This window comes from Gopherus flavomarginatus, chromosome 3, assembly GCF_025201925.1.
Source record: "Gopherus flavomarginatus isolate rGopFla2 chromosome 3, rGopFla2.mat.asm, whole genome shotgun sequence".
NCBI classification, from domain to species: domain Eukaryota; kingdom Metazoa; phylum Chordata; order Testudines; family Testudinidae; genus Gopherus; species Gopherus flavomarginatus.
The window spans coordinates 102,137,834-102,282,012 of NC_066619.1; the positions used below are offsets into that span (position 1 = coordinate 102,137,834).

Consider the following 144,179-nt stretch of genomic DNA (forward strand, 5'->3'; position numbering starts at 1 on the left):
CACTAATATATATGGACCTGTATTAGTTCCATAAACCTTCCTATCTTTGAGAACCACTGGATTGGTTGTCCTTGCAGTGCCTCTGACATAGTCTCTTCCCAGTCCAGTGCTTTTGCTAGTTTTGTGATCAGTGCTATCACTTACACAACAATAACCTTAATGTGGGTTGCCTCAACAAAGACCACACATCCCTGAACATATGCACAAATGCAGGAAACTGTGGGAGTTGCTAGAAGATGGACATTTTAGTGATAGTGTCTTTGTCAGTGTCAGTAGTGACAAGATGGTTAAGGCAATTAGTGATGTGCCTTGTAGATGTATCAATTGCTTTGTTCCACACGTGCAATCCCATGGCTACTATTGCTGTGGTGGAAGTTCCTAAAACTGTGGGAGATGCTTATCAGAGCAAGCAGATCTATGGACTTCCCCCCTCTTGGTGAAAGCTACTGACCCTATATAGTTCAAGGAAAATCTCAATGGAACCTGATACATCTATTAGAACTCCACATTTTACATATTCATGGAGCAAATGTAGATTCCATACCATGCTATGTATATGGGCAGGAAATATAGGGGAGCAATAAGCTGCTGCCACCAGTAGCTCTTGCTGGAGGAACTATAAATAGGCTATAAACATTTTTTGAATGGGTTGGACAGGTTATTGTCTAGACTGAAATAATTTAAAAAAAAACATAATCCCTTAGTTATGAAATCTCTTCATACCTGTAGGTGCTGGTAACCTGGTGCCTGCCCAAGTGCCAGTACAGCACTATGGAGAATTCAGTCTGCAGCAATGTTCTCTCAACGCATTTTAAATTTACGCTGAGCTAGATCCACTGGGATTAATTGCTTTGCAGACTTCTCAGTGGCCCCTCAAAGATTTGGAGAGCAAAAGCAGAGAGTGACACAAGGACATCTGGGGGCAGAGCTCCTGTAGGAACTTCCTGTGATGAGGCTTTGGTGTCACACAGCCATTGTGCCAATCCGCTTCATCAAGATAGGAAAGTATGTGGGCCTTGAACCCCCTTCCAGTTTGCGAAGCCAAATAGTGATTAGGGATAATGCAATGTTCAGAGATGACTTGGCTCTTAGTTTCCATTTTCACTAAAGTACGAGAAGAGCGAGCATATCTATCAGTATGACTGTAATAAATTGTAGGCATTGTGTGCAACGCATCTTTCTATGGTTGGCTGGTTGACAATGTTTATTAATCATCTGCCTCTTTCTGAAATCATTTAACAACAAAAGCATATAGATGTTTTCAGTGGGACTGCAATGCTATTGACTGTGCCAAGTGCTATCCTTCAGCTTCCAAGACAGTAAAGAGGTCTACATGGGTTTAGTATTACAGAGGAGCTATGATTAATGAATCTGTTGCTGCTGTGTTGGACCCAAAGTTTGTCTATGTTTCTTTGTCTAGCTGTTCTGATTCTTTTGCTTCTGGGGGTTGTTGTAAGCTGTATGGTTGTGCTACGGACAACTGAAATTGTCAACTTAAATAGTGAAATTTAATCGTTATTACTGTATGTCAACTTACTTAGCTCTAGATGAATACGTGTAAGCTTATCTTTTTTTCTAGACAAGTTTCATTCTTTCTCAGTCTTTGTGTAGGTGTCTGCTACTGTCTTTTCGTGTGCCTGTCTTGTTGCTCTCCCCATAACAGTACAATGGAGCATGTATTCATTTGCATAAAAGAAAAGGGTGAAAGGTATGCAGTATCTGTATGCAAATATGATATGGCCATTGCTTGTACACATTTGGGCACCATCATGCTGAATTAACTGAATGAATGAGTACTTAACTTGCTTTGCATGTGCAGAAGCATATTTTATAGAACACATTCATTGCACCTTGCTTTGAAGAGATACCTTTTAAAGGTTTTATAAGATGCTCATATTTTAGGTTTTAGATCATCATTTTGTTTGCTTAGCTCCATCATATTTTCTAGCTTTATGGAATATACTTCACTTGTAAATCCTACATTATTCTCCATGTAGTCCCAAGGCCAGTTTAATGCAAAGGACATTGGGGCCCATATCTAGGAGTCCATATCTAGGGCTCTAGCTCCTGCAGTCACATGGTGACCTCAAAATCTCACCTCCCCCTTTTTTTTTAAATGAAAGCTAAGTTTTCAGCCCTAATGGTCATGAAAGAAAGCTTGAAAATATGACCAGAGTGTAACAGAGGCAGTGACATCTGCCTGAGTCTTCAAACAGTCTGGGGATATACTTCCAGAGGTGAAAACTGCTCCATTCATCTACATAAAATGTAAGTACTAAGACCCACAACTTTGGGGGAGAGGAGACCCACCACTTTGGCAGAAGTTTAGACTAGATGATCCTTGAGGTTCCTTCTAACCTAAGATTCTATGATTCTAACACCATCCCAACACAGGATTCTGAGTGTCAAGGAGAGAGAAGAGTACAGGCCCCCAGCCCATTCACCCATGCAGATATATCCCAACTACTGAGGTAAATGTTAGGGTGTTGCTGTCCTGGCTCCCATTGAGAGCAGGGAGTCATTAGTGGGAGAAAGAGGTGGCTCCATTCCAAGTAGGAGCCATGGGTGTGGAGCTGTAAGGGCTCCTACATTGTCTAAGTGGTTTTTGACAGTCAAATGGGCTTGTCAAATGCGTGAAATATGAATGAGACTGAGCAGCTCCAAACAATTTCTCCTCCAAAGTATTTTTCAGCCCCCAAAATCCTTTTGTATTGAAAGTCAAATATTTGTGCGTAAACAGTGAAACAAAATGAAAGTACGGTCCATTAAACAAACATCACTGCTAGACTCAGATATTTCACAATATTGCAGCATGTTTAATAGTGTGCATTCAACTTTTTATCTAGAGCAGCTATGTAATTATTTCAATTAGCTGATCAAATCTGGGCTTTTTTCATGATGTTGGCTATGAGCAGCAAAACCAAATCAAGTGCCACTAATAATAATAATTTTCAATTTAAAAACAAAAGTAATAGACAATGAGCTGCTGGCCTTTGTGTGGCTCATCGTAGCAAGATATTAGCATCAGAAAAACTCACTGAAATTGGCCCTCTCCTCCACAGCATCAGCAGAGAACTCACACATCAATGGGCAACAACACTGAACTACCCTCCCATTTTTATATGCTTTAGGCTTAGCAGTGTGTGTGGGGGGAGGGGCATGGGGATGTCACAGCCCATGCAGTAAGAATTCATGGCTGCTGCCCATGATGCACCGTTTCTGATGACAGAGGACTACAATTTCCAAGGCTATCAATCCAGTTGCTTTTGTGAGCTCTAAATGAGAGAAGGAAAGGAGAGACAGAGACAGGGAAAGGACACAAGAATCTATAGTACTGATGTCAGAGAAACATTGATTAGCAAACATACAGTCAAGACAAATTCTAATCTCTGATGTATGGTGCAGATCACAGCCTACCTGTCACTTGACAAATAGACTAGCATAAATTCAACACCCTAATGGACTTTACCAGCTTTCCCCTTTTATATTCACTGGGGAGCATACAGATTAATTCCCTAAAGCCCAAGTACTGTTTTTATCGAATAGTTGGAATAAATGGGAAATGCTTGAGCCTGCCTGGGTTAGTGAGTCAGAATCATCCCCATCCCCAATCCACTGAATGGCATTGGAGCTGCTCATCAAGGCTAGGGTAGGGCCAGTAGCTGTTAAGAGCACTACACACTGTTGAATGGTATGAAATATGAAGCCGATGTGGCTGGAAAAATTATCGTTAGTAATTTTTAGCTTAAAATGCTCCAACCTCCATAAAACAGGTAAGAGCTACAGACCCAAACCTCACTAATGAAACTTTCTGATTTTTTGACTGAATGTCATTAGACATTGCCCTAATTATGGTGCAAGGTATTATGCAATAGGGTCACCTCTCAGCATGACCTTGATAGAGATTGCCACTTGTGAGGAAACCTGTTCAGAAGTGAAGGCTGGATTAAGCTACATACTTGGTCAAATGGCACTATTTTAGAAAAATGAAGAGTGGTGCTTCATTCTAATGACATTATGAAGTTAAGCAACAAACTCATTCCAGGACTATGAAAGCATGGAGATAACAGAATTAGAGCTGTGAGAACCTGGTGAACAAGGTCTCTAAGCTCTTCAAATTTGGGATCTTAGAGTCCTACAGTGAATGGAAAAAATCTTGGAGGTTTTTGTTCTACATAAAAACAGCCATACGGGTCAGACCAGTGGTCCATGTGGCCCAATATCTTGTCTTTCAACAGTAGCCAGTGACAGTGGTTCAAAGGAAATGAAAAGAACTGAGCAATTAGTGAGTGATCCATTCCCTGTCATTCAAGCTCAACTTCTTTCAGTCCGAGGTTTAGGACCAGCCAGGGCCAGTGCAAAACACAGTTTAGTTCAGTGACAAGATGATGGAGCACATCAATAGAAAGCTCTAATGTCATTGACTCTAATCACCTATGAATGGACAGCAGTGTGTGTGTGCTTCTTTGTTGCAGAGAGATCACATAGAATTAACACAATCTGGAGCTGAGTTCAACAATCAGCCTTCTTTGAAATAAAAGGCAGCTGTTCTTGTTGACCTACAATTTGGGCAAGAAATAGAGCAGAAGTTATTTTCAGCTGATGTGAAAATGTAGGGGACAAGCACTGGTTTTGAAATTTGGTTTTTTTTCTGGGGTTTCCCATGATGACTTTCTGCTCATCATTTTTCACTGCAGAATGCTAGGAACAATCAGCCTGCTGTGCACTTTTCCTTTTTGCTGAATGGTACCTGGAAGTCAACACATATTGCAGTTTACAGAATTAAACAAAGAAAGGAAATGGTCTGCTGTAGGTTATTTACTGATTTCTGCTGAGGAAATTTAATTACCTTACATACCTTCTGTAACTCTATCATCATTTCCCTTGATGAGAACATCACAAGCTTAAATTTGTAAAGGAGGGGGGGGAAATGAACATAATCCAACTATAACAGTAACAGCCAATTCTGCTCTGATGGGAAGAGGCACAGTATTAGTGCCAATACATTAAACTAACTTTCACATTGCAGTAGGGAGTCTTAATGGCCATTAAAATTCCCATGGCATTTCTCTCAGAAGGTAACTGAGCTCCTCAAATAAGCCTTCATTTTTAGCCCTACTGAAGAGGACAGAATATTTAATAAATAATCTTGCTTACTAGTTCATTTCTTGCACATAGCACATGTGTGAGTTGTGCAGGGATACACATCCAAGAGTTCAGTGCGAGTGCCATACATCTTATGTGGGTCATAGAGGGATTTCCAGTTATGATAATCAATTATTTGGGAAGGTAGGTGAGACCATCTCTCCTTTTAGACCTGAATTTATCATCTTCTCCATGTACATATTATTCCATCTTTCATTGCTACATTATAATCACAAGAGCTGAATTAATAATCAACAAAATAAATTTGAGAATAAATATTATAGTAGGGAAATAACTTTCTACCCATTTAAGGCTAATATTTATCATATCCATTGTAAAATGTGTGTGTGTGGGGGGTCTATTACGCCTTCCTTGGTAATTATACCAAATCAGTCCTTCCTACTGCGGTTTTAGGATGCATCAGGGGAGGTATTTCCAGCAAAGATAAAAAGGTGTTAGTACCGTTATATAAGGCACTGGTGAGACCTCATCTGGAATACTGTGTGCAGTTCTGGTCTCCCATGTTTAAGAAGGATGAATTCAAACTGGAACAGGTTCAGAGATCGGCTACTAGGATGATCCGAGGAATGGAAAACCTGCCTTATGAAAGGAGACTCAAAGAGCTTGGCTTGTTTAGCCTAGCCAAAAGAAGGCTGAGGGGGGATATGCTTGCTCTTTATAAACATGTCAGAGGGATTAATATTAGGGAGGGAGAGGAATTATTTAAGCTTAGTACCAATGTAGACACAAGAACAAATGGGTATAAACTGGACACTAGGAAGTTTAGACTTGAAATTAGACGAAGGTTTCTAACCATTAGAGGAGTGAAGTTCTGGAACAGCCTTCCAAGGGGAGTAGTGGGGGCAAAAGACATATCTGGCTTTAAGACTAAGCTTGATAAGTTTATGGAAGGGATGGTATGATGGGATAGCTTAATTTTGGCAATTGATCTTTGATTATCAGCAGATAAGTATGCCCAGTGGTCTGTGATGGGATGTTGGATGGGATGGGATCTGAGTTACTGCAGAGAATTCTTTCCTGAGTGCTGGCTGGTGAGTCTTGCCCACATACTCAGGGTTTAGCTGATCACCATATTTGGGGTCAGGAAGGAATTTTCCTCTGGGGCAGATTGGCAGAGGCCCTGGAGGTTTTTCGCCTTCCTCTGCAGCGTGGGGCATGGTTCACTTGCTGGTGGATTCTCTGCAGCTTGAGGTCTTCAAACCACAATTTGAAGACTTCAATAACTTGGACATAGGTTAGGGGTTTGTTATAGAAGTGGATGGGTAGGGTTGTGGCCTGCTTTGTGCACAAGGTCAGACTATATGATCATGTTGGTCCCTTCTGACCCTAAAGTCTATGAGTCTACTCTACCCCTATCGCTAAAACTTTGTAAGTGCTTTGGTCAACTCGTGCCTTAATTAATGTTATCTTCTGCCCTCCAACCATCTTATCTCTTTTATAGGATACCCCCCCACACACACTAATGCTAAGGTCATCTTCCAGTCCTGCCATTCTACCCATGTGACTTCCCTCTTCAGATACCTTTTCTGGCTTCCTGTGTATTTATAGTATGAACTTTAAGTTCCCTGGTTGATTTTAAAGATTTTAAATTGGCATAATTTCATAATTTGTCTCTCCTTATTGTGATCTTCACCTCCTTTCTCTAATTTGTCTCAAGATGTCTCCCACACTTGGTTGGTGGTCAAAAGGTAGGAGATAGTTCCATTTCTTTTTTCTTTTGCAAACTCCTCCTTCAGATTCATTTCTCCCATTAATTCTTCCTGTTCTCATCTCCTCACTCATGTTGTCTCTGCATCCTCAGATGCCTGAGCCATTGTCCCATATTTTCTTTTTGACCTGCCATACTTTGTGTGCTATTTGGGGTGAGGATATTATCATGAAAATTATCATTATATTATTATTATTATTTATTATTATTGAAACCTGCCAGTGCTGTACAACACATAGAGGAAAATATGGTCCCTGCCTCAGGGGACATGCATTCTAAAATGAACAGACAGTACATTTCAGATACATAATATACCAGATGACCAGAAGATAGTAGTTGTTGTTTTTTTTCTTTAATTTGATATAAATAATAATGAAAGTTTTATCACTGGGATCCATTTTCCCACTCTACAGAAAGGGACAGAGTTCTTCACTGGAGACTGAGCATTTATAGAAATCCTTCAGGGTTTGGCAGAAAAAGAGAGTTGTAGGGCTTTTTGACAGGAACCTCATCTTTCTAAATGTAACTATTTAAGATTCAGGTAACTAACTCCTAATACCCTGAATGTCTGCCAGGACAATTTATTTTTCTTCTATTTATGCGTCCTTCAGTGGGTTATCTGCCTGAACCACTGGAGTGAAGATTAGAGAAATTGTTTTTTGGAATTTCATCTCTATCTCCTTCAAGTTGGATGAGTACGATAAAATGGCCATCACACTTCATTCCTCTAAAGCCTTTGAGAGTTGAGGGATCAGTGTGTTATTATTAAGATGACTCTAATTGCCAAAATATTTATGATTTTTTTCTGTTTTTAAAATATGGCCACCGTTCAGGCTCTCAGCTCATGTAAAAATAAACACAGAAACTCATATGGCTTACTAAATGTCAACTAAATGGACTTTAATGACTCTAAAGGCAGTGGGGGACTCCTGGCACTTGATGGAACTTGTAGTTGCATACCCTCTGCACTTAGTAATTGAAGTGTCAGCAGTACTTGAGCTTCAACCCTTACTCCCTGATGGGCTAGCTAGCTTGAGTTTAAACCACCACTTAACTCTACCTAAAGATTTGTGTGTGAGGTCAGGAGTCATGTTAGGGGAAACATTCAAATTATACCTCAAGCTAACACAACAGCGATTACAAGCCCACTGTTTAACAGCTGTTTATTCTATGTGAAGTGAGTTGTTAGTCTGAGTCTAGTTCCTAAAAATCATATCTCCACATTCCCAAAAACTAGAACCTATCAGAAAATGGGATTTTTTTCATTGGAAAATTTTAGGAAAATTAAAAAAAAAATTGTCAAAATTTTCCAAAAAAACCAAATCAAAGCCTTTTCAATTTTCATATTAATGATGAAAATTCATAGTTTTCCAAGGAAATGTCATGTAGTGAAAAACAAATTTCTGTTAAAAAGAAAAAGAGAAGTTGGCTGGAAAATTTTCAAACAAATATGGTAGTACCATAGCTAGTAGTATTTAACAGAAGACAGGGATTTAATGAACATGATGACTGAACTACTTTTCCAGCCCTAGAGTATATGGTCCCTTTAGACCAATTAAAACACATTGGTGGAGCAGCATGAGTAAGCCCATGTTGCATCTATACTGTAGATAAATAAGACAGCTGGTCAAAACTTTTCAATGCAAACATATTTTTCATGAGAAATGGCCTTTCTCAAAAGCATTAGGTTATCTAAAAATTGCTGATTGTTCAATTTTAATGAACATTCAGAAATTTGGTTTCTTTTAATTTTGAAATTTTGGGTAGCGTTTCCCCCCCACTTTCATCTCCCTTCTTCCTTTCTCACTCATTCTTTCTGGGAGTATTTTGAAAAGTTACACAATATGAAAATAGTGGGACAAAGGGGGAACTCCCCCCGCCCCAAAAAGAATGTTAAAAAATTTGAATTTTTTCAAAAAAAATTGCACATTTTTTCAAAAGAAACAAAAATCTTCAATATTGAAACCTTCAGAATTGAAACAACTTTGAACATTTTAAATTTTGTGTGAAATTTTTCCATAAATTGAAGGACTGCTTTGTCAATCCACCATTTACATTAGCTGTGAATTTACTTAAAAGAAATAAAAGCTTGAAGCTGTTAAGTATGATACATTATTATCCAGACTCTTATCCAAGAACTTTTACTAGAATACTACAATACACAGCATGATCATAAATGAGAATGATTGTCTCCAAAGGAGAAATTATGTACAGGAGTTGGAATGACATATCAGGAACCACTATCAGATTTGTACTTTGTTTAATAATGACAAGCACTGTAAAACTATCCTTAGTGTTTGCTTTTCAGACTCAGTTCTAGGTCCAGGACCATCTATCTCATAGTTTAACAAAATATTTAGCTTCATATTTTCAAATAAGAGCTTCATATATTAATCTTTAATATGTCATGTTGTTTGTGTTTAAAAAAAAAAGTCAGTCTTAATCCACAGACCTATTCTGCAATGCTAGCATGAGTAAAAATAATCATATTTTTTTCCTCAGTAAAGTAAACATATATGATTCTGAGTACACACATTCTGTGGAATTCAGTGAAGTTATTCTGGATTTACGTGAAGGCAGAATTTGGCTAATTAATAGGAAAAGAAAGGTAGAGGAGTTGTTTTGTTTTTATTTTAAATGTTCCCTTACCAGTATGCATGCAGTCTGCCAAATTCACTGCTGGAAAAAATGAGCATAACTCGATTTCAGAAGTGGCAACTTCAGCCTTAGCAATTTTTAAATGAGAAACTGTCATAGTTTTGCAAGAATATGTACCTTGTAAAGAAGAAAGCCCACTTTTTCACATCCCATCTCCATGATCATATGGAATATTATTCATTTTATTACCTATTATACACTAAATATTTTGGATGAGCCATTTCTCAATGAGTTTATGAGAAAGGAAAGAAACAAGTGAAAAGGAGACAGCATCCTATTTTTTCCTTATTATCATCTCATGGAATTACATATTTTATGTTCTTTGCCATCATTTTAAAAATGAAAACTTGAAAGAAGATTCACGTCATCAATCCACATAAATAAGTTTTTCATCTTCACTCCCAAAATATATGTCTGTTGCTGAGCTTCCATAACCTGAGAGTGAAGAATTCTCAGTCATCTGTTGAGTACAATATGCACCAGGAAAAATGACTTGGCATTCCTGCAGGAGATGAGTCATTCATATATATATATTTGGTTGTTTTTCTTTACAATGAAGCCTACATTGAAGGAACCACCACTAACTGTAATGCACACACAACACTATGTTGATCTACTCGGGTACAAGGATATAAGACTGTTATTACAATAACAGAGTGAATTATTACTTGCTTGTCTCTTATTACAAACTAGAGACATGCAGATAAACAATTTCATCTTGATTTTCATATCATTAGCCTATGGTATATTTTAGATGGGTCAATGCTGAGATCATTACCAGAATTCTACATTTTTGCATTGCGCAGTCACTTATCTTTTAATGCAGTCCATTCAGACCTTAGTGCTATGCATTGCAATCTTACTCTAACTTGATTTACACTATTGCAAGTCTATTCACTTCACTTACTGCTTATTGCCCCTGCGTACTGTCAGTAAGTGAGATCAGAATCAAGCTCAAAGGATATATCAGCCAATCCAGCCTGCATATACTTGATAAGTGTGATTGTACAGCCCAGGGGAGAGAGGAGTTAAGGTGGCTTTCCCGGAGTACTGAGTCTGGAATGCAATGCAGCTAGAAGTAGAATTTCAGCACAAACCCCCCTTGATTGACTAGAGACAGAATGTCATTTTCATACATACTCTGCCGTACAAACGGTGAATATTTTTTACTTGCACATTGCTTCAGCAATGTACCCAAGTTTTATATGTATGAGCACATCCTGCCATGTTTTATCACTTATTCTCTTATATTCTTAACAAAAGAAAGAATTGCATATTTCAAATCCCTTTAGTTGATTTGAGGGAAATTCACTCTGAGTACAACTTAGAATACAACTTAAAGGAACCACAACCTAAACTTTATGACAGAAAGCTTCAAGTACAGTCCTGAGCAGGAGTATTTTCAATAAATTTTATGGACCAAATGAAGTGTGTAGTGCACACTCGCCTCTCAGGTTTAATTCTCAGGTTACAGTGAGCTTGGAAAATTACTATTTCTTGACCTAAAAGGAGGTTAAAACATTTCACTGGAAATCGATTCATTTTAAAGTATTTAGTACTGTTCATAGTTTGTAGAAGTATACATGACAGGGCTGGTTTCAAATCGGCACTTTATGTAACAGTTGTGGAAAGTCCATCATACAGAAAGAAATCTGAATGAGTATTTAACAAGATGAGTCATTTTGTACATTTTTTTTCTCCTAAAATATAAACTAGAACAGGAACTCAAAAATACAGATATGCTGGAATTCTTCTATTCATGTACATATCTGCATGGCAAGTAGCAGCAAAGTGATTTATTACCACCACCACCCCCAAAACAACAAAAAAACTTTGTGTTTTCCCCTACTATTTAAATGGGTATTTTATTATACATCACTAAATAATGTTGCATTCAACAAAATATAGGGTAGGTCAAATTCATTATGGTGTAACTCCAATGAAGCCAATGTGGCTACAGTGGATCAGGTCTGTATTCAGTCACCAAAGATGATGTAATTGTGCCAAGAATGAATTTACCCAAATGTGTAGGGAAAATATTTTGAGTAGGATTTTCAAAAGTGCTCAGTGTTGACCTAATTCTGCTCACACTGAAGTTAAAGGGAAAATTACTGCAGTATTAATTTGGAACAGAATTAGGCCAACACTAAGTGCTTCTGAAAAATCCTAACCTTTTGGAAGATGGTAAAACACAAATTTAATTTTGCTCAAATTGACTTGCAAAATCAAGTGCCCCTAATTTATTTTGGGAGGAATTATAAGGATCGTAGATGCTGTGATCCATAATTTGACATATCATGGGAGGTCAAAAGGTCACTGCATTATTCATCAATGAATGAATGTTGAGAACAGATATCTGATTAGAGGGGAAGGAGATGAGGCAAAAGGTGGCTTCTTATAAATAAAGCAGCAAAGAATCCTGTGGCACCTTATAGACTAACAGACGTTTTGGAGCATGAGCTGTCATGGGTGAATACCCACTTCGTCAGATGCATGTAGTGGAAATTTCCAGGGGCAGGTATATATATGCAGGCAAGCTAGAGATAATGAGGTAGTTCAATCAGGGAGGATGAGGCCCTGTTCTAGCAGTTGAGGTGTGAAAACCAAGGAAGGAGAAACTGGTTTTGTAATTGGCAAGCCATTCACAGTCTTTGTTTAATCCTGAGCTGATGATGTCAAATTTGCAGATGAACTGAAGCTCAGCAGTTTCTCTTTGAAGTCTGGTCCTGAAGTTTTTTTGCTGCAGGATGGCCACCTTAAGGTCTGCTATAGTGTGGCCAGGGAGGTTGAAGTGTTCTCATACAGGTTTTTGTATATTGCCATTCCTAATATCTGATTTGTGTCCGTTTATCCTTTTCCGTAGCGACTGTCCAGTTTGGCCGATGTACATAGCAGAGGGGCATTGCTGGCATATGATGGCGTATATTACATTGGTGGACGTGCAGATGAATGAACTGGTGATGATGTGGCTGATCTGGTTAAGTCCTGTGATGGTGTCACTGGTGTAGATATGTGGGCAGAGTTGGCATCGAGGTTTGTTGCATGGATTGGTTCCTGAGCTAGAGTTACTATGGTGCTGTGTGCAGTTACTGGTGAGAATGTTTCAGGTTGGCAGGTTGCCTGTGGGCAAGGACTGGCCTGCCACCCAAGGCCTGTGAAAGTGTGGGATCATTGTCCAGGATGGGTTGTAGATCCCTGATGATGCATTGGAGAGGTTTTAGCTGGGGACTGTATGTGATGGCCAGTGGAGTCCTGTTGGTTTCTTTCTTGGGTTTGTCTTGCAGTAGGAGGCTTCTGTGTACACGTCTGGCTCTGTTGATCTGTTTCCTTATTTCCTCGTGCGGGTATTGTAGTTTTGAGAATGCTTGGTGGAGATTTTGTAGGTGTTGGTCTCTGTCTGAGGGGTTAGAGCAGATGTGGTTGTACCTCAGTGCTTGGCTGTAGACAATGGATCATGTGATGTGCCCGGGATGGAAGCTGGAGGCATGAAGGGAGGCATAGCGGTCGGTAGGTTTTCGGTATAGGGTGGTGGTAATGTGACCATCACTTATTTGCACCGTGGTGTCTAAGAAGTGGACCTCCCGTGTAGATTGGTCCAGGCTGAGGTTGATGGTGGGGTGGAAGCTGTTGAAATCGTGTTGGAATTTTTCTAGAGTCTCCTTCCCATGGGTCCAGATGATGAAGATGTCATCAATGTAGCGTAGGTAGAGAAGGGGCGTGAGTGGACAAGAGCTGAGGAAGCGTTGTTCCAGGTCAGCCATAAAAATATTGGCATATTGTGGGGCCATGCGGGTGCCCATAGAGGTGCCACTGATCTGGAGATATATATTGTCATTAAATTTGAAATAGTTGTGTGTGAGGATAAAGGCACAGAGCTCAGCAGCCAGTTGTGCTGTGGCATCATCAGGAATACTGTTCCTGACAGCTTGTATTCCATCTGTGTGTGGGATGTTCGTGTAGAGAGCCTCTACATCCATGGTGGCTAGGATGGTGTTTTCTGGAAGGTCACCAATGCGTTGTAGTTTCCTCAGGAAATCAGTGGTGTCACGGAGATAGCTGGGAGTGCTGGTGGCATAGGGTCTGAGTAGAGAGTCCACATATCCAGACAGTCCTTCAGTGAGAGTGCCAATGCCCGAGATGATGGGATGTCCAGGATTTCCAGGGTCATGGATCTTGGGTAGTAGATAGAATAACCCCGATTGGGGCTCTAAGGGTATGTTGATTTGTTCTGGTGTTAGTGTAGGGAGTGTCCTGAGTAGATGTTGCAGTTTCTTAGTGTATTCCTCAGTGGGATCTGAGGGAAGTGGCCTGTAGAATTTGGTGTTGGAGAGTTGTCTGGCAGCCTCCTTTTGGTAGTCAGATCTGTTCATGATGACAATAGCACCTCCTTTATCAGCCTCTTTGATGATAATGTCTGGGTGGTTTCTGAGGCTGTGGATGGCATTGCGTTCTGCACGACTTAGGTTATGAGGCAAGCGATGTTGTTTTTTCACAATTTCTGCCTTTGCACGTCAGCGGAAGCATTCAATGTAGAGGTCCAGACTGTCATTTCGACCCTCAGGAGGAGTCCATGTGGAGTTCTTCTTCTTATGCTGTTGGTGGGAGGGTACCTGTGTATCAGTGCGCTGTTCAGTGTTGTCTTGAAAGTATTCTTTGAGTCAGAGATGGCGGAAGTAGGCTTCCAGATTGCCGCAGAACGGTATCATGTTGGTGGGGGTGGCAGGGCAGAAAGAGAGTCCCTGAGATAGGACATACTTTTCTTCTGGGCTGAGTGTGTAGTTGGATAGATTGACGATATTGCTGGGTGGGTTGGGGGTACCACAGTTGTGGCCCCATGAGGCAGGTAGGAGTTTAGACATCTTACAATCCTTTTTCCTTTGTAGAGAGGTGAAGTGAGTAATGTAGATCTCCTGTCTTGTTTTAGTGAAGTCCATTTGTATGGAAGTTTGGTTATTAATGAGAGTTTCCAGGTTGGAGAGCTCTTTTTTGATGTTTTGCTGTTTGCTGTATAGGATGCTGATCAGGTGGTTCCTCAGTTTCTTTGATAGAGTATGGCATAATCTCTCACTGTGGTGTGTGTAGTATGTAGATAGCAGTGGATTTTTTACCTTTAGTCCATTTGGTATGATGTCCATCCATTTGCATTTGGAAAGGAAGATGATATCTGTCTGTATTTGTGCAAGTTTCTTCATGAATAATAAAACTCCTTTATTTTTAAATATGAAATGTTCCAGGCTTTTTGGATTCACATGATGTCTATGGGAGTTAGGTGCCTAACTTGATGAGTATCAGAGGGGTAGCTGTGTTAGTCTGGATCTGTAAAAGCAGCAAAGAGTCCTGTGGCACCTTATAGACTAACAGACGTATTGGAGCATGAGCTTTCATGGGTGAATACCCACTTCGTCAGATGCATGAGGTGGTTTTGAAATTTCCTGTAGGTGCCTATGTGCATCTTAGGCATCTAAATACTTTTGCAAATCTGGTCCTAAGTACCTTCTTTGAGCTACTGACACCCACTATTCCATCTTCCTCTCAGGCCAGAATGGGCCTGCAATCTTGTCCAAAGTGCTTTAAAATCAGCAACAGTACAGTTTATCCCTTTTCTATGCAACCCCAAATCAGTGAAGACCCCTGCCTCTTGAAGTAAGAAGTTGCCATCTAGTATGATCTAGTTTCTCAAAGAGGGCATAGTTTTCTATTCACTAACTTTTTAGAACAGCAGTGAGATTGGAATGAAAAAAAATCTTTAATATTTTAAGTCATTTTAACTGTGTTTTGCGTAGGCTGACCATACAGCAAGTGTGAAAAATCAGGACAGGAGGTGGGGGGTTATAGGAACCTATATAAGAAAAAGCCCCAAATATCGGGACTGTCCCTATAAAATCAGGACAGCTGGTTACCCTAGTTTTGTGAGGTGACTGTAGTTATTATTTATTGTAAAGAAGAGAGGAAAGGAACCTAAATTCTTTCACATTTCCTCCACTTTGTCAGAGCATTTATGTATAATTTTCAAAAGCTGCATTTCCTGCCCAAACCCTTCTGTCACAACTGACAGATAGACTTTTGTTACTCCAGTATCACTTAAATAATTTTATGAACACTTAGAAATGAAGTAGTAATTATCCATCTCTCTTATGTGCTCCTGAGATATCTGAGACATGATCAAAAATATAAAAGAGAAAAGTTTTCCCTAGATGAGAAGCAGTGAGCAACCTCTCTCTCACACACACACATACACACACACACGGCTCTTTTGAAAGCAGCCCTGCACTCTAGAGGATGTGAGGAAGCTACAGCAATTCATACTAGCCCTTGGTAGAACCCTACCATCAGTACAGAGTTGATGAGAGAGCCTCTCAAAAGCCAGCCTTGTAAACAGGACTCCAGCAGGACCCCCTTCAGGTACCTCTCAACTGTTCTTCATTTTGGCCCAAATCTTGCCTCTATCCGACATTGATATTGTGGCACAGATTCATAGATAATAAGGTGAAATGGGTTCATTATAAATCCTGCATAGCATAAGACAGAGGACCTCACCCAATAATTTCTGTATCAAGTTCATAACTTTGAGGCACAGCATATCTTTTAAAATATATTCACTCATGATTTAAAATAACTGGTCTTGATTCATTCATCTCATTCCTTTAAATCATTGACATTAGAAATGCAGTCTTATACTGTATAAATCTTCAACTATTTTTAAATGTTATTAATTTGTGTCTTTGGCCACATCGTCTTCTACATTTCTTACTGAGCCAGTAAGAAGGGACTTTAAAGACACAGTGAATGTAAATTGTTACTTCTGCTCCTAACTCCCTTAAGTGCATTTGAAAATAGCACCCTTAATCACAGTAGTGGCAGGTGGGAGCGGTTTATCTCCTGTGTTTCTCTGCCAAGAGCCTTGTTGAAGATGAGCTGTTTCCCTGTTTTTAAACAGCTGTTCTAATTTCCCCCCTTCCTCTAATTTGTTAGTCATAGTCTGAAGTAAATGTGATTTCCCTCACTCATGAGGGATGATTCCTAATTATTATTTGTGCTATGGTAGATCCCAAAGACCCCAATCAGAATTGAGACCTTCTTGTTTTAAACTAGTAGGAAGACGTCTTTGCCCTGAAAGCTTTTGATCTAACTGGAAAAAAGTTACAAGTGAGTGTAAGAAACAATAGGAGGGAAATGGGAAGAAGGATGAATGTGACAATAAGATTATAGTGATGTGCACAACTTGATGATTCCAAGTCATATGTGATATTTCAATAAAAAAATAAGGTTTTAAAGCTTTAAAAGTAGTACTCAGGGTGGTGCAGCCTGTGTGGAGACCTATTCTACGTCCCAGGAGGCTGCAATACAGTGAAGTGATGGCACTGTATGCAGGGAATCAATGGGGAAGGAAAATCAATAGTAATATACACAATATGTGCCCTGTATTCAACAAAAATAGAAAATCAGTGTCATAATTTGGAGACTGGGAGATGTGCTTTGTGCATACTTAGTAAAATAGTGTCTCCCCTGACATCAGCAAGTCAGATCATTGCTATAGTTAATATTAAGCTACTCAGGAATTCCCCTCCCTGATGCAATTCCTCATAGACTGTAGCTGTTCTGGAAATTTCTCCTCATTCACTCTGAGGGCTGCTCTTTGCTGTAATGGGCTTTAGTGAACATCTGGTCTCATTCCATTCATGGTATGAATTTTGTGGTGGTTCTGGCAAAGACTCTTATCTGTCCTTTTCTATTTCCTCTGGGAAAGCAAGTGAGTCCTTTATATTTAGGACTATAAAACTGGCTAATTGCTACCTTTATAGGAGATCTGAATTATCATTAGAAACATGAGGCTATAGAGTTCCTGGACAGTCCCAGATAATAGCATTTTTCCCATAGGGTAAGATGCACATAATTTTGGAGGAACACAGCTGACTTTTTTGAGCGACAAGAGGGCCATAGTACAAGATAATGCTTCAGGTTGCTTTCAAATCTGCCTGTTGCTGTCTCAGAACATCTAAGCAGAGCTGTAATCAGAATTGGTGAATGAATGTATCAACTTTAAATCTTAATTTTGAAGGTTGTGGGCTCCAGAATAAAGAATTATTTATTTGTTTGTATGGTGGTAGCTCCTAGGAGCCCCACTGCAGTAGGTGCTATGCATACAGAACAAAGAGAAGGATCAGTGCATTAAACATGGAGGGACTGCTCAAAGGGATCAGGACCAAGCCCCTAGTTCAGCAAAGTTCTTGAGTATCTACCTAACTTTAAGGGTGTGCGTAGCCCCATTGACTTCAATAAGATTGCCTAACTTTATGCATGTGAACTGACTTTTAAGTATCTTGCTGAATCAGAGCCTGAGTGATGAGTTATGATGTCACACCATTTTTAGCATCTCTAATAAATGTTTCCATGACACAGATTATTCAAGATATTTGATACTGTCCAGCAGCTTTTATAACATTTGTTCCATGCCCAGTGACAAATGTTCTAGGTCACCCACCTTATTCTCAATGATTTAGGGTGCAATCTTCTGTTTAAATGATCCAGGTAATTCTGCACCTTAACATCTGACTTCAAAGAGATTCCTTTTCCTCTGATTTGTTCTATATCACTTGTCACTAAAATAAAAGATGGTAACTGTCCAAAACTTTTGAAAGACATTACTTAGTGTAAGCATTAGGCATACCATAAGTTTCAGCGATCTTGGAAGGTAAAACCTACAAGCAAGGAAACAGAATTATATTTAGGAGCTATTGGATTAAAATGCCTCTCTATGTGTGTATGTATGTATATAATGTGAAGTGATGTGATTTTGACTGTTTTTGCACTGGATCTATAGCTGTGTAGCTTGATTAGCTTTTGTGGTGTTGTTCCTGATTTACACTGGTACAAGTGAGATGAGAATTGGGTGCTTATTTTGTTGTATAAGACATTGGTACCACAGTTATTTTCAATTCTAAATATTGGGAAATACTGTGGTTTCTCAGATGTTACTGTCTGTAACTGTTGGTAAATGCTAACGTTTCGTCTCAGCTTGTACCACTACATGACTTAAGGGTAATTAATCACTAGAACAAATTGCCTACAGAGGTTGTGGAATCTTCATCACTGGAAGTTTTTAAGAACAGGTTAGACAAACACCTGTCAGAGGATGGTCTAAATAATACTTAGATCTGCCTGAGGGCAGGGGACTGGACTAGATGACCTATCAAGGTCCCTTCCAGTCCTACAATTTTTATGATTGTAACTCTTATAAACATTAGAATTTTTCATCATGATCCTAGGCAGACAAAACAAGTAAAGAGATCAGTAACGGTATAGGAATAATAATGGGATATGTTTTTCAATGTAATCAAGATTCCTTGATATAAAACCAGACTGACAGGAACTAATTTTTTTTTATGTCCTCTGACCATTTACTTCCATACTCACAAGCACTGGCTGCATCTTTTTCTTTTTTTAGCTCATAATCAAGCATCCTCAAGTGTATATACAATGTTTGCCTTCAAAAGTTATAGCCCCAGATGTACCACATATTAATACCTGAGCTATAACACGGTTATTTCCTCTTCTAAATATAGGTAAATACTATGAAATCTCAGATATTACATCTAGTATTGCTGGTAAATGTTGACATTTTAAGGGTAAACAATGAATAATATTCATGGTATATAATATGCAAAGAACACAGTACCTATACATATAAAGGTTTATTTTACAAGAAATTTGACCTCTGTTGTGGGAGAAGAGAGGGTAAAGAAGCAACACAACTCAATGGAAAGTCACTAAGACACTTATACTGATTCTCATCTTACTTGCACCAACTTCACATAGGTGTAACTCCAATGACTGCAGTGACATCACTCTTGATTTACAATATCTTAAATAGAGGAGAATCAGGCCTGAAGTATTTTATTTTTTATAAATAAAACAGTAGCATCTTAAACTCACAAAAGAATTAAAATAATGCTACTTGAACTACATTCAAATTTGATGCTGAATATGGACTGAGAGTTACAAGGAACAATATGGATAAATCTTTGGTCTGACATGGATTGGTCTATCATTAGGTAATAGAAAATATTACTAAGAAAGATCTGCTCTTGACTAGAGACTACAGTATTCCTTCCAAATCTGAGTGCTCTACACAGACGGACAGACACACACGTACCCAGCAAAGTCAACCAACCAAACAAAAGGAAGTACAACTTCACACAACACATCAACCTGTGGAACTCCTTGCCGGGGGTGTTGTGAAGGCCAAAACTATAACAGAGTTCCAAAAAGAATTAGATAAGTTCATGGAGGATAGGTCCATTAATGTATATTAACCAACAGGGTAAAGGATGCACCCCTATGCTTTGGGTGTCCCTAGCCTCTGACTGCCAGAAGATGAGAGTGGACAACAGGGGCTAGATCACTCAGTGTTTGTGTACTCTGTTCATTCCCTCTGAAGCACTGGCATTGGCTACTGTCAGAAGAGAGGATACTGGGCTAGACGGACCTTTGGTCTGACCCAGTATGGCCATTCTTATGAGTGTTCTACCTAAAGATCCAGGGAATTTTGGAGATGGCTGGCTGAGTGATGCCTTTGTGTCCAACTATGTGTTCTTGAGAGGATTTAACTTTATTGAGTTTTATCTGAAAAGTATCATGATTCACAAATAGTAATGCTGAATGCATAAGGTATGCATTATTATAAAGTACAGGACCTTAAAATCAGTGAGAAGTAAGATCTTGTCCTCTAGAATAATCAGTGAGGAGAATCGGAGAGAGATGGAACAACAAAAAACATTTAGGACAAGGTAATGCCATAAAATCATTGAAGCGAAAGAGCAAAATGCTGAGGCACAAGTACAATTTGAGGCTGAATTCAGTTTATAGATCCAGTATCCTTTTGAAATTCTCAGGGCAGAAAAACAGTTTGATTATTTCCAGGTGTATTCCTGCTGGAGGGTGTGCTACACCGACACAAAATCAACAAATTGATTTGCAGGTGTGAACATTGTGAGAAACAGTATCTTAACAATCTCAGAATACTGGAAACCCAATTTTAAGTAACCTGATTGCAGGAAGTCCCATTGTTAGCCATTTGGAGATCCCATGGTAGTCTTCTATAGCTTTATGTATGTTACCTAATGCTGAGGCAGCAAAGAATCCTGTGGCACCTTATAGACTAACAGATGTATTGGAGCATGAGCTTTCGTGGGTGAATACCCACTTCGTTGGACCTACTTTTACAAATCCAGATTAACATGGCTACCCCTCTGATACTTGACACCTAATGCTGAGTTTGTTAAAGCACATCAACATTTATAAGCAAAACAGAGAGAGTAGGGCAGAAAGGATATCCAGATTCCTTAAAGTATTTGGGAAAGTGCACTACATGTGCCCTCTGAAGGCAAGCACAATATTCAAGTTGGATTCTCCCTTCATTCAGGAAAGTGAAATTTTAAAACGGAGGCCAAATTCAGAGGTGAAGTTTGTTTAATTTACACTTTCACACACTCAGTTAGACACCCTCAGACAGTGACTCCATTGATCTAACTTATGACTACTAATCAATTCCATGACTATCTATAATGGTGTAGATTATACAGTGAGGAGCCATAAGGAAATGTAAGTTAAAATTGTTTTTGGCTACTTTAACTTGCACCATTTTATACACTCTTTCTAGCTGCTTTTTCCACCCCTTCCGTTCTGGGGTTTGGCATATGAATAAAAACTTACACTTTTTAAAAATCAGACTCAGTGGGTCAAAATTAAAAGTGATATGTAATTACTCTGGTTACATAGGTGTGAATCTTAGTGAGTCTGTAAATCTACAGGAAGTCTAAATTGGTGAGGGGGATAGAAGAAGAGTGGTATAGTAATACTTAGTGGGACATTGCCAAATATCTTAAACACAATATTTGATCTACTTTAAAATTGCTATAATAGGAAATACCCTAAAGTAATATAGGAGTTTGTGTTTAAAAAGCTTTAAAATATACTACATTGACCCAAAAATTAAAAATGATTTTTTATAGAGGCTTAGGATTAGTCTCTGTGGATATATTTGCGAGTTTTGCTGACATCATAGAAACTAGGAAACAAGCAGAATAGCCACATTAATTCAAAGCTTCTTTGTGTATTCATAATGTTTCATTTCCAACACTGAACATTTATGTGCCTATAGAAAAGTTATATAAGGGTAATACAGACCACGGAACATAAAGAAATAAAATATGTTACTGTAAAGAGTATGTCAAAGAATCCTAGCAGAGTCCACAGCCGTTACCGGGCAGATGTAAAGGAGGAGTGGTCAGAAAAGGGATACACAGATGATTTTTATTTAAATGCATCCATTTTTAGTTTGTTTCATCTCAGGTGCCTTTTGCTGAGGTGTGCTGCATAACTCCTGACCAGGTGAACATTGTATTCATTGCATTCTTTTGGATACTTCATGTTTGTCATTTTACTCAGTTTGGCATGTTTTTCATCCTGCCCCTAGCCAGAGTAGGCTAGGGGAATATTTTAGACTTGGCCCATAAAAACAGAATGGTTAATCCATCAATCTGTGAAGACAGTTCACAGGACACCTTAAAAAGATATGGAGGAATGCAACAAACATCACACAGAATCTTTTTTAAATGAAACATCAGCCCCAGTATATTAGTTTACTTACATAATTATAGTTTAAAAGTTGCACTACATTTATTGTTCATATAATTGATTTATAGTTACATTAGTCCTTAAAAGCAGCAAAGAGTCCTGTGGCACCTTATAGACTAACAGACGTATTGGAGCATGAGCTTTCGTGAGTGCATCCGACGAAGTGGGTATTCACCCACGAAAGCTCATGCTCCAATACGTCTGTTAGTCTATAAGGTGCCACAGGACTCTTTGCTGCTTTTACAGATCCAGACTAACATGGCTACCCCTCTGATACTTGACGTTAGTCCTTAAATGGATTTGTCATTTACAGATGCACCAAGCTTGCTAATAACTCGCAAACCTTTAGACATGAGATTATCCTAATGCATGAGTTAGTAATGGTAGATATTTTAGCTCCATCAGTGGTTCATCCGTGCCTGTGCTTAAACATATGCAGCAGCAATTAAATCCATGTCTCATTTTAATTATATGTCCCCTTATGTCTTGACACCATCATACGATGAATCAGACGCTGATCAAGCCATAAACAATGTGATATGTGTTATTCAGTATTTCATACAGTATTACAATTATTATTTTCATTGCTATAGCCCAGTCATAATTGGAGAAATTCCATTGCTGAAAATTTCAAACCAGTTTTAAAAGCAAACGTAATTAAACTGGTTTGAATTTTTGGGAACTTTTTCCATCGTCAGACAAGAGCACAATTCACAATCTAATTTTAACAAGATGCAACAATTGAATACAGAAAAAAGACCCCAAAGGTAAATAGTGAAGCTAGTTTCCAAGAAAAAAAAAGCATACAAATTTGGTTGACCTTTTCCACTTTCCTATCAAAATTTTAAATGTTAATGAAATGTTAACTTCACAGAACTCCGAGAGTTCAGCTGCTTCTCTGAAATTCACTCAACCACTGCAAAACTACAGGCTCTGCGAAACTGAGCTATAAATATCGTAAGATCAGGCTCATTCACAAGGTGTGCAGTGTTTAGAATAAGGCAGGAAACTCAGTGGGAGCAGTTTGGAGCTCAGAACTTTTGACAATCAAGTCACTTATTTAGCTGCCAAAAACATAGATTTAGGAGCCTAACGTTAGTGTTTTATTATATTGGCATATGTCTTTCCAGTGGGTGGTGGATGTTGAGTGATTAATGCCACCGGTATTCCACTGACCTGTCTTCTTGGCATGAGGAAGGGCACATGATCACAGCCATCAAAAGATGGAGCATAAAAGGAAACAAAATGGTATTCCTGGAATGGAGGAGAGAGGCACCCGATGACTCCCATCCATACCAACCTTCAATGGAGTAACCCTTGCTAAGAAGAGAGATACTCCCGTGCTCAAATTGCTGAGGAGACTATCAGCAGAAATACAAACCTTAGCTCTACAGAAACACAGAATCTTTTGGGTTATTCCCAAGAACAATGACCATTTTGGTTGAGAATGAACCACAGAAAGGTGCAGTATGTCCCCATCTCTACATGCTGTTCTTGTATATCTGCCAGGCTGATCATGAGTTAGCTAATACAAACTGTCACCCTGATCCAGAGCAGCTGTCTAATTACAATTTTGTTATTATTAATTACAGAGTAGAAAATCATTTGTAATTAGCTCAGCCTAAATCATAGTTTAAACAGCCAAAAATTGCATTACAAACTAAAGTGTAATTAAAGCACTACACTAAAGTGTTTATTTAAACCCAGTTTAGTTACTGCAGATTTTCAATCAGGTTCTCAGTCTCATACATAGATTTAATTAGTCTCCAGTACTGACAGCATACTACATTTATTCATTAAGCATCAATATTGCCGAACAAATGTAAATAAAATTTAGACAGGGATTCTTTAAAGGGACAGTCACAGAAACATCTGGGTGAGATAATGAGGCTGGGGATGATGTGAATGTTAATAAGCTTTCAGTACTGCTCTGGCATCTCTAGCTCTTTGAAGGAGAAGGAACAGTCTCTGAATGTTTGCACTGGGGTTTGACAGCAGTAGTGATCCTATTTGCAATGGTCTAAAGTCACTATCTGGATTACTGTTGATGATCTATATCAGTGGTCCCCAACCTTTTCGTCTGGTGGGCGCCAGACGAAGGACCGTGGCAGCGATGGAGCATCTGCCGAAATGCCGCAGAAATTCAGGAGCGACACCTCTCAATGATGCCGCTTGTCAGCACCCACGGGCACCACGTTGGGGACCCCTGATCTATACAGTATGCTTCCAAATAGGCTCTGTTCAAGGTCTGTAGGATAAGATTTCTTTCAGGTGTATTATTTTTCAACAGGGGGAGGGAGAACAACACGCAAGCACTCCATAGATTTTCTTAATTTTAATGTAGCCAGCTATAAAAAATCATCTAGGGAGTAGTATATTTAAGAAATGTATTTACATTCTTATAGGCAACATTTTTTTCTCCCAGTGGTTGTTGTTAGAAACATGGCAACTAGCTAATATGAAAACACCATTGGTCCCATTCAGCCCTGCCCTAATTTAACTTCAGTAAATTTACATGAGAAATAAATCTCATGCCACAACTTTTTTTTTAAACCATGGCTAGGAAAACTGACTTTGCCATCCAAATATTTAAACAGTGAGCTTAATGTGCAAGATTAGGTTTTTGATTTTCAATATTCCAATTTTCTAGAGGATTTAGGGTTTTGATGTGGGCTAAAAACAAAGCATGCAAATTTAGATATCTATAAATAGAATGAGGCTGATTTCCCATCCATCAATACCAATATTTTCACTAGTGTGACTCCCCTGAAATAAATATTTACACTCATGCAAAGCTGTTATAACAAATTACTGTGTTCTTCCCTGCCACTTCACCACAATAATGCCATCTTCAGCTCTTCCTTGTGTCCCAGATCCCACAATGAATAAGACAGGACACACAGAGGTTTAGTTAGAGTAAAAGCCTCAACTTTTATTAGGTATCATATAGCAGAACTAGGAGAAGCTCATACCAGACTGCTCATTTGTGGGGTCCCACAAGAATCAATCCTCTGTCTATTCCTACCCAATATCTATGTGCAGCCACTAAGAGAACCGGTAAGATGACATGGACTCAAGGGCCAGCAGTATAATATGCACATACCACACAGCTGATGACATACATGACCACACTGCTATCACCAAGATGGCTTAGTGCTTGGATGAAATCAACTCATGGATGAAGAACAGCAGGTTGAAGCGAAATCCAGGCAAGATCGAAGTTATGCTGGCTGGTAAATGAAAGTGTTTTGAGGAGTTTGCAGCTTCAGTGCAAAGCCTCCTTTTGACTGAAGGTAAACACACACAGTTGGTCAATTCAGTAGTTTAGGAGCACACTGAGATTCCTTGCTGATGCTAAGCTCTCACATAGTAGTGCAGACAAACAACTCTGGCAAGGAGACTCCAATCTATATTGGGGAATGATGACTTTGCTAACACATGACTTCATCTTCTGACTGGATTTTGGCAATACAGTATATTTGGCCATGAAATCATCAGCCCTTAGGAAACTTCAGCTAGTTCAGAATGCTGCAACACATCTCCTCAGCAACACAAGCTACTTCAATCACATCACACCTTGTCTCCACTTTCTTTATTAACTTCCCATGGAATATCAAGTCCAATTCAAGATCTTGGTTCTTATGTTTAAGGGCTCAACACTCTGGGCTTCTTAGATGTAAGAGAGCTGTTCACCCACAAGGGTAAAGCTCATTTGTACAGGAGATGAGATTTCTCTGGGGCCAGTCCAAAATCGTGGAATCACACAGGAACTAAGGGATTGTGTCCCTAGCCTCTGTTTGCTAGAAGTTGGGAACAGGTGACTGGGGATGGATTACTTGATGATTACCTGTTCTGTACATTCCCTCTGAGGCACCTGACATTGGCCCCCTTCAGAAGATAGGATACTGGGCTAGATGGACCTTTGGTCTGACCCAGTATGGCCGTTCTTATGTTCTGATGACCATCGCAAACCACATCACCTTCTGCTTGGAGTGCAAGGTGCACATCTTCAACTTTGTCTTCACTAACACAAAAAAATAGCAGTATGTATATATGTTTTTAAAAACCTAACAAAACTCTACCAAAACAAAACAGATTTTCACTGGAGAGAGGACAGAGAGAGAGTGAGAGAATGAACTTAACATGATAGATATTAGTTGTGCTGCTAAACATACTTCTGGAAGGTTCTCAGATACTATGGTGATGAAACTGGTATAAGAACTTCTAGAGAAGAGACGAGAAGTGTATATGCGCCCTATATCAAATACATCCATAAAGTATGCATTTAGAAGTGATTGTTATAATCATATTGTTGCACTCATAAAATGACATTTTACAAATCTTAATTGAATAATAAAATAATAAGGGTTTATTGCAAAAATTATGCTTCTACTAAGCCTAAGAATGCTCAAAAAGTTAATAGTATTTGTTACTTAAATGTTTCCATTCCTATCTTGTTTATTTCATTTCAAAAGAGTATAGATCAATTATTAAAACCTGCAGCAGCTTGCAGCAAATCAGCTGCTTCAACTTCAGCTCTGCACATTCTGCCAGCAGACTGTTTGGAGCTGCCATTGCTTGCGGGGAAGCCAGTTCTTACAGAAAAGCCAGAAGTTTAAAAAAAAACTGTTTTGTTTTATTTTAATCTCAGATCATTCAAAACTTGGATTTCCTAAAAGAAATTTAAAAAATAGGCAGTGCAATAGATGATCATTGGCAACCCCATTTTAGGTCTGTATGTGGCCTGTGGCTGTCCAGTTATAGGGTTAGTCTGCTGAGGGTTTCTCTAGCTTGCATGAGTGAATGTAGTACACATGACTACAATGGCTGCTTTGTCATATAAAAAGGTGTTAGCTGATGAATTGCTGTCTAATTTATTTGCTATTTAATAAAGATATTGCATATGTACATAATATAACCATGTAAATGTGGGTGTATAATTTTATAAACATGTGGTGCTCATATCCACAAGATAAATCATGCATCTTATCCCACCTCTCCTGAATTCACCCCTCACACCATCTAACATTCTAAGCTTTCAAACAGCTTCATACCATTCTGACATTTAAAAAAAAAAATACCTCTTCTACAAGTGTGTTCCTCTTCCCCTTCCCCCCCATGAATTGAAACTGAGTGTGTGGTGGTTCTGAGTTCACACAGAGGAGAATTGCATAACCAGAGGCTAGCCACAGAGTGAGAGCTTTCTCTGGCAGGTACTAGCAGGAGAACTGCCAGCTTTTTTGGCGCCCTAGGCGGTGGAAAGTCGCGCCCCTGACAGAAGCAGTGGAAGGTCCCGGCCCCAAAATACTGCCGACAACCACAACAGCTGAAGATCCGGTCACCGCCTAGGTCACCTAATAGGTTGCGCTGGCCCTGAGTACTAGCTTCAATTTGGATTGACATAGCTGTCAACTTTGACACAAATTTGAAACAGACACCATTTTTCTTGAGGAGCAAGCCATTGAGTGAAGCTGAGGTACTAGAGTAGTAGGTGGTGTCCCATGTATACTAGCCTCAGCCTAATAAGGATTGGATCAGCACCTTGCAATCCACCTCAAATAAGGAGCAGTACATAGCTGCATTGCTCCCAAAATATAGCAGGGACCCTCTGGTGGTCCTTAGGGAAAATAACCTCAGCCAGCTCTTTTCCTTACTTCCCCTTCCATTCTGGTTTAGATGTGCTGGCTGTCACATTGAAGGGAGCGAGGCCAATGCTTCTTGAAATACAGGTAATCCATCACACAGAGGATCAGGAGCCCTATAGCCCTTGCTTCCCTGAGTGTGAGCATAGCCCACGCCAAACTAAGGAGATTGAGATAAAGGACTAAGAGAGTATTTGTAAATTAATCTAATATCTTGACCTATAATTTTAGATACATATTATGGACCAAAAATTTAAGTGTCCATTTTTATACCCTAAATCAATTAGGGACAATCAGTTGTGAAGCTGCTTTAAACTACACCAGGGATTTTGCTGGCAGCAGACTGGCCCCAGGATTGGGTGGCTGCAAGTTGCAACCACAGTGTCATTTACTCCTGCTTTCATGAGATTTGTTATACAGAAGTTCCCAGATTCTAAGAGTGCATAATCCAATTATTAGCCTTATTTGATGAACTGTATCTTAATTTTGCTAACCTAGTTAGCAAACTTAGATAGTTCTCCTAATCAGAAATGACAGTATCTGTATTTTAAAGTGAAATCAACTGATGTATTGTAGCTTTGTTATAACTTATTGGGCTTCAAGCCCTTGATGCAGTAACACACTTAAAAATACATGCTTAAGTCCTTCTCTATTCAGCAGTTAAGTACATGCTTAACTTGAAACGCAAGCCTAAATGTTATGATGAATTGAAGGGGAAATAGTTTCTCTTGGGAAGCTAGCAGTGGGATTTGATGCCCAATCCCAGTTTTCAGAAGAGGGGAGGGCATTTTCATTTGCTTACCTGGATGGTGAGAAAAAGCTCCTGTTGAAAATGATTCTGGCACTCATGAGGGAGGGTATTTTAAAAATCACAACCAATGCACAGGGGACCTAATAAAGGGAAGACATTTGTGTATCTAAATATTTTATTGAGTTTCTTATTGAGTGAATCAAATGCGGGGGGGGGAGGGGAATGACCCAAGACATCCATTATTTAAGGGTTAAATAGAAGCCTTGTTATTGAATTATAAAGATTTACTTGATTATAAAAATCCATACAACTTTAGGCCTTTAAATGCAAACAGTAGAAATAGTGCTTCTTTCAATATTCATCTTACAGTGTGTCTGTTTGCTGATGCTAAAGTGAATTTGACATAATGGTAAGTAGTTCAAACAATCTATATTGCCGGAAGCTTTCCCTCACAAAGTATTGATTTTCTTAGCCAATCTGCAGCATGCTCAAAAACACTTCCCATTCTGTTTACCATTCTGTACAGCTTGAATGCATGGTTTCACACTGTCTAACGGAATTAAACAGACCTTGGAAGGCATTTTGCTGGAAAACTTGATGTATTCATAGTTCAACGCAAGATAAAAGGAACAAAAGCCTTGCTAATTTAATGAGATATTACATGTAGTTCTGGTTTTGGTATTAAGCACCTTTCTGTTGCTGGGTATTTATTGATTTTACCATACAAAGTTTTTGCCCTGAAGAAAGAAAGAATAGAGTGTGTGTGTGTGTGTGTGTGTGTGTGTGTCTCTCTCTATATATATTTATATTTCATAGTGCTGGTTGAATTGAAATTTTAGTGAATTTGGGCTGAGGGGTTGGCTTCATAAGTCATTTGCAAATGAGTCATTTTGTTTTTATTTATTTATTTGTATTGTAGTAGTGCCTTGGAGCCCCAGTCATGGACCAGGAGCCAATAGTGCTGGGCACTGTACAACCACAGAACAAAAAGACAGTCCCTACTCCAATGATGTATTTGAAAATACCTAGTAAATATTATAAGCATTAAAATGGTGGTATATGGATTACCTAATGTGCATGGAGCTGGCTGGAAAAATTAAATCAATAAAAGTTCCCCATTTTTTGTTCAAATTCAAAATTTGAAACATTTTGGTGTGTTTTAAGTGATTCAGTGTTTGAACTTCAAAATTGGTGATGCAATGGGCCAAAAAGGATGTATCTGCCATGGTGAAGAATCTGGCTCTCGAGTAGGGAGTCCTTTGACTAAACTTGTTAAGCACAAAACAACACTGATAAAGGAACTCAGAGTAGTCCCTGAGAACATGTACATTCTTGGTGTGAAGAGCAAGTGGATGGGTGTGCATGCTTGTGTGTAAGGGTCCAGGAGTGAACAGGGGAGCAAGCTCAAGGGAATCCCTAATTCAGTGGGACTATGAAGAGTTGACCCATTATTGAGAAGGTACTGAAAGCTCCACAGATCCTATAATTTTTCTGCTGCTGGGAATGGTGGCTCTGGGATTTTTCCCAATTCCATTGAGAGGTCAGAAAAACCGTATAATGTCAGATTACAAGGAAGCAGACAATCGGTCCAGCTGGTCTAATTCTGAGGTGAAAGTGGGGCTTTACAGGCCTTAGGAAGCTTGGCTCATTAGAGCGGTGCTGCTTTGAGTGTGTCTAGAAGATATGCTGGGAGGTATTGGTGCAGAGGTCATGGGTCCTGTAGAGTTTGGTTGTGAGGAGAGCAGGGCTGTTGCAGACTGTGTTGGGGGAATTGACTGAGTCTGTTCATGTCATGCTAAGCCTCTGCATCTCAAAAACACGCTGACAATGTTTCTTTTCTGCCATGAAACAGGAATTAAATTAGGGCATTTCCCAACCTGAAGAGAATTATCTTCTATCCCCACATTGCGGTCAGAGCCCTTCTGGGGGTGGAGATGAGGGGGGAAATCAAGCCCATGGGAGTTATCTGGCAGAACAGCTCTACTGAAGTTTTAGCTGAGGAAGTGAAATGAATCTGAGCTGAAAACAGCAATAAAATTCTTTTTGAATCAGTAACTATAAACTGTGTCCTCCATGTTCTCTCAATGTGCAAGAGGTTACATGTAAAACCAATGAGTAAGGAGTGACTGCAGTGGAGTCAACTTCCCCCTCATGTTGCCCAGGAGAGTAACAGAGGCTTCTCACTGGGACTAGCTGCTGTGTTGAATCCAGACAGCAGAGTTCACCCTCCAGCAAGTGTCCAATTTGTACCAACAGCTGAGGTGTCAGCAGAAGCAGATATATACCCTTATGGAGGCTAGAAAGCAGTGCCCAGTCACTTAGAGCCATTGGAAAGGGTGTGGCCACAATGTGTATTTTGAAAGACTAAGCCCTGTAATATCCAGATCACATAGAGGCAACAATTACGTCTCTGTCTCTGAAAGCACCTCAGCTTAATGCACTGAGTTGAGGAGGAATGAAGGATGAATGAGTTGGGAGAGAATTCCAAAGAATTTCACCTTTGTAAGGGAAATCCATGTGCCATTTCATCAATGGGTCCATGCTTAATCCTTGTTGCAGAGTTTTTCACACAGCAGTTTGTGGGGAAGGAATCTAGATCTTGCTGAGGTCACAGCCTGTCCTTGGGCATGGCCAAGATGGAAAATGCAGAGGCCCCTCAGTACGCCACACTTTAAGACTCTGAAGATTTGTCCCAATGCTGAATTTTGTGCATGGACTTGGAATGTGGCAGTATTGCCAACTCCAAGACTTCAAACACCATGAGCTGGATTCCCCAAAATCATGAGATTGGTATAAAAACCACCCAGCTGAAGAAGGTAAATCAAATTGTTGTTCTTCTGCCTTCCAGGTTTTTCAGATGAATCGGAAGACGCAGGTTTCTGCCTTCTGCTTTCTCAGCTGGGCAGGTGCTGAGATACTGAGTGGGTTCTGTGGAGTGGGGTTTGGGGAGGAGGTGGAGTTCCCAGGCAGTTTGGACCTGAAAAGTTTCAAAGTCCCAAAAAGGGCACTTGGAAGTCCATTCTGTCAACCTTGTATCCTAGTTCAGCCTGGCCATGTGGATCACAAAGCAAGAAGAAAGGAAGGGGCCCCAGGTAGCTGGGAACCATTACATCTCTAAGTGCCATAAAGTTTATGGCAGCTAGGACTAGTGTCAATTGGTCCTGGGTGGCTGGTGCATAAATAACTAGTCTGTTCTAGGCATCCAAAGGCTGTGGTATCTCCAGGGTGCCATGGTGCACATTAAGGCCAGGACTAGTGTCCTGGGCAGATGATGCACAAAAAGCACATTTGCTCTGAGTGTTCAGATCCTGTGATATCTCCAGCCACTACAGGGTGTGTATGTAATGGAGGCTAGGGCTGGTTTTAGGCAGATGGTGTGTGAAAGGTGAGGCCCTTAACCAATTTCAAAATCTCAGTGGGGGCAATTTGAATCTCCACACCAATCCCATGGTCTCTCAGGTCAACTTGCCCAGAAGGATGGAGGCTTGTAACATTTCCAAGCACCTGTCCATTTACCATCATTCATGGACACTAGAGGCTGCAGGTGTCTAACATACCCAAAGATCCCCAGAAACAAGTAAAAGTTATAGCAATATTTCCCTAGAGGATCCTAAAGGATAGTTAATGGAGGAGAAAAGATCCTGCAGTAACAGAGGAGCTGCAGGTGAGGTTTGGTGGAACCATTATGCCTGCTCTTTACCAGTAGCCAGTTTGAGACAGAAGGCAGTGGTTTTTTTGGGGTACAGTTTCTTTTCACTAGATAGTTTTTAAGACCTTTATCAAAATGTGTTTAGGAATAGATTTTGCTGCCCTACCCTTTCGTTATGACCAGGCTGCTATCTCGTGTAAGCATTTTCAATCACCAGTCCCCTTGTGCAATCAGTGGCCTTCATGCCCCACTGTTGAGCAAATGGGCAAAAGTTATTAATATTAATCATAAATTTAGATCTATTAGTACATTGTGCAGAAGTTCCACCTTCAACTGTACAGCTATCACTACCCCCAGAACACATGGACACATGACCTATCTAATTTGGGAATTTGCCAAGCAATAAAATAATTAGGAGTCTCCTGAGTTTGTATATGAGATCTGTAAACCCCACCCCCCCAAACTTGCAAACTAAAGAAAGTCTTAAAATGAAAAGAAAAACAAAGGGCCAATGGGCAGGGTTCTCACTTTGCCTGGAATTGCACCCAGATGACCAGTCCTGCTCTGTCCAATAAAAAGAAAACAGGCTGATGAGGGAATGTGTGTGTTGTATAATAAAGACGACAAATGCTAGAACACTTTAAGAAAGATCTGCTGCCAACTTTTCCACATGCTTTTGAATGACAAAATCAATTTGTAATGGTGCTGGTATAATGCAAAAATATATATATAATTTTACAAAAGGAAGAGAGAGGAAAAACTGTGAGTACACAATTGTCAAGGAATAGTTTTGCACTTTCCTGTTATTTTAGGCATAAACTTAAAGCTTTTCATACTGAAGTTTTCTTATTTAAGAAAAGACAATGCAATATTATATATGTGAGTGTATTACTTATATCCATCTATCTATATTTAGAAGTAGAGATATGGACATAACAATATGCATACCTATACATATACACAGTTATATAGTGTAGAAGTTTATAGTAGAAAAGAAATAATTTCCTTCTAGGTTGAAAAAAGGGACCATTCAGTATTATTATTGCCCATTAGATCAATATTTTAACCAAACAACAGTTGTTTCTATAAACTAAAAACTCCATTTTAAAAATATGTTTTGTGATGCAGTTTCAGTTATTCTGCACTGAGGTTTCTCTGTTACATAATCCTCTCAGACAATAGTTGACATTTTATATATATATAAAAGCAAACGATTTCTCTCTCTCTGATATTCTCACAGCACATACAAGTAACATCTGTGGTTCCTTTCCTCTTTAATGTTTGCTCACACTGTTCTTTTAAATTAATTGTTTTCTAAGGTTCAATCCGATTAGTAAAATACAGGGCAAATATTGCATCACAATTTTCTTCCTGCCTTTAGTTTCCAATTTTCTTCAAGTCATCAGTGTTCTTATATTTTTCCTCTTTTTATGTCAGACTATATTGTTAATGTGCCTTGAAAGTTTCATTTCCAAATTGAGTATTCATGACCACAATCACTTTAAACTACCATTTCTCTTTGACAAATACTGCACCTGTAAACCTCTGTAGCCAAGACCTTTATGCACTTTCTTCCACTCTTTCCTTAATGTTGTTTTCCTGAAGTTTAGTCTTATTAACCAACTCCTGATCCTGTAAACACCTGTTCACAAGCTTTAAATATAGAAGGACATCAGTGGGGCCACTTAGACACATAAGGTGAAGTACATGTGTAAGGTCTTGTAAGGTCTGGGTCAAAACAAACATTTCTTGGCCTCTGTCATAAATGTACGTATGCTGATTCAGTTGTGGCAAAGGATACATATTTAAATTTAGCCATTCACAAAAAAGAATGGGTTAATCATAGTTCAATTCTGCAAGTGATGCCAAATTCTATGCTGTTATGGAGCCAGTGGCTTGTGTGGTTTTCTTGTTGAATGATTTGTGACGTGCTTTGGGATAGTTTTGTTAAACAGAAAATCCAGTGTCACTGCAAAATGTGTCTCCTTCCTTCTTTGTGTACACAATTCTGTGCCACATCTTATGCTAATACAATTTCAAGATTGATATTTAAGAAGGAAAAATAAATTAATTTTAAGATCAAAAATTTCCAGCGTAATTGGAACTGACTCATTATTTTTATTTGTTTATAATTTTTTATTACACAGCCCCATAACTTGTCTGCATTGCGCAGTACTGGGCATGAGGTTATTGAGATCCAGCACTAGTGTTCATGGAGAAGGCTAAACACTGGGCATAGTTTTCTTAACTAAATGGCAGTAAGTTACTTGCCTCCATGAAACTCTCAGATACCATTAAGAGATGAGCACAGTATAAACAGCCAGCTGTAGATAAATTGATACATATCCTATTACAGTGTCTTGCAAAGCAAATGTAACAACTGTTTTGAAGAAGTCCGCTAGGCATGATGTGTGAGAGTTATTCTGGGTGACTGCCACCACTAGGAAGCATATAAACAGGGCCGTCTCTAGCCATTTCGCCACCCCAAGCACAGCGGCACGCCACGGGGGGCACTCTGCTGCTTGCCGGTCCTGCAGCTCCGGTGGAGCTGCCACAGGCGTTTCTGCGGAGGGTCCGATGGTCCCATGGCTCTGGTGGAGCTGCCGCAGGCATGTCTGCTGGAGGTCCACCAGAGCCGGGGGGCCATCGGACCCTCCGCAGAAACACCTGTGGCAGGTCTACCGAAGCCGCGGGACCAGCGGACCCTCCGCAGGCACGCCTGCGGCAGGTCCACCAGAGCCGTCTGCAGCCCTCCTAGCAACTGGCAGAGCGCCCCCTGTGGCGTGCCTCCCCAAGCATGTGCTTGGCACGCTGTGGCCTGGAGCCGGCCCTGCATATAAAGAAGATGGTGATGGTCTTTATGCCTTTCTAAATGTAGAAATATAGACTCATAGACTCATAGACTCATAGGTCAGAAGGGACCAATCTGATCATCTAGTCTGACCTCCTGCACAAGGCAGGCCACAGAACCCCACCCATCCAATTTTATACAACCCCTATCCCAGGACCGAGTTATTGAAATCCTCAAAAATGGTTTGAAGACCTCAAGCTGCAGAGACACCACCAGCAAGCGACCCGTGCCCCACGCTGCAGGGGAAGGCGAAAAACCTCCAGGGCACCTGCCAATCCGCCCTGGAGGAAAATTCCTTCCCGACCCCAAATATGGCGATCAGCTAAACCCTGAGCATGTGGGCAAGAGTCACCAGCCAGCACCCAAGAAAGAGTTCTCCGCAGCAACTCAGTACCCATCGCATGCAACATCTCCCCGCAGACCATTGAGCAGACCTGTCTGGTGGTAATTCAAGATCAATTGCCCAAATTAACGATCCTATCATAACATCCCCTCCATATACTTATCAAGCTTTGTCTTAAAGCCAGGAAAGTCTTTTGCCCCTACTACTTCCCTCGGAAGGCTATTCCAGAACTTCACTCCCCTAATGGTCAGAAACCTTCGTCTAATTTCAAGTCTAAACTTCCTAATATCCAGTTTATACCCATTCGTCCTCGTGGCTACATTAGTACTAAACTTAAATAATTCCTCTCCCTCCCTAACGTTAACCCCCTTGATATATTTATATAGGGCGAGCATATCCCCCCTCAGCCTTCTTTTGGCCAGGCTAAACAAGCCAAGCTCTTTGAGTCTCCTTTCATAAGGCAGTTTTTCCATTCCTCGGATCATCCTCGTAGCCCGTCTCTGAACCTGTTCCAGTTTGAATTCATCCTTCTTGAACATGGGACACCAGAACTGCACACAGTATTCCAGATGGGGTCTCACCAACGCCGTATACAATGGTACTAACACCTCCTTATCCTTGCAGGAAATACCCCGCCTGATGCATCCCAAAATCGCATTTGCTTTTTTAACAGCCGTATCACATTGGCGACTCATAGTCATCCTGCTATCAACCAGTACCCCAAGGTCCTTCTCTTCCTCCGTTGCTTCCAACTGATACGCCCCCAACGTATATCCAAAATTCTTATTATTAATTCCTAAATGCATGACCTTGCACTTTTCACTATTGTATTTCATCCTATTTCTATTACTCCAGTTTACAAGGTGGTTCAGATCTTCTTGAATAGTATCCCTGTCCTTCTCCGTGTTAGCAATACCCCCCAACTTCGTGTCATCCGCGAACTTTATTAGCACATTCCCGCTCTTTGTGCCAAGGTCAGTAATAAAAAGGTTAAATAAGATCGGTCCCAAAACCGATCCTTGAGGGACTCCACTGGTGACCTCCTTCCAGTCTGACAGTTCACCTTTCAATACGACCCTCTGGAGTCTCCCCTTTAACCAGTTCCTTATCCACCTTACAACTTTCATATTCACTCCCAGCTTTTCCAATTTAACTAACAGCTCCCCGTGCGGAACCGTGTCGAACGCCTTACTGAAATCTAGGTAAATTATATCTACCGCATTTCCTTTATCTAAGTAATCCGTCACCTTCTCAAAGAAGGAGATCAGATTGGTTTGGCACGATCTACCTTTAGTAAATCCGTGTTGCAATTCGTCCCAATTACCATTGACCTCTATGTCCTTAACTACTTTCTCTCTTAAAATTTTTTCCAAGACCTTACATACTACAGACGTCAAGCTAACAGGCCTATAATTACCCGGATCACTCTTTTTCCCTTTCTTAAAAATAGGAACTACATTAGCAATCCTCCAGTCATACGGCACAACACCCGAGATTATCGATTGCTTAAAAATTCTCGCTAACGGGCTCGCAATTTCACGCGCCAGTTCCTTTAATATCCTCGGGTGGAGATTGTCCGGGCCCTCCGACTTCGACCCATCGAGCTGTTCAAGTACGGCCTCTACCTCAGTTGCAGTAATATCCACTTCCATATCCACATTCCCGTTTATCATCCCTCCATCATCGCAAGGTTCCTCACTAGTCTTATTAAAAACCGAGGCAAAGTACTTGTTTAGATGTTGGGCCATGCCTAGGTTATCCTTAACCTCCATTCCATCCTCAGTGTATAGCGGCCCCACTTCTTCTTTCTTTGTTTTCTTCTTATTTATGTGGCTGTAGAACCTTTTACTATTGGTTTTGATTCCCTTTGCAAGTTCCAGTTCAATGCGGCTTTTAGCCTTCCTCACTTTATCCCTACATGTTCTGACCTCAGCAAGGTAGCTTTCTTTACTGATCCTGCCTTCCTTCCACTCCCTGTAAGCTTTCTGCTTTTGTCTAATCCCCTCTCTGAGTTGCTTGCTCATCCAGTTTGGCCTGCAACTCCTGCCCATGGTTCTTTTCCCCTTTCTCGGGATGCAGGCTTCCGACAGTCTCCGCAGCTGTGACTTAAAGTAATTCCAGGCCTCCTCCACATTTAAATCCACTAATTCCTCCGTCCAATCCACTTCCCTAACTAATTTCCTTAACTCTTTAAAATTAGCCCTCGAGAAGTCAAAAACCCTAATCGCAGATCTACATTTGTTTATCCTTCCATCTAGTTTGAACTGAATCAGCTCATGATCACTCGAACCAAGGTTGTCCCCTACCACCATTTCTTCTACGAGGTCCTCACTGCTCACCAACACCAAGTCTAAAATGGCATCCCCTCTCGTAGGTGCTTCAACTACTTGATGAAGAAATCCATCCGCTATCACATCCAGAAAAATCTGACCCCTATTATTCGTGCAAGTACTCGTCCTCCAGTCTATATCCGGGAAGTTGAAGTCCCCCATAATCACACATTTCCCCTTTGTGTTTACTTCATTAAAGACATTAAAGAGGTCTCTATCCATATCCCAATCCGATCCCGGCGGTCTGTAGCACACCCCAAGCACTATCTCAGGGGAAGCTCTAGTTGCTTTTTTACCCAGCGTGATTTTTGCCCAGACGGACTCCGTCTTATCCATTCCATCGCATCTTATTTCGCTACATTTAATTTCATCATTGATGTACAAGGCTACTCCCCCACCTTTGCCTTTCTTCCTGTCTTTTCTGAACAGCACATAGCCTTCAATACCCGTGCTCCAGTCATGAGTACTATTCCACCAGGTTTCGGTAATCCCTATAATATCTGGCTTCACTTCCTGCACGAGTAACTCCAGTTCCTCCATCTTGTTACCTAGGCTCCTCGCATTAGTGTACAAACCTTTTAATTTTCGGCGTTTGGCGTCAGTGACATTCTTTCCCCCGTCGTGCACAAACTGTCTGCCACCAGCATCACCCGTTACTCTGGTTTCTACTCCACTATTCCTCCTTGGATCAAATCTTGGGGCCGCAAGGGTATCCCCGCTCACTTTGTTTACTTCCCTCTCCAGGTTATGTTCTGGCGTGGAGATCTCCCGAACATTTCCCAACCATCTCCCCCAACTTTCTAGTTTAAAGCCCTCTTGATGAGGTCGGCGAGCCTCCATCCTAGAATCCTATTTCCCTCCTTGCTGAGATGAAGTCCATCCTGAGCAAACAGTTGTCTATCCGTAAATGCGTCCCAGTGACCGTACATCCCAAAGCCCTCCTTATAACACCACTCCCTGAGCCATCTGTTGATCGCCATAATCTTGTCCCTCCTTCGTCGCCCCGCTCTAGGAACCGGCAGAATCCCACTGAAGATCACCTGAGCCTCGATGTCTTTAAGCCTCTTCCCCAGTCTGAAATAGTCCTCCTTGATACAGTCCAGTGAGTAACTAGCTGTATCGTTCGTTCCCACATGAAGGATAATCAACGGATTTTTTCCCGCTCCCGCTAAGATCGTATTCAGGCTCAAGTCCACATCCTGTATCTTAGCCCCCGGCAGACAGCACACTCTTCTGTTCTCCCGATATGACTACTGTCTGATCTGCTGTGCACCAATTGGGAGTATCAAAATATATAGTTTACACAGTGTTTAATTAATCAATTGAAGGGTTAATTATTTGAGCATGTGTGCTTATGGACTAAAGTGGATTTCATGTGAACAGTTGCCTTTCTGCTGGCTAGAATAACTTGGGAACAAATTAAAATAATATGCAGTAATGAATATTTTGGGTTGCACCTGTATGTTTAAATCAGAAGCCAAAGTTCTGCAGAAAAGTAACTAGGGATAAGCATACTGGTCATCCACATGGATGTACCTAAATCTGTGACCCAATTTTCTAAACACCCAGCAGCTCTGAGTAAGGCACAGGGAGAGCTGAAGGATGCTCATCACTTCTCAAAATCAGCCCACCCATTTAGAGTTTATCCTGTTATGTTTCTGGCTGCACTTTTCCCCTCACCTCCTTCTTTATGCACTCTCTATCCATGGCCCCACAAAGTCTCGGGACCGCCTGGTCAACCTCCTCCTAGCCCTGGCAAAAATGGCCATCTACACAACCAGGGAGAGGAGGTTGGCCAATGGAAACTCCTGTGACTGTGGGGCTTGTTTCCGGTCCTTAGTCCGTTCACATATCCAGGCGGAATTCCTCTGGGCGGCGTCCACTGGCTCCTTTGATGCCTTCGAGGAGCAGTGGGCGCTGTCTGGTGTTCTCTGCTCAGTGTCCCCATCAGGCTCCCTTCTTATGACCCTCTGACCACACTCCTGTCCCTGTTCTTTTATTAGTTGTCCCCCAAAATCAGTGGGGTTCTGAGGTCCTGTAGATCCTCCCCTTAGGCTGGGTGTGGAATCTGTTAGCAATGGGCGGGCTTCTGCCCGCCCAGTTCCCAGAAACCCCAACAGGTAGAGTTTAAGAATCTAACTTTTAACATCTATTTTTGAAAAGTATCTGTGAGTATATACATACATACATATAGGTGGCTTTTCAGATTTGCACATGCTTGACTTTGCAATGTAAATAATACATTTTAATCTAGCTTGTATCTATGTAATTTCTACCTATATTTAATTTCTATTGTGTGCAACTGGAATAATCATGCCACCTACCCCCATCATGAATCATTAGCAAGATTTGAACCCTTTAACTTCACTACTGCAGCATAGGCTGCTACTATGGGAACTACAGGACCAATAATGTTAGCTAACTGCAGAAGGCTATTTTACCAGAGGGGGTGTGGGTTGCTGGATCCAGATGCTGAATTGCAGAGTTCTTTTATAATGCAAAGTATTTAGCAACCTACATCTGGGGTGGCTACCAGTTTTCCTCCTATCATATTAGTCATTTAATGGACATGCCAATTAATTTGAACACTTTAACCCTCTTTCTGCCAACACTTGCCTCATGTGAGGAAAGTTTTATGTGTGTGTGTGTGCAGGATTCAGCCCAAGTATGGTGTGACAGAGTAGTGTTTGGTCAGCAGCTTCTCTTTGGAGCTACAACACATATCAGTTAGGCCAGTGACTTTGCATGAGGTTTGGATATAAAGTGTATGCTGCTTGTTGATAGGCCCTAATCTATTTTGGCATATATATGAAATGTCTGGTTGAAATAAAATAGTTATCAAATTTCCACCATCTCTATATTTAGCACATCTGTACCAGCAGCAATCTAGAAAGTTCCTTTTGCTTAATATGATTTCTCAGACTGCTGATAATTAATGTTGATTATATTCATTATCTTCATTGTACAATGTCTTCTACAGAACTGAAAATTTCATCAGTCAGATTGGCAGCAAATTGTTTCCATCTGCTGATCAGTGCTGAAGGAAATTCTCTACACTGACAAGTGATAAACCTTAAACCTAAAGGAAACATTATCTGAAGAGAAAACATTACAGGAACAATGTCACTGGATAGTTTTAGTCACGGAAATTTAATTTGGGGGGGGCGGGAGGAGAGGAAGATTTAGAGAAATCCAATATTTTATTTGTTTTAAATTTCAGTGACAACTATTTGTGTGAAGCCAAACGTAACAGTTTACTAATTCTGTGAGAACCAGAAAGTGAAACTTATCATGCTAATTTCATTGTTCAACCTGAAGGAAATGTAAAATGTAACCAACCGACAGAAAAGAGAAATTGATTTTTAGAAAGATTTGTTTCTAAAAAATTTGTTCTAAGAGTTTAAGATGGGAGTCCTCTGTGTTTTGTGTGTCACAGGTGCTGCTTGCTCATGGTTTTTCCCCAACTCAACTCTCCATTCAAGACCCTGATCCCTCAATGAGTTCAGAACAGGGAGCCTATTGCAATGGTGCTCAACCTTTCTGGACTACTGTAACACTTTTAGGAGTCTGATTGTCTTGCGTTCCCCAAGTTATACCTCACTTAGAAACTACTTGCTTACAAAATCAAAGATAAAAATACAAAAGCGTCACAGTATGCTATTACTGAAAAATTGCTTACTTTCTCCTTTTTACCATATAACTATAAAATCAATTGGAATATTAATAAGGCACTTACATTTCAGTGTGATACATGTGAGCCTTGTCTGAAGCCCAAGCCTTGCCACCCAGGGCTGAAGCATGTAACTTAGCTTTCGGGGGCCCCCTGTGGCATGGGGCCCTGGGCAATTGCCCTGCTTGCTACCCACAATGCCATCCCTGCACTTGCGACCCCCCCAAACCTGTCTTGTGACCTCCCTGAGGGTCACAACCCCCAGATTAAGAAACACTGATCTAGATGAGTTGAGTACTCCCTGAAAGACCTCTCTGTGCCCCCAAGCGTACATGCAGTAGATTTTCTTGCATAGCCACTCTTGAGCAGAAATTGCCAGTCGACTAAGGAGTCCATTGCTAATGGCATGATGCAGGAACAGTTTTAGATCAGCTGTTTTACATTTCAAATAAACTCCAGTCATGTATATCTGTGATTAAAAAGAAAGAAAGAGAGAACATCCTGCGTATCCGAATAAAATATAGTGCTTTGAACAAGGAACATAAATTGGATTATAAATATCACTCTTTTATAGTTAACACACTAGTGAAAAAACACATTTTTGTTGTGATTATTGCTTGATCAAACATTCAATAGAATTACTTTTCATTTTCCTTTTTTCTTGTCTCTCAAGGTATAATTAAGGTCTGATGTCAGATCTCACCACAGTGCTCATCATTTATCTCCACATAACCACTTGTAAGGAGCCAGCTTCCTGACTAAGACTATAAACATACAATTCGCTGACTTACTCTTTATTTGTTATTAAGCTTTGAAGTGCTGTTAAACGATTGACTCTGGTGATGTCCAGATGTACTTTGGGAAGCGGGGGGTGATGATGGAGGTGTACGTCCATTCTTATAGACTTCTGCTTTTACTTGGAAACACAGTACTGCAAATGACCACAAGATGTGCAACTCAAGATACGACACTAAAATCAGATTTAATAAATTAGGTCTATTTTACAGAATAAGGTTTTCTGCTTTTAAGTTCAACAAGTCTGCATGAAACATGACAGGAGCAGACTTAATTTGCTGTCAGGAGTTGCAGGTTTTATGTGCAGTAGTACCCTACTATTCAAAAGGAATAAGTCATTACCATAGCAACTCCACATCACATGACCCTCACACATACAGTGGGACAGATTCTGATCTCACTGATATCAGTGTAAATCTAAAGTAACTCCCATCTGAACTTTGCATGAAATCAGACTCTATTTTAAGATGCAACATACCTTAAAAATAGACACTTGGACATAGACTGTTTCCAGCCTCAGTGCTTTATACATTACAAATGGTATATTTCATCAAATGGATGTTTAAAGCCTATTCTTTCCCAGGAGGATGTAAGAAGGAATGGAGATGAATCTTTTAGTGTTGATCACAAAAGCATGATTATCTAACCTTATTATTTTAACACATCCCAAAGCATACTGAGTGCTTCCCCATTTAGGTAAAAGATATGATCTGTGCACCAAGGAACTATCAAATTAAAACTCTGATCCTACATAGACTTATGTACATGCTTAAAATTATGCATTATTTGAACTGCTCACATGCTTTACATTAAACATGTCCATAAAGCTTTGCAGAATTGAGGCCTAATCTTGACACCACAAACGGGAGTACAAGAGTATGGGGAGGAGTGGGGGGAAAAAGAACAGGGGCAACATCTGTAAGATTACCTGGTCATTCAAAAAAAACTTCTGTCCAGTATGATGAAGCAAAGAGATTTTAATTAGCTATATTAATAAGTAGAATACTTACTGGCCTATGTCTTGAGGGCATTAAGGCAGGGGTGGGCAAACTATGTCCCAGGGGCTGCATCTGGCCCTCCAAATGTTTTAATCCCACCCTCGAGCTCTTCTGGGGAGTGGGGTTTGGGCCTTGCCCCACTCTGGCGCTCCAGCCAGGGAGTGGGGTAAGGGGCTTGCACCACTCCACACAGCTCCCAGAAGCAGTGGCATGTCCCCAATCAGCTGGAAAGTGTGGCCAATGAGAGCTGTAGGGGTGGTGTCTGTGGACAAGGCAATGTGCAGAGCCGCCTGGCTGTGCCTCTGCATAGAAGTTGGGGTGGGGACATGCTGCTGCTTCTGGGAGCTGCTTGAGGTAAGCGCCCTTATTCTGGACAGAACCCCCTCCTGCACTCGAACTTTCTGCCCCAGTCCTGATCCCCCTCCCTCCTAACCCCTCGGCCCCAGCTCTCTTGCACCCCCGGCCCATCATCCCAGACCTATCCCAAAGCTCGCACCCCCAGCTGCACCCCAACCCCCAATTTCATGAGCATTCATGGGCCGCCATGCAATTTTCATGCCCAGATGTGGCCCTCGGGCCAAAAAGTTTGCCCACTCCTGCATTAAGGCAAAGGTGGGCCTTTATTTTTACATAGTAACTCCAGAGTGGGTCATCTGAAATTTGTGACATGTATATATTGCAAGAATCTTCAACAAAGCATTTTTGGGGTAACCTAGATATCTCTCAGAGAATGTTACACATTCATAGAGCATAGCCCAAGACTCTAACAGCTTTTGCATGGTATTATACAAGTTAAGTACTTTACATTACAGGAAATGTACAGTACATGTTTCTTCAGTTTAGTTAGCAATAAATTAGCTATTAAATACTTCTATAAATAGTTTTTTAGCAGCAGATTTTAGTAAGCAGTTAGAAGATAGAAATGGTCATGTAATAATTATGTTGGGCCGCATTGTACCTTCTTGGGCAAAAATCCACAAGACAGAGGGCAAGGAAACCTTGTGATGTTGCCATCCAATGCTGCCTTCCTTAAGGAGTGGGTTAGGGGCCATGAAGGAGCAGGAGAAAATAAGAGGCAACAGCATCCAAACAGAGCCTGATCTGACAGCCGTCATATGAGAAGTCCCGTTAAAGTCAACTCTCACTGAAACAAGGTCAGGGAGCCACACAGCCCAGGAGCCCATACGTAAAGCTGCTTCCAAACCCCTAGATCCCAGAGACTCTGTATGGAATGCATAGCTCTCCTCAAAGCTCTGCAGACTTACGAGGTTTCTTCTGACAGCATGGCAATCCCTTGGCGACTCTCCTGTGACTGAGAGTCAGAAGGTCAGAAGTCAAAGAGAAACCTTTACTTTTCCCTCTATGTGAAAGAAGTGTGTGTATGTGTGTGTAGAGAGAAATCAGGAAAATCAGACATTATCCTTGACTTATTCTAAACATTTTAGGCCATTCTGGTTCTCTGTGTGTCCATGTGCAAGTGTGTATATGTGTAAAATTTTCACTGAAATCAGTGAGAGCTGTGTCTGCTTCTATGAAATCAGAATATCACCTTTATTTCTAGTACTGGGAATGCACCAACCATCTTCTCAACCACAGCCAGTGGACTGGATGGAGAATACTGACTTCTCATCTGCCTAGATTACATAGACATACTTTTAGCTCAGGTGAACCAATAACCACATATAACTCCTCATAAGTGAATGGAGCAGCACATGTTTGCACAAGGGAGAGATCTCTTCCTACTAGAATTGAACACATGATAATAGTTTGGGTTTTTTTTAAAAGCATTCCCTGGTCATTAAAGAAAATATAGTTTACTGGATTGAGAGTCTTGGATGAGGAGAACTGATAAACAACCAGTGTGTGGTTTAACAGCTGTCTTTCACAGGCCCTCATATTTTTAATAGTGGGAATAGGACATGCAGCGTCTTCTTTCATTTGCCTCCTTTTCAATCCCAGCACACACAAAAATACATCAGGCTAATGCTTTAATGATTAACTCTTCTGACTTTCATTTGAGGCAGATAAGAAGTGCCAGTGACAATACTATTCAGAGCCATAGGAGGAGCAGACCTTTAAAGAACCTTTATTTCCATCCCATCATCTCAAATTGTCTTGTTTACCCCCTGAATTCTGAGCAGGTACCATTACCACACTCAGTTGTCCACATCACTCTTGTAAAGGGAAAATTAATTCTGAATTACTGGCTCTGTAACTGCCTACTTCTTCACATTATCTGTCAGGAAAATAAGCAGACAAAAGCTGGCTAAGTGGATTTCTGTTAGCTGCCATTCAAAAGGAAAGGGACAGGTGTTGAATGGGGCTTCTTTTTTCCAACTGCTAGTTAACAATACGTATAGGAGAAGTTTAATTGCCTGCATCCACCTGCACCCTTGTCATTTCTTGGCTTTATTGATTTTAATGAAAATATTAAGTGCACTTTAGGAGCAGCAGCTAAGTGACATTTTGATTGAAATATACAGGGAAATGTATAATGGAAGCAGGCTATTACAGTTTTAATAGAATCTGAAAGAAGTAACATCCAGAACAGCATTTTTTCCCTTGCTGGTCTTATGCTTATAGCGAGTCTCAAAATGAGTAATTGGAAACTGAATAAATGTTTGGTTGTTGTTAAAGAAGACTTTCACCTTGATAAGCTCCTTTTTTTTATTGTTGAATGAAGCGGCCCAGGCTTTATGGTGTATTTTCTTCCATTAGGTACCCTTCAGGTTGCCAGAGAGACAGTCAAGTGTTTATATGAATACTTTCCAAATCATGATGCACTATTGCTTAAGAGAAAATTTGGATACATATGTCTCTGCTTTGCAATGTAAACCATGAATCTTTGAAGTAGCCTCACTTCAGTTCCAGCAGAAGTCGGTGTGAATGACTCAGAGTTTGCCTGAAGCTACAGTTTCTTTATTTCTAAAGGCTTACCCTGTTGAGAGCAAGACAGGAAGCAATACAAAAACACTGATGTAAACCTCTGTTCCAGGAACAACATGTAATTCAAAGTATATTTACTGCTTTCATTTCAACATCTTATTTAGACTTCTTAATGGTTAGGATTGGGATTTTCAAAGCAGCCTAAGGAAGTTAAGACCCCCAAATTCCACTGAATTGAAAGGTGTTTGGTGCCTAACACCCTTAGGCTCTTTTGAAAATCCCAGCCTAAATTTTGCAGATATAAATTTAGCATGAAGGAACCAATACACAAATGAGATCCAGGCCCAGGTCCATGAAAAAACATATCCTCCTTTGTAGTCTAAACAGCTCCCATCCAGTTTTACATTGTTAATGGCCAGATTCTGATACCCTTACTCAAACTGAGTGCTATTTATTTGCATTGCCATAGGAGACCCAGTCTAAGATTCGACTATGCAAGGTGCTGTACCAAAGCAGAAGCCCCAAAAGGCTTACAAACTAAGTACAAAACAAGAAATGACGGATATAGACAGGTGTGGAGCACAAGGAAACCAAGACAATATTGGTTCATATAGACTGCAGTCTCAACATTTCAGCAGCCTCGCTGTTGTCAATTTTTTGCATGCATCATGGTAAAGGAGACTTCTAAGGAGAGTTTTGAAGGACAATAATTTTAATTATATGTAACTCTTCCATTTTGGGGGTAAAAGAATGAGTGTTGGCTGTTCTTTCATCCTGAAAGAGAGACATATTCTCAGAATTATTTGCCAGCAGAACTGTTGTGTGGCAAAGACTTGACACCTACATTTTACAGTTAGGGGGCATGAAAAAATGGTTCTTGGTCTTTTTAATGACTGTAATATTATCTTAGTAACAAGATATGATTCTATCAGACAGCTGGTGTCTAATCTACTGTGCCTTAATCATGCAGGAATGGATTTGTGTGTGAAAAATGTGACATTAAATATCATGAGTTAACAATTAACACACTGCATATAATTGTTTCTTCAGTGAAAAGCTTCAATGAGCAGCATAACTTGTTTTTCTAACAGTAGTTTTAGCAAATGCCTCTTTTCCAACTCTGAAAATACCAGCAGCTACAACAAGCAAATAAAAGCACTTTTATGTAAAAAACAAACCAACCAACCTAGAAGTGCCCCATGAATATTTCATAGCAGCCAAGACTTGTACAGTATTCTAACGTGTCTTTTTGTACTCTAGTAAGCACTGAGTTAGAGAACATCATATTTACTATACCAGTAAACATCAATCATATACAAAGGGCTATATTTGAAATTGAAATGCAGGCTACAGTTGAACCCTAAAAAGTCTCTCTGCCTTTTGAGAAAGCACAAGAGACACTTAGGGCTTGACTTTACTCCGCTTGAAGTCTAAAGTAAAGTAGCTCTAAGGTATATTAAAGGAGACCAATGACTGAAAGCAGGTTATTTTTTTCTGATAATTTCCTTAGATTAAAAGTTCACACAAATATCTATTATACTGTGTCTAAGAGTCACTCAATGCTTAAGTATATTGGAATTTCTAACTGAAATACTGCTTTTCAGTATTGATCCCTGACTACAATTAGGTTAAAACAGAGTTAAATTTGACAGTGTGTATAAAAAATTTAGGATAAAATACATTATAAGGATGTTATAATTGTCCCCTGAACCCAGGAAATTCAGAATTATAGTTAATTTTAAAAGAAATCTAAAACAGTTAGGGTATGGCGAGGCACAGTAAATGTATCCCCAATGACCTTAACTCTGCCCTGTCATGATGCTATGAAATAAAAATGCAATTATGATTAGCACATAATAGTGAATCAGGTACCAGTTAGATTAAATTGACTTTTAAAGACCCATTAGAATTTGATTTTTTCCTTATGGGGTTTAAATAAAATCAGAGGTTGACATTCACCCATTGTGCAACAAGCTGGCACAAGGGATATGCAACACTGATATCCTACTTAATGAGACTTATGTGGTTCATATATTCACAGATTTTAAGGCCAGAAGGGACCATTAGATCATCTAGTCTGACCTCCTGTATATCACAGGCTGTTAAATTTCACCTAGTTACCCCTGAAATGAAACCAATAACTTGTATTTGGCTAAAGCATATCCCCCAGAAAGGCATCCAGCCTTGATTTTAAGGCAGCAAGCCCACAGGCCTTGTATGGGCTCTCTGCATGGGAAAGTATTTCCCATCCAGAATGATGCCCGATGTGATTACTCATGCATCCAATAAGCAGGATTTGCTTTGAACTAGTAATTTCTCTGTTTCAGTTTGCTTTTGGTTGGTGTTGTATATGCACATTACTGGTAACAGGGAAAACTGAACTACTTTGTGGCTTTTGTCCTGTTCCATACTTCCAAGATTGCAAGTGGAAGAAAGCTCTGGGGGGAGATTCAGCTCTGGCTCTGGAGGCACAAGCTTGGATTTCATTTGCAGTTGTTTGTTTTAATATTGTTCACATGTGAAGATGAGCTCCCTTCCCTCCACCCCCACAAATATTGCTAACACCAGCTTATGCAATAAGAGAAACATATTCTTAGCGGTTAGTTTTCAATTCAGCCAAAGAAATGAATTTTTAAGCATCATTGTGTTGAATGAAACACAGCCACCCTGTGATTTTAGTTATGAAGAAATGCTTTTGGAAATCAATAAAACAGTATGTTTTCCCCAACACAACATCTTTTAAGTCAATAAAAGTATCAAAATTATGTGATGTAAAAACATGGCATTTGGGTAGATTTCTGTAGAACTAAAGGCCAGTCTGTGGTTTGATTTATTCTGAGTCAATTTATGGGTAACACTTTTCACACTATCCCTGAAAATGTTTTAATTTCATATGACTTTAACGAAGTACTGAATCAAGATCACAGCTGGATCAGAACTAATCCATCTGTCCCCAGTACATTTCTAATGACAAACATCATTCCCTCTGAAAATGTTATACCTCCCTTCCCTTGGAAAATACATACAATTAGTCTTGAGGATGGGAGCTTGAAGATACAGGATACATTGATTGCTGAAAGTAAAATTTAAATTATGAAATGAATTTATAGCATAAATCTCTCCTTTCCACTTTATAAGACTCATCATTCTGACTGTAACTGTGCTTTCTAAGTAGTGCCTCCTTGTGGCACAATTCACTCAGCTGCAGGTCTGTGATGTTCAGCTGATGCTGCCTATCTAGTGTAGTAGTGCCTCAGCCCTCTTTGGATGGGCACACTTGAGTCCAACCCCTTCCAGGATATTAAAGCCTGTGAAAAATAAAGGCAAACTGTGAACTCAAAACTTTGCCTCCTCCTGCTGCTGGTGGGCCAGCAGCTATGTGAGCCAGTGGGACAATGCTTGGGTACCTCAAAGCGATTATCTTACATGGTGCCCCATGGAGAGCTGCTCAGGGTCCAGGTCCTGGGTCAAAGTAAGGGCTGCCTCCCATTGCTGCTCCAACAGGGCAGTATGGTGGCTGGGTTGATCATCCTGATCTGGGACTAAGTGTGATGCTTCCTGGTGTGGTCCTTGCTCCTGGCACAGGGCCCTTTGCTACAGACTCAAGCTCCTTTCCTACTGTAATGTATTCCTCTGTGCTTGTGTTCTCTCCATAGCCCTGCCTGCTGTGTAAACATGCATATCATAGAAACTGGCACTTTTGAAAGTGACAATGGCAAATCTAATCACTGGCAATATGTAGCATGTCTAGTGTTGATGCTGCTGGTCACTTTGTCCCTCTGAGATGTGCGCAGCAAGACTAATATAATCAGACATGTGTTGAGGGGTGTCCATTTCCACTCCAAATACAGACTCAGGGTCCTTTCCTACTGTAGTGTAATGGGTGGAAGAATGATAAACTTTAGTTAGGGGTTTGTGCACCCGCTTAGTTACATTAGGGCAAACTTCCTTAATGTAGTTAGGCTCTTTGACTGCAGAGACTGTATCATGTCTGTCCCACCCCACAGATGGGAAGTTTCCACTTCTAAGCATACTATGTTCACAGGAACTCAGTGGAAAGTTATGACCTCTAAGGTCCCTTCCAGTCCTATGATTCTATTAATTTGGCTGTCAGTGCCTATAAATCCCATAGTCCCTAACAGTAATTAGGGTAGAGGTTATAAAAGCTGCTTCTCCCCACCTTCCCACCAAAGAAAGAAAAAGAGTGGGGCTGTTTTATCTTTATCTCTGCTCCTCCCCTGGAGTGCAGGAGTCTTTGTCTATGACAATGCAACCTTTCAAAGTCTAATGTACAATACAAGCTGAGGGAGGACAATCATCTGCTATTGGAAGGCAAATTAATACTCCAACACCTTGCTGAGTCCCAACTCTCCTAAAGGAAGCCAAGATAATGGGGGCATGAATCATCCAGTGAAAGCTGCTTAAAAAGCCCTGTGATATCCATGCAGTGAGCAAACACTGGTATGAGCTGTAGTAAGGCACTTGTGTGTGAGGCTGTGCAGAACTGATCTGGTTGTCAGATTATTTTGGCTGGTATAATGCCTCAGCAAAGACATTCCCCTCCAGTGAATCCTTGCGTATAGTGTTAAAGTGACTCTGCTTGTTGAGTAAAGAGCCACCTCCATTCTAGAATCTCTATCAGGCTGAAACTATGGCTAAACATGGTAGCCCTGATGTACCTCTACCCCTCAGAGCTCATCAGGCTACAGAAGGCTAATCTACACTAGAAGAACTACATCAGCACAGCAGCCCTTCACAGAGAGGGGTGACTCCACCGCACACTAGGAAGGGAAAGCTCTCTTCCTCAGTGCACTGGGTGAAATATGAGATAGAATAAGCCTTGGTGTTCTGCTCTTAAATCATTCCAGCAAGAGGGGAGCTAAGTGCATTCCACATTTCACAAGGAATCCTGATTGTGACTAAGGCTTTCAAAGTGCTCTCCTCTATCTAGAGATGTTTAAAAATGAACACTACCAAACAGCAATGTGCCTGCAATATTCATTTCACTGCCAAGTGTGTGCCCGGGTTTAACAAAGGCATGCCCAGTGCTCTCTCACTTGCAAGACAATAGTTTTGGAGTACACCAGAGGCCAAGTGCGTGCCAGAACAGATGCCAGCAGTCTTATGGCATCTTGGTTGCTAAAAACAACATCTGTGGCTATGGAGCACTTGTATTGCTTATCTTTTTATCTTACACAACAGCATTTGAGGAGTTTTAGGGAGGCTAAGGATCTATCCAGGGCTGATGTGTACCAGAACCCCAAATTTGGCAATTCATGGTCTTGCTATAGAATCATAGGACTGGAAGGGACCGCAAGAGGTCATCTAGTCTAGTCCCCTGCACTCATGGCAGGACTGAGGCTCAGTTGACCTATGCTATGCAACTCCAGCTACATGAATAATGTAGCTGGAGTTGTTGTATCTTAGGTTGAGTTACTGCGGGGTCTATGCTGCTGGGGGTCGACAGGAGAAACTCTCCTGTTGACTTATCTTACTCTTCTCGTCGGGGGTAGAGTACAGGGTCGACTGAAGAGAGATCTGCTGTTGATTTGGCAGGTCTTCACTAAACCCGCTAAATTTACTACTGGTGGATCAATCTCAGAGCGTCAATCCTGGCTGTAGTGTAGATGTAGCCTGAGTGTTATCTAGACCATTTCTGACAGGTGTTTGTCTAACCTGTTCTTAAAAATCTCCAATGATAGAGATTTCACAACCTACCAAGGCAATTTATTCCAGTGCTTAACCACCTTGACAGTTAGGAAGTTTTTCCTAATGTCCAACCTAAACCTCTCTTTCTGCAATTTAAGCCCATTGCTTCTTGTCCTGTCCTCAGAGGTTAAGGAGAACAACTTTTCTCCTTCCTCTGTACTTGAAAACTGTTATCGTGTCCCCTCTCAGTCTTCTAATTTCCAGACTAAACAAACCTAGTTTTTTCAATCTTCCCTCATAGGTCATGTGTTCTAGACCTTTCATCATTTTTGTTCCTCTTCTCTGGACTTTCTCCAATTTGTCCACATCTTTCCTGAAATGTGGCATCCAGAACTGGACACAATACTCCAGTTGAGGCTTAATCAGTGCAGAGTAGAGCAGAAGAATTACTTCTTGTGTCCTGCTTACAACACTCCTGCTAATACATCCCAGAACGATGTTCACTTTTTTTGCATTACACTGTTGACTCATCTTTAGCCTATGGTCCATTATGACCCCTAGATCCCTTTCCACATTACTAGGCAGTCATTTCCCATTTTGTATGTGTGAAACTGATTGCTCCTTCCTAAGTGGAGTACTTCGCATTTGTCCTTATTGAATTTCATCAGACCATTTACTTCAGACCATTTCTCCCATTTTTCCAGATCATTTTTAATTTTAATCCTATCCTTCAAGGATATTGCAAGCTCTCCCTTGGTATCATCCACAGACTTTATAAGTGTACTCTCTATGCCATTATCTAAATCTTTGATGAAGATATTGAACAGAACCGGACCCAGAACTGATCCCTGTGAGACCCTGTTATGCCCTTCCAGCATGACTATGAACCACTGATAACAACCCTCTGGGAATGGTCTGGGAATGGTTTTCCAACCAATTTTGCACCCACTTTATAGAGGCTCCATCTAGGTTGTATTTCCCCAGTTAGTTTATGAGAAGGTTATATGAGACAGTATCAAAAGCTGTACGAAAGTCAAGATATACCAAATCTATCACTTTCCTCCTATCCACAAGGCTTGTTACCCTGTCAAAGAAAGCTGCTAGGTTGGTTTGACATGATTTGCTCTTGACAAATCCATGCTGACTATTACTTATTACCTTATTATCATCTAGATGTTTGCAAATTGATTGCTTGATTATTTGCTCCATTATCTTTCTGGGAACAGAAGTTAAGCTGACTGGTCTGTAATTCCCTGGGTTGTCCTCATTTCCCTTTTTATAGATTGGCACTATATTTGCCCTTTTCCAGTGTTCTGGAATGTCTCCCGTCTTTCATGACTTTTCAAAGATAATATATAGCTAATCAGTTATCTGGGGTGGCCTTTTACTGCAGATCATCTGGACCCCTGTAGGGGATTTATGATCTGTAGAATGTTGGAGAGTTGGGCCAGGGCTACCCAATGTTAGGAAGCTAGTGATCTTGCAGGACCATAGGCAATTAGTTGAGGTTCTTCCTCAGGACTATCGTTTGTGGGAAGTGAGGTTGTACTCTTCAAGGCAGCCTTTCAGCTGGTTTTCTTTGAGCTTTCCGGTGACTTGTTCCCTTCAGCCAAGGTTTACTGTTCAGGATAGGCTTTCGTAGTACAAGATGTGCAGCAGGAAGATGGTTCTCTACTGCTCAAAGTCCACAGATCAAAAACTGATCAAATTGGGGTGGATGAGGCTGTGCCTCTAGTGAGGGGGAACTGTGTCCTGTACAGGCATTGTGGGCACATATGGCTCAGTGGCCACCTGGTGAGGCTTCTCTATTCCTGCCTAGAGGACTGAATCTTTCTAACCAAATTACAGTATGTGTGCATGTTTTGGGGGGGGGGACTGTCACTCTTGGACTTTCCACTGGAAGAGGATGGCTCCCACTCATTCCATATAGGAATTTCAACAGCAGCTACCAAGTTGGGTCTGGGGGCACCACTGTTCTAGGCTATAGGGTGCAGATGATCCTGGGCTTGTAAGTTCTACGTGTGGCTGTCTGAAAGAAAGCCAGTGCAGGTTGTGGGCCATAAGGCCCACAGGTTTTAACCATGTTTGCTTCCTTCCCCATGTCTATCATCTATAATGTATCAGAGCATGCCTGTGGCTGAGGATATATTTGTGGCACAACACTGTGCACTGGGCTTACCAGAGAGCATGTAGTTCAGCCAGGGACTTGCAGCTGGGCCTCAGGCTGGATGCAAATTTTTACCTGGCACACCAGATTGGGCATGTGCTAGCACCAACTAATGCCTCTTTTGCATGGGTTGATGGCCTATGAGGTCATGCCAGACATCAGTGTTATCCACTTATGAGAGAATGACCTGGGAACATGCTCCAGGCTGCAATGGCTTAGGAAGGCAGAGCAGGATGTTGGACTGCTGGTGGACATGTTTCCTGGTGTGGCGATAATATAGTCAGAGTCAGAGATACCAGCCTGTAGGGTTTGGTGGACTCTCAGCACTGACTTTTGTTTCTGCCGATGGGTACTTTTGAAGAGGTGTGTGTGTTTAGGGTAGGGGGTCCTCAGATTTTGGGGGATGCTATTTTCAGCATATTTATACACTTCTTTCATATTTTCATTATTGGATATGTATCTATCATTGGTATCTTAACAATGTTATCATTATTAAAATAGTAATGTACTACAGAATTACATTATCATGAATTACAGTATACTAAAATAATTGCACTCATCTACAAGCTGACTTCACTAACATCTCAATTTAAAGACATTACGTCTCATTGTAGCTTTCTGTCAGCAACACTCTGGCTTGTGGGTACTCAGTACTGGGTTTACAATGGTGCCAATGTGCTTGATAGCAGTGCTGGGTGGAGATTTAGGTCCCTTCTTGTCTTAGCCCCCCGAATGGTGAAGGATGCTAGCAAGCAAGTGGAGGTGCCCAGAGACCCTGCTACTGTGATGATAGGTTCCCCCTGTGGTGCGAGCTCCCAAGAATTGGCAAAGGATCAGTGGTATGCAAGAGACTGTGCTGGGCTGTCCCCCAACAGGAAGCTTGGACTAATTTGACTACTAAATTTGCAATCTGGTTAAAACCTACACCATGCGTCATTGCCTTCTTCCACGCAGTGAGCACACCAGTGGGAAATTGCAGATGAAGTGCCTGCAAGTCTTGTCTCTGGCATGCAATGGTAACAAGGAATGGACTGAGCCATTAAAAGACAAATCCAGTTGTGTCCTTGTCCTGGGAAAGGACCAGTCAGGGAAAATAACACATGTTGAACTATTCCTAGTTACGCAGGGAAACTCTGAAGAAAAGAAGTGACCTTGTACACACTGGTTCTGCTTGATGGAGAACTGAAGGTAAGAACATAAAAGATAGATTGTCTGTTGATATAGTCAGACCAAAGCAGCTCAATATAGTGGGTTGTAATCATCATTACCCAGGCCCTACAAATGCTTGCTATCAGGGACAGGTTTGCATTAACAAGAAATGTGTGTTTCCCTTTAATGGGACTAGATTGCAGAGATGTTTCCATTTTTTCACTCTCTTTCAGTGTCTTCCCCTTTTGTGTGCATTACTTCAGGGCAGATAGTCTCGTCCCCCCCCCGCCTCCCCTCCCGCCCCACACAAAAGTAACTGAGCCCCATTCCTTTATATGCAACTTGGCCGCACCCTTTACATGCAGGTTGGTCTTCAAAGTTCACACTTTTCTTGCAGTCACAATATGCCTTAAATTAACTCCTTTGGGGCTTTCACAGTGAAGAGACAAGCCACTTACTTTAACCCTCAGCGGAATCCTTTAGGCTGCTGCTATGTAAAAACAGACTCATTTGACACTGTAGAAACAGAATGTCTGAAGGCTTAATTATTTGTTTTGAATTTAATAAGCCACAGAAGAGGGATGGAGGAGTGAGGGGGCAGGGATTGGCATTTATTATCTTGGAATGTAAAGCAGCCTTTTAACAAAAAGACACTTGATGGTACAGGGACTCAGTTTAGTCTAAATAGAAGCCCTAGTGAATCAGGGCATGTCAGAGACTTCCACCGTGGCTGCATTATCTCCTAGTGGTGTACTGGTAGTATGGTACAACCTTGGGGAATGTAGCTTTTTGCATAGCTTTGCACTGATGCTGGAGCAGATGTAAGAGCCAATCTTCTATGAGAATTCAAGATCCACATTATATCTGGTTCTGAGAGTCTTACAAGTTTGTCTGTAAATTACCTACCTGACCCCCTCACACAAATTATTAAATGGAGGGGGAGGGGCATCACCCACCAAAGAGTGAAAACAATCTGAACAGAATACTACATTTGTACCAAACAGACAAAAAAAGCAACAGCTAAAGAGAAGTCAAACTTCATGTCTATCTTTGAACACCTGAGTATACTAGCTGCCAGTGCTTAGCTTGGTGGTGCCAGTATTATTCAAAAGTGCAATTCCACTCTGAAGAATGACTGTATAAAGCTGACATTAGAGGGGTCTAAATTTGTCTCTCAATGACTCCAGATTAATTGTGCTCAGTTTACTCTGAAAATCAAGCTGTGTTCTTAGATATTGTTACCAGTAACATAATCTAGCTCATAGTCTGCTCTCAGTTATGTCTGCGCTATCTCATTGTCTACCACATTTTTTCCTCTGTTAATGGAGTTGTACAGAAGTAACTGAGGACAAAATTTAGCTGAATCTTGAGCGTCAGTTCTTTGATGATGGGCTGACCACAATAGATTTGATCTCTCTCTTCTGTAGCCAAATGGACTCTGTTGTGCTAATAGGAGTAAAAACTTATTAATGACAGTAAAGTAAGCAGGGAGAGTGTGAATCTGGTACATAAGAAGTTACTAAGGTCATCAATTTTTCAGAATAGAAGCACACTTTAATATTTTTACTACTACAATTCAAGCTTCAGAAGAGGTTAGAGGGCTTAGCAATCCCTATATCTCTGGAAGGCAGAATTTATTAGCAAGGCCAACACTGTGTTTTTCGGGATCCTGTATACAGTGCAATGTGGTATCCATCCCAGCTTCCTCCCCAGAGTGACCCCTACCTCAGCTGCCTCCTGTCTTCTTGTGAAACCCACCTACTCACACACACATCAGATCTCATGTGAATTCAAAACAGACAAAAGGTACTTAGTCTAAATAGTAGGGGTGATCCCCTGACATAGAAGCAAAGGGCTCACAAAGAGTAACACAGGAGAAAATTGTCCAGTTGTAGGGCATGCTGATGGCAGGACCCAGAAATGTGGAGCAAGGGTCAGTCACTCCTGTTGTCTCTGCCCAAAAAAGATTTTTCGACAGTATTTGAAATATCATTGTAGTACCTCCTGAGAATTGTCGTCTGATGCCCTCATTCTCCTCTCTGGGTTGGGTTTGCCAGATGGACTGTCTCCCATTATGCACTGTGGTCAGGGACAGCCATGATGTATGGCAAGAGGGGAGATAATGGTGCATCATGGAAGATGGCCGGGGAGCCAAATCCATAGAGGAGAGTGTGGGTGTGAAGCACCATGGGAAATGGCTGCAATATTTTATGAATATTATATATTCCATCTACTAGTTTGATTGTGTTGCTGGCTTCCAGCAGAAGCTATCTGGCATGTAGGGAATCCGTAAGCTTCAGATAGCACAATTTGCCAATAGTTGAAGGCACAATACATGTGACAATCCCTTTGAAGTTTACCTCTGACCACACTGAGTTCAAAACCCTTGGCTTGGTACAGAGGAGGTGAGAATCCGGGAGGGAAAACTGAACTAAAGAATTTTGAATTAGTTAGAGTTCAGGAGAGAGAATCACAGGGAGTGCAGGGGGTGTAGACTGTCCCCACAGTTCCAGAAGTAGGAGTTCTCTGTGATGAGCTAGGTCTACCTAAGCTTTAGGTAAGACAGATGATTGTAGACTGTTTGGTTGAAAATGTTTGTCTTGTTATGTTTTGTTGCTGCTGTTGATATTAAATAAAATACTGTGTTTTTGAAAAGGCTGTTCTATGCCACTCACTGGTCACAGCTCCCAGAAGGGAAGCTTGCAGGGCAACCAGATCCAGTTAGGCCTCCTGAGGAATCATGGTTGGTTAACAGGAGGCTGCACCGCTGGGACCTGGTCTACAGAATAGGAAAATTGTGGGGTTCTGCTCCAAAAAGGTTGAAGGTTCAGGGTCAGTCACCTGGTGGGACTGCACTCAGAGAAACTGAAAGGACTCAAAGGTGCAGATAATGCTAAGCTGTGGCAGCACTCGAACTACAATTCCCATGAGGAACTATGGCAGCATTTCTGAATATAAATTTTTGATTTTCACCTAACATTTTTCAGTTTTCAGTTTTTCACCAAAAAGTAGAAATTTTCAAGGAAAAATGTTCCACGGAAAAGAGAAAAAAATCCAACTAGTTCTATTTTCTGTATTTAGTAAACCTGATGGGTGAGCTCCCACAAATGAAATGCTGAGTTCCAGTGGATGAACATGAATTTAAAGAGTTAAAACACCTCTCAGATTCTGAAAAGTTAGCCTTTAATATATTGGCTAGCTGTTCCATCCATTCTTCTTTGAAATGCTCTTATTTTTAATCCTCCACCATGCGATATAGCATATTGTTCAGTAGCCACTTAGCAAGATTGTTGAACTCTTTTCATATATGGATTGTGCAGGATGATGCAGCTCACATTTCTTTAGAAGTACCAAAAAAAAGAGTAACCTTGAAGTGATTCACAATGACCCAAGGTTCCTATGTATACTATAAATACTAGAAAGAGGTAGCAAGGGCAGCTCTCATTATTGTATAAAACTGGAATAAAGTTCTTCCCAATAGATTGCAGGAGGAGGCTGAAAGAAACCAGAATGCATTAGGCTTGACATTACAAGGGTAGGAGCCTACTTCAAGTAGTCTAGAAACAGAATCTCTCAGCTGGAGAGCTGCCTTTGTATTCCATTTCCTGCTCCCCACTGTCATTTACTGTAGGTGTAAGAAAGTGGAACAAAACCATATCTACTCTGCAATATATTGCTCCATACAACTGTATTCTACACAATCTTTCTATCTCTGTGTGTAAAAATAATATATGCATGTTATTATGTATTTTACTAGACACATGTATAGATAGAATACAGTAGAATGGAGTAGTATACAGTATCACAGACAAATGCTTTCCTTCACTACCCCATATATACAGTAGCTGGCTTCAGGGAAAAGGAATAGATCTACATGATCAGATGAAATCAAGTACTAAATTTTTATTAAAAAATCATTCTATTTTCAGCAATAAATTCCTGTTATAAATATATTGGGTATTAATTTCACTTTGCTTACACAAATTTTTAAAATGAATTTGAAATATAGCCCACTGAAAAAAGAAAAAATAATCTTACACAACATTTTGAAATTGTTTTGTTTCACAGAGCTCGAAAGGGACTATGGTTTGCTTTTTCAGATTTTCTCTGAACTTTTTTTCTTCAGCTATTTTTTATGTTTTCCAAAATTGAAAATTCTCATCTTTTGAAAGTGACAGGAAAAGGAAATTAGGATTTCAGACACATTTGAAAGGAAAAATAAAACAACAGAATAAAAAAACTGAAAAACAGCAAACAGGCTAAAGTGTTTGCTTCCGATTTCATCAAACAATGAAAATTCCAAAAGAAAGTCAAGAAAATTTCACACCAATTTTGACAAATGATCAACTTTTTCATTTGAAATAATTTGCCAGTTCTGCACAGAAGGGTAAATTCAATAGACTTATTGCATAGTAAGATCCAGTCTTCTCCCTTTTCCATTCCCTTTCTTCTTTTCTTTTCTCTCTCTATTGTAATAGGAGTCTTTCAGTTGATTTCAATAGGTTTTGGATCAGGCCATGTGCTCAGTGGTGTTCGCAGGAACGGCCCCCAAATCAACTGAAAACCCATTGTCATGGTATGAGGACAAAGGGCCTTTTTCTGCTCCTGCTCTATAACTCTGATTGATTTCAAAGGGATCAGGATTAAATACAAGAAGATAGACTGGTTCTCCACTGCCTTGCACCTTGTTTAATCATTTGCACTGGTGTAAATTGAATATAAAAATACCATTGTTGGTGTAAATGACAGGAGAATTCTGATTTGATAGAGTTTTGCATCCACTTTGCACTTCCTTTGCTCAGGAGTTAATCATAACAATAACTAGCTCTTATATAGCACTTTTCTTTAGCAGATTTCAATGACTAAAGAAACTGCAAGGCAGGGGAGAATCAGGCTTAATATAATCAGGCTTAGAATAATAAAATACTGACCAAGGGAAAAATTTGTTACTGAGATTGTAATTATTTCACAATAAAGGTGCAGTGATTTCTTCTGTCTTAAAGTTATTATTTTATGCAGTTACCACTTGAGAAGCAGGCATTATTTACTTTATTTCACTTGTCTTTTGATTGCTGTATAAAAAAATTGGTAAATTCAGCTTTATGCCTAGCAAATGACTAGAAAATCTTACAGAATAAAAGTAATGAATGGTAAATTAGTACATAAAAACAAGTAGGATAATCAGTGTTTTTGTTAACAGTTTACATTTATATTTCATAACCAACATAAGCGCACATCACAAGTGGAAAGGAATTTAATTCTGTAAATAATTGAAACTGAACATTGGAACAGTTATTTGTGGTAGCTAACTATTGTTAAGTATGATCTAGTGGATTTTGCAATGTCATTTAGGCTATTAAAGTGTTAGGTGTTATATCTTTTATGGTTTGGAAGAGTGATAGTTCCTTTTTTTTTTTTTTTAAAGCAGAGCCTGGATTTTCTGAGGTGTTTTGGGGTTTCAGAGGAAGGCTACAGAATTTCTTCTGGTTTCTGACATTTCCATATGGTCTCTATATAGCATTGAGACAAAAATCTGCTGCATGCTCAAGAAAGTGGGCTCCCTCACTAGGGCACTACATCTCTCACAACCCTTTCCCCACTCAGTGACGAGACTCTGATATTTTAATAAAAGGCTTCCATTAAAACTTCCCAGTATAGCTAGTGATAAAGCCCATGTAAGTGGGGATGTGTGTACTCAGAGAAGAGGGGGTGAAGGAGGAGGGAATGTTTTCAGTAGTTTGGACTGTGTTATTCTTAGGAAGCATTTTTATGACCTCTAAGGATTAGTCAGCTTTGAGAAGAATGGTGATCTCTTAAAGAGGCCATAGAAGAGCTGATCTCTTAAAGAGGCTGGGAAATTCCCCCAGTTTGGTGATGGCATATAACAAGGGTTTCCCAGAAGCTCTCAAGAGTCCCTTCCAGGATCTTATTGTCCCCACAAGCCCTTTGCTGCTTCTGGGTTGTCCATGTCCGGTCTCCTCTTCCCTCTGTACTACACCAGCATTGCTGCCTTTACTTGAGCCAAAGGGTTTGCCCCCAGAGAATTTTAGGCTTTGTTCTGATTTGTGCCCACTGAATAATCTGCTCTGTCTGTTTTCACATGGTCCCTCTTTTATGAGTTGTAATGAATGCCACATGCAGGCAGTGTTTTGTGTAGATTTTTGATATTGTTCTATTATTTTTATTATGTCTCTATGGGTATTTTTTCCCATGGGCAAGTTGTTGTACCTTACTGGACTTGATCTCTTGCGTGCTTTAAGTCTTTGTCATAAATTCCAGTTGACTGGATGAAGTTTAAAAACGCAGGTCTCAAAGGGGAAAAAACTAGATAGTCGGGAATTTCTTAACAGACAACAACAATAAAAGTAGGAAAAAACACCCTAGTATTTTTGTATATTTTTGTTTTTATTTTTTAGATTTGTGATTCAGTTTAAAAGCATATCAGATACATGCATGACTCCTACTTGCTATTATCACTCTCAGCTTCTCCCTTGTGATTTTCGAGAGTCTGAAGATCTTTGGAGATACATATTAATGTCCATTTGTGTCTATTACTATTTGAAATCAATCTTTTCTGTAGTCTCTGGGGGTTTCTTCCTCTCTGTTGCAGAGAGGCAACATTATATCTAAAGCTTGCTATAGGAGTATCTGTTGAAATGTGGTTTAATGGGGTTGTAGAAATAACAGAATAGTTTATTTAGTTCTCCCCACATGCAAAGGATATATTATTATTGATATGTAATGCAGTAGCACATCTCGCCATTGTGCAGCCATATATAATAAAAAAAGACCCTGCTCCAAAGAGCTTAAAAATGTGACTAGAGGCAACAGGTGACTATGGAGGGTGGATAAGGCAACAGTGAAACAGTCCTGTTTAGTAAAGTAGCCAGCAGTTACAACATGGTCTCTACCTCACCTCTCCCTTTGGATCACAGACTGCACAGCATACTACTAATGAAAGTCATAATTTCTTATGTAGTGTTAATACATGCAATTCACAATGATAATAATCATCAGTGTGTCATTTGCTTTCAGAAAAGACTTCGCTCTGTATACTGTAGCTTTATCTATAGTTATGGACTACTTTAACCAATTATTCACCCCAAGGTGAGGGTTTACACCTACTTTAATCTATGAGAGTTCAGCTCCCCAGATCAGCTACAGTAGAGAGGTTATCAATAGAGCAAGGACCCCATGGTGCACAGCAGAGACTACATTGTGCTCTTTCTATTATAATTACTTGTATTGACCAATCAAACAATACACGCACTGCAATCTGGTAAAGGAGAGAGAGAGAGAGACCAATCTGGAATATTTTCATAACTCGCCCCATGCTTGGTGAAAAAATCTGAGGTGTTAGTCCTCATCTTCATCCTCACCATCATCATTGTCGCCAGTGGTCAACATTCTGGCATCTGCCCAGTATCATAGCACGCAGGCCGGGATACAGCTTTTATAATGCGCTGTGTTGACAGCTGCTGGGGTTTACACATATTTATGAAGATTTTAACAGCCACACCCCACTAAGGTGATTCATTTGTCATAAGCTAACTTGTTAGTTCTCCTTATACTCATTAACATTTAAGTCACCTTATCACCATAGTAACAGGCAGTACATAGTAACAGTAACTTCCTTGAGGAAATCTCTAACATTTCATCCTCACTACCAATGGTCATCTTGTGGTGTCTCCGCATAGACATTAATATCCAAACTCAGCAGATATTTTCAAAGTATCAGGCCATCACAAATATAGATCGCATTCAGCAGATTTATTATTAACTTACTTATGCTAATTTATCCTAAAGCCTAATTTTGATAAGCTAACTATTTTACAGGCTTGCTGCCTGTAGACCCTGTATCACAACACTAATTAATACTTGTATTTCACCTCTGTATCCTAACTATACCTGATACCTTTTATCTTTAGCTACAGCAATATTGTATACAATCAGTGAATTCAATTGCTTATCACTTGAGGTTCAAAACTTTGCAGGGTATTCTTGTTGAGTAAAACCCAGTCCAAGCTTCTATTTCCTGAGGGGACATAGGTGCTATGCTGTCTCCTCCCCCACTTGTTGGCTTGATAGTTTTGTTTACTTAATATGTAAAAATGGACCTTCATTATCTTTGCCCTGAGGACTAGGCTGGTCAGAGAATCAAATGCACATTCCTTTGTCTAAGGCAGACTGTCTTATCCACACACTATAAGAATATAATTCTAGTGCATATTCATAATGTTTTGTACACACCCTATGTATACATCATGCAAGACTATTAATGATCAGTAAGTTATTCATTTTCCAATGATATCTTAAGTGACACCTTTTAGATACAGCTTATAACCACAGCGAGCTGGGATACACTGAATTAGCCAGGCTAGCTGAAATTCATTACCTGATAAGAATATAAGAACGTATGTGATCTCTCTCCTGCCATCCATCTCCAACCTCAGACAAACAGAGGCTAAGGACAACATTCCTTACCCATCCTGGCTAATAGCCATTAATGGACTGAACCTCCATGAATTTATCCAGTTCTCTTTTAAATGCTGTTATAGTCCTAGTCTTCACAACCTCCTCAGGCAAGGATTTCCACAAGTTGACTGTGTACTGTGTGAAAAAGATCTTTCTTTTATTTGTTTTAAACCTGCTGCCCATTAATTTCATTTGATGGCCCCTAGTTCTTGTAGTATGGGAATAAGTAAATAACTTTTCCTTATCTACTTTCTCCACATCACTCATGATTTTATATACCTCTATCATATCCCAACTTTATCTCCTCTTTTCCAAATTGAAACGTCCTAACCTCTTTAATCTCTCCTCATATGGGATCCTTTCTCTGAGGGTATATCTACACTATGGGATTATTCCGATTTTACATAAACCGTTTTTAAAAACAGATTGTATAAAGTTGAGTGCACACAGCCACACTAAGCACATTATTTCGGCGGTGTGCATCCATGTACCGAGGCTAGCGTCGATTTCCGGAGCGTTACACTGTGGGTAGCTATCCTGTAGCTATCCCATAGTTCCCGCAGTCTCCCCCGCGCATTGGAATTCAGGGTTGAGATCCCAATGCAAAAACAGCGTCACGGCTGATTCTGGGTAAATGTCGTCACTCAATCCTTCCTCCGTGAAAGCAAAGGCAGACAATCATTTCGCGCCCTTTTTCCCTGGATTGCCCTGGCAGATGCCATAGCATGGCAACCATACAGTCTGTTTAGCCTTTTGTCACTGTCACCGTATGTGTACTGGATGCTGCTGACAGACGCGGTACTGCAGTGCTACACAGCAGCATTCATTTGCCTTTGCAAAGTAGCAGAGATGGTTACCAGCTATAGCACCATATGCAATTGGAAATTGGCAATGACGTTTATCAGTCCTTTTGTACCGTCTGCTGCTGTCATGGGTGCTCCTGGCTGGCCTTGCTGAGGTCAGCCGGGGGGCACATGGACAAAAATGGGAATAACTCCCCAGGTCATTCCTTTCTTTATGTTTTGTCTAAAAATAGAGTCAGTCCTGCCTAGAATATGGGGCAAGTGTACTAGAGAACCAGAGGGAACAGCCGCTGCAGGTCAGAGCCCCAGAGATTCTGTAGAAATGATGATGCCATTCTAGGGGGTACCCCTGCAACAACTCCACCTGTTGCTTCCCTCCTTCCCCAACCCTGCTGGGCTACCATGGCAGTGTCCCCCCATTTGTGTGATGAAGTAATAAAGAATGCAGGAATAAGAAATACTGACTTTTTAGTGAGATAAAATGAGGGGGAGGGAGCCTCCCACTGCTATGATAGTCCAGGCAGTACAGAATCTTCGTTAGACATGAAGTGGGGGGGGCTGATGGAGCTCAACCCCTAGTTGCTATGATGAGGACGGTTTTCAATCCTTTTGCACCATTTGCCGGGAATGACCAGGAGTCATTCCCATTGTTGCCCAGGCACCCCTGGCTGACCTCATCGAGGCCAGCCAGGAGCACTCATGGGATGATGAGGACAGTTTTCCATCATTTTGCACCATCTACCATCAGGAAAGGAAGGGGAGGAGATGCTGCTGTTCAGCACCGCAGCACAGCATCTACCAGCAGCATGCAGTAGACATACGGTGACATTGAAAAAAGGTGAGAAACAATTTTTTTCCCTTTTTTTTCACTGGGGGGGGAGGGGGTAAATTGACGACACATACTCTGAACCATTCGGGACAATGTTTTTGACCCTTCAGGCATTGGGAGCTCAGCCAAGAATGCAAATGCTTTTCAGAGACTGCGGGGACTGTGGGATAGCTGGAGTTCTCAGTATCCCCTCCCTCCCTCCATGAGTGTCCATTTGATTCTTTGGCTTTCTGTTACGCTTGTCATGCAGCACTGTGTTGAGTCCCTGCTGTGGCCTCTGTCTATCATAGTCTGGAGATTTTTTCAAATGCTTTGTCATTTCGTCTTCTGTAACAGAGCTCTGATAGAACAGATTTGTCTCCCCATAAAGTGACCAGATCCAGTATCTCCCATACAGTCCGTGCGGATCAGCGCTCCACGCTGGGCAAACAGGAAATGAAGTTCAAAAGTTTGCGGGGCTTTTCCTGTCTACCTGGCCAGTGCATCTGAGTTCAGATGGCTTTCCAGAGCAGTCACAATGGTGCACAGAGATACCACCTGGAGGCCAATACTGTCGAATTGCGGCCACGTGAACCCTAATCCGACATGGCAATACCGATTTCAGCGCTACTCCCCTCGTTGGGGAGGAGTACAGAAATCGGTTTTAAGAGCCTTTTATATCAATATAAAGGGCTTCGTTGTGTGGACGGGTGCAGGGTTAAATCAGTTTAAAGCTGCTAAATTCTGTATAAACGCGTAGTGTAGACCAGGCCTGAACCTTTTTTAGTGCCAGTATATCTTTTTTGAGATGAGGAAACCACATCTGTATGCAGTATTCAAGATGTGGGTGTACCATCGATTTATATAAGGGCAATAATATATTCTCCATTTTATTCACTATCCCCTTTTTAATGATTCCTAAATCCTGTTTGCTTTTTTGACTGCCTCTGCACACTGCGTGGACATCTTCAGAGAACTATCTATGATGACTCCAAGATCTCTTTCCTGATTAGTTGTAGCTAAATTAGCCCCCATCATATTGTATGTATAGTTGGGGTTATTTTTTTCAATGTGCATTACTTTACATTTATCCACATTACATTTCATTTGCCATTTTGTTGCCTAATCACTTAGTTTTGTGAGATCTTTTTGAAGTTCTTCACAGTCTGCTTTGGTCTTAACTATCTTGAGCAGTTTAGTATCATCTGCAAACTTTGCCACCTCACTTTTTACCCCTTTCTCCAGATCATTTATGAATAAATTGAATAGGATTGGTCCTAGGACTGACCCTTGGGGAACACCACTAGTTACCTTTCTCCATTCTGAGAATTTACCATTTATTCCTACCCTTTGTTCCCTGCCTTTTAACCAGTTCTCAATCCATGAAAGGACCTTGACCTTTTATCCCATGGCAACTTAATTTACATGAGAGCCTTTGGTGAGGGACCTCGTCAAAGGCTTTCTGGAAATCTAAGTATACTTTGTCCACTGGATCCCCCTTGTCCACATGTTTGTTGACCCCTTCAGAGAACTCTAATAGATTAGTAAGACATGATTTCCCTTTACAGAAACCATGTTGACTGTTGCCCAACAATTTATGTTCTTCTATGTGTCTGACAATTTTATTCTTTACTATTATTTTAACTAATTTGCCCGGTACTGATATTAGACTTACCTGGGATCACCTCTTGAGCCCTTTTTAAATATTGGCGTTACATTAGCTATCTTTCAGTCATTGGGTATAGAAGCCGATTTAAAGGATAGGTTACAGACCCTAGTTAATAGTTCCGCAACTTCACATTTGAGTTCTTTCAGAACTCTTGGACGAATGCCATCTGGTCCCAATGACTTGTTAACGTTGAGTTTATCAATTAATTCCAAAACCTTCTCTAGTGACACTTCAATCTGTGACAGTTCCTCAGATTTGTCACCTACAAAAGCTAGCTCAGGTTTGGGAATTTCCCTAACATCCTCAGCCAAGAAGACTGAAGCAAAGAATCCATTTAGTTTCTCCACAAAGACTTTATCATCTTTAAGCGCTCCTTTTGTATCTCGGTCATCCAGGGGCCCCACTGGTTGTTTAGCAGGCTTCCTGCTTCTGATGTACTTAAAAAACATTTTGTATTACTTTTTGAGTTTTTGGCTTCAACCCCTCTTTGGCTTTTCTTATTACATTTTTACACTTAATTTGAGAGTGTTTATGCTTCTTTCTATTTACCTCACTAGGATTTGACTTTCACTTTTAAAAAGATGCCTTTTTATCTCTCACTGTTTCTTTTACATGGTTGTTAAGCCACGGTGGCTCTTCTTTAGTTCTTTTACTGTGTTTCTTAATTTGAGGTATACATTTAAGTTGGGCCTCTATAACGGTGTCTTTAAAAAGCATCCATGCAGCTTGCAGGGATTTCACTTTAGTCACTGTACCTTTTACTTTCTGTTTAACTAACCCCCTGATTTTTGAATAGTTCCCCTTTTTGAAATTAAATGCCACAGTGTTGGGCTGTTGAGATGTTCCTCCAACCACAAGGCTGTTAAATGTTATTATATTATGGTCACTATTTCCAGGTAGACCTGTTATAGTTACCTCTTGGACCAGCTCCTGCGCTCCTCTCAGGATGAAATCGAGAGTTGCCTCTCCCCTTGTGGGTTCCCGTACCAGCTGCTCCAAGAAGCAGTCATTTAAAGTATCGAGAAATTTTGTCTCTGCACTTCATCCTGAGGTGACATGTTCCCAGTCAATATGGGGATAATTGAAATCCCCCACTATTACTGGGTTCTTAATTTTGATAGCCTCTCTAATTTCCCTTAGCATTTCATACTTACTATCACTGTCCTGGTCAGGTGGTCAATAATAGATCCCTAATGTTATATTCTTATTAGAGCATGAAATTACTATGCATAGAGATTCTATGGAACATGTGGATTCACTTAAGATTTTTACTTCATTTGATTCTACATTTTCTTTCACATATAGTGCCACTCCCCCCCTCCACTCCCGGCACGACCTGTTCTGTCCTTCTGATATATTTTGTACCCCGGAATGATTGTGTCCCATTGATTGTCCTGAGTCCACCAGGTTTCTGTGATGCCTATTATATCAATATCCTCCTTTATCACAAGGCACTCTAGTTCACCCATCTTATTATTTAAACTTCTAGCATTTGTGTACAAGCACTTTAAAAACTTGTCCCTGTTTATTTGTCTGCCGTTTTCTGATGTGTCTGATTCTTTATGTGACTGCTTCTCATCTGATCTGGCCCTTACATTATCCTCTTCCGTCCTCTGCTCCTGACTATAACATAGAGAATCACTATCAATAGACACTCCCCTAATAGAAGATTCTGTCCGATCCACATGCTCCTCTGCAGCAGTTGGCTTTTCCCCATCTCCTAGTTTAAAAACTGCTCTGCAACCTTTTTAATGTGAAGTGCCAGCAGTCTGGTTCCACTTTGGCTTAGGTGGATACCAGCGAGGCCCTTGTCCTTTAGCACTGGGATGCTCATAGGGTCATATCCCTCCAACCCCCTTTACAAAGCTGGTTAGCTGACCTGCAGGCAGCAGGTCAGAGTCCTCCTTCCTGGAGAGTGCACCTGCCACTATAGTTTCTTTCCCCTATATGTAGAAGAAACTGTTTTGTCAACTTTGTCCGTGTATAGTTTCCAGGACATAATATCAGAGAGTATCCATATTTTCATCTACCAAGTTGTTACTAACATTTGCAGTGACATTGTTGAACAGTGTGTGTTATTAGAGTGCAAATGTTATATTTCATGTCACCTTTTAAATAAATATCCTGACACCAGTATGTCAGGCCAGACAGGAGTTGCTGACACAGAGTAGTGAACCACAAATGGGCCTGTGTGTCACACATGTGTCCTCACTGGTGTACTGAGGTCTGAGTGTCCTGCTGGCCATTCCTCACCTGTCCTTTCTGCCCTCCTCCCTTCCCACACAATGTTCATTGTTTAAGTATGCTGAAGAAGTGGGGGAATAGCTCATCCTCTCATTATTTTATGCACCAGTTAGGAGTAATTTCCGAAGTATCAATTCTGTTACATAGATTTGTGGCCTCAAACACCTGTTGTTTACTGGGCTTGATCTCAACACAGACTTTGAGTGATAGCTATAGGCCTGTTTGTCTGGACTAATTCAATATTTCTGTCTCCCTTTCAAATGTTTTTTCTTCAACATTTATTGTTATAAGTGATTGAAACACTCCATAGACCTTTACCCACTTTTCCACAGTTAGACTCACAATTGTGATAGAGCCAATAGAACAGATTTTGTAAAGAAAGGAAGTTTTTTTTTCCTAAACAGTAATTGGCAGATACCTGAAACTGCTTTATGCTGATTTTACAACGTTGCAGCTTATTCCTCTTCAGGTGACCATGGTATTTGGGTTACAAAGGCAGAAGCTTGAAAGTTGTGAAGTCCCAATCGAGCAGATTCAGCTGGTTATCATTTACTGTGTGAAAAAAAATATATTTTCTGGTTCCTATGAGATTTGCATTCTGTGGATCTATATTATTCCCTGTGTTTGCTTATTCTCCTTTTTCTTCCTTGCTGTGTGTGTACATTTCAGTCTCCTCCTCTCCCCAACGCCCTGTCTCAATGAAATAAACATGATGCCTTTTCTTTTATCCTATGTCTATTGCTGAAAATAGAAATCACTGGAAACATGTCAGATGAGTACAAGAAGCACATATAACTCAGCATGAAGCTCTAACATACACCCAAGCATTTACAGGCCTATGGTCAGGGCCAGCTCCCGGGGTTTTGCCGCCCAAGCAGAGGAGGGGGGGAAAGCCACGATCGCGATCTGCGGCAATTCAGCGGGTGGTTCCTTCTCTCCCAGCGGGAGTGAGGGACCCTTCACCGAATTGCCACCAAATACCTCAAAGTGCCCCCCCGCTCCGGAGTTGCCGCCCCAAGCACCTGCTTGATAAGCTGGTGCCTGGAGCCGGCTCTGCCTATGGTACTGTCTGTCTGTAGCTTGCTGAAGAATGTTCCTCTGTCCTTTGGGGACATACGTTGAAATGCTCTTCTCCCTCCTCAGATCAACTTATTCCACAATAGATTGCTTGCCTCTTGAGCAATTTGACTTTAAGAAAATGCTCTGAGAGGACACATCCTTAAAATATAATAGAGTCAGATCCTATGACTGCATTATCTTGTATAGTCATTTACCTTAGTGTAAAGTGACTGCAAAATGCATGTAAAATTCTACCATCTTGGAATAAGAGCGTTTTATCTCCACCTTGCACTTCATGTAAGTGACTACGAAGTGCAGGCCAACAGACTATCACGCCCATGGAGAATAGTAATTTGGACATTTTAAAAATACAATTTACAAAGCCAAAAATCACATAGTATAGGGAAAAAATGAAATGGAAAAGTTATACACAGAAAGTGTATCACTATACTCTGTCCCATATATTATGGAAGCAGTCTAAGCTAGGAAATATATATAAGGTTGGGAGATCCTTGGTTCTAATTCTGGCTCTCCCTTTTATTCTCTTTGTAACATTGGGAACGTTACCTCACTTCTCAGTCTCCCTATTGTGAAACAAGAATAGTAAGTCATTTCTATCTGTCAGGGTAGTTTGTGCAGTACTGTAACATGTAAAGTGGTATAGAGATGCTAACCATTGTTATTAGCTTTGTTCATATTGTTGGAAATATTAGTCACAGAAACAGATGGGTGCTTATAACATGTATCATGTCTATTTTTAGAAATCATGGCTCATCTTCTCTCTTAGCATCTGCGTGGTTATCCAGTATGTGAGAGACTGGGAGAACCAATGTGGATTCCTTCATTCTCTTCATGCCTACTTCCACATCTTCCTTCTTTTTCTTCTAGGAAAGACTCAAATAAAATGATAATCCTGACCACCTTGCTGAGATTTAAAGTCTAGAACTACTTTGAAATGTGTCTTTGTAAAGATGCCATCGGGTTTTCAGGATAGGGCTTTCTATCTCTTTCTTAGAAGAAGGTTCTAATGGTGGCCTTCCCCAAGAATCCATACTAGGTCTAGTGCTATTGGATGTTGTTATTAATGTTCTTGAAGAAGAGGGTGAAAAATTTATATCAGTGGATCAAGACTTGAAAGGATTGTGCAGAACTTTTGGGAGACCTAAGATAATTAGGTGAATGAGAGTACAATGGTACCGGATGTCAAGCTGTCTTGCAGTGACTCAAGAGCATGAGGACCAACCTCAGGGCAGACTATTAGGAACCAGGGCACAAATCCCAAATTGGTGGTGAGCTCTATGCTTAGATTTCATCAGCCAATTAAAGTGTAAACTCCTCAGGCACTGTAACAGCCTTTACATAGAGTCACAGACAGTCCCCTTGGATACTCCGATCTGTCTGGCCACCCAGCTAAGCTTCCCTTTGTGATAGATGATCCCTTACACCAAAGATCATAGCAATATTCAGGTTACTCTCAGTCCCTAGGACCAGTCCTTACTCCAGGTCAGTGGCACTTTAGATCTCATTCCAAATACAGTGCTTGTAGCCTATCCTATTATAAATTAACTAAAGATTTATCACTCAGGAAAAGAAAATAAGGTTAAAGCACATGCACAGGTAAACACATGCACAAATGAGTTACATTTAATCTTAAATTTCCAAAGGAATAGAAACATCTATGCTAAGCAAGCTCTATATGTCCTTTAGCTCTAACCTAGGCTAAGCACTGGGTATTTTTTGCTTATGCCTACTAATCCTTGTTCCCCAGAGTCCAAACAGCATAAAGTATATAGTTTCTTCTTGTTAGGGATTTTTATTCCCTTTTCCCCTTCTTCTTTGAGCTGCAAACTCAGCTGATGGGAGGAATTCACTTGCAAGACTCATCTCCATGTGGGAGGGGGTTGTGGGAGAGTAAACAACAAAGTATTTTGTCCTTTTTAATGTTTCACTCTAGTCCATCTGCTGTCGATGAGCCTTCCTTGTGAGCCAGGACGTAACACCTTCTGTTGGAGGTCAGCACTTTATACTAGTTAATCTCTTTCTCCTGTCTGGTGATTTAAACAGAGGCTTATAATGCAAACACTGAACAATTACCATATAATATTGGATACAGATATTCTGAGAGATATTAATGCATTCAGCAATTTACAAGGATTCTATAAAGCCTAAATGCTAGCTACATTTTCATAGTCCTAAAACCTATTTTAACAATACTAACACACAGGTGAGCCAGACTGATTTCAGCTCTGTATTCATCAGTATTCAGTTGGGTCATGGGGACCTTGGCCTGAGCTGGCAGTTGGTCTGCCAGCATCACAGCTGAAATTCAGCATTGACGAACACAAGATATAATGTGCACTGGAAGGAATAATTTGAACTACTCATATGGATTGCTGGGCTCTAAATTAACTGTAACCACTCAATAACACGACTTAGGTGTCATTATGGACAACTCAATGAAAACATCTGTTCCATGTGCAGTGATGACTGAATGGAAATAATGGAATAGAAAATTATGCTGTAATAAAAATATATAATAAAATACAATAATGACATTATATAAATCAATAGTACAACCTCACCTTGAACACTGTGTTGAATATTGGTTACTCCACCTCAAAATTTGGTTCCTCCATCTGGGTAAAAAAGATAAGATAAAAGAAGATAAGAGGTCACCCAATGAAATTAAAAGGCAACAAATTTTAAACTGATAAAAAGAAGAGCTTATACCATGCATAATTATCCTGGGGAACTCACTAAAACAAGCTATCAGTGAGACAAAGATCTTAATAGAATTAAAAAGATGATCAAAGATTTAGATTAATTGTAATCCATCTACAGTTACTCACTAAGATTAATAAAAGCAGCAAAGAATCCTGTGGCACCTTATAGACTAACAGACGTTTTGGAGCATAAGCTTTGGTGGGTGAATATCCACTTCGTCGGATGCATGTAGTGGAAATTTCCAGCAGCAGGTATATATATATGCAGGCAAGCTAGAGATAATGAGGTAGTTCAGTCAGGGAGGATGAGGCCCTGTTCTAGCAGTTGAGGTGTGAAAACCAAGGGAGGAGAAACTGGTTCTGTAATTGGCAAGCCATTCACAGTCTTTGTTTAATCCTGAGCTGATGGTGTCAAATTTGCAGATGAACTGAAGCTCAGCAGTTTCTCTTTGAAGTCTGGTCCTGAAGTTTTTTTGCTGCAGGATGGCCACCTTAAGGTCTGCTGTAGTGTGGCCAGGGAGGTTGAAGTGTTCTCCTACAGGTTTTTGTACATTGCCATTCCTAATATCTGATTTGTGTCCATTTATCCTTTTCCGTAGCGACTGTCCAGTTTGGCCGATGTACATAGCAGAGGGGCATTGCTGGCATATGATAGCGTATATTACATTGGTGGAGGTGCAGGTGAATGAACCGGTGATGGTGTGGCTGATCTGGTTAGGTCCTGTGATGGTGTCGCTGGTGTAGGTATGTGGGCAGAGTTGGCATCGAGGTTTGTTGCATGGATTGGTTCCTGAGCTAGAGTTACTATGGTGCAGTGTGCAGTTACTGGTGAGAATATGTTTCAGGTTGGCAGGTTGCCTGTGGGCAAGGACTGGCCTGCCACCCAAGGCCTGTGAAAGTGTGGGATCATTGTCCAGGATGGGTTGTAGATCCCTGATGATGCGTTGGAGAGGTTTTAGCTGGGGAGTGTATGTGATGGCCAGTGGAGTCCTGTTGGTTTCTTTCTTGGGTTTGTCTTGCAGTAGGAGGTTTCTGGGTACACGTCTGGCTCTGTTGATCTGTTTCCTTATTTCCTTGTGTGGGTATTGTAGTTTTGAGAATGCTTGGTGGAGATTTTATAGGTGTTCGTCTCTGTCTGAGGGGTTAGAGCAGATGTGGTTGTACCTCAGTGCTTGGCTGTAGACAATGGATCGTGTGATGTGCCCGGGATGGAAGCTGGAGGCATGAAGGTAGGCATAGCGGTTGGTAGGTTTTCGGTATAGGGTGGTGGTAATGTGACCATCACTTATTTGCACCGTGGTGTCTAGGAAGTGGACCTCCTGTGTAGACTGGTCCAGGCTGAGGTTGATGGTGGGGTGGAAGCTGTTGAAATTGTGGTGGAATTTTTCCAGAGACTCCTTCCCATGGGTCCAGATGATGAAGATGTCATCAATGTAGCGTAGGTAGAGAAGGGGTGTGAGTGGACAAGAGCTGAGGAAGCGTTGTTCCAGGTCGGCCATAAAAATATTGGCATATTGTGGGGCCATGCGGGGGCCCATAGCGGTGCCACTGATCTGGAGATATATATTGTCATCAAATTTGAAATAGTTGTGTGTGAGGATAAAGGCACAGAGCTCAGCAGCCAGTTGTGCTGTGGCATCATCAGGGATAGTGTTCCTGACAGCTTGTATTCCATCTGTGTGTGAGATGTTCGTGTAGAGAGCCTCTACATCCATGGTGGCTAGGATGGTGTTTTCTGGAAGGTCACCAATGCATTGTAGTTTCCTCAGGAAATCAGTGGTGTCACGGAGATAGCTGGGAGTGCTGGTGGCATAGGGTCTGAGTAGAGAGTCCACATATCCAGACAGTCCTTCAGTGAGAGTGCCAATGCCCGAGATGATGGGGCGTCCAGGATTTCTGGGTTTGTGGATCTTGGGTAGTAGACAGAATAAGCCTGGTCGGGGCTCTAAGAGTATGTTGATTTGTTCCGGGGTTAGTGTAGGGAGTGTCCTGAGTAGATGTTGCAGTTTCTTAGTGTATTCCTCAGTGGGATCTGAGGGAAGTGGCCTGTAGAATTTGGTGTTGGAGAGTTGTCTGGCAGCCTCCTTTTGGTAGTCAGACCTGTTCATGATTAATGTTTATTTTTTATTTCTGTCCTTTTGTATCAAAGCATCCCAATTAATTACCCTGCACTGAATTTTTTAAATAAAATTTTAGAAAACTTTACTTTTTTAGGCTTTAGATAAAATATAGTTATAAATATCATATTTTAAAATGGGTATTTTAGAAAAGTGTTATACACCACAAGTGTGAAACAGTGACATTACTCAATCTGATAAGTCCTGTGGTTTATGGATGACCTATAAAGTGTGGAAATACCAGGTTCAGGACATAGAAAGTGTTAAAATGACATGTTATTTCAATATTTTTTTTGGTCAATAACCTGTTATTTCCACAGTTTCTAGGTCAGTGGCTTGTCTCAAGCTGAATCAATGACAATGTCTCTCTCAGAGCTCTGTTGCCATATTTTTAACCGTTAGAATTATAATAAAACTTGAACATCTTTAAATACATGCCATGAATGTCAAATTCATAAGAGCTGAACATGCCTGACAAATAGAATACCTCCAAAAGCTTTCTGCCAATATTCATTCCTAGTTTTAAAGAAATTTACTACAGGCTTGGTCACACCCCTGTTTGTATTTGTTTTCTATAAACATTTGTGCAATCAAATTTTACAAGCATGAATGATCACAGGAAGTGATTATTAAGATTCCAAATGCTTGTGGGAAGTTATTTTCAATTGCACTTTTGCAAGCATTTGAACTAGGTACTGCTTCATTCAGACAGAATACAACTGTGCTGGCAGGCGAGTCATTTTCATCTGCTGGCTGGTATGAAAACTTGAATAGAGAAGAACACTTTGATTTTTGCTTTACCATTTTTATTTTTTTGTTGAAACACAAGCATTACAGTAAAAATATTGCTATAAAAATCATATTTTTTTAGATTTTTATGGACTTTGCAATTAGGAAGAAATTTTGCCGGTATTTCTTTGTTTAGGATTTTATGTCCTGAGGTCATACTACTTTTGTTCATTGATGTACACAATATGGAAGGCTATGTTTAGCGTGTGTGTGGCTAGAAGTCAAGGGCAGCTACTAGGTGGCAAGTGCTTCTGAAAATCAAGCTAATTATGTAAGTATCTAAATAAGGATTTAAGAGTCTAGCTTTAGGCCTCATCTGGGTGCCTGATGCTTTCACAGTGTAACAAAAAGAATGGCTGCTGTCATTTGGGCATTTATTTATTTATTTTTTCCCAAAGAGGCTTTCTGAGGACCTTGCATTATTACTTTGGTTTGCTTTAAAACTTGACAACAGCTAACAGCTAGCAAGCATCAAAACATTACACTTATTCTCCATACAGATTAGGAGAGAGTACTTAGATATCCTTGCGATATGTGCTTTTTTAAAAACCTGAGAGGGAACAATTGCTCTGTAACAACAAACATCCCAGATGCTGCAGCACCAAAACAATGAAAGCAGCACCTGATCCCAGTGTCTGTCTCCAAATAATCTGTTATTTGTGACAATATAATACTTCTGTGTTATCTTTATCTTCATTCACTTGTCAATGAATCTGGAGCTTTGAGTAAGGTGTAATATCAACTGAAAGTGAACAGAATTCGCTTTTATAAATAGCAACGTCTAGATAATGGAGGTGGAAAAACAAGTTCTTTGGTCACAGGTAATGATCTCAACAGCACTTGAGGATGGGCAGCTAAGATTCTGCAGCAATAAATGTTTAGCACTGGACATATGTTCCTCTGGAAGTGCCAGTAGCAAAGAGGTTCATCATACTGTAATACAATAATATGCCCCCCTCCCCGACCCTTTATTAGGCAGGCAAGGATGGCAAGATCTTCATTTTCTTGATCAGACAAGAAAATGCAGTTGCAGGATGAATTTTAGAGAGTGCAGGAGAAGCTGATCCTTATGAGGAAGAGGTGAGCTACACCTGGGAAGGTTTTTACCTTCATTTGAGTTGAATTTCAGCTTTTTCTCCAGTTATACTCTTCCTGTTCCTAAGAACCACAGCTGTTCTTACTGCACACTTTCTCACTTTCATCTCAGACTTGGACTCAGAAATCTTACTGGTGAAAATCACTCTGGTGTTTTGAAGAATAGATTTACCCCTTGGGAGAAAAGCATGTTTTTTTTTAAATTGAAGATATACAGATTTAGAGATATTAACCAAATATAATAGTTTAATATTATCTATGTCAGGCTCATATGGCTTCTTTAATGTACTTCCTGTTAAATACAGTGCAGCAGTACCAAACTCTTCTAAACCATCTTGCATGATGCATTCCATATTTCTTCTTCAGCAGGCAAATAGGAGGTCAGCATGGTCAGATCAGTGTTATGTTCCTCAGCACTTGCGTGGCCTCATTAGTAGGTCTCAGGTTTGTTTGCTTAAGTTTCCACTGACACAATGTTGGTTGTATATAGAGCCCACTCCCCAGCATCATTCTGTAGCATTGCAAATCACGGGTGTGTTATACTGTTCAAAGAATCATTCAAGCATATAGAGTTGATAGTGACATTCGTCTGATCAATATTTCTTGTCTACTGAAGGGATGGCCTGGTTTGTATTTGAGGCTGTCACAAAGTGTGACAGACTATAAAGGAAGTGTGACCTCAGATTTCTGTGTACAATGGTTAAGTATGTTTTCCATTTTCCATTTCTGTGCATACGTATGAAGTCATGGACAATCACTTTAAAACAATATGTAAATATGAACTAGTTACCCTTCTTGAACGATAGAGGTTTTGTTATATTTGGAAGCACATCCAGAACCCAGTACCTCTTAAGATCTCAGCCTTCAATCTTCCTCTTTCTTCTTCCTGACACTTCCCTCCCCTTGTGGTTTCTAATAGTTCCCATAGCCATGCCTCCTTCCTTCTGAGCCATATGTGATCACTGGTTCCAACAAACAGGTCTTTGGGCTGTCTGAACTCAGAGCTGCCCACAAGGATAAATTTTACCCACTCTAGTGTTTCTACATGAGTTGTAGCCCAGTGAGAATTGTCAATCTTTCATGGAAAAAATGAAATAAGTGGCTGGTACATAATCTAGAAAAGACCCTGAAGGCCTGAATCTTGCATGCACTCTTTAAAAATATGTGTGAGAGAGGTGGCGATGTGGTATTGGGAACTCTACCTTTAAGGAATATAGTTTTCCAGACAGGAAGTTTGGGAGAGGAAGTCCATGTTCTGTTATGCAGAGGCACCTGGGAAATTTCATCACCGAATAAAAAGGATCTCCTTCAAGAACCTTGGACCTAGAGTGATTACTGAACACCTCAGGGGGGGATGGGCTGCAGAGAGGGCTGGAGAGCTTGTTAGAAGTCATATGGGAATATTAAAGGACATGAAGGGGCATAATGGAGAACTGATGTGAGCCCTAGCTGAAAAGACCTGTTAAAAATATTAGGTGCTTATTGAAGATGATGGAGAGAAGGGTTTGGAGATCTGTAGTGATGGGAAAGGATGAGTTAATTGTTATGGGAGGAAGGAAGGATTCAGGGACCTCTCATGGGTGACAGTGGTACAAATCCAAAAGTGAATCAAAGCTGTGGAAACTAATAAAGCTGAGCAAAGAAAAGATGAAGGAGTAAGCTTCTCACCAATCTGATCAGAGAGCTCCTATCATGTATCCACTACCTGCAGTGTGAGAGTCTTCAAAGTCAGAGTGGTGGAGCATCACTTACTAATGATATCTGGTCTGTGAGTGATTAGCTGTGTCTTACGGAGATATGTTTAAAGGAAAAAGACACACACTTAACGTCTTTACATATTTTATCAGTGGTCTGTTGACTGGTCCAAAATAAGGGTGGATATTTTTCACCTCTGCCACTCACAAACCTGTCAACTCTTGCTGATTAGATAGTTTTATATAACTCTGAGATTCCTTCTTGGGTAGATAGGTAGGTTTTTCATAGAAACTGAATATTTCTATGAAAGATGCTATGCAAAATAGAATGGCATTAAATATGCTACAGATTGAAGGAAACCCTCATTCTTTATGAATGAAAAGAGTTATTAAGTCTCTGCAAGATTTTATCTAAGAAATTTTTAATAAATGGCCCTACTTTAGAGAGTCCCCACCCCACCACATTTTGTTGCACCAGTTAGCTCTTATGCTGCTTATCTTATTTCTTTCCCTACAAACTGATGGAGATGATGCCATGCACACAGTTACCTCCAATGAATCGAGATATACTCCCAGTCTTCCTTCTGTCTTCTCCCTGATGGTAGTGGTCTGAGACTAAGTGAGGCACACTGCACAGATGCTTCTCCCAGCACTTGCCTGATTATTTTAAGTGGGTCCTAATATCAGACATTGCTGCTGGGTTTTTGAGTTTGGGGAGCAAAGTCCCAAACCAAAAAGTTTTTTATTTTCTTTGCAGGTTACATGACAGTAGAACATACAAGAATCATATGACTGATACCTCTGCCTCTCCAGAGCAAGTGGCCACCTACAGATGACTTGATTTTGTTCCGTAGTCCATTCTGTTTTCTGATTAAGATCTTTGCTTTGGAAATTTTCTTTCCTTGGAGTCCCTGACTGCTCAATTATTGAGTGGAACTCATCATTTATTGTATCAATTTCTTTGTGTGCGTAGATGTGCACTGATTATGTGTGATTTATTAATTATTATGAAAGACACACATAAATCTATGGCCAACTATACTCTGAGGAAGAACAACACAAAAATTATGAGTAGGCACGCCCTCTATAGCTGTCTAACTAGCTATACAGTCTACTCTAGATAGTCACCAATTTAGCTACCACATTTATGAAGCAACTGCCACTAACACCTTACTCCACGTTTGTTGTGCCCTGATATAGCTTATTTTTGAACTCTTGTTTTCAGTAACACCAGATTCCTTTCTCTGAGAGCCACTAGCCTCAGTGATCTCCCTCTTGGTCCCTTTCCCCATTATTCATTATGAAAGCACTTGTTTGTACTAGAGCAATTTACCATGCTAAGTAATCTTTATCTACCTCAGGGTATGGCTACACTTGCAGCTGTACAGCGCTGGGAGTTAAACCTGTCTTCGTACAGCTGAGTAGGGAAAGCGCTGCAGTCTGGCCACACTGACAGCTACCAGCACACTGTCGTGGCCACATTTGCAGCATCTGCAGCAGCATTGAGAGCGGTGCATTGTGGGCAGCTATCCCAGCACTCAAGTGGCTGCAACGTGCTTTTCAAAACAGGGTGGTGGGGTGGAGTGTGACAGAGAGCGTGGGAGGGAGAGAGAGTGGATTTTTGGAACCGACACTGTGTCAGCAGCTGCCTTGCAAGTTCCAACCCTCTCCCCCACCTCTCTCTCACTCACTGAAAGCAAATAGCCCTCTTCGTTTTTTTCTCCACACACAAGATAAGCAGCTGCTCCAAAACGGACCCTCCCCACCCGCCGTGCTGCTTCTCTCCTCAAGTCCTCTCCCTCCCCTTCTCTTCAAGCAAACACTAGCTGTGGGCGTTCCAAAGGGAGCCCCCTGCCTGCCTCTGCCCATTCACAGCAAACAGGAGCTGTGTTTGTTTTTTTGATAAGCAGCTCTGGGAGCCCGGAGTTCACAACAAAACAAAGAGAGGCATCACAACAAAACAAAGAGTGGAATCTTCACTTAAAAGGATTATGGGAAGCTTCTGGAGGTCAGTCGCTGCGTAATAAGATTATTCCTTGTTTACACTGGCAGCCCAGCGCTGCAGCAGCATCACTATACTCTTTATTTCTCTCAGGGAGGTGGAGTACAAGCAGCGCTGTAGCCACGAAGATACAGCACTGTATGTGCCTTGCCAGTGTGGACGGGGAGTGAGTTACAGCTCTATTAAGCCACCAACAGTGCTGTAACTCTCAAGGTAGCCAAGGCCTCAATCAGTTACAATGCACCTTTGGTCCACATGCTAATTCTTCAATCCATTACCAATCATGCTAAGTAAAGTTCCAAAGCGACTATGCCTCGGAGGATTAAAAAATGATTGTGTCTTAATCATCCTTACCTTCCTTGTTTGAGTACCAATGTGGATAGGAGTACTGGCACTCAGCATTAAAACTGACCTCCCAGCATAGAAGATGTGTAAGCACTTTATCAGATTCCAGCTGCCTCAGCTGGCAAACCTGCTACAATCTCACAGAAGTGTTGTGAGGCCAGATAGACAAAACAAAATAAAATAAAAAACAGTTCAAGTCTCTAGTGTAGACAAAGAGGAGGAATTAAAAAGCATTTTTCATTTGAGTGCAACTGATTCCTTACCAAGTTCTAAAAACTCCTTTTAATGAGCCTGAATTAACATTAATTGATGTAATACTAGAATCATCAGAGTGAACAATAAGGACATGGACAAAATGTAAATTTAAATATTTATATCGACTCTACAAGTTTTCCACCAGCTGTCTCCAATGATTATCTTTAACCCAAAATGGAATTTGACTTTGCCAGGAGATAATTAATCTAATTAAGTTATCATCTTTTTCCATTAAAGGGGTAGCTTTTTGTTCCAGTTCCTGAAGTTTAGCCCCTCAACTGGTAGTGAAATTTCACTGAATCTATTCCACACAACACAGTAATATTTTCAGATAGGCCAGAGTTATGGTCTAAAGTACCCAAAGAGGTCCCTTTAAGAGAAATGTTCAGCAATTTATGGTAGGAAATCTAATTTTTTACATCAGTATGTTTTGCTACAGCCCCTTTTCCAAGTATTATGGAATTTATGAGCTGGAGGAATACCCCAGAAAACACTGGGCCTAATTCCCAATTATGCCTACATCTCTTTGCACTGGTCTGTCAGGAAAAGAGGCCGGAGTGTAAATGAGCATCAGCCTCGCTATCTGCTGGATTCCTGCTGCTGCTCATGCAGCTGCTAGAGCACTTGTGATTTCTCTTCCCAAATTCCGAAACTCCTACTATCTCTGGATAGTCTAATGCTAATGCCCTGCACACTCTTAAAAGGTGGGAATAGGGACCACATGCTGGGCTTTCAAATGTCAGGCTAAGGGTAATGAATCTCAGTACATTCTCACACAACAGAAAGAAGAGCACTGAGCATTACCAGTTCTTTCTGGCTCGGAACTTGTGAATCCTCCACTGAAGGAGGTGCTGGGGAGGGGGGCATGGAATTTTCTTTCCAGTGTCAACAATGTATTTTCTGAAGAAAGAAAATAAGTGAAATGAAGAGAGAAGACATATACTGTGGATGTTTACAGAATCTCTGCTCATGCCTCATGCATTAGTGATAATGGCAGTACAATACAGTCTGTTTCTGAATATCTCTTTTATAATGATCTGTTGTGGATGCTAGAGCCTCAGGTTAAGTTTGTTGAATACTTATAATTTATAGAGATGAGATGCCTGCTTTAAATTTCATACTATATTTTTCTTAGCCTTATACAAATGAGTGTAATAAAAATACTTTGCTCTCCTCCTGCTAGTTTTCATGTGAAGACCTCAAAATGCTTTATAAATATCAATTGATTGAATCTTATGATATCCCTGTGAAGTAGGTAGGGTAGGTGTTGTTATGATAACTCATTTAACAAGGAGAAATTTTCAAATTTGAATAATACGTTCTACCAGCAAAAAATACATGTATACCTCCTATGGGCATAACATTTGTATTTGCTTAGTCAGAAAGGCACTTACAAAGTGATAATGATGCATACAATCACTTGCTTATTATTTGTAAACATGTAATAGTTTACACATAATCTGTGAATGTAATTTATGTGCGCATGTTTAGACTCTCCCATGATAACACCAGAAATCAATAGAAGAACAGGAACAGAAACTCCGAGGCCTCCTCACTTTAAGTCCTTTACTATTACCATTAGCTAATTTGGGCCAATTCTTCCCTTCCTCCTATTTTCTCTGCACTTCCTTTCTTGTATTCTGCAGCCTGCATCTCATGTGGCCTGGCAAGTTGCTGAGATGCACACCAGGCACTAGGAAGAAAGATTTCTTGATGAAAACAAGAGTGACATGGGATCACCTAAACTGTTCAAATTACAGGAAAATCTGAGAAACAAAGGGGTGTAAATGTGAGGTAGAATGGCTCCCAGAAGATCAGCTCAAGCATATGCTGAAATGTGTATTGTAAGGAAGCATTAGTGACTTGACTATTGTATAACATCAGAATGTTCTGGCAAGTGCAGTTTGACTTCTTGATTGAATCTTTAAATAGTACCCTAATTATGTTAAACACTGCATCTTCCAAAATATGACTGTGATATTACACCCTATATTTGTCATAGTAATATTATTATGATATGATTATGGCATAATTATGATGCATTTTGTACAAGATGACTCATATAAGGCGCATTGGAAAAGTTATGTTTTGCTGAATATGATTATCTTATTTGTATGCAGGTATCATTTTTGTATCGAAAGTTATAAATGTTGAGTATTATCTATATTTCACATATAGTCACACTGGGTGACACCCACTAGGCAAAATGCTTCCAGTCTAGACAGCCAGCTGTGACGGGCCTATTCAAGGTAATGGGCCATTAGGAAAAACAAAAGACCTTAGGAGAAGCGTATCCCTTTATGGTGAGAGTGCTCCAGACCAGTGGTGGGCAACCTGCAGCCCACGGGCTGCGTGCAGTACACCAGGGTAATCCGCTAGTGGGCCGCAGTTTCCAGTGGCTGGGGTTCGCCGTTCCTGGCCAATGGGAGCTGCGGGAAGCAGCGGCCAACACATCCCTGCAGCCCAGGCCACTTCCCGCAGCTCCCATTGTCTGGGAACAGCGAACCGTGGCCACTGGCAACTGTAGGCAGCTGTGCCTGTGGATGGTCAGTGTAAACAAACTATCTCGCGGCCCACCGGCAGATTACCCTGAGGGGCCGTGTGCATCCCTCAGGCTGCAGGTTGCCCACCACTGCTCCAGACAGTCTGTAAATAATGGCTGCTATGACTCAGCAACGTATGCAAGGGCATGTGACCAGGTGACATGACATGGAACTCCATCTTGGATATCAGTGTTTTTCCACAAACTGAGTTTGGGACAAAGGGTTCCTGCCATGTACTAAAGCCATATAAGGTAGGGAGTGACATCATCGGTTGTTCTTCACTCCCCTACAACTGAACACCTAAGAGACGCTCCTAAGGAGATGGACTTGGAACGGAGGTGGGGATCCCAAGCTGTAAAGCAAATGCAGCTTGTGCCTTGAGAGTCTGCAAGCCTTGTATCATCAGTCAGGGTGATAAACTGCTAATTCATATCCAATTTATCTAGTATGTTAAGTTTAGTTTGTGTTTTTATTTATTAGCCAGGTAATCTGCTGTGATCAGTCTGCTATCTCTTATAATCACTTAAAATCTATCTTTTTGTAATTAATAAACTTATTTTATGTTTAAATCTAAACCAGTAAGTTTGGAGTGAAGTGCTTGGAAATCTTAGCTCAAGAGGCAGGGGCTGTTGCATTTTCTTTCCACACTGAGGGAGGGGCGAACTCTATGAGCTTACGCTGTATAGGTCCTTGTTAAGTACATGATGGTATAATTTTGAGTTTCCACTCCAGTGCGAAGGTGCGTGCCAGGAGGTTATCTTTGCTGTAACATGTCTATTGTCGGTTCATGCAGTGGCTGGTCAGAGCCTGCATGCAAGTGAGGCTGGGTATGTCCCTGCCTGTGTGAATGCTGGTGGAAGTGTAGGACTGGGAGCGGGTTTGCAGCTTGTCACAGCATCACAGTGTGAGAGGGAGGCCAGGCTGGTGAATCGCGGGTTCAGTGTTACCTCAATTCCAGTTGGTATGCCGGGGGAACCTGTCACAATGACAGTTTTAGTCAGAGTTGTAGAGAGATGGATGAGGTGAAGAGAATTGATTTCCTATCCTGAAACCACACGCTGTACAAGTAAAATGCAATCTACAGTGGTTACACTTTAAAAGTTTTCAGTATTGAAATACTCTGTTGGTTACAGAGAAATTCCCTACACTTGAAATGGGAATACTGTTGGGATTTATAACAGCTCTCAAAATGAAAGAAAGTTTTCAAATGAGACTGCTATATACAACTAAAAAAGCAAAAATTACCATTGGGACCACACATGTATAAAGTAATTTATATTTTTTCTGGCACATTTCTGGACTTACATCTTCACTTTTATGAGTTCCATACTGTACTTTTGTTTTCATGGTGTTCTAGTTTTCAAGATTCATGTGCAATTCTCTGTTTCATTAATACTTTATTGTGGATTTTTTTTCAAACACTTAAAAATATGATGCTGAATACACAATTCCCAGTTCACAAAATTAACTAAGAGCTATAGGTGATCAGACACTGGAAAATATTTTTTTTTTGCAAAAATATTCAGTCATTTTCATTCTAGAGATTGTGAAGAGGAATCATTTTTGGTTTATTTTTGTGAAAAATTTCTATTAGATTTTCTTATTCCTTTAAAAAAAATTTGTGCATTTTTCTTTCTACATCTTTCTCTTTTTCCCCTTCCCAAATGTATTGCCTTTTCTCATTTTTCCACCAAAAAATGAGGAGCATGGAGGGAGAGAAAGGGGAGGGTAGAAAACTGAAAACCCCCAACCTGAAAAAAATGACATTTACATATTCCAGTTTTCTTGAGAAATACAATTTTGAAAAAAAATCATAAAAATTTCTGATTTAGAAAAAAGGCCATTTTTCATCACAACTGCTTTTCATCTGAAATATTTCATCCAGATCTAATAAGATAAACATCTATATGTGTAGTGGTGTTTTCAGGAATGTGATGCTTAAATGCAGAGTTACCCTTAAGGATTTTATTTTAATGAAATGTTACAGAATGCAGTGGATCTCTGAATGAACTTTCTACAGAATGCAAAGTTGAAATAAGCCTATAGCCGTGATATCTTTGTACTAGTGATTTAGGGAATTATGGGGGACAGATGCTGGAAGTCAAATTAAAATTACTAAAAACAAATCCTAAAACACAGGGCTTGTCTACATCACAAAGTTGCAGCGCTGGTGAGGGGGTTACAGCGCTGCAACTTAGGAGGTGTACACATCTGCAGGGCATCACCAGCGCTGCAACTCCCTGTTTGCAGTGCTGGCCGTACTCCCATTTTGTCTCTGGTGTAGAGGATCCAGCGCTGGTGATCCAGCGCTGGTAATCAAGTGTAGACACTTACCAGCGCTTTTCTTGACCTCCGTGGAATAAGCAGGTATCCCAGCATACCTGAGGAAGCCTCTCTGGTAATCAAGCAGGTCTCCTTCCCCGGTTTGCTCTCGCGTTCCCCGAATCCCCGAGCAAGCAGGTCTCCTTCCCCGCGGTTTGCAGGGGGGTTCGGGGAACACGAGAGCAAACCGCGGGGAAGCAGGTCTCCTTCCCCGGTTTGCTCTCGCGTTCCCCGAACCCCCGTGCAAGCAGGTCTCCTTCCCTGCGGTTTGCTCTCGCGTTCCCCGAACCCCCGAGCAAGCAGGTTTTCTTTCCCTGCGGTTTGCAGGGGGGTTCGGGGAACGCGAGAGCAAACCGCGGGGAAGCAGGTCTCCTTCCCTGCGGTTTTCTCTCGCGTTCCCCGAACCGCCCTTGAAGCCGCCCAACAGCGCTGCAGTGTGGCCACATCTAACACCACTTGCAGCGCTGGTTGCTGTAAGTGTGGCCACTCTGCAGCGCTGGCCCTATACAGCTGTACTAATACAGCTGTAACAACCAGCGCTGCAAAATTGTAGATGTAGACATACCCACAGTCTTATACAATAGCTTCCTCTGCTACATATTCCTGAAGAGACAAACTACCCTTTCCTATCAGCATGGGATTGCAGGGCATGCCACATCTTCTGGGTTGCCTGTGACTCCAAGTCAGCCAATGGGGAAACTACTTTAAGAGGGAAGTTCTCATTGGGTAATCTGGATGCCAATAGGACAGGCTCCTGGATTGGTTATCTGTGGTTCAGGGCACTTGATATAACAGCCAAATAAGATGGAACTCTTCCTGTTCCGCCTGTATTGCAGCTGAAGGGAGCACCTGACCATTCACTACAGCTTGTTTTCTCTCAGGAGTTTCTGAGCCAGGACTTGAGCTGTTGGCCTCGAGCTTGAGGGACACTGAGTGAATTAAAGAGTTTCATTTATAGTTAAGAAAATTGCACAGAGAAGAGAAATTTGAGTTTATTAGGAACTAGGGAGTCTTCTGAGGAAGGAAGAACCTATAATATAAAGAATGGTTCCCTCCGTAAGCAAAAGGGAACAGACAGGTGGTAATGAATATTAAGAAGGTTTAAACTATGAGCTGGGGAAAACAGGCACAAAAAGACGATTCAGCTAAGAATAATAGCAGTACAAATTAAATTAATGTATGTATCCAATAACTAGGACAGAGACAGAAATTTTAATTGCTTGGATGGAAAGGGAACAAAAAAGAGAAATCCACTAAGGTAACACAGGTCAATATAAATGACTCTTCAAATTCCAATAAAATAACAGATCAGAATAAAAGAGCACAATGAAAAAAGACATAATAAAATCAGAAACTACAAATACTCAAACAAACGCTGGGAAGAATATACTTGGAATAGCTCATTCAGAGGCATATGGTAGAAGAGGAGAGACAACCCTTGACTTAGGCTACGCTTCCTTTTCCCTCGCAGGTTTATCCCATGTGTTTCTGTATGGGGAGAGATCTGTAGTGTTGAAAAGGGGTGTAATCTGACATGCAGAACTCCATGTGCAATGGTTCTCCTCACATGTAACTCTTGTTTTGCACCCCTTTCTCCCTCTCTCAGATTTTTTTTTTTATGAGGGAGAGGAGCTTCATTGGATTATACATGATAGGCTTGATCATTCAGCAACATGCATATGCACAATTCCCATTCACTTCAACAGCAATTGTGAGCATGTATCTCTCAGGGTGATTGGACTCCTGTGGTATTTATTTATGCCATTACACACATGTAAGTTCTGTAAAATGGGTGGGTATGTGGGAGTAGCCTTATTTTCCAGTTTGTCATTATTCATTACTTATTTACTTTTGTAATACATTTTGCTGCATGTATAAACTGTAGTGAAAAGATGGTGCACTGCTTCTTTGAACCTTTCCACTCCGGTGTGGAAAAGGACAGCATATTGACCTTCCTGCAGCTTAAGAGGGCAGGCGACATTTTGACTGCTGGAAAGGAAGAACCAGCACTGGGAAAAAAGGGGCTATGACATCTGTGCTGTGATGGAGAGGTTGACTCTGGTTCTACTGCTGCTGTCACATGGTTTTATCATTTAGTTTCTGAGTCTTATCTTCGATGGCCCAATAAACTACTCCCATTTCTGTCCAAATGAATTTTGCTTTGTCACAACATAATTTTTGGCTATGGGCTGAAATTTGTACTTTGAAAACTGTCATGCAAATAAACCTTTAATCACAATAATATTCATGAACAGTGAACGGGGTACAAACATTGTAAATGCTGTTTCTAATTGGCTGAAATTTTTGAGAATAGTTTTTCCTATTTACCCAGTTCTAATTATTCTGACCTGGAATATGATCAATTTTTCTCACCTGATTTAAAAAAGACAGAGTAAAGAAATAGCAAAAAGTAAGCCGCAGAAATGGTTAGAGACAGACGGGGTGCTTTGAAATGAGGAGAGATCAAATGTACTAGAAGTACTTAGTCTCCAGAGGGAAAGTCTTCAAAGGGAAATACTGGATGAATGATGTGTATGGAGTAATAATGGCAAAAAAGGAGGCCATATTGCTTTGTTATAATACAAGAACAAAAGTAACAAAATCTAACATAGAATTTAGTTTACTATGTAAAAAGGTATATTCCATGTATATTAATGATGTTTAAAAGACAATATATATGAAATATTTTGGTGCAATGTATAAACCTGTGGAATTCTCTACTGCATAGTAATAGTGAGGTGAATAGCTTATTAAAAAAATGAAATGGACTCATTCTTTCTGCATCTAAGAATGGCATGCCATACCCTAAGATAAAATTCCAAAGATCCTTGTTTCAAGAAATTATAGAAACATAGAAATGTAGGGGTGGAAGGGACCTCAAGAAGTCATCAAGTTCAGCTGCCTGTGCTGAGGCAGGACCAAGTAAAACTGACTATTAGCTGGAGCCAGATAGGTGTTTCACCCTATGGTATAGTATGGCATATATATGGGGCAAAAGTATGGTAAATAGGTTGAGAATCACTGCATCTAACCTCCACGTGACCTCCCCAAACTGCCAGTCTGTGCTTACACCAGTACAGATGGGTAAGTGGGCAAAGAGGTGAAGGGAATAGCGAACCTTTGGCTCCACCCCAAGTGTGGGAGCTGATCTGCCGTGGAGAAGAAAGCAGTCTGCTACTAGTATATGCCAGTAGCAATAACTTCTCTTCTCGAAGTAGGGAAAGCCAAAGAAGGAATTGTGACTCAAAGTCTAAAGTCTTTCTGAGTCACATTTCCTTCCTTAGGCCACTCCTCATGCAATGCAGCTATGTGGCTCTGCATATTCAGAGTAAGATGTAAAGTCTCATTCTTTACACAGGAGTATTACATCATCTTCTGACGTACCTATCGTTAGCCACGGGTAGAGACAGAAAATACTGCAGAAGATGGACCATTCATCTGTGTAGTACTTCCTACTTTCTCTAGTACGGGAACTCCACGTGTTTCTTGTACTGGTGAACCACCTTAGTGTTGCAAAAAGGAAAAGGTGTTTTAAAGAACTAAACATAAAGGAATGCAATTTTAACATATTGAGTCATTAAGAAGTTTAAGAGCTTTTAGACATAATCTGAAGGTAGTGGAAAATTAGATGCAGTGTTGCATTAGACATGTTTTTAGTATTTTCTTCTTTTTGTAAAAGCTGTAATTTTCAGAGTTTAGAACCAATATAATGTCCCTGGAGTTAGAGCTTTTTTGTATCCATTGTCCATTAGGTGAATTACTAAGCCCAGAATGGAATCCATTTATAATGTATAAAATACTGTAAAATGTCTTAAAAACAGTCTAGGCAGGGGGAAAAAGCATCAGAAGTCCATTAAATTTGAAGACAGTGAGTTCTTATAATCTGATAATGGGGTTTTGTGCTTTGACAAGATGTATTAGATATTGGAAGATTTATTTAAACGTTGAATTCAATAAAAATGTATATAGAACTAATGCTAAATGCATTTTGTTTGACATGACAGACAGCTTTCAAAACAGTTTTGCTAAAAATCCTCACTACATTTAGTAATATTTATAATATTTTAATACAAATTAATAAATAACACATGAAATGAGAGCATCAACCATGTAGATATTTAAGAGGTCTGTTAGCATCCACTAAACTTCTATTTTCATGGGATTATAACTTGGCCATAAATATGTGACCTAACATGGAAGGTCATGAGGTGGGAAATATTTTTTAACAATTAAAAAAAAGTTGATCATTTGTGAACTCCTAGTGTACAGAGTACCTTACCCCATGGGGGTAAACCTGGGCACCTTACCCTGCAAAATCCTTACGCTTTACTGGGCTTCTCATTTTGGGCCATTCTTCCTCCCACTGCACTTTGCCCCATTGACTTCAGAGGGACTACAGTGATCACCATATAAAGTAATTATTTCTGGCCAAATTCTTGGCTGGTGTAACTCCACTGAAGTTGACAGCAACAGATCCTGGCCTGGAGAGACATACCACTTTCGGGCACAAACTCTTCTTCATTCAACAGATTTTATGTCACCTCAAATTTTGAAATGTATCTCATTATGGAGGATCTATGCAAGGTTCTCCATACCTCAGCAGTTCTGCATGGAAGGCAGTGTGGGCCAAGGAAGGGCTTCTGTACCATGTATGTACTGAGTATGAGTGCTCATATTGGCTCCAAATAGCTGGTGTGCTGGGGGAGAAATAGGAGTACTTCAGAGGTGTGGGATTTGTACCTATGCTTATCCAGTAGCCAATAACTCATGTTGAGAAGGGAGGTAACCATATTCTAGCTGAGGTTCTGTGCTGTTATCTCATGACTTTCCCATGAATTGGAAGTGAATGCTGCAGTTTCCCTTACAGATCCTGTTCGTGTTGGGAAGGGGTGGATTTCACCCAATCAATATACACCTCTCTACAACACTTCCTAGGCATTCAATTACATTATTTTCTCTCACTTTCACTCTTTATTATTTTAAACCCTCTATCCTCTGCTTCAAGTCTTACCTTTAGAGCTGTAGCACCTTTCTAAGACTTCATTGTCCTATCCCTTTTATTGCCTCTCTCTGGGACCAAGACACAGGGCTGAGTTATAAGCCAAAAGCTGCTGCTGAGCGCCTGTTGCAGCATGCATCTCTTTTCTATAGCTGGAAATATATACTTCAACTCCTGAGTTCTATATCTCGAAAGTAGACAGAATGAAACCTTATTATGTCGCACATGCATCGCAGCACACTGGGGATGGAAGAGAAAACTGAGAAGCCCCTGGAGCCATCAGCCATCTCAAGGTTTATGCTGAAAATGGGACAGTTCACTAAAACTGGCCGGGATCCAGGAACTGTGCTTCAGAACTAGGGCATAAGAACATAAGAATGGTCATAGTGGGTCAGATCAAAGGTACATCCAGCCCAGTATCCTGTCTGCTGACAGTGGACGATGCCAAGTGTCCCAGACAGAGTGAACCTAATAGGTAACAATCAAGTGATCTCTCTCCTACCATCCATCTCCATCCTCTGACAAACAGAGGCTAGGGACTCCATTCCTTACCCATCCTGACTAATAGCCATTAATGGACTTAACCTCCATGAATTTATCTAGTTCTCTTTTAAACCCTGTTATAATCCTAGCCTTCACAACCTCCTCAGGCAAGGAGCGCTGTGTGAAGAAAAACCTTGTATTTGTTTTAAACTGCTGCCCATTAATTTCATTTGGTGACCCCTAGTTCTTATATTATGGGAACAAGTAAATAACTTTTCCTTATTTACTTTCTCCATACTACTCATGATTTTATATACCTCTATCATATTCCCCCTTAGTCTCCTCTTTTCCAAGCTGAAAAGTCTTAGCCTCTCTAATCTCTCATTCCATGGAACCCATTCCAAACCCCTAATCATTTTAGTTGCCCTTCTCTGAACCTTTTCTAATGCCAGTATATCTTTTTTGAGATGAGAAGACCACATCTGTATGCAATATTCAAGATGTGGGTGTACCATCGATTTATATAAGGGCAATAATATATTCTCCATCTTCTTCTCTATCCCCTTTTTAATGATTCCTAACATCCTGTTTGCTTTTTTGACTGCCACTGCACACTGTGTGGACATCTTCAGAGAACTATCCACGATGACTCCAAGATCTCTTTCCTGATTAGTTGTAGCTAAATTAGCCCCTATCATATTGTATGTATAATTGGGGTTATTTTTTCCAATGTGCATTACTTTACATTTATCCATATTACATTTCATTTGCCATTTTGTTGCCTAATCACTTAGTTTTGTGAGATCTTTTTGACGTTCTTCACAGTCTGCTTTGGTCTTAACTGTCTTGAGCAGTTTAGTATTGTCTGCAAACTTTGCCACCTCACTGTTTACTCCTTTCTCCAGATCATTTATGAATAAGTTGTATCGGCTTGGTCCTAGGACTGACCCTTGGGGAACACTACTAGTTTCCCTTCTCTATTCTTCAAATTTACCATTAATTCCTACCCTTTGTTCCCTGTCTTTTAACCAGTTCTCAATCCATGAAAGGATCTTCCCTCTTATCCCATGACAACTTAATTTACGTAAGAGCCTTTGGTGAGGGACCTTGTCAAAGGTTTTCTGGAAAACTAAGTACACTATGTCCATGGATCCCCCTTGTCCACATGTTTGTTGACCCCTTCAAAGAACTCTAATAGATTAGTAAGACATGATTTTCCTTTACAGAAACCATGTTGACTTTTGCCCAACAATTTATGTTCTTCTATGTGTCTGACAATTTTATTCTTTACTATTGTTTCAACTAATTTGCCCAGTACTGAGTTAGACTTACCGGCCTGTTATTGCCAGGATCACCTCTAGAGCCCTTTTTAAATATTGGCATTACATTAGCTATTTTCTAGTCATTGGGTACAGAAGCCGATTTAAAGGACAGGTTACAAATCATAGTTAATAGTTCTGCAATTTCACATTTGAGCTCTTGGGAGAATGCCATCTGGTCCCGGTGACTTGTTACTGTTAAGTTTATCAATTAATTCCAAAACCTTCTCTAATGACACTTCAATCTGTGACAATTCCTCAGATTTGTCACCTACAAAATCTGGCTCAGGTTTGGGAATCTCCCTGACATCCTCAGCAGTGAAGACTGAGGCAAAGAATTAATTTAGTTTCTCCGCAATGACTTTATCTTCTTTAAGTGCTCCTTTTGTATCTTGATCATATAGGGGCCCCACTGGTTGTTTACCAGGCTTCCTGCTTCTGATGTACTTAAAAACACTTTACTATTACCTTTTGAGTTTTTGGCTAGCTGTTCTTCAAACTCCTTTTTGGCTTTTCTTCTTACATTTTTACACTTAATTTGGCAGTGTTTATGCTCCTTTCTATTTACCTTACTAGAATTTGACTTCCACTTTTTAAAAGATGCCTTTTATCTCTCACTGCTTCTTTTACATGGCTGTTAAGCGACGGTGGCTTTTTTTTAGTTCTTTTTTTTTTTTTTTTAATTTGGGGTGTGCATTTAAGTTGGGCCTCTATTATGGTGTCTTTGAAAAGTGTCCATGCAGCTTAAAGGGATTTCACTCTAGTCACTGTACCTTTTAATTTCTGTTTAACTAACCTCTTCATTTTTGTATAGTTCCCCTTCCTGAAATTAAATGCCACGATGTTGGGCAGCTGAGGGTTTCTTCCCATCACAGAATGTTAAATGTTATTATATTATGGTCACTATTTCCAAGCGGTCCTGTTATATTTACCTCTTGGACCAGCTCCTGCGTGCCACTCAGGACTAAATCAGGAATTGCCTCTCCTCTTGTGGGTTCCCATACCAGCTGCTCCAAGAAGCAGTCATTTAAAGTATCAAGAAACTTTGTCTCTGTATTTCATCCTGAGGTGACATGTACCCAGTCAATGTGGGGATAATTGAGTTCTCTATTTTCATAGCCTCTCTAATTTCCCTTAGCATTTCATAGTCACTATCACTGTCCTGGTCAGGTGGTCAGTAATAAATCCCTACTGTTATGTTCTTATTAGAGAATGGACTAACTATCCATAGAGATTCTATGGAACATGTGGATTCATTTAAAATTTTTACTTCATTTGATTCTTCATTTTCTTTCACATATAGTGCCACTTTCCCCCTCCACCCTCCGCATGTCCTTCCGATATATTTTGTACCCTGGAATGATTGTGTCCCATTGATTATCCTCACTCCACCAGGTTTCTGTAATGCCTATTATATCAATATCATCCTTTAACACAAGGCACTCTAGTTCACCCATCTTATTATTTAGACTTCTAGCATTTGTGTACAAACACTTTAAAAACTTTTCACTGTTTATTTGTCTGCCTTTTTCTGATGTCAGGTTCTTTTTTATGTGAATGTTTCTAATCTGATCTGGCCTGTACTTTATCCTCGTCCATCCTCTCCTCCTGACTATAACCTGGAGATTCCCTATCATCAGACTCTCCCCTAAGAGAAGTCTGTGTCTGATCCACATGCTCCTCTGCAGCAGTCGGCTTTCCCCCATTTCTTAGTTTAAAACCTGCTCTGTAACCTTTTTAATGTTAAGTACCAGCAGTCTGGATCCACTTTGGTTTAGGTGGAGCTATACTTCCTGTATAGGCTCCCCCTATCCCAGAAGTTTCCCCAATTCCTAATAAATCTAAACCCCTCCTCCCTACACCATCCTCTCATCCACGCATTGAGACTCTGACGCTCTGCCTGCCTACCTGGCCTTGTGCGTGGAACTGGAAGCATTTCTGAGAATCCCACTATAGAGGTCCTGGATTTCAGTCTCTTTCCTAACAGCTTAAATTTGGCCTCCAGGACATCTCTCCTACGCTTCCCTATGTCATTGGTACCTACATGCTCCACCCCAGCACTACACATAAGTCTATGTAGATGCCTCAAGAGATCCACAACCTTCGCACCAGGCAGGCAAGTCACCATACGGTTCTCCCAGTCATCACAAATTTAGCTATCTATGTTTCTAATGATCGAATCTCTCATTACTAACACCTGCCTTTTCCTAGCACCTGGAGTTCCCTCCCCAGGAGGGGTAACCTCAGTGTGAGAGGATACCCCAACATCATCTGGAAGGAGGGTCCCAACTATGGGAAGGTTTCCCTCTGCTCCCGTTGACTGCTCTGCTTCCCTGAGCCTTTCATCCTCCTTAACAGCACAGGGGCTGTCTGACTGGAGGTGGGACAAATCTACAGTGTCCCGGAAAGCCTCATCCACATACCTCTCTGCCTCCCTTAGCTCCTCCAGTTCCGCCACCCTGGCCTCCAAAGCCCATACTCGGTCTCTGAGGGCTAGGAGTTCCTTGCACCGAATGCACACATACGCCACCCACCCACAGGGCAGGTAATCATACATGCTGCACTCGGTGCAATAAACTGGATAGCCCCCAATCTGCTGATGGGCTTCTGTCTGCATTCTCTCCTATAGCTACCTAGGTTAATTATAGGGTTTTTGTTTAAATCAAGAAGTTTTCATTATAATTTAGTTTAAAGGTTTTAAAGAATGGCAAGTGTACCTTGCCCCCTTCCCACTCCTCTTCCAAACTCCCTCTTGAAACTCCCAGTTAGCGGCCCCTGTTCGCAAAGCTCCCTGGTTGCTGACTCACTGCTTTATAAAGCCCTGGCATTCCCAGACATTGGAACCTACAGCTTGTTCCTTCTTCTCTTTCTCTCCCTTTGATTTCTCATTCAAACTTACAGGAGGGCAGCTGACATAATTAGGCCACCTGTTAACTCTTTCACTGCCCCCTCCTTGGCCTTCTCTTCCTCACTGGTGGCTTGCTCAATCGCACTGATTTTTTTTCTACATAGTGAAATTTGTCTGATATTGTGAGCTATGGCTGATTTGGGGCCTAATTCTGCTGCCTTTACTAACAGAGTATGGTACTACTTGACATGAGTAAAACTCGCAGAATCAGACCCACGATAAAGCCCTTTATCACATCCTGAAACATGAATTTACACTCTTGTGGCTCCTTCAGAGCTGTTACACAGTACTGGGTAACTAATATACATTTTACAAAAACATTCATAAATGTAAATTCACCCAAGAGATTAAAATAGCTCCTTAGGGTTAAATGAAACACACATATTAACAACATTCATGGATAGTAAATACCATGCACTTTAAAAACACTCTCAATATATATTTACATAATAGTCTTGCAGTGCTGCTACCACGTAAATAATACTGTGGGTGCCCCCAACAAGTCTGTAAGTCTTTTACATCAGTTTTTAGTATTCCATAATGGCATTACTGAAAATGTGGAAATGGCAGAGGTGCTTTGTGACTTCTTTGTTTCGGTTTTGACCAAGAAGGTTGGTGGTGATTGGATGTCTAATATAGTGAATGCCAGTGAAAATGAGGTAGGATCAGAGGCTAAAATAGGGAAAGAACAAGTAAAAAATTACTTAGACATGTTAGATGTCTTGAAGTCTGGGGCCTGATGAAATGCATCCTAGAATACTCAAGCAGCTGACTGAGGAGATATCTGAGCCATTAGCGGTTATCTTTGAAAAGTCATAGAAGACGGGAGAGATTCCAGAAGACTGGAAATGGGTAAATATAGTGCCAATCTATAAAAAGGGAAATATGGACAATCTGGGGAATTACAGACCAGTCAGCTCAACTTCTGTACCCAGAAAGATAATGGAGCAAATAATACAGCAATCAATTTGCAAACATCTAGAAAAAAAATAAGGTAATAAGTAAGACTCTATGTTTGTCACAGAGGTCAAGGACGTCATGGATTCCATGACTTTCTGTGACGTCCATGACTTCTGCATCAATCCGTGCGGAATGTATTCTGGGATGTATTGGCAGGAGTGTTTTAAGCAAGACACGAGAAGTAATTCTTCTGCTCTGCTCTGCGCTGATTAGACCTCAACTGGTGTATTGTGTCCAGTTCTGGGCACCACATTTCAGGAAACATGTGGACAGATTGGAGGAATTCCAGAGAAGAACAACAAAAACAATTAAAGGTCTAGAAAACATGACCTATGAGGGAAGATTGAAAAAATTGGGTTAGTTTAGTCTGGAAAAGAGAAGATTGAGAGGACACATGATAACAGTTTTCAAGTACATAAAAGGTTGTTGGCGAGGAGGGAGAAAAGTTGTTCTTTTTAACCTCTGAGGATAGGACAAAAAGCAATGGGCTTAAATTGCAGCAAGGGAGGTTTAGGTTGGACTTTAGGAAAAACTTCGTGTAGGTGTGGTTAAGCACTGAAATAAATTGTCTAGGGTGATTGTGGAGTCTCTATCATTTGGCATTTTTAAGAACAGGTTTGTCAAACACCTGTCAGGGATGGTCTAGGTAATACCTAGTTTTGCCATGAGTACAGGGGACTGCACTAGATGGCCTCTCAAGGTCCCTTCCAGTCCTATGATTCTATGATTGTGACTCATCTCTCAGAACTTATGACTGTCACCACAGTACTAGTTCAAATAACAAGGAGTACTTGTGGCACCTTAGAGACTAACAAATGTATTTGGACATACGCTTTTGTGGGCTAAACCCCACTTCATCATATGCATCTGATGGTGCATCTGATGAAGTGGGTTCTAGCTCACAAAAGCTTATGCCCAAATACATTTGTTAGTCTCTAATGAGCAAGGACTCCTCATTGTTTTTGCTGATACAGACTAACACAACTACCATTCTGAGTACTAGTCCAGTCATCTCAGAGTCATTTTATGGGTATATCCAGCACCTTCAGAAGTTTAGCTTGCACGCTTTGGATTTACAAGCACTCTAAAGCATTTATAGCAGAAGCAGTGTACTTCCTAGAGATATCTATAACATTATGGGTCAGGCTCTCTGCTGCTCCCAGCACTGAAAGCAGCAGGGAAATGGGACTTGGCGGAGGTCTGTTACAGCCCTATGACATTACTCCTGCTCCTCCCCCCCAGCAAGTTACAGCAGCCTGGGGTGTCAGTTGGCTATGGTTCCTTATGGAGCATATGCCAACTGGGAATAGCTAGAGTGCAGTGTGTTCTAGCTACTCCCACTACCTACTGTGAGGTTGGAGACATCGGAAATAGCTATACCAACTTTACACATGCTGGGAACTCCCCGTCAGGAGACTTGTGGATGCTCTGTTTGCACTGTCTGAGGGTGTGGAATAGGAGAGAAAATCTGTCCCTTTGAATGTTGCTTATGCCAACTCTCAAATCTTTGACATTCTTTTGGTTTCTCTTTTATATGATTTAAAGTGTTTTATAAAAATTACTTTTAAAAAGACAAGCCAGGACACCGAGCTGGAGCTAATGATTTTAATTTAGTATCCATTTATCGTGTGATGTTATGATTAATCAATATGTTATATTACATATATTCACTGTATGTTAATTAGAGTTGATTTATAGGTTATAAGAAGGCTGATCAATACTTAGAGGAACTATGTAGTAGACATGATTAAGACAAGCTGAAATCAAAAGCCTGTAGGCCAAGGCCTGCAAGACTCTAGCTTAGCTATTTTGGGCCTTGAAGACTAGAAATGATGGCGCAAGTCAAAGACCGAAAAATAACCTGAAAGATGATGGGAAAGGGGTACTAATTGGTAACATTGCAAAAGTATACTCGGAAGATTAAAATTAAACCATAAAATGCTGTAAAAACAAATATTGTCTCTAACATGTGTCCTAACTGCAGAGAAAGGTGTTAGGTCAATGTTGACAAGGACCTTTCCAGCCTATAGAATGTGGGATCTCTTGTGTTTCCAGGGGACACAAACCAAGAAGAAAGAGAGGGTTGACACATTCATGTACATGTGCAGAATGTAGGTATAGACAGACTCACAGTATAAAAGGGGTGCCCAGAGTAGAGAAATTGGGCTTCCAATGGGAAACTCCAGCAGAAACCATTCCTGTATTGATGGTCAATCTATGAGAGGGCCAACAGACTAACACCATCTAGGAGGATGTGACTATGTCTGTAGGTTATAACTAGCTCATTATACACATCTATAGAAACTGTATATGCTGTGACATTTATAGCTTTGTTGGTAACTTTAATAAAATTACTAAAGGATAGATACTTTTGTAATCTTATGTGTTATTTGCCTATGATTTCATGTGTTCCCATGAACTCTAAATCTAGAACCAACAGAGATGACTCGAACTTGAGACTGTAGCTGCCAGAGCCGAACCCACTGAAATATGATTAATATTAAATAGAATAAAAGGCTACAAAGCAAACTGGGTTGAAATACAATGGTCTAACATCCACCCTTAAAATCTTGGGAAATCAAGCAAAGCTTGAGAATCCAGGCTAATATTTCATCTAGAATGTCCACTACTTAAAGAATACAAAGCACACAATGCCTTAACTCAACATTTTTCTTTGCTTTGGTGGATCTTGATCATATAGATCAAATTTGGTTGTCTGTGCTTAACAACTTTCAAACTAACAGAAATGGCAAGTATTTGATAAATTGTCCTCTGCCATAAATAGCATAAAAGATGTTCTCAGCAAAAATGTCCCACAGTCATGCACAACAGCACCAGAAAAGAATATACTATACAAGAGTGCTGTTAATGTAATAAGGGAAAGAAATAATCAGACACTGAAACGTACTCACAAAGACACATCCTGTAAATAATATGTGGGTGTACAGCAGTTTGCATCAATAGCCTGCAGTCATAGGGTAAAATGTAGGCTGTATTCTTGTCAACTTTCATGAGATAATCATAGAACTGAACTTGGTCAGTACTTGGATACACTGATAACACCAGAATGTGGCTTTGCCACAAGCACTGTGTATATGTTTACCAGTGTGTACCAGGTATTCACTGTTCTCTGCCAAAGACTCTACTGCCTTGGTGCACCCCACCCCGGGAAGCAGCCCTTGAAGGAGAGAAGGGCAGTGATTTTTGGACCTCTATGCTTGCCTCAAAAGGCGTCCCTGGGTCAGCCATTGATGGAACCAGAGAGACTTGTGTCATAAACAGATAGCTAAGGGTTAATGTCTCTTTCACCTGAAGCACCTGACCAGAGGACCAATCAGGAAACTGGATTTTTTCAACTTTGGGTGGAGGGAAGGTTGTGTCTGGGTCTTTGTTTTCTGTCTGCCTGCTTTCTCTGAGCTTTGGAGAAGTAGTTTCTGCTTTCTAATCTTCTGTTTCTAAGTGTAAGGGCAAAGAGATCAGATAGTAAGTTATATGGTTTCTTTTCTTTGGTATTTGCATGAATATAAGTGCTGGAGTGCTTTGATTTGTATTCTTTTTGAATAAGGCTGTTTATTCAATATTCTTTTAAGCAATTGACGCTGTATTTGTTACCTTAATACAGAGACCATTTTTATGTATTTTCTTTCTTTTTTATATAAAGCTTTCTTTTTTAAAACCTGTTAAAGTTTTCTTTACTGGGAAATTTCAGGGAAATTGAGTCTGTACTCACCAGGGAATTGGTGGGAGGAAGAAATCAGGGGGAGATCTGTGTGTGTTGGATTTGCTAGCCTGATTTTGCATTCCCTCTGGGTGAAGAGGAAAGTGCTTTTGTTTCCAGGACTGGGAACAGAGAGGGGGAGTCACTCTGTTTGGATTCACAGAGCTTGTGTCTGTGTATCTCTCCAGGAGCACCTGGAGGGGGGAAGGGAAAAAGGATTATTTCCCTTTGTTGTGAGACTCAAGGGATTTGGGTCTTGGGGTCCCCAGGGAAGGGTTTTCAGGGGGACCAGAGTGCCCCAAAACACTCTAATTTTTTGGGTGGTGGCAGCAAGTACCAGGTCCAAGCTGGTAACCAAGCTTGGAGGTTTTCATGCTAACCCCCATATTTTGGACGCTAAGGTCCAAATCTGGGACTAATGTTATGACAACTTGGTCCTCCCATATAACAAGCCAGAAGAGGTCAGGGCCTATTCCTGACCCTACTTTGTGTTTAAGACACTGAGACCTTTTTTATTTACTTTGGGTGAGCATAAGGCCCGGCTGACCAACCTGAGTTAAACATTAGTTGGACTATTGAAAACTAGGTGAGCTCACTTCATGAGACTCCCCATTGTCTCAGGTGAGTAAGTGACAACAGGGCTGCATGTAACTGCACCTTCCAGGGAAGTAACTGCCTCTCAGAACCACAAAATCCTCCATGCTTCGTCCTTACTCCAGGGAAGGCAAGAAGGTAGTCATTTTAATGCTGGCCTAGATTAGCAGCAAATTGCAACTACCCCCTCAATTGCTCGGCTGCACTGGCCAGAGCATAAGCCTCTGCCCACTCCTCCTTTCCTCCTAGTCTGCTCTGGTGGCAGGAAATACCAGGTGCACAGTGCATGCTTATTTCTGTGCTTCTGGCTCCAAGACCAGATAGCCCTTGCAGGGATGCAAGAACAAATTGCAGCTCAATAATTGTGTGATAGGAGGCAAAGACTGAACACTTTGTAAACTTTTCCTGGCCAGTGTATAAGCTATTGCAGCACAATAGTTTAAACATAAAACAAAGAAAAGAAACCCTACAAAACTCTACACTTCACACAAAGTTCTGCCCCTGGGGAGAGGATGAGAGAGAGAATGAACTACACATGCCTTATGTTGGTCACAGCACCTAATGCACTACTGGACGGTCCTTAGTTACTATGGTGATGGGGGTGGTAAATCTGTATAGAATAGTTTTAATAACATCACTTGTTCAAGAAAAGAAATACATTTGTTACATTCCCCTCTTAAATCTAGTTGTGAATTTAAATGCCAACCCCAGAAAGTTCTTTCCTCCCAATTTTCTGGGAGATCTTTAAGCAGTGTCCTAACCCCCAATCTATCAAATCTAGAGACACAAAATCATGGGAATTGATATATGAAATACAGACTGAACAAAATAAACATTTATTTTTTAATGTATAAAATAATAAAAGGTCATGGAAAGTAAATATCAAGTTTGGCACATGTGGAAGACTATACTTAATCTTTTTTTACTGGATGTTACAAGCCTCTAAATGAAAATGTTTTCCTCTTCTTCAACATCCATCTCTTTGTTTGAGTGCCCCCTTTTCCAACAACTATGAGAAAACACAGTCATACCACTACTTTTCTTGCCTTTCTTTCATTCCAAGTCTCAGATGGAAGAGGATAAAAGTTTGTTCAATTCTAGCAGACTTTTAATCAGCTTTCCAGAACATGTGGAAACAATACATGCAATCTGATGTGGGTCTGCAAGACACATGATCCCTTTTTCCTTACCTTTAATTTAAAGCATACCTACCACCCACTATTCCCCAGTGAAAGGGAAAATATCATACTACAAACTGCAAAACTGTGCGCATCTACTATAACTTCAAATAGAATTTAAAAGGAATGTAATTTGATGACTTTTTTAGATTTTTTTTCATCTAAGGTAACAGATTGCTACTTTGTCTGAAAGTATTATCATGCATGTTGAAACTGATTCTGGTCATTTGAGAACTGATTCTTACATATACTCAGGTCTCTTTACACACTGCTCTAGCAATGTAAAGGACTTATAACATGGGTCTCCGTTCCTTCAGAGTTCCATTCATTAGTAATTTGCACATGCCATTACATGCATTTTTTATTTGTTTTAGGGGCTTTATCATCTGTCATGGTTATAGATCGAGTTGTGCTTTAGACTCCTTGGCAGCTCCTTTCAACTGCACCCCTCAGGAGACAGGCTTGGCTTCCCTAACCTCTCTCTGGGTGGAACACCACAGTGTAACTTCACTTCGACCAGATCTCTGGTTTGCAGCCTTTGTTTCCCAACTGCATTAAAATGACAAAGTCAGCTGTATTTGGCACATGCATGAAACTTCCCTTTGGGGGACTGTGACCAACTGCCGATTAAAGTGATTCAATCAGCTTTTTAGAGTATTATTCATTCATCCAAGGGTATATAGCAAGCAGAGAAAAGGGTTGAAATAACAAAAGCCTATATGCACTTGGTCTTACCTAAACTTTGTACTTTCCTTACAAGTTTAGGATGATTCTGCTTGACCCAGAGAATCCTACTTCTGGGCTGGGAGGGACAGACTGGTGTCCTATATTTTCTGCCTCTCTGTGTCCCCCATAGCATCTCCCTTTGAGCAGCAGCTGCCTACCCATTCCCCCACCCCGTCCTCTTTAGGCGGAGATTTTTAATGGCTCGGTATACTTTGGTCTTAGGCCCCAGCCCTGGAAAAATTAATCTGTTAACCTGGCTGGAGCCAGGCATGTAGGCATTTCCTGATTAATAGCCCACCATTGTTCTGTTAAGAACCTTTGGTATTTTCCCCAGAGATATATCTCTAGCCATTGTTTCATATTCTGTTTGCTTTTCTTAACAGCTCCTTGTTATTTAACTCCACGTGGACAGGATGAATAATATCCAGCCGGTACATATAGTCATAAAAATCATCGATTGATCCGTCATTCTCCACACCATCACTAGAGAATTAGGTCATGTTAGAACACCATCTTGAGGAGTTATGTTAACTAACACAATGCAAAACATAATTTCTCAGTCAGCGTAGACAAGGACAAGTCTTGTTTAACAGCCTGTCAGCTGACCACAGATACATTTATAGTTCCAGTAGGGTTTACGTATGACCAGCTGACACCCAATTTAAACATAATAGTCTCTGTTGACACTGATTGCTATGTCATGTTTAACCTCATGTTTATAACATGACTCCTCAAGGTTGTGTTTTAACACAAACAACTTTTCTAGTCAAGACAAGCCTTTTCTAAAGCATAGCAGAACAAAAGGTCCTCTGATTGGCTAGGAATGTATGTTGCATGTGTGCTGCATTTGTTAAAGAGTGCAGGCCCTCATTTGCAGTGTTCACCCCTTAACATATCTCTAAAGCTAAAAATTGTCTGAACATGTAGACAGCAGTTGCACAAATCCATCCTGAACTAAATGTATCACGGCCAAATTATTTGCCAGAAAAGTAAAACAATTTATGATTGTGAATACATATTACCTCAATTTACACAAATGGGTTTCTTGGGAAGATTTGTGCAAAATTAGGATGAAACCTTTTTAAAAAACCAACCAAACAAAAGAGAAACCTCACAACTGAAAACATTCTCACAGAGTATCCTGCAAAAATTTTAAGAACATTTAAAACATTTTCCAGTTCTGCTGAAATTATTTTTAAAAAAAAGAAAGTGAAAATCAGGAATTTTGCTCAGATCTATGTTTTCAGTGAGATTGTCACTAGTTTGTGATATTTGGGCTATGCTCTTAGTTGCCGTGTTTCAGAGTCAGAGGCTCAAATTCAGACATTATGCAGGTGGTGGTGTAGACTCCTGCAGACCTGTTCTGTTGATGTGTAAGGGAGTCTAAGTGGGTATAACTGACACATTGAGGAGCAGAAAGAAGGTCCTCTGATCTGAGACAGCTAGCTTCTCAGCATGTGCTATAAGTCACAGCTCCAAGACTCCCTTATACATCAGTTGAGCAAGACTAAATAGATCTAAGGGAGTCTATAAATGTATGAATTATACCATCTTATGCAGCACTTCTGATTTTCTTCAGTTTCCAAGATAGCTTAATACAAAACCTCTCTCATTAGCTTTTAAAACACAAGCTTCTTTTTTTCATAGGCTGCATTCTGGAGAAAAAATCCTGGAGGTTTGCAGATCCTGCCTTTTTTCGGCAGGCCCATCTGCCCATTTTCATTTACATCAGACAAACTCTTTGAACTGGCTGAAGCGGTAGTTGGTCACATCTGTGGTCCTCTCATCCATGTAGCCCACTATTCATTACTCATTATTTTCTCTACTCTCTTAATTAGTAATTCTCTACTCTCTCAATTTCCAGTAACTGGTGAAACATATTTTTGAGCTGCAGAAATTCCTGCAAGGGCAGAAATGAACAGTAATCACAACAAGTTAGTTAATCTCTCATTTGTTGAGTTGAGTATGAGAAATGTAGATGTGTCAGGCTGGTGGTACCACTATAATGGCAACATAATCAAAGGTCAGTCCAGCCACGAGGCACTCTTTTGTGAAATGGTGACTGTCAGATTGGCAATGGTTTGCTTTCATAGTTGTTTTTACTCAAGTTGACCAGCATGGACTTACATCACCATCTACTTACATGGCTGTTGTCACTTTAGTATCTGAGCAGCCATTAATAGATTTTATCCTCACAACACCCCCATGAGGCTGGGAAGTATTATCCTTATATCATAGATGGGGAACTGAGGCACAGGATAGATTAATTGATTTGCCCAAGGTCTCACAGAAAATCTCTACCTGAAATGTGCATTGATCCCAGGTTTAATGAGTCTCAGTTTAGTGCCCTGTCCACTAGACCATCTGCCATGTACCTCATCTGTTTAATGTCTGTTGTATCAACCAGGCAAGGTACTAACAAACTTCAACAGGACTTTATTTTAAAGTGGAAACCTCTTTACCAAGCTGCTGCTGCACCTTCTGTAACTCTCACTCTGCCTCCTCAACCCCTGCCCCCTCCTTCCTGTTTCCTTTCCTTTCAGAATCCCAACAGCCAGTGTTCCCAGTTCTAATAATCACAAGCAACATCTAAACACCACGACGTCGAAGGCAACACTGCAGTATCCTGCTGAGAGTGCCTTGCTTTCCTAAAAATGGTCAGGCTACATAAGGCACAAGTTTCAGGTACAGACCACATTAAAACTGAAAGAGTAAGAGTGGACTTATGGTTATATAATTACATGTTGCTATGTGGATTACTAGGCGTCAAACCTCTGATGCACCTGGAGGATATAAGATGAAATTCTTCTAATGGAAGGTCTATGAACTCACTGTGTAAGTCATTCTGATGTTAGGTTCCTTCTGACAATGGAGTATTCAGAAAAAGCCACACCTAGCTTAAAACCTAAAAAGTAACTTATCGATAATCAAGTTTAGATTTCATAGACTTAGACAGTGATACTCAATGAATAATTCTTGAGTTTTGTGGCTCTGTATACAGCTCTCTTCACAGGTGAGTAAAGAACCAAGCAACATCCTGAGCTGAAGACAACGTGGCACTTTACAACAAAAATAAACTCCATCAAATAGGTATGCACATAGAAGTCTCACACAGAGAGAAACCATGGAGTTAACTCTGCATATGTGCTGGAAGCAAGGCAAATAAAGGCTGTTATTTTAACCTTTAAGAAAGAAAGAACAGAATGATGTTATAATGGAAGGTTATAGTTATGATTACTTGTTTCTAGCATTTTTGGTATTCTAAACATATCTACAACCTGCCATGGCCCAAATGTGGGATACAATGTGTTAAAAAGATCCAGAATTAAGGCATAAGAAAATTATTCATGGAAGAAACTGAAAGTGCTGTGAAACTCATTCCTTTAGTGTAAATGACTCTTTCTGCAACCTCAGAGTCATCATTTTTTATTTTATAACTTACAACAATAATAGTGGTACCAAGGGGAACAACACCAAATCTGTGTGGGTTGTAGACATCTTTGGGACTAAAATGAGCCATGCCTCATGCTCTTTTCAATGAGTATGGTATGAAACCCCAGGGTTAAATATAATTTCTCTTTTAATAGTCACAGATGTTATTAGTAACCCAGATAAAGAATTAGTTTGCAATATTTTTAAATGTAAAGTCCATTTAATTTCAGTATGGTGACTATACACTGCCAAATGTAAGACCTCAGGTGAAAAAAAAATCCTCAGGCATATATTTTTCTCTCTCTTTTTCTCCCCCTGGCTACAACACTTTGGCTTATTTATGGATATCCCTCAAAAGTAACATAATGTGAGCATAATCAAAAGCCCAAGGAAGTCTTTCAATTGTTTAGATCAGGCCTTAAGTGCATACTCCATTTTTCTTGAGGAAGTTCGAGTATTTCAAGAACAATGTCTTCAGCAAATGGTTATGTTTGTTAAAATATGTAAAAGTATATAGAAAAGGGAAAGCAAAAACTCTGTTGCATTCTAGTTTAGAGGCACAAAGTTAGATCACTTTAGGTATGTCTAAATCACACTAATCCCAGGCTCCGATTCAGATTTATGCACACACAAATCAACCTGACTCAGGCCCAGAACCCTTCTGGACTTGGGCCCACAGGGATGGCTCAAAGTCCCTCAGTGACATGGGTCAAAGTCCAGGCATTTTGCAGTTGGACACAGATCAAGTCTGGGTCACGAGACTTGGATCTGGAGACTCAGCCAATGCTATCCCACAATCTCCTGGGACTGTGTTGCCCAGTCTTTCTATCCCAAAACTTCCTACGAACTAGAAGCAAATACTTGGTTCAAATGCAGCTGCTCAGCATTTAACCTTTCATTTCCATGTGGACTGTTCAACTGGAAACACAGTCAATCCTCACCTGTATTAGCACAGCAAGCAGTAAGAATTCCTGGATCAAGCATGCTGCTAGTTGGCCAGAGGAACAGAGCTGGATTCTAGATATCCTGTGGTGCAAGGTGAACAAGTGTTTCAGCTTCAGTGAGAGCACAAGAACTGATCATGTCTACAAAGCTGTATCTGAGCAGCTGGTGGTGCTGGGGATTGACTGGACAGCAGAAGAGTGAATCAAGTGGTGGAAGACAGAGTATTTATTGCAAAGTCAAATATTCTGATGACACCTCTGAAAACTCCCCATCTTCCTGCCTCTTTTACTAGGATTTGACTGCGTACGTGGAACTGTAGTGAGCGTTGAGCCCACAGTGGTGCATGACAATCTGCTGAACAGGGATGGCACCTTATAGTGTCCCTAGTCACAGGCACTTCTGCAGGAGAGCCAGTCCCTGTATAAAGGGCAAGAGGTGACCTTGGGGCTGAGGCCCGTAACTAAAGAGGCTATGTCACTGGAGCAGCTGCAGCACATTCTGGGTCCATACTCAGAGGAGCTGTTTGGGGATAGTCCTGGGGAGCAGCCCACAGAAGAATCGGCATCAGAGCAAATGCCAGAGCTGAAGCCTGGTAAGTTTATGTGTCCATTTTTGTTGTTGTTAATATATGGATGAGAGGGATTTGGGGCTTATGGCCCTATTAAGTTACTAACGTATGCTGAGGTTTTGGTGTGTTCAATTCAAGCCAGACCCCATGCCATTCCATTAACGCCCACTCCCCAGTACATTCCCCCAATGTCACATGAGATTCACAATGGACCCTGAAAAGGCAGAAAAGTTAATCAAGTAGTTTTCATGAAATTTTTACTAGTTACTAGCAGATTGTTATAAGTATGTGTGGGGCTCCATTGTACCCTTCTGAACTAAGACAATGCACCGTATAAAGCGTCCATGCCTGCACTGTTCTGGATTATCTGTAAACTGAATCCCCTCCAAAAACTGGCTGTTATGAGTCCAGACAAAACTGGAGAGTGTATTTGGTCCATAGTTGGCTTTAATATGAGAGTCCAAATTACAGTGGAGGATGGCTGGCTGGCTGAGTTAGGACTCCCCATGGCTAGCAGTGAGTCAGGTGTTTGCATGGACACAGAGTGCTTGTAAGGAGGCTGTGCTGCATTTCTATGCTAAATCTAAGACTAATTTTCACCGATTGCTGTCTGGTGATGAACGCGAACTTCTCACGGGGTAGAAGCTCCAGACAGTTGGTTAGGTTTTGGGGGAAGGGCATAGGTATTACGGCTGTCTCTGTAACTTGAGAGCCCCCTCCATTTTGAGATGTGCTGATTGGTCACTAGACACCTAAATATCTCCTGAGCATAGACTGATGACTGTCCTCCAATGGTGTGGAACAGAATTCATGCTTCTGTTAGGAGACCTCCAGGATATCTATGTTCTCTAGAGCTTGTGTAATGCCAACAGACCTCGGTTGTTGGCATCAAACATGGGACCTCTGGAGCTTAGTGCATGAGCCTTTACTGCATGAGCTAAAAGCCAACTGGCTGTTAGCTGAGGCTGTAGAGCAGACTCATTTTCTCTCTTTCTCTAAGTGGTCTCATTGCCACTAGATGGGACAGAACACCACACCCAGAAGGTGTGTGGGTTACACTTGCCCTACAGGAAGGATTGAAAATAGTACCTAGTGACTAAACCTCTCATAAGTCTGCCACTCCACATCACCCCCAGAAAAAATGAAGGGAACGTAGTAATCATTTCAGTTGAATTTTGTGTGTGTATCTTACCAAGGTGTGGGATGACTTTCAGTGGTTCTCCAAAGGATGTCTGAAGTGGCTGGTGTTTTTAGTGTAAATAAAATAAAACCCATTGATAAAAGTATCATCTTTTGACCTTGAATTAAAGCAGCCCTTTTGACAGATTAAAAAATGTAATTTTTACCAAGGTCAGACAATAATGGGCTCTTTCATTTTCCTTTCAAGGCCTTTCTACCGCCACAGGGCATACACACAGTGCTGAGAGCTCGGGGAGTGGACCCACATACTGTGGGCAAAGACAGCATCTGAGATGAGATGATGAGAGATATTCTAGATAAAACAAATCAGCAGATAGAGTTTCAGAAGGACCAAATGGAGTATCAAAAGGATAAGGATGCAAAAGAAGGGTAGAAAGAGAGACAGAGGCTGCATAGCGCAAGGCGAGATCACTGGACAGACTAATGGAGCATGACCACAGATTGAGGGAGGAAGACAGAGCAGCAGCAGGAGTTGTCTGAGCAATTACTTGCACTCATGGCTACTAGGCATGACTCCATTGCCATCTTCAGCATCTGCTTCAACCCCATGCCTTGAGTTCCCTCTGCGCTATTATGTCCTGCAGACTACGCAGCCTTCAGACAATTCAGGGGCTGGCTGGACAACACCACAGGCAATGTAGCACATGGAATGAACAAATGCACCCTGTATATTCATCCACTGTGGCCCAGTTACAGCCGCCATATGCAAAACACACCAGAAAAGCCAAGGAGAACAGAAGATACCCAGGAATAGCTGGCCATGTCACTTGGGAATGTGAACCTTTCCCTGTTTTGTCACTGAGTTTGTTTATTGTATTAGAGGTTTAGATAGAGCTCGTCTGTCTTTCTTGGTCTTACAGTGGTATGTAAATACCTATGTAAAATATAGTGTTGAATTTTCACACAAGATACAGTAGCATGTTTTATTAAATGTAATGTTAAAAGTGGCACAAGTTCTAATGAATGTCATTCTCAATAAATTTTATAATAAAAATTTACAAACTGTCAGCCCAGTAATCCATAAACTGTGAGTTGAAGTTGGACGGTAGAGATAAAATGCATAACACATTTCCATATATTTCATGATAGTATTTACAAAATTCATAATACCAACACATACACAGCACAACCTCAACTACTATTTCAAGCATGGGACTGTGCAAACCTGTTATGGGGGCACATAAAGCATCTCTGATTTCTGATGTACATATAGATTTAGCACCAGTCATGACAAATGCAGTCTAATTGTGTTTATTGGTTCAGAAATCTAGCAGCATCTTTAATCTACTCCTAGCAAAAATGTCCTCCCTTCTCCTTGCAGACATTGTCCAGAACACAGCAGGCCACAATAATGCAGATGGCATTGAGGACACTAGCATCCAAACAACTCTGAAGGCAGCGCCAGTGGGATTTCAATTTGCCTAACACACATTCCACTAACTGAATGTGTAGCGGAACCTTCCTATGCCAGGTCCTCTGAAATCAGGGTACAGTTTCAGAAGTTATGGCAATAGGGGGAAAGAGGAACCTCTAAAATAACAATGGGGTCAGTGGCTTCATTTATAACTGTGTCATTTGGTGGGAATAGTATCCCAGGTTAAACGTACATAAAGTTTTTAAAAGCAGCAAAGAATCTTGTGGCACCTTATAGACTAACAGAGGTTTTGGAGCATGAGCTTTCGTAGGTGAATACCTACTTCGTCAGATGCATGTAGTGGAAATTTCCAGGGGCAGGTGTATATATATGCAAGCAAGCTAGAGATAATGAGGTTAGTTCAATCAGGGAGGATGAGGCCCTGTTCTAGCAGTTGAGGTGTGGAAACCAAGGGAGGAGAAACTGGTTTTGTAGTTGGCAAGCCATTCACAGTCTTTGCTACATTGATGACATCTTCATCATCTGGACCCATGGGAAGGAGTCTCTGGAAAAATTCCACCACGATTTCAACAGCTTCCACTCCACCATCAACCTCAGCATGGACCAATCTACACAGGAGGTCCACTTCCTAGACACCACGGTGCAAATAAGTGATGGTCACATTACCACCACCCTATACCGAAAACCTACCAACCGCTATGCCTACCTTCATGCCTCCAGCTTCCATCCCGGGCACATCACACTATCCATTGTCTACAGCCAAGCACTGAGGTACAACCGCATCTGCTCTAACCCCTCAAACAGAGACCAACACCTACAAAATCTCCACCAAGCATTCTCAAAACTACAATACCCGCACAAGGAAATAAGGAAACAGATCAACAGAGCCAGAAGTGTACCCAGAAGCCTCCTACTGCAAGACAAACCCAAGAAAGAAACCAACAGGACTCCACTGGCCATCACATACAGTCCCCAGCTAAAATCCCGCCAACGCATCATCAGGGATCTACAACCCATCCTGGACAATGATCCCACACTTTCACAGGCCTTGGGTGGCAGGCCAGTCCTTGCCCACAGACAACCTGCCAACCTGAAACATATTCTCACCAGTAACTGCACACCGCACCATAGTAACTCTAGCTCAGGAACCAATTCATGCAACAAACCTCGATGCCAACTCTGCCCACATATCTACACCAGCGACACCATCACAGGACCTAACCAGATCAGCCACACATCACCGGTTCATTCACCTGCACGTCCACCAATGTAATATACGCCATCATATGCCAGCAATGCCCCTCTGCTATGTACATCGTCCGAATTGGACAGTCACTACGGAAAAGGATAAATGGACTCAAATCAGATATTAGGAATGGCAATATACAGAATCCTGTGGGAGAACACTTCAACCTCCCTGGCCACACTATAGCAGACCTTAAGGTGGCCATCCTGCAGCAAAAAAACTTCAGGACCAGACTTCAAAGAGAAACTGCTGAGCTTCAGTTCATCTGCAAATTTGACACCATCAGCTCAGGATTAAACAAAGACTGTGAATGGCTTGCCAATTACAAAACCAGTTTCTCCTCCCTTGGTTTTCACACCTCAGCTGCTAGAACAGGGTCTCATCCTCCCTGATTGAACTAACCTCATTATCTCTAGCTTGCTTGCATATATATACCTGCCCCTGGACATTTCCACTACATGCATCTGACGAAGTAGGTATTCACCTACAAACCCTCATGCTCCAAAACCTCTGTTAGTCTATAAGGTGCCACAGGATTCTTTGCTGCTTTTACAGATCCAGACTAACACGGCTACCCCTCTGATACTTGTACATAAAGTCTTGGATCTCCAGAAAAACCCTGGCATCATATACCCTGCCAGTAGAGCCCATGTTCATGTCCGTGAAATCTGGCCCTGTCTTCAACTGGCCCATATAAAGATGGAGTAATACCCTTTGCAGTTTATGTACTCATGTCCTCCTCGCAAATGGCAAACTAGAGGTACTTGAGTCCCATCAATGGCCTCAGTGCAGTTTGGAAACCTCATTTTCTGAAAGCCAATAATTATTTCAGGAACATTTGTAAAGCCCCCTCCCCCTACATTTGGGGACATCACTGTCCAAATCTCTGGCACAACAACTCCCACAGTTGATTTCTCAACTCCAAAGTGGTTAGTCACTAACCTATATCTGTCTGGGGTAGCCAGCTTCCAGATGCAGCAAAGAATCCTGTGGCACCTTATAGACTAAAAGACGTTTTGGAGCATGACCTTTCGTGAGTGAATACCCATTTCATCAGATGCATGTCAGCTTCCAGATGGCCACAGTGACTCGCTTCTGGACTGGCATGGCCTCCCTTATGTGTGTGTCCTAGTGCTGGAGGATTGGGCCAAGCTGGACCCACTGTTGGTCATCCCAGGTCTGCATGGTGATGTGATCCCACCTATCTGTGCTTGTGGCCCAGCTCCCAAAGTGTCTGTCTACACAAGGTGAATCTGTGACTAAGGCAACAGACATGAGCAGCATCAGCTGAGTTGCAACTGATATGTCAGTATGCTATCCTGAGAGGTGCCTTTGGCAGGTCAAAAAATGTCCACCAGCATCTCACAGATGCGGTGCTTGATTCCCAAAATAGGACTGACAGTACGACATGGAGAAGTTCTTCCATTGGGTCAGGATCCACATTGGCTCTGGCTGCTAGGAGTATGCAGACACAAAATGGCTTGGCTGGATATGTTCATGGCTAATCCAAAACATTCTATTCAACTCCCTTGAGATGGACAGACAAGTTCTCCTACAACCCACTATGAGCTAAGCCACAGAGCAATTTTAGCTGGCAAGGGTGCTGAAACCCTGGAATACATGCAGGGGCGGCTCCAGGCACCAGCACGCCAAGCACGTGCTTGGGGTGGCAAGCCACTGGGGGTGCTCTGCCGGTCGCCGCAAGGGTGGCAGGCAGGCTGCCTTCGGCAGCTTGCCTGTGGAGGATCTGCTGGTCCCGCGGCTTCAGTGGACCTCCCACAGGCGTGCCTGTGGAGGGCAGCCTGCCTGCCATGCTTGTGAAGGCAAAATGCCTAGAGCTGCCCCTGGTTACATGCCCAGAAGCTGAAGTTCTGACTCTGATGTAGAACGTACAACACATCAGCATGGATATGAGGCCAGGGTTTGCAATGCAGGGTGGATGCTCAGGCACTGGCTTAAAAACACTAACAGGACACATATCCAGGCTTACTACACTGTGTAGACATACCTGTTATCTCCTAAGTATTACAAGCCAGAGTCAGGGCTTGAACCGGATCCCATTCAAATCAGAAGAACCAAAACTGGGTTCTCAGAATGCTTTAGCTTCCCAAGAAGAGTATAGTAGTTCTTCAGTTTTAACCAGGAAGATATGCACAGCATTATTTATCAATTTGGTGAATGATTTTCAGGGATAAAAGAGCTCTGCTCTTTGCCTGTGTGGTTTGATCCAAGTCTGAAAAAATGAAGCTTGCTTCCCATTTTCTAGTGAAGCATCCTTCTTCCTCTAACATATTCTGAGAGTTTTTACCCTTTTCTTTCAGGTTCAATAAATGAATAGTCACAGTTTTAGCATCCATTGACTTATTCTCAGTGTGACTCAAAGGCTATGTACACACTACTGCTTAAGTTGCCATAAGTCATGTCGCACAGGGGTGTGAATAAGTCACCCCTCTAAGCAACATAAATTACACCAGCCTAAGCACTAGTGTTGACCATTAATGGGGGCTGGATTAATTAAGTCAGCCAGAGAGCTCTCTCCATTGCTTAGAGCATCTGCACTAGCAGTGTTACAGACATAGTTTTCTGTCACAGGGGCTGGCCCCTGAGGGGATAAGGCACCACCTATCGCTGACAGGCTCCATATGAGGAGAATGAGCCAACCCATATCCACCTGTGGATAGTTAATTGCCTAAGTAGCTGGGCAGCAGTTAATCAGATAAGCACCTGAGCTTAATAAATATTTATGAAAAGTCAGTCAGAAAGCCTCAGGACAGAGGGTGCTCCTTATCTAGTTAACTGCCACTCAGCAATTTAGATAATTAGCTGTCCACTGGTGGATTTGAGGTCACATATTCTCCTGAGTGGAGCTTGTCACAATTAGTCAGGGTGCCTAAATCTCCCAGGGCCAGCCCCCATGACACCTTCCAATAGACTCCTGACTTGTCTGTCTGCAATACTTCAGTAGGCTCTAGGTTTCTCAATGTTACTCTTCACTCCACTATCACTATCAGTTTTGAAAAGCCCATGGAAGAGTCCAAGGCCTATTGTAGGGAGGGAGCTGAAGCATACTGGAGGCTTCTTTGGAGGAAAGAATGGAAGATATCAAGGTCTGGAAGGCTAGTAGGGAACCTCAAAATGTCTGAATAAGCCAAGCCTTAAACTTCCATGAAGTTTGCCCATCATTAGTGAACAGCTACTTCTAGGCTATACATCACTTTTCTTTGAACTACACCAGCAGAGCATTCTTTACTGCATATATATTTGTGCCAGGTAATTCAGTTGAATGCCAAACATTTTTTTTAATTACATGTGGGGTGATCAGATAATAAGGTGATGAGAGCTACTTACATGCCTAGATACAGCTACCCAACAAAAATCTTAAAAATGTAGTTTTCACATTTTATTTAGGGATTTATCTTGATTATAATTTCTATTGTTTTCTTTCATAGTTGTATATATTTTAGTTTCTCATTTATTTGCACATGCTTAAGAAGTTCTTGGCTTGCTTGTGCTGACAAGCACTATATAATTATTGACATAGTATTATTGTAGTCAAGGTGGACGTTGACAGTGTGCCATGAGATGTGGGTCATTATGTTTTCAGAGCGTGGAGATAACATAGCAGGGCACTTGGTTTCTTTCCACATACATTAGAAAGGGTAGCTTAGGCCAAATATATGTTTATCAGAAAGACACTGAGTATTAGGAAAGAACATCTCAAAGTACAAGCTGGGCTAGCATTCATTGATGCTAAAAACTCTTTACCCACCCACCTCTTCCTACTATTTAATAGAATATAAGTTGCATTCTTCCCATTGCATATTTGTTTTGGGCAGGTAGGAGTCACTATTAATAAGGGTGAGTGGGACTTGTTTGGTGATGCAAAAGCTATATCACACAACAAGCAGCATCATTTTCTTTTTCTCAGTCTGATGCACTGACACTTTCTGTTCTTAGTAGGAGATGCAGTAAAATGTTTGCTTTGCTTCAAGAGGGAGTTAATATCATTCCACAACAGTGGGCAGGATAATAATGGCTAGTCCTTATTTATTCTTTCAAGTGTTTTTGAGGCATACAAACATTTAGGCTGATAATTTCAAGCTTGCATAAGGGACTTACACATCCAATTCCAATTAAAATTAATGGAAAACAGGTGTTCAAATGGCTTTGCAAATCCCACTCTGATAGCCTTGGAGTAACCCACAGGAGTTTCTGTTTAAGAGGTCACTTCTCAGCATTTCCCCTTTACCCCCTCATGATAAACCCACATGATTCCACTTCCCCCAAGATAGCAATGAGCCTATTTAACTGAATTAAAAGTTTTTAAAAAAACTTATCTTCCAGTGAGCCTTTCCAGGGCAAAACCACAGGTTTGTCATTTGCCAGCACTGAAAGCAGTAGCTTGACACAAAGTGATTGCTAAACATTACACTGGATCCTGCAGATTTCATAGCTGCATGCAGTAACATGGTGTGCCCTTCTGTCCTCTCTCTCTCTCCTTTTTTCTCTCTCTTGTTGAAATGGCACCTAAAGAACAAATTGCCTCCTTTGTCTGAAGCCTGCTTGTTCACAGTGGGGCTCTTGATCTGAACAAACCTGAAGATGTCAGGCTGTATAAACACTTAGCGAAAGATATGTTTCATAAAGGTTCCTGCTCTGGAAAATTATATGCTACTTTCAGAATGCTTTGCCATATTTAAAAGTGTAATTATACCCTTCTTCTTAATGACTGACATGGCATTTGTTTACACATGTTTTAGCTGACTTATGACAGTACACAGAAGTGCTTTGTATATCTGATGGCAACATGATGGGAACAAGATCTGAAACTGTCTGTTAACCTTGCCCAAGTATTTTAGAATACATGGTGCACGTAGCACCCGTACAGGTTTTTTTTCCCTCACCCCTCCCTTCTCTGCCTAATAAACTAAGTCGGCCTTTTCTTTTCTCGTCTGCAATTTCTATTAGTTCAGTCCTTTTTATCTTATTTGAGTTGGGGGGCGGGGCTGGGGGGAGAGTTGTATGTTTTACTGATTATTCTTTCTTGATATTTCTGAATGTTTACTTACCGGGGGGACATTTTATTAGTAGAAATGCTGTGTACATATTGTAGGCCCAGTTCAGCCTGGAGTGAATTTTAATAGTTCAGATTTAAAGATGAATGGAACAGGGGCTTAATAACAAAATTATGGAGCCTTTCAACCCTAGGCCAGTGAGTGAATATGAGTCCAAGTGGCAGTGATTGAAAATTATTGTACTCTGATTGCTCTTTCATGGCCATATGAAATGATTCCTGGTGGCAATCTGATTCCCAGTGAATAAATGTCCTTGGCACAGTTGGCACTAGCTTTCTTTGGCAGCCTCAGAAAAGAAGTCAAGGATTGAATGAGTATGGTAACTGAATGACCTCTCACCTAGAGATGATCTTTCAAGGCTGAGGTTGACACACATTGGTGGGGCAATATAAGAAAATCTGATCTGTGGAGATGAGTTTCCAGTGCTGTTGATTCACCTTTTTTGGGGGATGGAGGAAGCGTATGTCATATATAAATTTCCCTGATAAGTATTAACACAACCAAGCTAGTGTGTTGCATAAGGTGCTACCATCAGGAGGCATTTAAGATGCAAATACAAGTAGAACAGGACACTGTGATTTCATATTGAATGGAAAAGAAACCCAATAAATATCTCACACCCTGGGCTATAAGGGCTGGGATTTCTAGTGAAGCAGTGAGTTCAGTCTCTTGAGATAGACATTGCTTTGCTCCACAAAACTGTAGTTCATCTGGCATCTGTGAATCATGACTGATAGTGGCTGGGTAGGTTAAATGGATCAATAATGGGAGGATGCTCAGGACAAGGATGTAGAGGACTGAATGCCACCCATCTGCCCCAACATGCACACACAACCATACTCATGGAGGTGAAGGATGCTGGCAACATATAAAGGAATATCAAGCTAATCAGCATGAGACTGTGCTAAATCAGTGAGATGGGCTGCATGATAATGAAAACAATCCAATGGCTGGAAGTTAAAGCTAAACAAATTCAGGCTGGAAATAAGGTGCACATTTTTTTACTAGTGAGGCAGGTAATTAACCAAGGGAACAACTTACCACAAATTGTGAGGGGTTCTCCATCACTGGACATTTTAAAATTAAGACTGGATGTTTTTCTAAAAGACATGTTCTAGTTCAATCAGGGATTAATTCAGGGAAGTCCTCTGGCCTGCGTTATGTAGGAGGTCAAGCTAGAAGATCACAATGCTCCTTTCTGGCCTTATAATCTATGAATCCATCGAACCAAGCAATAGCGTTGAGTGAATGTGATAAGAAAATTAAATGTAAACTCTGCATCTACCTTATAAATCTAGCAATACTCTAATTGTCTAGCAACGATGCCTCAGGCCAGGCTTATGAAGCCTAGAAAGGAAAAGGGTTTACCTTATTCCTGTTTGTCTGCGACCTCTCCCTATCAGTGCTTCAAAGCCCAATGACTTTTTCATGTACTCCTCTTAATTGTAAAGATTATTCTTATTCAGTCAGGGAAATGAAATAATACTATCTGACCACTCATAAGTAATCACCACAGCTCAGATTTTGAATATCAAGAAAACTGTTAGCAAACAATTCGGAGACAATAAAAAAGCTTGCCAAAAATCAAATACAGTATAATGACAAATTTGGGAAATTGCACTCTGTGAGCAAAAATAGAGGGTAAGTTTACTGAGTAAATTATTCCCTGACAGATATTTGCTCAATTTAATCATTATAATTATGATAACGTGTTTTCTGGATAATTAATGAAGAAGCTGATTCCACTATACCAGACCTATCAAAAATAAATAAAAATATCCAAAATGATACTGCGATACATCTTTCCAATAACCAGCATTGCTCCAACAGAAACAGTTATGTATCCAATTCACAGTTCACACGCAAGCACATGCTTAGAACCATTGCAGCAAATAATTGCCTAAACTGACAAAACTGACAATGCACTTCAGAGCATAAGTAAGAGAGGATGTTGGTCGAAGTGGGAGAATCAATGCATTTTCCTTCTTGTGCATACTAGTTTCACAAGGTTCTCTTTCTAAAGGTTACTTATAAACCATCACCTGTGCTTCCCAAGCTTGAGTTTTCACCATGACAGAACACAAAATGCTTGACTTCCTAATGATAATAATTCATTATGCCATTTGTAAATTTTAGGAAAGACAAAGGCCTGTTAAAAGATAACCTGACATAAATTCCTTCAGGATATAATCATCTAGCGAACTGTGAGAACATATCCAAGCAATTATTTCCCCCTTCATCAGTGTAACTGTCAATGTACAAAGAACATAAGAATGGCCATACTGGGTCAGACCAAAGGTCCATCTAGCCCAGTATCCTGTCTTCTAACAGTGGCCAATGCCAGGTGCTCCTGAGGGAATGAACAGAACAGGTAATCAGCAAGTCATCCATCCCCTGTTGCCCATTCCTAGCTTCTGGCAAATAGAGGCTAGGGACACCATCCCTGCCCATCCTGGCTAATAGCCATTGATGGACTTATCCTCCATGAATTTATCTAGTTCTTTTTTGAACCCTATTATAGTCTTGGCCTTCACAACATCCTCTGGAAAAGAGTTCCACAGGTTCACTGTGCGTCATGTGAAAAAATACTTCCTTTTGTTTGTTTTAAACCTGCTGCCTATTAATTTCATTGGGTGACCCCTAGTTTTGTGTTATGAGAAGGAGTAAATAACACTTCCTTATTTACTTTCTCCACACCAGTCATGATTTTATAGACCTTAATCATATCCCCCCTTAGACATCTCTTTTCCAAACTGAAACGTCCCAGTCTTATTAATCTCTCCTCATATGGAAGCCATTCCATATCCCTAATCATTTTTGCTGCCCTTTTCTGAAGCTTTTCCAAGTCCAATATATCTTTTTTGAAATGAGGCGACTCATTTGCATGCAGTATTCAAGTTGTGGGAGTACCACAGATTTATATAGAGGCAATATTATATTTTCTGTCCTATCATCTAGCCCTTTCTTAATAATTCCCAACATTCTGTTCTCTTTTTTGACTGCTGCTGCACAATGAATGGATGATTTCAGAGAACTATCCACGACTCCAAGATCTCTTTCTTGAGTGGTAACAGCTAATTTAGACCCCATCATTTTATGTGTACAGTTGGGATTATGTTTTCCAGTGTGCATTACTTTGCATTTATCAACATTGAATTTCATCTCTCATTTTGTTGACCAGGCACCAGTTTTGAGAGATCCTTTGTAGCTCTTCGTAATCTGTTTGGGACTTAACTATCTTGAGTAGTTTTGTATCATATGCAAATTTTGCCACCTCACTGTTTACCCCTTTTTCCATATCATTTATGAATATGTTGAATAGGACTGGGCCCAGTATAGACCCCAGCGAGACACCACTATTTATCTCTCTCCATTCTGAAAACTGACCATTTATTCCTACCCTTTGTTGCCTATCTTTTAACCAGTTACCAATCCATGAGAGAACCTTCCCTCTTATCTCATGACTGCTTACTTTGCTTAAGAGCCTTTGGTGAGGGACCTTGTCAAAAGCTTTCTGAAAATCTAAATACACTGTATCCTCCTTGTCCACATGCTTGTTGACTACCCTCAAAGAATTCTAGTAGATTGGTGAGGCACGATTTCCCTTTACAAAAACCATGTTGACTATTTCCCAACAAATTATGTTCATCTACATGTCTGACAATTTTGTTCTTTACTGTAGTTTCAACCAGTATGCCCAGTACTGAAGTCAGGCTTACCAGCCTGTCATTGCCGGGATCACCTGTGAAGCCCTTTTTAAAAATTGGTGTTACCTTAGCTATCCTCCTGTCATTTGGTACAGAAGCTGATTTAAATGATAGGTTACAGACGACAATAGTCCTGCAATTTTACATTTGAGTTCCTTCAGAACTCTTGGGTGAATACCATCCGGTCCTGGTGATTTATTACTATTTAGTTTACCAATTTGTTCCAAAACCTTCTCTAATGACACCTCAATCTGGGTCAGTTCCTCAGATTTGTTACCTAAAAAGAATGGCTCAGGTTTGGGAATCTCCCTCACATCCTCAGCCATGAGGATCGATGCAAAGAATTCATTTAGTTTCTCCTCAATGGCCTTATCATCCTTGAGTGCGCCTTTAGCTTCTCGATTGTCCAGTGGTCCCACTGGTTGTTAAGCAGGCTTCCTGCTTCTGATGACTTAAAGCAATTTTTGCTATTACTTTTTGAGTCTTTGGCTAGCTGTACTTCAAATTCTTTTTTGGCGTTCCTAATTATATTTTTATACTTCGTTTGCCAAAGTTTATGCTGCTCACTAGGATTTGATTTCCACTTTTTAAAGGATGCCTTTTTGCCTCTCTATCATAAACGGATAGTTAAGGGTTAATGTCTCTTTTACCTGTAAAGGGTTAACAAGCTCAGTGAACCTGGCTGACACTTGACCAAAGGACCAATCAGGAGACAAGATACTTTCAAATCTTGGTGGAGGGAAGTCTTTGTTTTGTGCTTTTTGTCCTGTTCTTTGTTCTCTCTTGGGATTAAGAGAAGCCAGTCATGTAACCAGATTTCTCCAATCTTACTGAAACAGACTCTCAGGTTCCAGATAGTAAGTAATAGATAGAAAGTGGATTAGATTTGTTTGTTTTCTTTATTTGCAAATGTGTATTTTGCTGGAAGGATATTTCACCTCTGTTTGCTGTAACTTATACTTAGGCTGGGAGGGGGAGTCCCTCTGGTCTAGGTGAAGCTGAGACCCTGTAAACATTTTCCCATCTTGATTTTACAGAGATAATTTTTACTTTTTTCTTTCTTTAATTAAAAGCTTTTCTTTTAGGAACCTGATTGATTTTTTTATTCCTGTGTAAGACCCAAGGGGACTGGGTCTGAACTCACCAGGGATTGGTGGGGGGAAAGGAGAGAAGGGGGAGGGAAAGGTTAATTTCTCTCTGTGTTAGGATTGAAGGAGTTGGGATCAGTGTCTCTCTCAGGGAGTCTGGGAGGGGGAGAGAAGGTGAGGGAAGGTGAATTTCCTCTCTGTTTTAAGATTCAAGGAGTTTGAATCACAGTGATCTCCTAGTGTAACCCAGGGAGGGGAAAATCTGGGAGGAAGAAAGGAAAGGGGGATGGTTTATTTCCCTTTGTTTTAAGACCCAAGGCGTTTGGTTCTTGGGTCCCCCGGGGAAGGCTTTGGGGGGACAGGGAGTGTACCCAAATACTATATTTTGGGTTGGTGGCAGCGTGATAAGATCTAAGCTAGGAATTAAGCTTAGAAGGGAACAGGCAGGTCCCCACTTTCTGGACGCTAAAGTTCAAAGTGGGAAAGAGACCCTGACACTCTCACTGCTCTTTTATTTTGTTGTTTAGCTACAGTGGCTCTCTTTTGGTTCTCTTACTATGTTTTTTTAATTTGGGATTTACATTTAAGTTGAGCCTCTATCATGGAGTCTTTAAAAAGTTTCTGTGCAGCTTGCAGGGATTTTACTTTTGGCGCTGTACCTTTTAATTTCTGTTTAACTAACCACCTCATTTTTGTGTAGTTCTCCTTTCTGAAATTAAATGCTACAGTGTTGGGCCACTGTGGTGTTTTCACTGCCACAGGGATGTTAAATTTAATTATATTATGGTCACTATTACCAAGCGGTCCAGCTATATTTACCTCTTGGACCTGATCCTGTGCTCCACTTTGGACTAAATCAAAAATTGCCTCTACTCTTGTTGGTTCCAGGACTAGCTGCTTGCAGAAGCAGTCATTAAATATGTCAAGAAACTATCTCTGCATCCCGTTCTGAGGTGATATGTACTCAGTCAATATGGCAATAGTTGAAATCCCCCATTATTATTGAGTTTTTTATTTTAATAGCCTCTCTAATCTCCCTGAGCATTTCACAGTCGCTATCACCATCCTGGTCAGGTGGTCTGTAACATAGCCAGGTTCTACGAGCAGGGGGAGTGAACACATTAAAAACAAGGCATCGAAGCAGCGCAGATTAAAAAAAAAGAAACAAAAAAAGAAAAACCCAAGTCTTGCCGTCAAAGACTGAAGGAGTTGCCGCCAAATACCCGGAGTGGCTGAAGGACCTGACACCGAATTGCCGCCAAAGAACTGGCCTGCTGGGGTGAGTGTAAAAATTAAAAAGGTGCCACTTTTGGAGAACGTGCTCAGTGAGGAGCGGCCACTCCCCCGCTCCCTCCTAGCTATGCTACTGGTCTGTGATATATCTCTACTGCTGTATTCTTATTATTCAAGCATGGAAATACTATCCATAGAGATTCTATGGTACAGTTTGGCTCATTTAAGATTTTTACTTCATTTGATTCTATGCTTTCTTTCACATATAGTGCCACTCCCCTACCAGCATGACCTCTTCTGTCAATCCGATATATTTTTTACCCTGGTTTTACTGTGTCCCATTGATTATCCTCATTCCACCAAGTTTCTGTGATGCCTATTATATCAATATCCTCATTTAATTCTAGGTACTCTAGTTCACCCATCTTATTATTTAGACTTCTAGCCTTGGTATACAGGCACCTTAAAAACTTGTCACTTTTTAGCTGTTGGCCATTACCTGATGTAATTTAATAGGACTTTTCTTCTTTTTACTGTTTCTCATCAGATCCTACCTGTATTTTATTGTCTTCCATCCTCTTCTCCTTATTAGGACATAGGGAATCTCCATATATAGACCCTCCCCTAAAGGATGTCCGAACCATGTGCTGTTCCGCACCTTTCAGCTTTCCCCAGCCTTAAACTTAGTTGTTGTTTTTTTTAAAGGGCAAAAGGATAATTTTCTTATTATTATTATCTGATATAAAGCCAGATTCTCAGCTGCTGTGAAGTGGTATAGCTCCATTGAAGTCAATAAGAAATACTTTTCAGGGTAAATGGTGAAAGCAAAATTGTATTCAGTTGTCAGACAATTTATACATAGCTTCTATCTAAGCAATACAGTATTAAACAAGTTGCATTTTCCACCCCTCAAAAACAGGAGGAAAAAAAATAGGCTAAGAGTCATAGTGCTTATTTGCTTAAATGAATCAATAAATGGAATGGAATTATCTCTGTTATAAAATAGAACTAGGAATTGCTGCATTCTGACTGGTCAGTATCAATGTCAATATCCTGGAATAGCCCATTGGGCTTGATCTAATTTTGTTTACTGAACCACATCATGAAAAAGATAAAAAAAAAATCAATGCTTGCCACTAACAATGGCCTACTGCGCAGTCAGGATACAGGATTTCCTAAGGCATTTTTGTTTACTTACTATTTTCATTGACTTGGTGTAATTCCACATCAGCAAAGAGCCTGGCCCTATGTCTTTTGGAACAAAGGTAGTGCTGATATAATAGCAAATATTTGAGTATCTCTGAACATAAGGAGTTTCTGTCAGCTGTGAGGCAATTAAAATTGCCCATGAGATAATGCCCTTCAACACCTACATGCCAGTGTTTGCAGCATTAAGTGGCCAAAGTCTTTGAAAAGAAGCTCAGGCTCAGTTTGAAAGGAACAGAAGTCATTTACTTTAATGTGACTCAGTTACTGCACATCTCTAAGTAAAAAGGTAATTTCTCAGAAAGGTCCTTTGTTATGACTTGTTCAATAGAATTTAGAATAGAATTTAGTTTTATCTGGTGCCTTTTATACTGGTGGTACAGTATTTTAAAGCACTTTACAACACATCAGGTTAAGAAATAATAATGCAGTGGGTATTTAGGCAAATGGGACACCCATTAGGAAGTCAACCATAACTTATAAAGAGCCATAAACAATAGAAACTGTTCAATATGATGAGGGAATGTTGGCCAGGTTTTAGGGTTTTCCCCTAAAGTACACAAAAATGCCATGGGAACTTAGCTTGTCTTTGAGACAGGGACCTAGCCTTCCTGTATTTTCTATAAAGTACTCTTTTAGCAATACAGAAATGTAAATAATAATTATAGGCCTTGAACCTGAGTTGCCCTCTAGTCATTTTGGGACATCCCACTGGTGCCAAGCTACCTCTGGAGGATCTTTCCTGCCTAAAGGAAGGACCTTTAGGTCGATCAGATTTACGTTCACCCCATAAAACAGAAATGGTAAATTTTCAATCAGTTACTGGTATGTACTGACTGTGCCATTTACCTTTATATTTAGGGCTTTCAGCATACAACCAACCCTACTATATGGTATCTGTCTAATTTAAAATGATCAAACCTAATGTTAATCTATTTAAACCAACCTACCAGTAATATTTGATTTAATTTAATTGTATTCCATGCTCAGTACTGTACTGTCTGAGAACTTTCCTTATGCTAAAAAAAACCAGGTTCTGTTACTCTTTCACCTCACCTTATCTCTCACTTAACACACTTTTTAAGGAAAATTTACAGGTCACCAGGGTCTCAAAATTTGACTAGCTACTCAGGTGGAAATGGGGCTACACCCTGCTATTTCCCTAACACACATCCTCACCTCCCATAGGCTAAAGGTAGAAGGGAAGCTGCTTTCCACCGTTAGAGGGAAATTCTCCACTGGCCATTTTCAGCTGCAAATGTCATAAGTAGCCTTAGTAGATTGGAGAATCCTGCCCCACAGGTTTTACAATTTACAGCAAACTTTAATAACTTCCAGTGAAGAGTTATTCTTCATTTGACATCTTGAAGACCACAGCTATATAGAAAAATATTGAAGAAAGGTTTATCCTAAAATGGCATTTTTAAGATCACAATGGCCTGTAAAAATGTCATATGAACAACTAACCTCATTTGTTTTTTTAACAGTTTGATCACCAGATATAATGTCAAACAATGAATGACAAAGGCATTTAGGCAAAGTGTGGAGGCTTGATATTAGATACCTATGTCCATGTGACCCTCAGAGCCCCTCAATGCCAAACTGGAAAAGGGCTCACTGTTTTGTAGCAGCAACTCCTAACAGGCCTGACAAACTCACTGCATGGAACACATTGCTTTCATAGTATTGATCCATAAAGAGTGTCTTGTAAGGGATCGAATGAAAACTGGTATCACGCTGGTCATTAATATCATTGAGAAATGTAAATAGTGATGCTATTTTAAAAATTCTGTGTACATATAGGAATTATGTTTTGAAGTCTGTCATCAGGCAGTGCTAACAAACAGGTTTCTTCTAGACAAGGGATAAGATAGGTATCTCTCTGCCAAATGAAAATTAAGCATTGTAAAGCCAAAACAATGGAAACCCTATTTACATGTGAAAGTCACCAGGAAAAATAGGGATGTGACACACACAAGTGTCTGGGAGCAAACCTTAACACCAGTACCCCAGGAAAGGAATCACAGAGGTCAACCTGTCTTTGGGGGAGAAAACAATGAGTTTGGGGAAATATAAGGAGAAACAAAAAGATATTTGTCTGATGGGGGTGTGCCAACCTCACACTGGGCCAATGGGGCTGGACCAGTCACTGTGGGTCCCAGAAGATCATATCCCCTTGCCCCTGCTGTACATGCTCCAGGACGAAGTGACAGATAAAAGAAGGCAGCCCAGCTAAGGCTGGGCTGGCTGAGAAGGAGGAAGGCTATATGTTGCAGGCCCCTGCAGAGGTGCCTGTGACTCTCCAAGAAGTGGGAACCAGGGACCCCGACTATATGTAGCCAACCAGCCAACCATGGACACCGACTGTGACCCTGAGCCACTGCCAGCCAAGGAGATGCCCGAGATGAGCCTTCTGGTAATAAGTGACCCAGGAAATGTAGTAGAAGCCAATGCTTGAACCCTTAACTGGGAATATCCTGGCTTCATAGGAGTAGGGTGGGCCCAAGTTCCTCTCCCCGCTCTCCCACTTGCCATTAGGTGTGGCTACTGGGGGCTACTGCCATAGATTGCTTGTTTGCTCTGCCCCACCCAGAGGCTACAGACTAATTGTTTGTTCTGCCCTGCCTAGAGGGTCAGAGCCCCGCCCCACTGCTATGCCTGCCCCAGCCAGGAGGTTCAGGGGCCTTAAGACTGTTTGCTTTGCTCTGCTCACTCTGCCCAGGATCTACAGATTAACTGTTTGCCCTGCCCACAGTTGCCCCCACCCCACCCCGAACTGCTATTGTTTAGGAGGTTCAGGAGGCAGCCCCTCAAAGGGCCCGGAATCTCTCTAATCAAAATGGCCTGACTCAACAGAGAGTCCCAACTGTTATGTGATGGGGTGTATGAACCACACACTGGGCCATTGACAGGCAGGACCCTCCACAACAATTTTGTCATCAATTTACTGAGGAAACTCCTAGAAGGACTTGGGGATATTCATGAAAACTTGGGTTATTAACAGAAATCCAGCAGCTCTGTCAAAATTCTGGGAAGAAAATCTACTTGATTATATAGGAAAGGTAGCCATTAGTCAGTGCAGATCTAGGATTGTATTTTATATTTTGTTTTATATGTGTAGTTGTTTCTGTTCTTTATCCTTTCTCACTAGCTCTTAAATCTTACCCTTTGTTCATAAACTGATATTTGATGTCACTATAAATAGATGACAGTGCTGTGTCATTATATTGGAGCTGATATTCCGATGAATCAAACAAGCTTGTGTGTGCTATTCGCAAGGGAACAGAGAACCTTGTAATTACTGTGAGTGTCCAGTGACAATTCTGAGTTAGGGATTGGGATAAACCAAGTATTAACCTTAAAGGCAAAGTAGGGGCTGGCAGACCTCAGAGGAAAGTGCTTGAGTGGCCGAAGGGCTGGCAGTTTCAGGGAACTGACACCTAGCTATCACAAGAAAGACTTCCTCTTACTCAGGCTTAGGAGTAACATGGTGACACAGTCCTGAACACCTCAAGAAAGTGTCACATGACATATTTAGGCATCTAAACATGCCTGATATTCAAAGGTATTTAGCATCCTGTGTTCTTGCTGAAGTCAACTGCAGTTCAGGGTGCTCAGCACCTCTGAAATTTGGACCACTTATGTAGATGCCTAAATATTGGCTTAGGTGCCTCACTTCAAGCACTAACAGTTGACAATTTAGGCCTTAGCTGGATTATTAGTGTTAAAAGTCTCAGTAAGAATAATCTTTGATTTTTTTCCCCACTCAGTTTCTTTCCCTCCTGAAATAGTTTTCTATATTCCCCTGATGTCCCATTTCCTCCCCATGCTCACTTATCAGCTTCCACTCTGCAGCATGATGTTGAAAATATCAAATGAAGATTATCCCTCATTTGAAATTGTTTATGGTTCCCCAAACCAATGTGCACTTTCTCTTTGGCTTGTATTATTGGATAAGCCACATACACAAAAAATATCCAATTTACTGGACATTTTCCTGCCCTCATTCCTAACTGCCTCTCTGACTGCTTACACTGAACATCAGCTTTTATGGTCACATCAGGCTTTGTGCAATAAGTCATTTCTAAGCAGCCTGCACAGTACTGCTGCTACTGACATCAAATATTTTTAATCTTCCATTCTTCTGGCACCTAACTTCATATGCTGGTTCGAACTGACCTGAACTCATGTCCAACAGAAGAGCTCCTTTCACTTGAAAACTTACTGTCTAGCATGCTATATTCTATGGTTCTGGAAGACCATTAATTCTTCATTAGTCCTCACTGCCAAGAGGACCTGGGGGAAGTAGGTTAGACAGAAAGTTTTCAAGTGAAAGGAAGCCATCTAGGCCAGTCCGAGTAGGTTACAAATTGAGGTTAAAAATTGGAAGAATATTTGCAAGAGCTCTCTGTGGCTCAAAAGCTTGTCTCTCGCACCATCAGAAGTTGGTCTTATAAAAGATATTACCACACCCACCTTTTCTCTTCAGCCAACCTTGTACCCAGGTTTCAACCCTGTCCTGCACTGCTACCCCCATCCAAGTAATATTGCAGGAATTCCAGAATATTCCAATGAAATGGAGTCCTTGATTGTTTTAGTTTGTAAAGAATTAGGAGGAACAGTGTTTTTTTGGTGTGCTGCCGCTTCACAGCAGGGAGGCCAACCACATATTAGTGGATGATACAGAAAGGACTGGGCCATGGAGATAGCCCTGTCCTATTGGACAGCTGTGCAAAAAAGCAAAAGGGGAGGAGTGGGGTTCCTGAACATCCTTGTTCAATCCAGCTGTGGGGAGTGAGAAAGCCAGCTAGCTCTTGAAAAAGACATAAGGTAGGGAGGAAATCCAGGCCCCTTGGGATATGGTGGAGGGAAGGATGCTAGATTAGCTTCAGAAGTTTGGATGCTGAATTGAACCCAAATGCTGAACTATTGGAAAGTCACTGTTATACATGTACAAAAATACATAAATAAAATAAAAAAAGTTTTATTGCTGGGATGTTCTTAGGGTAATATTTCAGAACCATCATCAAGTTTGGTTCTATATAGATAGTAATGGGGATGCTTTTTTATTGCTGCGGCATGACTGACTAGGCTGACTCTGTTATTCTTATGGAATAGGTTTGTAATATAAAAATAAATGGCTGATGTTACACAAAGTGCACAGTAAATCTTACCCTCAATGTGTAAATATAACAGGCATTTGACACTACAAATGTGAGATCATGTGGTGTTCTCACATTTAGGATATTAGTTATCCTGTATCAGCAACACATCATTATCTCAAATGACCCAGGGCACAGCAGAGGATCCTCTAAAATGGCTCCTATTAAATAGTAATTGTCTATACCAAAAAGACCCTACATCTTTTCCTTTTTTACTCCTGCCTTAATATGTATATAAGGTTTAGGTTCTAAGTAGTCAAACATATTGGCAATCTGTCTTTATTCTGTATGAAATGTATGAGTTCCTGTGTAAGTTTGTTTTACCTTTACCCCAGGCTGGTTAGTGCAGGAGTCTTTGAATAAGTGTGAACCAGTAATGTATATATGTGTGTGTTTTATTTTACTTATTTCCAAATATTTAAAGATATGCATATCATAGAATCTTATTTTAAAGCAATTGCAATACAAAATGTTAATACAACAGCAACAATTTGCATGAGAAAGAAAACAAAGGCTAAGAGTATGTCTGCACTGCCAAAAGAAATGTGTTCTTAATTCAGATTAGCTAACTAGGGTTAGAATAGCAGTAAGACAGAACTACTTGGCTTTTAACGTTGGTTAGCAGATCAAGTTCAAACTCAGGATGCCCTGGGGTATGTCTACACTGTACCTTGCAGTGACTCTCCCAGCTTGGATAGACAGACTTGTGCTAGCAGGGCTTGTGCTAAAAATAGAAGTGGGGCCAGCCTCCCTCTTAAGTTTGGATTGGGGGATAGCAGCACAGAATGTGGCATATGTACATCTGAAGCTATAGACAAAGCTATATTTTCTTTGAATTGTGCCTTCTTTGAGTTGTTTATCACTATTTGACATTCCTTAGTACACGTTGTCTAGGCTTTCAAACTGTTGCATGCTGTATGCATTTATAAAAACTCCTGTGCACCAGTGCAAATTGATCTAAGTGGAGGAGTTGTGTGCCTAATTTGAATGCCCCAGCTCTGGAAGCTCTGGGATGTGTGTAAATAGATAAGTACATCCCACTTAGTTTCAGAGCAGCTTGGCCATACAAAATAACTTAGTAATCATAATATTCACACTTAGCAATAAGCTGCAATTGCAACTAGCGTGCAGTCTTTTCCCAACTGTGTGTTCGGATTTGCCCTTGGGAGAGCTTAGCCTAGGACAGCATGTGCACACACACATTCATGAAGCAAGCAAGTAACCTGAACCATAGGAATAAATGTTCAGCTAGTTTGTAAAGAGGCAAATAAGAGAGACTAGAGCAGGGACAGGTAAAATGCTAGTACCAGAAGTATAAGGCTTTACAGGACACAAATTAGCCCTCTCCTGCCCAGAGAGGCATAAGTGTTTCAAAAATACATCTTTGCAAAGCAAACATTCCATCATCTCTGTGAGGGGCTGAAAAGGGGACTTGGAGAGTCAAGCACAGCACAGTTATGCAATCAATAGTGAGCAAGGCTGCTGCTGTAGTTTTAAAATTTCTAGCCCTGGGATTGGTCTGCCTGCAGATCTATCCAGGATCTCCGCTGAAATCTGGGTGCAACACAGTTGCTGTCTCTGTCAGCCTCTTCCATGTTTCCCTCTCAGAAGGTATGTCCAAGATTTCCCCCACCTGCTGGACACTCTGCCAGTGGGCTGGATGTTTCCTGTGATCCTCCACTATCATTAATTTTCTGGTCCTCACAGCATAGCAAGTTGACTAGCTGTACCTTTGTCCACCTCTCAATGTCGAGCTGCCTTTCTCTGCATATCTAAATCAGCTGACTTTTTTTTCCCAGTTGTTCAAAACTCATTTGTTTCTGTCTCTCTTTTCTCTATTCCTTTTCCAAAAAGACCACAAGACTTTTCTCTGTGCTTTTCCTTTCTAAGTACTTGCTTTCATTCCCGCTGGCACTGTACCGGCAATTCCGCACTGCCATAGGTCCCACTGCTGCCACCCTACTGTCACAGTTTCAGGATAATTGAACCTGTATCCCCCTTCTCTGCAGTCCACTCCAGGAATGCACAGTTAGGTCTCAAGTATCCAGCCATCACCAGTTACTGGGCAGGGACCCTTGTCCTACTCCATTCTGACTGGGGTTTTTAAAGGCTGAACAGCTCCCTGACTTAGACTATGATATCCTTTAACAACCAGCACCTATGCATTGCCTTCACCCCGAGGGCTATGAACAGTGTATTGCCAGCAGCTACAAGTTACCCCACAGCTCTTTCTAAGGCAGCACATTTATTATTTAGGTGAAAGAACCACACAGAAAACATCATAAAAACAATAAAACACACACTAAACATACCATCAGTCTTATGGGGCCGTAGCAGGGCAAGGTCTTTCCAATCCTTCCACAAAGTTTGGGACCTCTTTTGTACAGAAGGTTCTGGCCATTTGCTGAATCAGAATAAAAGGCCTTAGTCAGTTAAAACCCAACCTTTTTATATTAAAAGCCCTTTCACTGCCTGTTAGTCTATTGGTTTGCACCAACATATGCAAACTTCCCCAGTGGTTGGTCCTTTCCTGGAGGTGTTCACAACCTAAGTGATTCACCTTAATCACTCCCACACTGTTGTGGGTTGCTGGAGAAGTTGTAACCCTATCCTCTGGAGTTGCAAATATCCCCTGGCCCATAGTGATACATAAACTTAATACAAATTGGCCCCACAAAGATATTGCATCTGGTTGCAATACCTGTCGCACTGTGTTCTTTATATTTCAAGGAAAAGATTAAAATTTTTACAACATTTTTTCTTATATTGTGTACGTTGTAGAGACCATGTAAGGTGTATGGTCTAGAGGTTAGAGTCAGAGACAAAGAAGCAGGAGATGTGTCCTACAGTCACTATGTCCTTGAATTAAGAATTATAAAAGACCAAAACACCATATCATCCACGGGGCAAACACTTTTCACAAAGCAATTACTCCATAGCTGACCTCTCAGTCCTTGTCCTCAAAGGAAACCTGCATAATGCCTTCAAAAGATGAGCCTTGGTAAACTCATAACTCTGCTGGACACTAAAAGCCATGGACTTAACAGAGACACTGGCTTTATGGCTCGTTTCTGCCTGCTAATCCTTAATTGCTCACTTTATTTTAACTGGTCTCCTACAGCATGTGTGAACCCCTTATGCTTAACAATCTGTCCCAACTTGTGTTTAGCTCAGACACTCTGGTTACCTTCTCCAGAGTTGAGGAAGAGCTCTGTCCCCTCTAGCAACAGAAGTTGGTCCAATAAAAGATATGACCTCCCCTACCTTGTCAATCTCATATCTTGAGACGAACACAGATACAACACTGAAAATCTTGATTTACATTGTCTGTTGGCAAGTCATTAGCCTCTTTGCTACCCATTTTATTAAAATCTGTAAAATGGTAACAATAATGCTACCAGTCTTAGTATAGTTATTTGAGATCCTTGGATGAAAGAGGCTATCTAATCCAAAGTGTACTTATTCTATCTATCTACTAGAGAGGGGGGAAGATAATCATTACCTGATAAAATCTTGAGGAATTGCAAATCTATTCATTGAAAATCAGTGTTACACATAGAAGTCAATGCATTACATACTTCCTTTAAATTGCATGTAGGATGTTAGAGTTTCACTGGAGCTAAATCTGACAGTTAGTTATTAATCTGTAGCAATTTGTTGACTTATACGGTACATACGGTCATCAGCTAAACTGCACACACATGACAGAGGGAAAAGAACTAAGTATCAGCTCCAAAAGCACTAGACTTTCAGATGCCTTAGAGGTAGTATGTGTTGTAGAGTTGGCCGAGCCAAAGGGGGTTGAAATAATCTCACACTGATAAACACTCAAGGTTTGATTCCATTCAGTACAGGGAAGTAGTGTGCAAGCCAATCCATTATAATGTCTCCAATTACCTTAATCTCTTCAAACCTTGTGAAGATCTGCTACTTTAGTTTCCTATTGCATGAACACATGACCTAATTTCCTACCAGTGTGTCATTCTTTATCCTTCTCTCTACTGTATATATATTTAACCTTGAACCTGCTTTCCCCTGTACTTCTGTATAATTCCACTTCTTTGTTTTGCTGCTGAAGTGGATGGCTCCTTCTCTCTGTGTGCTATGTATTGTGCTGACCTTTCTCTAATCTTCCATATCATAACCAAGATTCCACTAGTCAGGTTGTGTTCCGTAACTAATGCTGGTGATTTTCTACCATATAGCTTGCTTTCCCTATTCTCCTTGTTGCTACTTTTGTAGCCAAACATTCTCTTTCACTTCCTGCCTTGATTATTTTCTCCAGATTTCACTTTCATTCTCCAGTGTGTCACTTGCATGCTTTCCTTACCTCTCAAATGAGTGTTTGTGTGTTTACTTGATCCTGGGCTTGTTTTTATGACCTTACTTTATCTGTCATCCTGCCTCTCTTCATCCTTCTGATCTATCACTGGATGTTACCATTCGATTTCATCCCATCTCTCCTCTTCCCCCTCACCCTACCACATTTCATAGACTTTATTCACAGAAGATGGGACATAGGGTTGGATTCTCAGCTGGTTTAAAACAGCATGGCCCCACTGAAATCAATAGAACAATACAAAAATTACACCTGGTGAAAGATCTGGTCTATGTTCTCTGCAGTGTTGAACAGCCAAATCATTTTTCCTTTGTTGATTGCTTATAAAACACTTCAGGAAGAGAGATGGGCCAAACTCCAGTGTAACTGGGTGTCTTGGACCTTAAGGGCTGGTGGTCCTGTTGCCATCCAACTCTGATTACTAAAGAGGCACACTTGAGTTGGATCAGGTAATTCCCTGTAAAGTTGGTTGCACTGAAAGAGAAGCTTAGGGAAACTGTTGGAAGTAAGAAAGGTCCATGCAGGGAAGAATCTGATACTAGTGTTGGTTAGGAGTCTAAGCCTTGAGGTGCCAACCAAGTTGGCTTGGGGAGTGGCCTATCAAAACAGACCTAGGAGGAGGATGTGACTGATAGGAGAAGGTAGTCAGGCCACAGAGCTCAGATCTAGACATCATGGGACTGATGGCTTTGGGTGGAACACACTGGGCCAGAGGAAGAGATCCATGTGTGACAGGAGAACCGGCACTGAGTATGAATTCTTGTGTTATAGTTATGGAGTTTATTTTGGGTATTTCCATTTCTGATATTAATCCGGCCCTAGGTGGGGTTGCGGAGAGCCAAAAGAGAGATTCTATGAGTTCTTAAGGGCCTTGCAAGAGGCAGCTACCAGGGACAAGGTTCCTGCAAAGCGACTCCTGATTGGGGGCAGGGATGTGAATGCTCAGTAAATGGCAACTCTGCTACACCCAGATTTGAACAAAACATCTAGCACTTCATATAGATTTCACGTTGGAATATTCAGCCACTCTCCCACTACATATATAATTCCATAATGTATTATGGCACTTCTTGAAGCTTTAAACTCAAAATGGTTTAAAGTCCACTCCAATTTTAAAAGACCAGGTTTTAAAAGAGGCTCAGGCATAGATTCCATTGAATTCAATATAAACTTTTAAATCTCTTCAGACAAAGTGCAGCATGGTAATTCTATCTCTTGACATTTGAATTTAATAAGATGGCAGAATTTGACCTAATGCGTAGGGGCCAAAAATATCTGACAGGTTCACTGTAACAAAAATATGTACAGCACTCTGTTTGATATATCTTATACATGGCTATTTGTGTGTGGCCACACAGGAGTATGGTGGTGTGTTTATCTGCAAAAGAAACTTTCTGGTTTTAGCTAAATCAAAAAGACTGAAAAGGATTTTTTTTGTACGTTTCCATTAAACATATCTGTCTGCTCATCCATACGAACGCATGCAGAAATTTCCAGTCATTCAAGCCTTCAGGGTGTTTGAAAATGTCTGAAGTCTCTTTAAAGAGCAGATTAGCATGTATCCTAAAAGTTAGACTAATACTATTTAACTGCTCTATTTTTCCATTATGGGCCTGTCAGCAGGAATATGTTGCCCTATAGTACATGACAAGTGAAAATGCTGGTAACATTGTTTTTCATAGACAGAAAAAATACTAAAGAAGCAATTTCTTAGCTAAAATGTCACCTGTTAGATGTATGGGGCTCACTATATTTTGTTGCCATGGTAACGAATGGTGTAAAATGACTGCTTTGCAAAGCTCCATCAGAATGATTGCATCCTGTTTTTTCCATCATTTTACAAGAGGCTGTTTTCATTCTCCCTTCCTGACCATATTAAGTGTAAAGAGATTGAATTACTGTGCTGTACCCTCTCCATCCAATGTGGGTTTAGGAGTTGATATTGATGTACTAAGAACTGCGTTCTTCTTCAAGAAAAAAAGCTACAAATTATAATGAATTTGACTTTTATGTATCGACCGTTCAAGTAGTGAAGTAGTGTTTCTGCACCCAGGGGATAGACATGGCATGATCAGCATTTTTCACTCGAACGAATCCAATTGATAAAGCAATATACTCAGTGTCACTTTGCTTGATCTCCAGGTTTAACAATAGTCATGCTAAAAGTAGATACCTTACTCCATAAATTTTATCCATAAAAAATGTGCTAGCCATTGCTTTATACAGCTGCACTCTTTCCAACTTTTAACTGAGCAGGGCAGATAAAGGAACGTAGGAAAATTGTGCTGAGAGCATGCAAGTGTGGGCAGGTAGATAATAAGTATTTGGGATAGATATGCCTGTGTTGTTAGAGAACCAACGACAGAATTATTATATGAGTACTTGCTATTTTGGCTATGAATACAGGTGCATCTGGGAACCAAATATCAGATTATTACACTGTTATTCAACATAGACATCGCTGTGCAGTAAAGAACCAAACACAGTATAATCACGTAAGTATTCAGGATATACATGTGTACACATCTAAGACATCCAAACTATATTAATATTCAGGTTTTGGAATACCTCCTAGATACCACGGTGATTGGCATTATAAAATACCTAATAGAGATGAATATATAAACAATGAAGGCATCTGCATCTAGGACACAAACATAATAATATCACACTCTTTATTGTTTCAATTAAACTATATACAATTTTTCAGTTGTTCTCAGTAAAGAATTCAAATGCAGATAGGTGCATAAGCTTACATTTTACAGCATCATTAAGAATCTTGAAGTCTAAAATTTGTCCAGTACAGAATTTCTTGCTTTCAATTTTTTCTGTAAAACAAGTAATTTTCTTAAGACAAAAATTTGCTGAAACTCATGCAAGTAATTGAGTTTTTTGACTAGTTTCACGTGGAATGTGTCATTTCTGAACATAATCATGCACTTAGAATTACTACCCACAAAAAGGCAGAGAGAGAGAGAGAGAGATGAATGTGTAAAAGATACCAGTTATACTGTGCACAAGGTAGTCAAATATATTTATTTCATCCAGAGCCTAGTCTTATGAGCTATTGTGAAACAAACTCCCAATGATGTTAGTGGAATTTTAGAACACACAGCACTTACAGAAGTGGGCCCCTACTATTTGTCACAGAAAAATGCTGGGTAACTTCTTGAAAGTCATCAGTGGGTTTTTTTTAAGAGTGAATATCTTTTCAGTACTTTCATTGTTTCTTTTGGATATTTAAGAGTGCTATACTTCAGTAATTAGACACAGGGTGCGTGAGGCAATATCTTTTAATGGACCAACTTCTGTTGGTGAGAGAAAGAAAAGCTTTTGAGCTTACACAGAGCTCTTCTTCAGCTCTGTATAAGTCTTTATCACCAACAGAAGCTGGACCAATAAAAGATATTACCTCATCCACCTTGTATCTCTAATATCCTGGAACAGACTCTGGATACCAGGGCTGGCGCTACTGTTTTTGCCGCCCCAAGCAGCGTGCCGAATTGCCCCGCAAGGCAGGAGCAGTCCCTGTGTCCTTAGGGCGGCACGCGCATTTTTGCAGAGGCGGCAGTTCAGAGGCAGTGTCTCTCTTTAGTGGGAAAAGAGAAGCTGCGCCACAGGGAACAGCTGACCGTAGAAGCTGCCGCCCCATTGCTGCCACCCCAGAAACGCGCAAGCTGCCCTAAAGGCTCATGGACTGCTCCCGCCCTCCACTGCTACAATTTGCGCGCTGCTTGGGGGCAAAAACACAGGGACTGCCACTCCTTGCAAATTGCTGCTCCAAGCACCTGCTTGGGATGCTAGTGCCTGAAGCCGGCCCTGCTGGATACTTAAGTAAAGACATATCATAAAGGAAAGGCACTGCTACACTGGATACCCATATACTCTACTTCAGGTGAATTGAGAGAGGAAAACCTATAGGCCCATGTTCTCTAGCCATCCAAGAAGATACAAGTACATAGCTAAAATTCATAACTTCAGATAAAACAATGATACTCATACAGACAACATAATCATAACCAGCTAATTACAACCATTCCATAGACACCTTACTTGACCTCCTTTGTACAAGATTTGGTGCAACTATAGAACCTTGGTTGCAGCAATGGTCTATATGGTCACAGTACCTGTCAATAACATCACAGTACTAAACTAGTGACCCATTTTGGGCTGGATCTCCAGGTGCAGCAGAACTCTGTTTTGTGCACTGGGAGGTGGAGGTAAGCATCTCATTGCTTCTTCATTCCCTCATCCTGGTGGCAGAGGACTGGTTTGGACTCCAGGGCAAGTTATAGCAGCCTCAGATCTGCTCTACTTCAGGCTGGAATAGTCCCTTAGAAGTCCCTGATGCAGAGTTGACTATGACGTCTTGCCCCACTACGAGATTCCCTTCAGAGAGGGAAATTCCCAGATGTATATTTACAGTAGCTTTAAGTCCCCCTTGCACGAGAGAAATAGCACGAAGCCTGGGCTGACTATCTGGCTCTCATTTATTTTAAAAATTTTCTGCTCTCCCTACTGTTTCAGTGCCTTTGTTATACCCCCATTCATGTTACCTTTCAAATTGAGGAGCATATGCCAGCATAAGCCAAGACGATGCACTTTTTGATATATCTCAATACCATTTAATTAAAAAAAATCACCTGGGAAAGTTCCAGCTAGACAAGGACTCATTTTCCAATATCTAATTCTTGCCACAGACCATAATTACTGTCTTTCCTCCACATGGACCACAAGTCAAGGGCGGTCAATCACCACCTCATGTAGGTAAGCCAGTTTCTTTGGCTGGGCTAGAAATCAGCTTTGCTATTAGAGCATGCAGGCTAGAAATCTGTTGCTTGGCAATATGCATTTGTCTTGCTAGATTTAGTAAAGTCTCAGATGTACAAGGGATCCCAAGTGAAGGAGAGGTGAGGATGCCCCTTTACTTAGCATAATAATGAGTTCCTTTAAAGAAAAAAGGTACAGCAACTGCAAAGTGTCTAGATAATGGATAGTCTTTCTCCATAGTATGTGCAGTTTTCTTCATAAGTTGTATTTGGTAAAAAGTGGTTATTTGTTTGTTTGTTTTGTTTTTTACTATGCTGTAACGATGACCTGAGAGGACAATCCTCTCTCTTTGGAGGAGACAGTGTAAGAGCTTTTTCATTTTGTACTCAATCACTGGAAGCTATTCTGCATCCATATTTTCAGGAAGATGAAGACTGCCATGCATTACTGCTCCGTAAAAATACTTCCTTTGCAGAATTACAGCACAAGGAGGCATTAACAACATGGAGAGCCTTTTCTGGAACAACAGCCAGGAGTCCTTGTGCCACTTTAGAGACTAAAAAATTTATTTGGGCATTGTAAGCGGGTGTGGCTGGGGCTCGACCCTCTCCAGTGAGGAGGAGAGCCACGCCGGCCCACTCCACTCCAGTTGGTCCGGGAAACTAGCTCGGTGGTCCTTGCGGTGCTTGTCCGTCTGGCGGGCAAGAGGCTCAGGCCCTCCGGCAGTGCTGCCATACCAGCCGCGCGGCGCCGGGCCCTACGCCAAGGCGGACAGCAAACACAGAGTCAGTAAGCTCAGGCCTGGGTCAGGACTGAGTCGTATTAGCAATAGATTAAGGTCCAGCCCTAGGTCAGGGTGGGTAACAAACTCTGAGTCAGTAAGCTCGGGCCTTTGGTCAGGGCTGAGCAACAGTAACACTTTAAAGGCCCAGCTCTTGGTCAAGGCAGGGCAGCAAATGCTGAGTCAGTAGGCTCAGGCCCCTGGTCAGGGCTAAGCAATAGTAACAGTTTAAAGGCCCAGCTCTTGGTCAGGGCGGGGCAGCAAACGCTGAGTCAGTAGGCTCAGGCTTTGGCCTCCTCCAGCCAGGGAGAGGGGGAGTCTGCCACCCAGGAGCTGGGTGGCAGGGGGGGACGCAGGCCCTCCCACTCCACTGCATCCCAGCCCTGGGCCCTAACAGCAGCTATCACTCCGCTGGTCAGTCAGTGGGGATCCTGGCCGCAACACACTGACATAGGCTCCGGCAGCTCCGCAGCCTGACTGGGGTCGGCTGCCCCCAGGCTGCTTCCGTACTCCCCCTCGGGACCTACCTGGGTCCTAACGTCGACCTGTGAGGGTCCACGAGCATAGGCTCATCGCGACTGGGGCTGGGTGGTAGGTCCGGGAATTCCTTGGGATAGTCAGGCCAGGGTAGCGCCGGTGGCTCCTCCGGGTAGCAGCAGGCGTGGGGAAGCCTCGTCAGCTATTCTGGGTAGCAGGCATGGGGAAGGTCTGGCAGCTCCTCCAGATAGCGAGCGTGGGGAGGCTCCGGTAGCTCCTCCAGATAGTGAGCGCAGGGGAGCCGGTCTGGGTGGCTCCCCTGAGTTGCCGGAGTCTCCCAGTCTCAAGCTCCCTGAGGTACATCTGATCTCTCCAGCTGCTGGGGCCTGACTGAGTTCTGAGGGCCGGCTTTTATAGTTTTGGGTCACCGCCTGACCCTTTGAGGGGCGGGCTCAGAGCTCCATAGCTCCACCCACTCTGGCCTCTGGCGGGGCTCGACCCTCTCTGGTGAGGAGGGAAGCCACACCAGCCCACTACAGGCATAAGCTTTCATGGGCTAGAACCCACTTCATCAGATGCATGGAGTAGAAAATACAGGAGCAAGTATAAATACATGAAAAGATGTGATTTGTCTTACCAAATGTGAGGTCAGTCTAACGAGACAATTCAATTGACAGCAGGATACCAAGGGAGGAAAAATAACTTTTGAAGTGGTAATGAGAGTGGCCCATTTCAGACAGCTGACAAGAAGGTGGGAGTAACAGAGGGGGAAATTAGTATTGGAGAAATTAGGTTTAGGTTTTGCAATGACCCAACCACTCCCAGTCTTTATTCAGGCCTAATCTGATGGTGTCCAGTTTACAAATTAATTCCAGTTCTGCAGTTTCACATTGGAGTCTGGTTTTGAAGGTTTTTTGTTGAAGAATTGCCACTTTCAGGTCTGTTATTGAGTGACTAGGGAGATTGAAGTGTTTTCCTACTGGTTTTTGAAAGTTATGATCCCTGATGTCAGATTTCTGTCCATTTATTCTTTTGCATAGAGGTTGTCGGTTTGGCCAATGTACATGGCAGAGGGGCATTGCTGGCACATGATGGCATATATCACACCCCATCAGTTCAAGCAGCCAACTGAGAAGTTTCACAGTGGTATGGGAGCTAGAACACATATGAGGGGAAAAAACAATGAGTGGCTGGAGGAACAGAAAAAGTTGAGACTTCTGGAATAAATACAAAAGAAAAGAGATACCCATGGGGGGAAGACTTCACCCATTCCACAAGGAAGTAAAAAAATATGTATGGGAAGCCTATGAAAGGTCTTCTTCCAGTTGAAATTCTGCCCTATGGCCCATGATCCTTACTGTGGCTCTGTGACAAAGAAAACCCTGGTCAGATCTCCTTCTCCTTTGAGATGCTGTTGCTCTCTTGGCTGAGTGAAGAGTCTTCCATCCCCTTTGAGTGGTACCCTGAAAGCAATGATTTGTGTTTTGGATTGGAGACCACACTGCATTCATTCCAAATAGTACTCCTGCTCTCTTCAGAAACAAAAGGCTTAAAGCTTCTTTTATACAAGCTCTAAGTTAAATGTCCATTTACTGTTTTTTCCTGAAGTAGTTGGCAAGAGAGTGTAAGAGAGAGTTTTTTTGTTTTTTCCTGGAGTAATTGGACCACCTGCCTACCCTCATCTTTGACCTTTGGATAAATAGAGGACTCCACTTTGCAGTGCTCACACAGTCCTTCAGCCTTCATGAACATTAATAACATTCCTTTTCAAAAGGGAAATCCCTATGTGAGGGTAATTAAATGGTGACTACAAACCCTAGCACAACAAAACTACTCATTGCAAAATGAACTTTTCCTTCTTTCTATGTGTTTATGGCTGTACGTGTGCCTGATGCATCATATCAACACTTGGATAAATTTATTCTTTCTTTACTTCTGTTCACTCCAATCTTTCATGGTAAGGCCAGGCAACTGTCTTCCTGAAACCTCAATATCACTCTCCTCCACCCTTTTCCTCTCTGGAAGGGCATCTTAAAATCTCCCTTGACAGTTCTAACTGACCTTATCATAAATCATCCAACACACACACATGCAGCACCTAATCAGGAAGTTGCTGGCTAATTTAGCCCTGCTGATTTGATATAACTGGATAAAATTTTATTATAGTCTCTGATAGTAAATATGTCTGCTCTCATTCACAGCCTGGGAAGGTTGGAGAGTCATTACATCTTAATTGGGTAATTTCTTTTTAAATCTCTGAAGGCAGGGTTGATGTTTCAGAGGCAGCCTAGATCAGGGCATATATCTCCAGCTCTTGTCAGGTTCCAAAAGCTTCTAGGAATATGGCTCTATCTGGCCGCTAGTATTTTGATCTTTTAGTTGTGTTAAGTTTTGATTTTAAATTAAAAGACTGAAACTGACTTGCAGTGTTTTCTTGAAACACCACACTTAGTTGTCATATATTGATCTTTCTGGGAAAGGGTTGTATTAGTTTTAGTGACTTGTTAAGGCATGTGTCTTATTCATTTACCACTCCCCCCACCCACTCACACGTAAGGAAGCTGGGAATGGCTTTTTGAGGACAGAGGATATAGAGTATGGGCTGAGCTATCCTGAGGAGTAGCCAAATCTGGTGAGAAGGTCTGAGCTGGCTTTCATGGTCTTTCCTTGCCAACTCCTAGGAGAAGGTTGAGTTTGGACTTTTCATAGTGTGAGGACAGAGTTTGCAGAGCAGGAAGGGAAAGGCACTACTGATGACACAAATGTCAGATTTGCGTGTTCAAGAAATACAGCCTCTGGCCTTTTATCACAATGGTGAGGAAATGAAAACAGGCCATCGTTTAAAAAAGTTAAAATATTTAAAAGTTTATAAATCTACTTATACTTTGAAACAAAACTTCTTTAATTTTTAATAAAATGAAAACGAAATACATTTAAAATTACAAAATACCAGAGAAGGAGTACTAGAATCTTGTGGAACCTGGAAGAGCTGGAGACATATGCTCTGATCTGGACTGCCTCTGAAATAGCAACCCTGCCTTCAGAGATTTAAAAATAAATTATCCCATGTAACAAGGTGTTCTGTGCCTTTAAGGGCCAGTTGGAACAGGTGGCCCTGTTCTTGAAAGGAGCCCAGCAGGCAGGTGCTGGGAATCATCTGACCCAGCTGGTGATTGGGGCTGATGAGTACGATACAGGGGATATAAAGTAAGGCCTCAGTAGCCACAAGAGAAACTAGGAGTGGTAGAGAACTCTGATATGTCTATAGCAGAAGGCTGTGAGATAACAACGGTGCATTGGGGATTCCTGTAGGAAGATCCCTCACATTAATCTGTTTGAGGGAGGGCCTCACAATCCTAGCTTGTTAATGTTTCAGTTTTTTGTGTGTGAGAGGTTACAGAGTGAACTGGGCATGACCAATTTTGTCCCAGGTTGGTGATCAGGTCCACCAACCTACACCCAGTTAAGCTATAATGCTTCTCATTCTCTTCTGTTTTTTACCCAGAGTTGTTATAAACAGACAAAGCCAGATCTCATTTTTGTTTCATGGAAAATTTGAGTGCATGGGGAATGCAGGATTGGGCTAAAAGCTTATATGTATAGTAGGGCTGTCAATTGAGCACAGTTAACTCACATGATTAACTCAAAAAAATTAATTGCAGTTAAAAAAATGAATCACAATTAATCGTGGTTTTAATCACACTGGTAAACAATAGAATACCAATTGAAATGTATTAAATATTTTGGATGTTTTTCTATATTTTCATATATATTATATTCTGTGTTGTAATTGAAATCAGTGTATTTAATTTTTGATTATAAATATTTGCACAGTAAAAATGATAGAAGATCGTATTTTTCAATTCATCTCATACAGGTACTGTAGTGAAATCTTTGTTGTGAAAATGCAACTTATAAATGTAGATTTTTTGTTTGTTACATAGCTGCAGTGAAAAACAAAACAATTGAAAACTTCAGAGCCTACAAATCCACTCAGTCCTACTTCTTGTTCAACCAATCACTAAGACAAACAGGTTTGTTTACATTTACAGGAGATAATGCTGCCCACTTCTGATTTACACTGGCACCAGAAAGTGAGAATGGGTATTTGCATGGCACTTTTCTAGCAGGCATTGCAAGGTATTTATGTGCCAGATATACTAAACATTTGTATGACCCTTCGTGCTTCGGTCACCATTCCAGAACACATGCTTCCATGATGATGACACTTGTTTAAAAATAAAAAAAGTTAATTAAATTCGTAACTGAACTCCTTGGGGGAGAATTGTATGTTCCCAGCTCTGTTTTACCTGCATTCTGCCACATATTTCATGTTATAGCAGCCTCAGATGCAGGGCCATCCCTAGCCATTTGGGTGACCTATGCAGCTCCCCAGGCCTCCCCTGCCCCAGAGTCTAGGAGGCTCCAGCCGTGTCACTTGGGGGAGGGGGTTTGAGGGAAGGGATCCACACAAACACAAGAAGTAAGACTGAATGGACTTGCAGGCTCTAAAATTTTACATTGTTTTATTTTTGAACACTATTTTTGTACATAATTCTACATTCATAAGTTCAACTTTCATGATAAATATATATAAAATTACATCTATTTTCTTTCTTTTAGGCATATCGAGAAACGAAGTAATCAAAACTAAGGATTTCTCAGACTTAGTGGATCTCAGTTGCTGATTAGTACAGAA

The 144,179-nt window shown here is 40.9% G+C and overlaps 1 protein-coding gene across 1 annotated transcript; it reads right to left on the reverse strand.

Moving 5' to 3' along the window:
* Window positions 1–12,486: 12,486 nt before the first annotated feature.
* On the reverse strand, window positions 12,487–74,738 carry LOC127046728 (uncharacterized). The gene is made up of 2 exons (XM_050944219.1): window positions 73,994–74,738; window positions 12,487–12,958 (listed from the first exon to the last, which is right to left on the reverse strand). Exons 1-2 carry the CDS (start codon window positions 74,542–74,544, stop codon window positions 12,619–12,621), a joined length of 891 nt encoding a protein of 296 aa, XP_050800176.1. The 5' UTR covers window positions 74,545–74,738; the 3' UTR covers window positions 12,487–12,618.
* Between the last annotated feature and the right edge of the window lie 69,441 nt (window positions 74,739–144,179).

What these genes read in the sequence shown, in the direction of transcription:
- LOC127046728 (XM_050944219.1), bottom strand. Translation starts at nt 74,544, where the DNA reads ATGGATGTAGAGGCTCTCTACACGAACATCTCACACACAGATGGAATA. An exon ending in GTCTACAGCCAAGCACTGAG is followed by an intron (nt 12,959 to 73,993) that starts GTACAACCACAT and finishes CCAAGCACTGAG; the next exon opens with GTACAACCACATCTGCTCTA.